This window comes from Rana temporaria, chromosome 10, assembly GCF_905171775.1.
Source record: "Rana temporaria chromosome 10, aRanTem1.1, whole genome shotgun sequence".
Taxonomy (NCBI): Eukaryota; Metazoa; Chordata; class Amphibia; order Anura; family Ranidae; genus Rana; species Rana temporaria.
Window position 1 is genome coordinate 134933701 of NC_053498.1, and position 144179 is coordinate 135077879.

The window sequence follows — 144179 nt, forward strand, 5'->3', positions numbered from 1 at the left end:
TTGATCTGCAACATTGTAAGTGTAATTATTTTTATTGCAAAGTGAATAAAGTTTCAAACTGCACTATGAGAAGCTTTCTTTCTTTCCCTTGATAAATGTAACCTACTGTACACTTGCCTGGAGGGTGTACAACCATTTAGGTCCCTGCAGCTGAAAAACACCCCCACAGCATGATGCTGCCACCACCATGCTTCACTGTTGAGACTGTATTGGACAGGTGATGAGCAGTGCCTGGTTTTCTCCACACATACCGCTTAGAATTAATTCTGTGTTTTTCTGTCAATATGGGGGTGCTGTGTGTACATTAACCACTTGTCCACCGGAGGACATCATATGACGTCCTCGACTTTGTGCGGTGATATCTGAATGACGCCTGCAGCTACAGGCATCATTCAGATATCGCCGTCTTCAGACGCCGATTCTGTGCACGATAAGGCCTTGTACACACGACCGAACATGTCTGCTGAAACTGGTCCACGGACCAGTTTCAGCAGACATGTTCGGTCGTGTGTACGCCCAACCGGACAGGTTTCCAGCGGACATTTGTCCAGTCGACCGTTTTGCAGCGGACAAATGTTTCTTAGCATGCTAAGAAACATGTCCGCTGGAAGCCTGTCCGTCGGACATGTTCGGTCGTCTGTACAGACTCACCGGACATGTCCGATCGGCCGCCATAACTCGCATGCGTCGAAGTGATTCGACGCATGCGTGGAAGCTTTGAACTTCCAGGGTCGCCCACGTCGCCGCGTCATCATCGCGGCGACGGCGCGGCCACGTCCCTGCGTATTGTTTACACGCGGATTTCTGTCTGATGGTGTGTACAACCATCAGACAGAAATCTCCGGGCGGACATGACCGCTGAAAACGGTCCGGCGGACCGTTTTCAGCATACAGTCCGTCCGTCTGTACGAGGCCTAAGACTGATCAAAGCGGCGCTTCCGCCGCTTGATCGTTCTTATAGGCAGCGGGAGGGGACGTCCCCCCTCCCGCCACCATCCGGTGCTTCTCCGGGCTCTCCCGTGACATCTGGGGCCAGGAGAGCGAATCGGTCGGTGCTGCCTGGAAAGCATAGAGATGACTGGTGACCAGATGGTCACCAGTCATCTCTATGACCGTCAGAGGCCCGGGCGTGACGTTATGACGTCACGCCCGGTACCCAAATGTAAACAAAGCCGCAATCGCGGCTGTCGGCATGTGATCAGTGATTTTTTTTTTCACCGATTTCATGCTTGTAAGCCTGGAGGAGAGATGTGAGGTCTTACTGACCCCACGTATCTCCATAAAGAGTACCTGTCACACTGATTCCTATTACAAGGGATGTTTACATTCCTTGTAATAGGAATAAAAGTGATCCAAAAAAAAACAATTTTAAAAAAAAGTGTAAAAACTCCTGCACTGCATACTCAATGTGAAAGCCCGAGGGCTTTCACACTGAGGCGATGCGCTGGCGGGAGAGAAAAAAATCTCCTGCCAGCAGCATCTTTGGAACGGTGAGAGGAGCGGCGTGTATACCGCTCTTTCACCGCTCCTTTCCTATTTAAAACAATGTGAAACCGCGGCAATACCGCCCGTAATGCGCCTCTGCAGAGGCGCATTGCGGGCGGTATTAACCCTTTATCGGCCGCTAGCGGGGGTTAATACCACACCGCTAGCAGCCGAATCCAGCGGGCAAATCCGACTGTATAGCGCCGCTATTTTTTGCGGCGCTATACCGCCACCGCGGCTCCCGCCCCAGTGTGAAAGGGGCCTTAAGGTCTCATTGATTAAAAGGCCACCACCAGTATGATTAAACAATGGAATAGCATCACAGCCAAGTCTTTTCGGCTTCTGGCATGGGCACTCAGGGAGATCAGGTCACCTAACAAGATTCAATTATCCCGCAAACGACCCCTACCACTGCCTCTGTATGTCCAGTGAGTACAGGAAAGCTGCAGGCAAGATGATTTTGTGAAGAATTGTGGAATCGGGATTATTATGGAGTTATTATCTAGAAGATGAAGTGAAATTACAGGTCTGAGTGGTACAGCTATCATCTGCCTGGGATAAATGGTCTTCTATATATGAAGGAACAAAAAAAAAAAATCCCAACTGTGAATTACATCTACAGCTATACATTTCAGAATAATATCAGAATTGAAGATATTTGAGTGAGATAATGGAGACAGCAGTGTTATGACTAGACATGCAGTCTGACTACGCTGTGCCCCTTCCAATACATTGACAGCAATTGGGATTCCTTTTTTTCCCCCAAAAAAACAAAGGCAGGCCAAGTAAAGACGGCTTTAAAGTGCAACTACTACAATACTAATTGAATGGATTGTTTAGGTTTGTCCAATATTTTTCAAGGACAAATCTGCAGAGACACAATCTGGCAAAGGTTCTACCCTTTCTTAAGGAAAATAAATAAATTCCGTTTTTTTTTTGATTTTTAGCTAGATTCAGGATGGCGAGCGCATAGTTGCGGCGGCGTAGAGTATGGCATTTACACTACGCCGCCGTAAGTTAGCGAGGCAAGTACCTGATTCACAAAGTACTTGCCTGCTAAGTTACGGCGGCGATGCGTAAATGCGGCGGGCGTAAGTGCGCCTAATTCAAAATAGGCTGAGGGGGCGTGTTTTATGCCAATTTGGGTTGACCTGACGTGATTGACGTTTTTTTGGAACGGCGCATGGGCCGTCCGCCTACATATCCCAGTGTGCATTGCGGCTAAGTACGCCGCACGGTCCAATTGATTTTGACGTGGACGTAAATGATGTAAATCCCTATTCACGGACGACTTACGCAAACGATGTAAAATTTTCAAATTTCGACGCGGGAACGGCGGCCATACTTAACATTACTATTCCAGCTATTTGATGGAATAACTATAGGCCTGATAATGCGTTACGTAAACGGCGTATCTGTACTGCGTCGGCCGCGCGTACGTTCGTGAATAGGCGTATCTAGTGATTTAAATATTCTACGCCAACCGCAATGGAAGCGCCACCTAGCGGTCAGCCTAAAAATTACACTTTAGGATACGAGGGTGTAAGACACTTACGCCGCTCGTATCTGAGCCTAATTTAAGCGTATCTGGTTACCAGAATACGCTTAAATTAGCGCGGGCGCACATTCAGACTTAGGCTGGCGTATCTACTGATACGTCAGCCTAGATCTTTCTGAATCCACCTATTTCTCTCACTTCCTGACCGGTTTTACCAGAGCAGAAAACTGCACAAGGCCCTCCCCGCTCAGTGAGCAGAGAGGGACTTGTCATCCGCCGGCTCAGCGGAGAGATCTCCCGCTGAGCCGGCGGGATCTGGTGGACTCCGTAGCGACGGAGTCCGCCTCGTGTGGAAGAGGCCTTAAATTTGTGTTTCTCAAACCATTTTTGCAGTGTGGCAGGGCGCATTATCCTGTTAAAAAAGGCCACTGCTATCAGGGAATATAATTTTCATAATGGGGTGTACTTGGTCAGCAACAATGTTTAGGTAGGTGGTGCATGTCAAGGAAACATCCACGTGAATGGCACGAAATCAAGGCTTCCCAGCAGAACATTGCCCAAAGCATAACATAACATTGCCCAAAGCATGCCTTCTTCCCATACTGCATCCTGGTGCCATCTCTTCTATAGGTAAGTGACGCTCTCACATGACCATCCATGTGATGTAAAGAAAATGGGATTCATCAGACCAGGCCACCTTCTTCCATTGCTCTGAGTTCCAGTTCTGATGCTCACATTGTTCACACCTGTGGACACGGGGTCAGCATGGGCACCCTGACCAGTCTGCAACTATGCAACGCCATACACAACCAACCGTGATGCCCATTTTTTCTGCTTTTAACACATTAACTTCACATACAAAGGCCCGGATTCACATACATTGGTGCATATTTATGCCGGCGTAGCGTATCCAATATACGCTACGCCGACGTCGTTCAGAGAGGCAAGCACCGAATTCTCAAAGCACTTGCCTCCCAAACTGCGCTAGGTTCCCTCGGCATAAGCCGTCGTAGGTGGAAGTGGGCGTGAGCCATGCTAATGAGGCATGACCCCATGCAAATGATGGGCCAAGCGCCATAGAAGTACTTAAAATGAACGGCGCATGCGCCATCCCGTGGCCGCATCCCAGTGCGCATGCGCAGAATCACGTCGAAACATCAGCCGAAGATACGTCGAATCACTGCCTATGTGAACGTAACCTACGTTCATATTCACGTACTACGTAAACGACGTAAAATACGACGGCTCTGTTCCCTGGTCCATACCTTTGCATGAGTTGCGCCTCCTATATGTGGAATAACTTTACGCCGGATGTACGACTTACGCAAACCGCGTATATCAAAATCAATGGGAGCGGCAAGTGCGCCCAGCGTAAATATGCGCCCATGATACTACGGCGTAGGCAAGTTACGTCGGTCGTAGGAAGCCTATTTTCAGGCGTATCACAGATTGTGGGCACGGCGCACAGATACGACGGCGCATAGATAGACTTACGCGGCGTATCTTCGAGATACGTCGGCGTAAGTGCTTTGTGAATCCGGGCCAATATGTTTACTTGATGCCTAATATATCCCAATGACTTTCAGATGCCATTGTAATGGGATAATCAATGTTATTCCCCTTACTTGTCAATGATCTTAATATTATGGATGATCGGTGTATTTATATATATATATATTCATTTTAAAAGCAACTAGACCTCACTCCACATGTTTTGTGCTCTGTCATTAAATTTTTGTTATGACTGCAATGCCAGCTATAATCTGTTTTACCCGCCGTTGGGAATGCTGCCCCTTATTTCCCCTTTGTCCATGGCTGTAAATTGCCATTACAATTAAATATTGTGCACAGAAAAGCCAAATTTAACCCCAGGCTGCCAACCGTTTAGGGCAGTCAAGAGACTGATTAATAACCACAGAACCAATTAGTGTCTATATGCTGGGCATCAAGGTGATATTAGTTTTGTGATCTGCTCGTTGTTCTGTGAGATTAGGACAAGCTTCAACAGCTACAGCAGATGAATACGGAGCCAAACCAGGACTAAACCAAGATATGCATGTCGTACGCTCACACTAGAAGCTGACAATCATTTTTGCAGTGCACTTCAGCAAATGTGCTAAGATGGTAGACTGATAAGTAATACAATTATGACGCCCAGTCACATTTACTTTCCTAGTATTAAAACACACAGCGTTATGACATCTTATGTGCTTAGCCAGCATTTGTTATTATTAAAGCGGAGGTTCACCCATAGCTTACACATTTTCCCCTTAGATTCCTGCTCGTTTGGTCTAGGGGAATCGGCTATTTGTTTTAAAATATGATCAGTACTTACCCGTTTACGAGATACATCTTCTCCGCCGCTTCCGGGTATGGGCTGCGGGACTGGGCGTTCCTTCTTGATTGACAGTCTTCCGAGAGGCTTCCGACGGTCGCATCCATTGCGTCACGATTTTCCGAAAGAAGCCAAACGTCGGTGCGCAGGCGCAGTATAGAGCCGCACCGACGTTCGGCTTCTTTCGGCTACGAGTGACGCGATGGATGCGACCGTCGGAAGCCTCTCGGAAAACTGTCAATCAAGAAGGAACGCCCGCTCCCGAAGACCCATACCCGGAAGCGACGGAGAAGATGCATCTCGAAAACGGGTACTGATCATATTTTAAAACAAATAGCCGATTCCCCTAGACAAAACGAGCATGAAGCTAAGGGGAAAATAGAAAAAAAAAAGGAATTGGGTGAACTCCCGCTTTAAGCAGCCCGTCTATTCACTAGTGACATTCGCTATAGGCTAGTGACATCCCAAGACGCTTTCCCCGACTTGTTCATTCCCCGACTTAGTTGGGGTAGGCGGTACACTTTGGTGGGGTGGGTTAGCCACGCCCTGTGACGTTTGACCTCTGGGAACCCGCCTTCTGACCTTTGACCTTTGGGGGAAGTCCCTGTTCCAATTCCTAAGTCCTAGCCATATTCTTCAATGGGAAACCCTAACCCTAAGGTCCCTGTTCCAATTCCTGAGTCCTAGCCATATTCTTCAATGGGAAACCCTAACCCTAACCAAGAATGAAGCCTAATGATTCACTGAGAATGCAGCCTATCCATTGCTTAGAGATAGGTGACATCACTGAGAATCTAGGCTTTCAATTTCTTAGAGGCGGATGACATTTTTTTGCCTGAGGCTCTAATTGGCTTCAAAAGGGGGCAGGCTTGGGGTGCAGAGCACTGCACCATGAGCCCACCCAGTTGTGTGACAATAAGGAATAAATAATTATCGCTATTGTCTTCCTGATTCTCCTCCTAGGAAGCGAGAGGAGAGGAGAAACAATTGTATTGGGGGGGGGGGGATGTAGCCGAGTGTGGCATGTGGAAAGACCAACTTCTCTGAGCTCCTGTGGATGATCCGCACACTCTTCCCTGCTTACTGCCTCGCCTCTCCTGTGCCCTGATCGCTCTACACACTCCTCAGAGTCCCCCGCATCTACCGGCAGGTCACCCACCCAGATCTACAGCGGCAATGACCCGATCCAAGAGGGGTGATGGAGATGCCCCGGACTGCCAACATGGCGCCGACGTTCTTCCATAGCGGACACCACGAGGGGCAGACAAACAGAAGAAGAAGGAAGCAGGAGCTTCCAAGCAGAAGGGTGCGAAAACATGAGGTACAGGGGACAATAGGGGCATGCTGTACTATAGGGGGGTTCGGTGCGGTTGATCTGACTAACCGGGGGGGGGGGGGGTGGTGTAGAGTGTATTGTATGCTGCCTCCTCCCCATCACACCACAAAAAATGGAGCACCAGCCACCACTGCTAGTGACATCACTGAGAATCCAGCCTATCCATTCGTTAGAGACTAGTGACATCACTGAGAATGCAGCCTATCCATTCACTAGAGACTGGTGACATCACTAAGAATACAAAGAATACAGCCTATCAATTCACCAGAGACTGGTGACATCACTGAGAATGCAGCCTATCCATTCACTAGAGACTGGTGACATCACTGAGAATGCAGCCTATCCATTCACTAGAGACTGGTGACATCACTGAGAATGCAGCCTATCCATTCACTTCACAATTGACCCCCCTTGCCCTATGGAGCGGACGCCCATGGCCTGAAGTGTGGAACACATGGACATCACCAGACGCTGGGTTTCATCCCTGGTGATGCTCTGCCAGGCCTCTACTGCAACTGTCTTCAGTTCCTGCTTGTTCTTGGGGCATTTTGCCTTCAGTTTTGTCTTCAGCAAGTCTAATGCATGCTCAATTGGATTCAGGTCAGGTGATTGACTTGGCCATTGCATAACATTCCACTTCTTCCCCTTAAAAAACTCTTTGGTTGCTTTCGCAGTATGCTTCGGGTCATTGTCCATCTGCACTGTGAAGCACCGTACAATGAGTTCTGAAGCATTTGGCTGAATATGAGCCGATAATAATATTTCCCGAAACACTTCAGAATTCATCCTGCTGCTTTTGTCAGCAGTCACATCATCAATAAATACAAGACAACCAGTTCCATTGGCAGCCATACATGCCCACACCATGACACTACCACCACCAGTGTTCTTGTTAGGACCTGAGCTTGAACCTGGGGCCTCTGGTGTGTCTGGTGGTGACTCTGCTTGCTGAGCCACCTGGAATGCAGGACAGCTCCTTGGACAGTTCCTTGGATAGTTCCTTGAATGATCTTGTCTTGAATCTTGTTTGCCTTGAACCCTTTGCTCCTCCCATGAACTTCCTATAAAAGCCATGTCCCTGCACTTCCTGGTTGCCAGAATATTGTTCCTTCACCAGCCAATATCTTGCTCTTGTCTCTCTTGCTGCCGACATTTGGCTCGTCCCCCGACTATGCTTTTGCTGAATCCCAACCTGCAACTATTTGTTACCGACTTTTGGCTCATTCCCCGACTACGCTTCTGCTTGATCCCTAAGGCCTCGTACACACAAGGGGACATGTCCGATGAAAACACCGGACATGTCCGCTCGGAGATTTCGGTCTGATGGTTGTACACACCATCAAACCGAAATCCGGGCGGACAGGATACGCGGTGACGTGGCCGCGCCGTTGCCGCGTCGATGACGCGGCAACGTGCGCGACCCTGGTAGGTCAATGCTTCCACTCATGCGTCGAATCACTTTGACGCATGCGAGGGCTTTCGGCCAAGCGGACATGTCCGGTGAGTCGTACAGACAACCGAACATGTCCGACGGACAGGCTTCCAGCGGACATGTTTCTTAGCATGCTAAGAAACATTTGTCCGCTGGAAACCTATCCGATCCGCCGGAAAATTGTACGGTCGGCCGTACACACGAACGAACATGTCCGCGGAAACTGGTCCGACGGACCAGTTTCAGCAGACATGTTCGGTCGTGTGTACGAGGCCTAACTGTTATATCTGCTTCCGGACCCCGGCTTGCTCACCTCCTGGTGGGGCCATCCTGAGGACTGCGACGTGGCACTAACACGCAGCAAAGCCCATCTCCACCATCAGGAGCTCTGGTGAATACCGGTTAGTGCTTAGACCCCGCACCCCAGGTGAACCCGTATCATCAGCCAGGGTGACCTGTGTGAATATCTGCTCTGCTGCTATAGCTACTGGCCTCTGAGCCTGACTCCAGACCTTGACAGTTCTTGATCTGATGGGGTGGTATGCTTTGGATCATGATCCTTTCCTTCTCCATACTCTTCTCTTCCCATCACTCTGGTACAAGTTGATCTTTTGGTCTCATCTGTCCATAGGATGTTGTTCCAGGACTGTGAAGGCTTTTTTAGATGTTGTTTGGCAAACTCTAATCTGGCCTTCCTGTTTTTGAGGCTCACCAATGGTTTACATCTTGTGGTGAACCCTCTGCATTCACTCTGGTGAAGTCTTCTCTTGATTGTTGACTTTGATACACATACACCTACCTCCTGGAGAGTGTTCTTGATCTGGCCAATAGGGATGAGCTTCGTGTTCGAGTCAAACGTATGTTCGACTCGAACATCGTATGTTCGATCGTTCGTCGAAATACGAACAAAACGGGTCGTTCGCGCCAAATTCGAGTGACGCGCCACGGCTCATAATTCACTGCAGCATTGCGCGCTGATGATTGGCCAAGCATGCACTATGACCCGCATGCTTGGCCAATCACAGCGCGCAAAAAAACGGAGAGCCATTTTTGGCCAATGCCAGGGTGGCTTTGGCCAATTATGGCTCAGGGGGTTTAGTACACGCCCCACACTATACAAGGCCGCCTGCAGGGCGGCCTTGTGTAGTGTGTTGCGGCAGTTAACAGAGAACAGAGAGAGTGTCATTTTTTGCAGGTAGATAGGGCAGGCAGGCAGGCTAGTCAGTTAATGTTACAGTGTGTAGAGCATATATATATACATCCCAGGTGTTGTACATATATTTATACACTGTCAAAACCCCTCCTGCTTACACAAATTCTCTTACCCCCCACAGCACAAATCCTCCCTCTGAGCTCAAATACTCCTTATCATGTTCCCCTTTCCGGTATAAAAATTCTGTCCAAACCCCTCTTTACACCAATTCTCTTACAAAAAATTTAAATAAATTCCCACGCCTTGAAATTAGCCGAGCATAAATCTCCCCTCATCGCAACAATTCCTCAAATTCCTGCCCCTAGCTTTGACTTCTGACACAGGAACCTCAGTGCTGAGAGATCTCCTTCTTCCCAGGCTCCGCCTTCTGTTCTGTCAGAGCGGCCTGCTATGCTGGGACTTGTAGTGACCTCTGTGGGGGACTGAGAATTCCTCAGTGTCCCCACAGTCACACACAAAATAAAGCAGACCGCAGGCGGCAGCCTTTCACCCCCATACACTCACTCCCTGGCTGCCATACACTGAACCTCTCCTCACTAGTGTCCTCCCGGTGGTCCCCCTCCCAAGTCTGAAGGCGAGAGCGAGGCGGAGCAGGTCTAGACAGAGGCGGAAGTTACATCCTCTTTCTCTGATGCAGAGCCCATCCAAGCACTTAATTGGTTGCTAGGACACTAAGCGGTCCTAGCAACAAATAATTTGACATGGTGTGCAGCAGGTGAGATTTCCCAATGTAAACTGTCGTAAACATCAACAAGGGAAGCCTGTACGACGGTTGGCAACTCTGATCCGGCCTTGGTACCAGGAGCCTTTCATGGGGCTCCCCCACTGGCCCTGGGCTCTTGGGCACCCATGTCTTCTATGTGCACCTTCTTTTAAAACTAGTTAGAAATTGGTGCAGTTGCCTTTTTTGTTTAGATGCTCTTCAAGTCTCTTTTAGTGCAGTAAAAATGACGACGTTCTCCAAATGTCTTTGTGTATGCAGGAAGGCAGGGGCGGACTGACAACTCACGGGGCCCCGGGCAATAGAAGATTATGGGGCCCCCGGGCTTACAGATGGCCACCAAGCCAGGAGGCAGTACAGGGACGGGGCAGCTAAAATCTCGGGATTTTCACATCAAAAGCATGTCGGTTTTGGACATATCAGGGACAGATGTAAAAAAACCCACAGATTTTTACATACTGTCCCTGGTTTTACTGAGCCTGGCAACCCTGATGGGGTCCCCTAGTGGCATGGGGCCCTCGGGCAGTGCCCCAATGGTCAGTCCGCCCCTGCACGAAGGACCCACAAAGGAATGTCAGTTGATTTAATTCATAATTCAAATGCCTCTTTGTAGAGAGAAAACGTCACACATTTCCACATAGGAATCTTCTGTTGAAGTTCACATAAGTGAGTGAGTGTATTTTGTTTGTGAATGCCTTGAAGAAAGTAACATATGATTTCTTTGATTTTATCAATATACACTGTATACTTGGGAAAAGAGTTCCACAGGTTTTCAAAGGCTTTGATCCATTATATAAATCTTGAGGGAAACAGCAAAGAAGGTCACTGAAAATAATAACAGATGCAATGGGAGCATTCCACCATTAGGGAAGGTATAGTTAAATGACAATGAATTGATAAGTGTACCCGCACTATGCCTATGTGTTATGTGCACTTACTGTAACAGGAAGTAACGTAGTAGAAAGGAGTGGGAAGATTTGGGTGTAGGAGGAGAATAGCGTATAAGAAAGAACCAGTCACGAGTGCCCCCAGCTTCTAAAGATGCCCAGTGGGAGGGGCGAAAACGTGTTCCTATCTCGTCTCCGCTTGACACGTTTCGCCCCTCCCACTGGGCATCTTTAGAAGCTGGGGGCACTTGTGACTGGTCCCTTTTTTACGTATATCACGTATAAGAAAGTACCAGTCACGAGTGCCCCCAGCTTCTAAAGATGCCCAGTGGGAGGGGCGAAACGTGTCAAGCGGAGACGAGATAGGAACGTAAATCCGATAGATGGAACGCACGCCACGGCAGTGATCCCAGACTACAAGCATGCTCAAATTTTTCTACTTTTGTAAGTGTATTTGCTTTTAAACGTTAAATAAAGTAAACCGTATTATGCTATGGATACTTCTCTCTTCATTGGATTGCATATTACAACTTGTGAAGGAAGGAGCTACATTCATCCACTGGTTAAAGATATATACCATGCTGTTTTGATTCATACTGTTGCTGAGTGGGGAATCCAGGAGGGGAGCACGGAGTGGCACATTGGATTTTCACAAGAATTATCTACACCGACACTTTATCTGCACTAATGAGCTATTTATTTTTCTAGTAAACGCACTAGGCCTATATATATATATATATATATATATATATATATATATATATATATATATATTATTTAGCATACCGTAAGTGGTTTAATGTGTGGAAGCAGCGCCAAGCTACATTTTTTGTTGACAGTTTTCTTCTAGTGTGAAATTTCACCCCCTCTAGTGTGGGGTCACCAAAAACAGAAAAATCATCATCATATGTCTTGCATCCACAGACTTGATATCGTAATGTTATATTGAGAAATAATCAACAGAACATGATGTATTCAGTGGAAAAGTCATATAACTACATATATTGCCCTAGGTACATCACCCAGACAAATACACAGCTCAGTGGCTAATTGGTTAGCACCTCCGCCTCACAGCACTGGGGTCATTGGCTCAAATCCCAACCACAGCCCTACCTGCTGTCAGGATCACTTAGTGCTCCTGCTTCTCATTCCAGCATCCGGGTGTTGACTGTTGCATTCTCCCTGTCTGTGTTCACCTGCAAGGTGATTGATGGTCAGTCACCTATTATAGGAAAATGAACACTCTATCTCTTGCTTGTGATAGAGACAGAGTTACCTGCATTGTTCCTGACAAAGCCTCCCGTTTGTCTGCCCCGCTTCGCTGTTGGATCTCCCTGAGTAAGACCCAGATCGGATATTGGATTACTCCCTGAACTCAGCCTGCCTTTTACCTGGACTGTCATAAAACCACGCTATCTGTCTGCTAAACTGCAAGTAGCCTGTTGTTTGCTCTGTTCACGGCTGCCCTGGTGTAGTGGCCAGGCACTATAGCATTGTGTCCCGGAGGCAACCAAGTAACGGTAAGCCTTACCCACTTAAGCCCCGGACCTTTAGGCAGCTAAATGCCCAGGCCAGGTTTTGCGATTCGGCACTGCATCGCTTTAACTGACAATTGCACGGTCGTGCGACGTGGCTCCCAAACAAAATTGGCGTCCTTTTTTCCCCACAAATAGAGCTTTCTTTTAGTGGTATCTGCGGTTTTTATTTTTTGCGCTATAAACAAAAATAGAGCGACAATTTTGAAAAAAATTCAATATTTTTTACTTTTTGCTATAATAAATATCCCCCAAAAACATATATAATTTTTTTTTTCCTCAGTTTAGACCGATACGTATTCTTCTACCTATTTTTGGTAAAAAAAATCGCAATAAGCGTTTATCGGTTGGTTTGCGCAACATTTTTAGCGTTTACAAAATAGGGGATAGTTTTATTGCATTTTTATTTATTTTTTATTTTTTACTACTAATGGCGGTGATCAGCGATTTTTTTCATGACTGCGACATTATGGAGGACACTTGGGACAATTTTGACACATTTTTGGGACCATTGTCATTTTTACAGCAAAAAGTGCATTTATATTGCATTGTTTATTGTGAAAATGACAGTTGCAATTTGGGAGTTAACCACAGGGGGCGCCGAAGGAGTTATGTTTCACCTAGTGTGTGTTTACAACTGTAGGGGGGTGTGGCTGTAGGACTGACGTCATCGATCGTGTCACACGATCGATGCAGCCGCCACAGTGAAGCACGGGGAAGCCGTGTTTACATACGGCTCTCCCCGTTCTTCAGCTCCGGGGAGCGATCGCGAGGGGGCGGCTAGAAACGAAGTCCCGGATCGCTCCCCGACGATTTCTGACCGCCGCATTTACCGGGGGGGGGGTCCCGATCAGACCCTCGACCCGCGGAAAGGCAGGGACGTACATGTACGCCCATCTGCCTGTACGTGCCATTCTGTGGACGTACATATACATGCGGCGGTCGTTAAGCGGTTAAGGGAAAGGGAAAGGGGGCTGCTATAGGTGAAGCACACAGTTTCTACCTATAGTGTCTGACCACCTGCATTGGGGTAGACGTGACCTTTGTGACACCTGCTTGGAGTTTGCATGTTCTCCCTGTGCCTCCCACACTCCGAAGACATGCTGGTGGGTTAATTGTCTCCCGTCTAAGTTGACCCTTGTACGTGTATGTAGGAATGTGAGTTAGGGACCTTATATTGTAAGCTCCTAGCAGGCAGGGACTAATGTGAATGTATAATACATATGTAAAGCGATGCGTAAATTGGCAGCACTATATAAGTACCTAAAAGAAATGAATAAAAATACTGCCCTAGGTTCATCAACAAAAAAAATAGCAAAAGTATCTGTGAAAAATGTATATCACCAGTCCAGTTGCAGATGGGACTCTACATTGGAATGGGGATCATGATGCAGAAATTTTAGGGGTTTCATTTTGAATTGCCCACCTAATTCCGATGATCCTGGTTATGGCAATATGCAATGCTTTCCAAACAAGCAAGGGGAATTGTGGAATTGTGGCTGGAATGAACACTGTGTCCACAGTGACCTGTTTTGTTTCCCTGATTGTCAACTTTCCCAATTGAAGTGGCAGCAGCAAAAATAATGAGCATCAATCGCTTTAAAAAAGGTTAATGAAACCATTTCAAATGTCACGTATTTGTTGTTGGCTGTCCACATCACCGTCACATGCTTCACAACTGTCTGTTCCCTACTGGAACGCAAGCTGGAAATAGAAAAAGGAGAGAAATTCTAGAACCATAAAAGTAAATATACCAAAAATGACAAAAAATGGCATATGCAAAAAGTTGTTGCATTATTGTTATTATTTGCAAAAGATCAAAAAATTTGAAAAGACGAACCACACTTTTCACTCCACATTTCTGTTAGCACGCCACAATTAGGCCCCATGTACACGGGACGCTGCTAAACGTACGTTCAGAGGCAGTTGGATGCTTTTTTCAACTGTTCCTGAACTCATTCAATGTTATCCTATGATCACAGTCTCGTTTATTGCCGTTTTTAGGCAGTTGCATTTAACAGCATTTCTTTAAAGGAGGCAAAAAAATGGGTTCAGACGCAGAATATTTCCACGTTTCCGACGCCAAACGCGACTAAACGCGGTAACCCGCGTTTAGCCGCGTTTCGCTTAAAGGCGTTTTTTGATTTTGTCCATTTAAAAAAAAAAAACGCGGCATGTAAACGCGGCAAAACGGATGTGGGTTACTATCTGTGAAGTTTAATCATTTAGGAGCAGTTGTAAAAACGTTCTGTGTACATGGAGCCTTAAAAGCAAAATGGAAACCTAAACAAGGAAAAACTCAAGTGCCATGTTGGATCTTTTAAAAAAAAAAAAGAGATCCCAATAAACTAATATTTCAACATTTACAATAATATACATTGTGGAAAAAAAACATTTCCTTTGCCTTTTTCTAGAGAAAATAGGCTAAATTTATTGAAATATGAAGTCCCCGAGAGACACGTGATGTTAGTCTATAGAGATCAACTTGCTTTTTATTTGATTTTTATGATAATCACAAATTTTATAACCACTTTATTTTCTATGTCATCTTCCATGTTGATGTTCTGAGTTGGCTTCACTCCTGAGAAGAGCTGGCCCTTAATGCCTTGTTATCCAAGACCCACCATTACCATCATATTAAGATTCACCATCTCTTTTGCAATTGATTGGACTTATCATTCTTACCTGTGAACTTTTCATATTGAATTTATCTTCCCACTTTTTTAGAAATCCAGTTTTTATTTTATTATAGTTTTTATTATTTTAATCACCTGCACGGCATCTTATCTATATCCTGAGCGCTATCATTTTTTTCTTATTTTCTATGTCAGGTTGCTAGTGAGCCCTTGTTGAAGGCCAAATCGAGGTTTACCATGATGTGGAGTGTAAGGCCGCGTACACACGATCTGTTAAACCAATGAGAACGGTCTGACAGACCGTTTTCATCGGTCAAAACCGATCGTGTGTGGGCCCCATAGGTTATTTAACCTTTGGTTAAAAAAAAGCAAACTTGCTTTAAAATTTAACCGATGGATTGCTAACCGATAGGTCAAAACCGATCGTTAGTATGCAAATCCACGCATGCTCAGAATAAAGTCGACGCATGCTTGGAAGCATTGAACTTCGTTTTTTTCAGCACGTCGTTGTGTTTTACGTCACCGTGTTCTGACACGATCGGTTATTTAACCTATGGTGTGTACGCGTGACGGACCATTAGTCAGCTTCATCAGTTAACCTAAGACAACTGTCCTTCAGACCGTTTTCATCGGATGGACTGATCGTGTGTACAAGGCTTCAGACCTCTTTCACACTGGTGCCACCCATAGCGTCGGCGGTCTCTGATCACGTCTGTAACATAACATCTGGTAATCTACATTCTTCAATAGCCCAAAATGCTCTTTTCAAACATGGAGGCCTAATTGGACAGCTGTGATTTTAGGGGCTGTATATGATACATCAAAATGGCAGAGGTGGTGTTTATAACTATAAATAAATATAAAAAAACAAGAAAGCAAGGGGATCTACAGAATTAAATCACAGTCCTACCTGGGGCTTAATGATTAAATTGAAGTTGCTTGTTTGCTTTAGAACAGGTGGTCTCCAAACGTTTTGAATAAAGGCCCGATTTACTGTCCCTCAGACTTTATGGGGTCTGAACTGTGGCCAGTAGGAGCAGAAAATGTCCCAGTATTCGTGAAAAATGTCTCAGGCTTGGCAGTCAGTGGAAGTATAAAAAAAAAATGACACATGGTCTGTGGTCAGTACAATGAGGAATTTTGCCCCATCATTGGTATTAGTGGAAGAAATTATGCCCCAATTGTTTGTGTCTTTTGAAGGAATAATGCCCCATCACTCGTGTCAGGGTGAGGAACTATGCCCCATCATTGGTGAGCTTTCCTGCCTTCCCTGACTGCCTTGTGCACTTTAAGTTGATTTTATATATTTTAAAATAATATAAAAGTGTTAATAAACATATTTTTTTTTTCTGATCCGAAAAATGATCCGATCCGTGACTCTGATCCAAGGAACGATCCGAACCATGAGTTTTTTGATCCGTTGCACCCCTAGTGCTAGACTATTTTTGCTGTGGATATACATGGGTAGATTCATGTACGGGCGCCTAAAATTAGGACGGCCTAGCCTACTCTTTTTAGGCTACACCGCCGAAAATTATTTAGGTTAGAAGTGGTTCTCAAACCACTTACCTTCAAATTTTCGGCGGCGTAGCCTAAAACGAGCGGGCGTAAGCGCGCCTAATTCAAATGACTGGGAGGGGGGCGTGTAGTATTGAAATGAGGCTTGACCTCACGTTTTTGACGTTTTATACACTGCGCATGCGCCGGGCGACTACATTTCCCAGTGCGCATTGCGACTAAGTAGGCCATACGGGCCTATTGATTTTGACGCGTACGTAAACGACGTAAATCCCGATTCGCGGACGACTTGCGCAAACGACGTAAAAAATTCGAACCTTGCGGCGGGAACGGCGGCCATACTTAACATTGTTATTCCACCTCATAGGTGGAATAACTTTAGGCGGCCTATCGCGTACGGAAACAACGTAACTCGACGATGTAGGCCCGGCGTACGCTCGTAAATCGTCGGGAATCGGCGTATCCCCTAATTTACATAATCTAGGCCGGCCGCAGTGGCAGCGCCATCTAGCGGCCAAAAGAAACATTGCAACCTAAGATAGAATGGCGCAAGCCAGCCTATCTTAGGTATGTTTAAGTGTATCTCTGTTTGAGAATACACTTAAACATAGGCCGGCTTAGATTCAGAGTTAGGTCGGCTTATCTGTAGATAAGCCGGCCTAACTCTTTGTGAATTTACCTAACAGTATGTTGGACATTTGTCCTATTTGCCTGATCCTCAAAGTCCGTGGATACAAGACATATGACATACAGTTGCCTTTCTATTTTTTGGTGACGCAATACTAGAGGGGGAGAAGGTTCTTTCTTAGGAAATTGAAAGAGGAATATTATCATTTGACCATTGAATGCTCTCACGGCATATATTATAATTCTCAATGACCTTGTTTAGTTTTTTTTTAAAGCTGTGGATTGCTTTTCCAAGTATATACTGATAAAATCAGAGGAAACATTTGCCGCTTTATTCAAGGCATTCACCATCAAAATACAACAGTGATTCTTATGTGGAAATGTGATGTTCCCTCTTTACAAAGAAACATTTGACATAGAAATTAAATCACCTGACATTCCTGAGTCTGAATGCCCTTTGTGCATATACAAAGATGTGTGATGGTATTTTGATGAAATGTGTTACAGACCGCACCCTAGTTGTTTGCAGCCTCCATCGGCAGCATCTCCAGGGGGATATTACCACTATACCAGATTAACTATCATCAGCCTCAAGCAATAGAGATGAAAGTATTTCAAGGGGTGTCAAAAGTTTTTCTTATGGCACCTCCAGCAAAAAGAAGTGGTTAAAAAAACATGCAAGAAAAAGAACAATGACCGTATGTGAAGAAAATAGACTTTATTCTGTATTTTCTCATAGGTTCGGTTTTGTTTTATGAACCTCCGGACCGATCTGGGTGAAATTTGGATATGTTGGTCCCCCAGATCGGGGCTATCAGGGGGTATGTAATTGTAGGGATACCTTGTGTGGAAATGGGTGTTCCAACTTTTGGGAAAATTGTGTGCTCTCTGCCTGGAGATAATTGGTTTATTCCTTAACTGATCCCAATATCTCCCAGGAAGAGAGAGGGCGGGTGTACTATAAAAGCTTGCTGTGGTAATGTTGTCTGCTACGGGGATGTAAATGAACCTTAGGATGGCTCCTAAAAACCTTTCATTGTGTTATGCTAATGGACACTGTATTGTGTGAATTTCTATTGACAATAAATGTGAATTGTGAGGTGGCACAGTCTAAAGGTCAGATGTCTGACTTTTGGCTCATGTAGATTATCTCGGAGACAGAATGTCTGTATTGAGGGGGGCTCGTTAGTAAACCATTGTATGCTGTTGTGGGTGGAGTGTGTCATTGTCCATTTGATTACTGCAAGTATTCTTTTTGGTGTATATAAGAGCCTGCCTTCTCAATAAAGATGTTCTATGCCTGGTACACCCTTCATGAAGTCTCGGCTCATGTTTGGGGGAATATTCTAACCATTGGGAAGAATCATCCTGGAAACTGCATTCATCTCCACTATCCCTCTACCTCCTATGGTAGCGATAATCACTTATTCTCGGCGATTGAGGGATGGAAAGAAGACCGCAGTTCCATAACCACTGCAGGTCTTAACACCGTATATACTTGAGTATAAGCCGGCCCGAATATAGGCCAAGGCACCTAATTTTACCAAAATGTAGTGGAAAAGTACTGCGCAAGTCTAATTGGGTTTGGAATTAATAAATGATATCTATTGCAGATCAATTCCAAACAATATTGAAATCAGCAATTGAAAAAGTGCTGCTGCAGCAAAAAATGTCAGATAAAACATAAACAGTAAAATAATGAAAATCCTGAAAACATAACCTGTTGGGGCACCTTGAGAACTGGAATTGAGGAACACTGGTATAGGGTTCTATATGTGGAGGTTTTAAAAAAAAATGTTTTTATTAGTTGAACTAAATAGACTTTTTTTATATTATTTTGTACGTGTGTGTTTTTTTTAACCTGAGTAACTATGTAACTACCTTTTTATAAACTGGAATTCATGAAAGTGTGAAAGTGCACACACTTCTCGGATTTGACGCTACAGGCATGCAGGTAAACATAGTAAGCCCTATTCCAAATAAAGGTCACTGGCCTCCTGAGATTGTGACACTGACCAAAGGTAGAGTAAAAGCAAAGAGCCAAAGGCAGCAGAAAACAGAGGAGCAAAAACAGAGAACAGACAACATGAGGTGAGTTGATTTCCACAACCTTATAAGAAACCTGTACTGGAAGGAATACACAGGCTGTGATGAGTGACCACATTCTTACCTGCTCTAGATCAGGGCCTCAAGGTACTGAAGCTATCGGATCAGTAAGCCAGCCAGGCAACTGGCAGTTTCAGAAGTCGAAGTCAGCAATGGCAGACTTCAGGGGCCAGATTCAGAAAGGAGATACACCGGTGTATCTCCGGATACACCGTCGTATCTCTGAGTGCGGGCCGTCGTATCTATGCGACTGATTCATAGAATCAGTTACGCATAGATTTCCCTAAGATCCGACCGGCGTAAGTGTCTTACACCGTCGTATCTTAGGCTGCATATTTACGCTGGCCGCTAGGTGGCGCTTCCGTATATTTACGCAAGGAATATGCTAATTAGGTATTTACGCCGATTCAGAAACATACGTCCGGCCGGCGCATTTTTTTACGTCGTTTAAGTTAGGCTTTTTTCCGGCGTAAAGTTACCCCTGCTATATGGGGCGTAGCTAATGTTGTAGTGGAGGTTCACCCGGAAATGTAAATTTTTAACATTAGATTGAGGCTCATTTTGTGAAGGGGAATCGGGTGTTTTTTTAAAAACGAAGCAGTACTTACCGTTTTAGAGAGCGATCTTCTCCGCCGCTTCCGGGTATGGGCTGCGGGACTGGGCGTTCCTATTTGATTGACAGTCTTCCGACAGGCTTCCGATGGTCGCATCTATTGCGTCACGATTTTCCGAAAGTATCCGAACGTCGGTGCGCAGGCGCCGTATAGAGGCGAACCGACGTTCGCTTCTTTCGGCTACTCGTGAAGCGATGTATGCGACCGTCGGAAGCCTTTCGGAAGACTGTCAATCAAATAGGAACGCCCAGTCTCGAAGACCATACCCGGAAGCGGCGGAGAAGATCGCTCTCTAAAACGGTAAGTACTGCTTAATTTTTAAAAAAACTAGCTGATTCCCCTAGACAAAATGAGCCTCAATCTAATGTTAAAAAAAAAATTTCGGATGAACTCCAGCTTTAAGTATGGACGTCGTTCCCGCGTCAAGTTTTTTAAATTTTATGTTGTTTGAGTAAGTCGTTCGCGAATAGGGCTGTACGTAAGTTACGTTCACGTCTAAAGCATTGACGATTTGCGGCGTAATTTAAGCATGCACACTGATATTTTTTCAGGAACGGCGCATGCGCCGTTCGTAAAAAACGTCAAATACGCGGGGTCACAGTTAATATACCTAAAACACGCCCACATCATCCCCATTTGAATTAGACGGGCTTACGCCGGACCAAATACGTTACGCCGCCGTAACTAAGGGCGCAAGTTCTTTCTGAATGCGGAACTTGCACCCTAATTTACGATATACGTTACGCCGGCACATAGATACACAATTGTATCTGAATCTAGCCCCATATTTTCAATAGATGCGACCCCTGAGGTTGAAACAGGAGGCAGAAGCACAAGGCGGTACCGGTGCCAGCGGAGAAGCGGTGCTTGCAGGTAGTAGCAGCAGATGACAGTAGCTTCAGTGGGGCTGCAGCCGGAAACAGGAATCAACCGGAGACAAGTCAGAAATGCAGATACGGATCTGGTTCAGAAGGCAGGCAAAGGTAAGTCCAAGACACAAGCCAAGATTCAAGGGACGGAGACAGCAGCGGATCATGTGTTTGACACTGTATTGTCCTGGAATGCAGGTGCCAGGGACAGACCTGCAAAATGCAGGACTGTCCCGGGCAATCCAGGACACGTGGTCACCCAATCGCCGCCACCACCCACCTCACAGCCTGTCAAGTCTTAGGCCCCGTACACACGACCAAACATGTATGCTGAAACTGGTCCGCGGGCCAGTTTCAGCATACATGTTCGGTCGTGTGTGGGCGCGAGCGGGCCGAATTCCAGCAAACATTTGCCCGCCGGGCCTTTTCCCAGCGGGCAAATATTCCTGGACGTGTTTTAAAACCGTCCGCTGGAATCCTGCCCGCTCGGACATGTACGGTCGTCAGTACAGACCTACCGTACATGTCCAGGCGCCCGCCGTCCCTCGCATGCGTCGAATGACTTCGACGCATGCGTGGAAGCCTTTAAATGGCAGGCCCGCCCACGTCTCCGCGTCATCGCCGCGTCATCGTCGCGGCGACGACGCGGACACGCCCCGCGTATTGTTTACGCGCGGACTTCTGTACGATGGTGTGTACAACCATCGTACAGAAGCCCTCTGGCAGACATGTACGGATGAAAACGGTCCGACGGACCGCTTTCACCGTACATGTTTGTTCGTGTGTACCGGGCCTTACTGTCTGGGCCCGGGGCTACTACTAGTGGTGGAAGATCACTCTGCTAGGGAAGGCAAGGAGATAAGCAGGCAGGCGGCTGGCCGGGACTTTAGCCAAGGCAGAAGAACATGCAAGTAGCGATGGGTGTGCATGCACCCGAAACTGAAGAAATATTCCCTCCTCTCCGACCAGCATATGATCATTAGAAAGGGGCACAGATAATGGGAAAAAATAAAATACTAAGCTAGTAGAAGCAGCGGAGCAGGGGTGTGTAATTCAGATTTTTTTTGCTAATTCTGCACTGACTGGGGCAGATCCACAGAGATCTGCACCCGCGCAGCGTATCAGAGATACGTTACGCCGCCGTACCTTACCTGGCTTTAGTTCGAATCCTTAAAGATTTTGCGCCGTAAGTTACGGCGGCGTAGTCTATCTCTGGCGGCGTAATTCAAATCGGCGATTAGGGGGCATGTTTCATTTAAATGAAGCGCATCCCCGCGCCGAATGAACTGTGCATGCGCCGTCCCTAAATTTCCCGCCGTGCATTGCGCTAAATGACTTCGCAAGGACGTAATTTTTTTTAACATAGACGTGAATTACGTCCATCCCGATTCACGGACAACTTACACAAAAAAAAAAAATTCAAATGAAACGCGGGAACGACGGGCATACTTAACATGGCAAGTCTAACTATACGCCGCAAAACACCAGCTTTAACTATACGCCGGAAAAAGCCGACTAGAGACGACGTAAGAGAATGCGACGGCCGCGCGTACGTTCGTGGATCGTCGGAAATAGCTAATTTGCATACTCGACACGGAAAACGACGAGAACTCCATCCAGCGGATGCCGAAGAATTGCATCTAAGATCCGAAGGCGTACGAAGCCATACGCCTGTCAGATCAAACCCAGATGCCGTCGTATCTTGGTTTGAGGATTCAAACCAAAGATACGACGCAGGAAATTTGAAAGTACGCCGGCGTACTCGCTCTGTGGATCTGCCCCACTGTCTTTGAAATTGCCCCAGCCCCTGTTCAAATACAATACGGGGACAGATTTGGTCCAAGGACAGTGTCCTTAATCCGGGGACTGTCCCTGGAAACCGGGAATGTCTGGTCACCCTATTTTTGGGGGCATCAGATCATCTTTGGGGTGTGGCTGTGTCAGTTTTATTCTGGGACACTGTATTGTCCTGGTATGAAGGTGCCCGGGACAGACCTGCAAAATGCGGGACTGTCCCGGGCAATCAGGGACACTTGGTCACCCCAGGCCCAGATGTGGCCCTTTGCTTGCTTTTATCTGGTCCTTGCAGCACTATTTTCGTCCACTGATGCCAACAATGGGGCATAACAATGCCAACAATGCGGCGGCCTTTTTGGGGGGGGGGGGGGGCTGTGAATCGTTACAGCACAAGCTGATTTTTAGGAAGGGGGGGTGTCCCTGAATGGCAGTTTGGAAATGTGGTCACCCTATCTGGGCCCCGGGCCGCAGTTTCGAGACCACTGCTTTAGTGGATTAGGATGCAATTCAAGCATTGTTCATTATTGCGTAATACCAAAAGGAAAAAAAAATGAAGTGAGCCATAAAATATACTTTTGTTTTTGTTACAATAAATCTAATTGCATAATGGCCGATGTTCATTCATGTGTAAAGTAGTGCTGATAGAGGCAGCTGCAGAATGTGCACCCCGGTTCAGCTCCATTCTGATCTCAGGTCTGCTCCAAACCTCCAGAGCCTTGCCAGTCTGTTCATTTCAGTTAAAACGCTGAGAAGAGCTCTGCCAATGTACACAGGTAACATTAATCAGTGGATTTGAATAAAGGACTTGGAATGAGGTCAGATGGGGCCAGGTAGGGATGGGCGCTACAGCTTTAGAGGGATAAAAATAACGCCGCTAAGTACGACTTGCATCTAATCTGACAAAAACAACATAATTCCGCAGTTTCAGGAAATGTACATAATAATGAGTTTTGTTCCCGTGATCTGAACCAGAAGTAATGCTTGGCTCCTTTGATGACCTAGAGGCTTTCAACACTTTCCTCTGCTGACACCACAAGGACTAGGTGGAGGGGGGCGGCGCAGGCACAAAGTATCAGGGGGTGTCTGTACGGAACTGTCCATTTACTGACCATTATTATGTAAAGTACTTGATGGTTTTATTTCGTTATTTCACAAGATGCACATGTTAACCACTTGCTTACTTGGCACATATACCCCTATCCTGCCCAGGGGCGAAATTTCAGCTTTCGGCACTGCGTCGCTTTAACTGACAATTGCGTGGTCGTGCGACGTGGCTCCCAAACAAAATTTACGTCCCTTTTTCCCCACAAGTAGAGCTTTCTTTTGGTAGTATTTGATTATCTCTGCGTTTTTTTTTGTTTTTTTTGCGCTATAAACAAAAAAAGAGCGTCAATTTTGAATAAAGGAAAAAGAGAGATACCCCCCAGATGGGACTTTAAAGGCCAAACCACAGTATAAGTATAAAAAATATATATTTTATTCGGACAAAGTGAACCTGTTGACATTGGCTCAGAACGCACATAGAGCACCTAAGTACATAAAAACATAAAAAGCATATTCCATAGCCATATGGAATCGCCAAAAAATATTAAAGCGTGTGCTGAGTGGCAAAAAGAAAAAACATAACACAATACAATACACAACAAAAGAACTGTAACATCAAATACACTCTCCAAATGGTAGATAATACCCGACGTGTTTCTGGTTCTTATCAAACCATCATCAGGGGCTTCAGGAGTGGGTGTTATGCGAGATTTGGCATTCGCTGATAAGGTAGGTGTAGGTCTCCCCAAAGTTGTTCATGTGCATAGATTAAATGCACGAGAAGGTAAATCGTAGTAGCTTCATAGGGAACACTCCCAGAAGAATGTATGGAGCTAGGGTAAGGTCCAAGCCCTGCTGATTGGTATACAGACAGGTGGTTATCCAGATGCCCATGGAAATCCTAGGACACAATTTCTGTGTTGGTCAAAGTAGACCTGGGAGGTTGTGAGGATCGCTCAAGGTGTTGTCCCCAATGTGTGGATGGGTGCCTGCACCACTACTATTGGATCCAGCAGCACCTCCTCCTATAGCAATTTTGAATAAAAAACGTCCAAAAGTTTTAATGCAGTGAAAACATCACAAGGATTGCAATCCTTGTAATGTTTTCACTGCATTAAAACTTTTGGACGTTTTATACCAGAGGTCTCCAAACTGCGGCCCGGGGGGCCCTTTGCCTGCCCTTATCCGGCCCTCGGGGCACACTTCATCCCACTGATATGAGACACTATTCTGCCCTCTGACACCAAAAATGGAGTGCAATTTCTCCCACCGACACCAACAATGGGGCACTATTCCTCACCCTAATACCAAAGATGGGGCACGTTTTTCTCCCACTGATGCCAGCAAAGTTTTCTACTCCCGCTGGCCCCCCTTAAGTCTGAAGGACAGTAAACTGGCCCTTTGTTCAGAACGTTTGGAGACCCCTGTTTTATACGATCCGTGGTGTGCTGGCGATTATGTTCATATGGTTTGTTGTTTCAGTTCCCAGCTGGTGATCCATTAAGTCCAATTAGGTGCATGTCACCACCAGAACTTATCTGTATTACTTACATGTGCCAGATTTATTGTATTCCTGGAGGATACACTTGGGTCTGCGAGTAGAGAGAAGCACACAGAGCAGCTATGCCCTTCGTTCTACTGTGCTGCCTATTCACAGAAGCCTTTGTATTTTGTGAATAAATTCACATGATACAAAGGCTTCTGTGAATGGGCAGAAAGAGAATGGTGGACAGTTTAATGGACTTTGCTCTTGAACGAACTGAGACCACAGTGAGCAGCAGTTTCTGAGTTTTGGAAGTTATCATCCTGGAACACAATAAACCTGTTAGATGTGAATAACAGAGACAAGTCTACTAGGCAGCAGACACCTCGTTAGAATTAACTCATGGTATGTCTGCATTTTTTTTTTACAAAATAGCTGAATTCCTGGAATTTAACTTTACCTGGACTGGAGTTCTTGTGTAATGTAAATTTTAGGAGTCATGCAATGTGTACTCAACAGCTAGATTACATAGTACACTAGACAAACATGCTGAAATATGGAAGCTGTAGAATTTAACCTCTTGACCACCGCCCCATGTCAAAAAGACGTCATCTTTTTAAAGATGGCTATCTCGGTAACGGCAGCAGCTGCTGCCACAACCGAGATATCCATCTCTTCAGTGGGCGGTGCTGTACACGATAACGGCGGTCTCCACGGCGGATTCGCAGCGAGATCACCGTTATCGGTGGCTGAAGAGGGCCCCCCCTCCCGCCGCTCTCCCGCGCCCTCCGCCGCTTACCGGAGCAGTCGGTAGCGGCGGAGGCGATCGGGTCCGTTCAGCAGCTGACTGGGGTTGCGAGTGAGGGAAAAAAGTCCTTCACCCATCCCCATAGCTCTGCTGGGCGGAAGTGACGTCAAAACAGTTTCAATTTTTTTTTCTTTTTTTTGCATTAAAGTCTAAATATAAGATCTGAGGTCTTTTTGACCCCAGATCTCATATTTAAGAGGACCTGTCATGCTTTTTTCTATTACAAGGGATGTTTACATTTAAAAAATTCTACAGGTTGCATTTTTTGAGTTACAGAGGAGATCTAGAATTATTGCTCTCACTCTAACGATCACGGCGATACCTCACTTGTGTGGTTTGAACACAGTTTTCATATGCGGGCTCGCGCACAGAAGCGAACGCATACGCGAGTAGCGCCCGCATATGAAAACTGTGTTCAAACCACACAAGTGAGGTATCGCCGTGATCGTTAGAGTGAGAGCAATAATTCTAGATCTCCTCTGTAACTCAAAAAATGCAACCTGTAGAATTTTTTAAACATCGCCTATCAAGATTTTTAAGGGTAAAAGTTTGACGTCATGCCATGAGTGGGCGCAATTTTTAAGCATGACATGTTGGGTATCATTTTACTCGGCGTAACATTATCTTTCACAATATATAAAAAAAATGGGCAAAATGTATTGTTGTCTTATTTTTTAATTCAAAAAAGTTTTTGGGGGCATCAGATCATCTTTGGGGTGTGGCTGTGTCAGTTTTATTCTGGGACACTGTATTGTCCTGGTATGAAGGTGCCCGGGACAGACCTGCAAAATGCGGGACTGTCCCGGGCAATCAGGGACACTTGGTCACCCCAGGCCCAGATGTGGCCCTTTGCTTGCTTTTATCTGGTCCTTGCAGCACTATTTTCGTCCACTGATGCCAACAATGGGGCATAACAATGCCAACAATGCGGCGGCCTTTTTGGGGGGGGGGGGGGGGCTGTGAATCGTTACAGCACAAGCTGATTTTTAGGAAGGGGGGGTGTCCCTGAATGGCAGTTTGGAAATGTGGTCACCCTATCTGGGCCCCGGGCCGCAGTTTCGAGACCACTGCTTTAGTGGATTAGGATGCAATTCAAGCATTGTTCATTATTGCGTAATACCAAAAGGAAAAAAAAATGAAGTGAGCCATAAAATATACTTTTGTTTTTGTTACAATAAATCTAATTGCATAATGGCCGATGTTCATTCATGTGTAAAGTAGTGCTGATAGAGGCAGCTGCAGAATGTGCACCCCGGTTCAGCTCCATTCTGATCTCAGGTCTGCTCCAAACCTCCAGAGCCTTGCCAGTCTGTTCATTTCAGTTAAAACGCTGAGAAGAGCTCTGCCAATGTACACAGGTAACATTAATCAGTGGATTTGAATAAAGGACTTGGAATGAGGTCAGATGGGGCCAGGTAGGGATGGGCGCTACAGCTTTAGAGGGATAAAAATAACGCCGCTAAGTACGACTTGCATCTAATCTGACAAAAACAACATAATTCCGCAGTTTCAGGAAATGTACATAATAATGAGTTTTGTTCCCGTGATCTGAACCAGAAGTAATGCTTGGCTCCTTTGATGACCTAGAGGCTTTCAACACTTTCCTCTGCTGACACCACAAGGACTAGGTGGAGGGGGGCGGCGCAGGCACAAAGTATCAGGGGGTGTCTGTACGGAACTGTCCATTTACTGACCATTATTATGTAAAGTACTTGATGGTTTTATTTCGTTATTTCACAAGATGCACATGTTAACCACTTGCTTACTTGGCACATATACCCCTATCCTGCCCAGGGGCGAAATTTCAGCTTTCGGCACTGCGTCGCTTTAACTGACAATTGCGTGGTCGTGCGACGTGGCTCCCAAACAAAATTTACGTCCCTTTTTCCCCACAAGTAGAGCTTTCTTTTGGTAGTATTTGATTATCTCTGCGTTTTTTTTTGTTTTTTTTTGCGCTATAAACAAAAAAAGAGCGTCAATTTTGAATAAAGGAAAAAGAGAGATACCCCCCAGATGGGACTTTAAAGGCCAAACCACAGTATAAGTATAAAAAATATATATTTTATTCGGACAAAGTGAACCTGTTGACATTGGCTCAGAACGCACATAGAGCACCTAAGTACATAAAAACATAAAAAGCATATTCCATAGCCATATGGAATCGCCAAAAAATATTAAAGCGTGTGCTGAGTGGCAAAAAGAAAAAACATAACACAATACAATACACAACAAAAGAACTGTAACATCAAATACACTCTCCAAATGGTAGATAATACCCGACGTGTTTCTGGTTCTTATCAAACCATCATCAGGGGCTTCAGGAGTGGGTGTTATGCGAGATTTGGCATTCGCTGATAAGGTAGGTGTAGGTCTCCCCAAAGTTGTTCATGTGCATAGATTAAATGCACGAGAAGGTAAATCGTAGTAGCTTCATAGGGAACACTCCCAGAAGAATGTATGGAGCTAGGGTAAGGTCCAAGCCCTGCTGATTGGTATACAGACAGGTGGTTATCCAGATGCCCATGGAAATCCTAGGACACAATTTCTGTGTTGGTCAAAGTAGACCTGGGAGGTTGTGAGGATCGCTCAAGGTGTTGTCCCCAATGTGTGGATGGGTGCCTGCACCACTACTATTGGATCCAGCAGCACCTCCTCCTATAGCAATTTTGAATAAAAAACGTCCAAAAGTTTTAATGCAGTGAAAACATCACAAGGATTGCAATCCTTGTAATGTTTTCACTGCATTAAAACTTTTGGACGTTTTATACCAGAGGTCTCCAAACTGCGGCCCGGGGGGCCCTTTGCCTGCCCTTATCCGGCCCTCGGGGCACACTTCATCCCACTGATATGAGACACTATTCTGCCCTCTGACACCAAAAATGGAGTGCAATTTCTCCCACCGACACCAACAATGGGGCACTATTCCTCACCCTAATACCAAAGATGGGGCACGTTTTTCTCCCACTGATGCCAGCAAAGTTTTCTACTCCCGCTGGCCCCCCTTAAGTCTGAAGGACAGTAAACTGGCCCTTTGTTCAGAACGTTTGGAGACCCCTGTTTTATACGATCCGTGGTGTGCTGGCGATTATGTTCATATGGTTTGTTGTTTCAGTTCCCAGCTGGTGATCCATTAAGTCCAATTAGGTGCATGTCACCACCAGAACTTATCTGTATTACTTACATGTGCCAGATTTATTGTATTCCTGGAGGATACACTTGGGTCTGCGAGTAGAGAGAAGCACACAGAGCAGCTATGCCCTTCGTTCTACTGTGCTGCCTATTCACAGAAGCCTTTGTATTTTGTGAATAAATTCACATGATACAAAGGCTTCTGTGAATGGGCAGAAAGAGAATGGTGGACAGTTTAATGGACTTTGCTCTTGAACGAACTGAGACCACAGTGAGCAGCAGTTTCTGAGTTTTGGAAGTTATCATCCTGGAACACAATAAACCTGTTAGATGTGAATAACAGAGACAAGTCTACTAGGCAGCAGACACCTCGTTAGAATTAACTCATGGTATGTCTGCATTTTTTTTTTACAAAATAGCTGAATTCCTGGAATTTAACTTTACCTGGACTGGAGTTCTTGTGTAATGTAAATTTTAGGAGTCATGCAATGTGTACTCAACAGCTAGATTACATAGTACACTAGACAAACATGCTGAAATATGGAAGCTGTAGAATTTAACCTCTTGACCACCGCCCCATGTCAAAAAGACGTCATCTTTTTAAAGATGGCTATCTCGGTAACGGCAGCAGCTGCTGCCACAACCGAGATATCCATCTCTTCAGTGGGCGGTGCTGTACACGATAACGGCGGTCTCCACGGCGGATTCGCAGCGAGATCACCGTTATCGGTGGCTGAAGAGGGCCCCCCTCCCGCCGCTCTCCCGCGCCCTCCGCCGCTTACCGGAGCAGTCGGTAGCGGCGGAGGCGATCGGGTCCGTTCAGCAGCTGACTGGGGTTGCGAGTGAGGGAAAAAAGTCCTTCACCCATCCCCATAGCTCTGCTGGGCGGAAGTGACGTCAAAACAGTTTCAATTTTTTTTTCTTTTTTTTGCATTAAAGTCTAAATATAAGATCTGAGGTCTTTTTGACCCCAGATCTCATATTTAAGAGGACCTGTCATGCTTTTTTCTATTACAAGGGATGTTTACATTTAAAAAATTCTACAGGTTGCATTTTTTGAGTTACAGAGGAGATCTAGAATTATTGCTCTCACTCTAACGATCACGGCGATACCTCACTTGTGTGGTTTGAACACAGTTTTCATATGCGGGCTCGCGCACAGAAGCGAACGCATACGCGAGTAGCGCCCGCATATGAAAACTGTGTTCAAACCACACAAGTGAGGTATCGCCGTGATCGTTAGAGTGAGAGCAATAATTCTAGATCTCCTCTGTAACTCAAAAAATGCAACCTGTAGAATTTTTTAAACATCGCCTATCAAGATTTTTAAGGGTAAAAGTTTGACGTCATGCCATGAGTGGGCGCAATTTTTAAGCATGACATGTTGGGTATCATTTTACTCGGCGTAACATTATCTTTCACAATATATAAAAAAAATGGGCAAAATGTATTGTTGTCTTATTTTTTAATTCAAAAAAGTGATTTTTTTCCTAAAAAAAGTGCGCTTGTAAGACCGCTGCACAAATACGGTGTGACAAAGTATTGCAATGACTGCCATTTTATTCTCTAGGGTGTTAGAAAAAAATATATATAATGTTTGGGGGTTTTAAGTAATTTTCTAGCAAAAAAAACTGTTTTGGTCTCGTAAACACCGAATCTGAAAAACAAGCCCGGTGGGAAAGAGGTTAAATATCGTCAATGAATGAATTCACGCTTGGTAAAGCATCAAGAACTCCGGATCCCTCCTTTCGTTTATACAACCTAATTCCTTACTGCACCTTCCAATCTATGTTGTGTTCTCTTTGTACACCTTCGTCTTACAGGAGTAATTAGACAAGATACAGCAACTCACAACCTTGGATCAGGACCTCATTGCTTGCCTCGCAACCTGGCCCTCGGGCGGGGGAGTTTACGTTGGAGAGGAAATTTTCTTTCATCCTTTTCCTTGGCCTTAGACAAAACAAATTCTTTGCCCTTTTAAGCTATGGTAACGGCCATAGAAAAACATACTCGCTCTATTTTTCCTATTTTCTTGTTAACTCTGGGCAGCAGGCCATTTCCATTTATTGCCTCCCTCCTGGTCATCCCCGGCCAGGGCCACTGTATTTAAATCATGGTTCAGTGCATGCTCTTCTTACATCTCTATTTATTCCAATGCTGCACCTGGTGTTTGTTTTTTTCTATATCATAAAAATTTCAATAAATGTTAAAAAGAAACACGTACTACCTATAAAAAAAAAAAAAAAGTTACAAAGAATTTACACCAGATGAAACTTTTTAAATATTGTTTATGTTGAGTCTGGGATTTGTTTGGTACCATGTGCATTTTTTTTATCATTTCCTTTCATGCCTCATAAATAGAATAAACTAAGATCTCAAATATCTTTGTTCTGCAGACTCTGCTATCTTCTAATTATCAGTATCGTAACCCTCCCACATGCATACGGCATACAACTGAGCGGACTGTATGGAAGGATGGCTTCTCCTGGGTTTCCGAAGCCGTACCCTAATGAACAGACTCTGACCTGGAACATCCAAGTCCCTGAGGGACATCGGGTCAAAATCTACTTTACCCACTTTGACCTGGAGCTGTCTTATCTGTGTGAATATGACTATATCAAGGTACAAACCCAAGGAACTCATGTAATTTGGTCTCAAAGGGTGATACTAATCTATCAGTACATGACAAACCTACCGATGGTAGAATGGGTGCCATGCCAAACCTACAGTTTACCATGCAATCAATGCCAAACATACGGGGGTAGATTCAAAGAGCAATTGCGCCTGCGTAACCATAGTTACGCAGCGCAATTGCTTACTTGCCCCGGCGTATCGAATGCTCCTGATTCAGGAACCTCGATACGTCGACTGCAGCCTAAGATATGACTGGCATAAGGCTTCTTATGCCAGTCATATCGTAGGCTGCATTCTTACGATGGGGGGCGTTCCCGTAGTGGTCAGCGTATAGTATGCAAATTGCATACTAACGCCGATTCACAACGTTACGCAAGCCCTACGTACGCAGTTTACGTCGTTTACTTCCGTCGGGTTTCGCGTAAGGCTGCTCCTGCTAATAGCAGGGGCAGCCAATGCTACGTATACCCGTCGTTCCCGCGTCGCGAAGTTTAAATTTTACGTCGTTTGCGTAAGTGAATCGTGAATGGCGCTGGACGCCATTCACGTTCACTTTGAAGCAAATGACGTCCTTGCGACGTCATTTGCCGCAATGCACGTCGGGAAAGTTTCCCGACGGAGCATGCGCCCTACGCTCGGCGCGGGAACGTGCTTAATTTAAATGATTCCCGCCCCCTACGGGATCATTTAAATTGCGCGCGCTTACGCCGGGCATTTTTCCGGAGCGCCCACGCAATTTACGGAGCTACTGCTCCGTGAATCAAGGGTAGCGCAGATAATTTGCGGGGGAGCAGGGCAAAAACGGTGCCCTGCGCCCCTGTAAAAACTGCGCAAAGCTACCTGAATGTACCCCACAGTTTACTGTGTATGCCGAACCTACAGAAGTTAGAATGGGAGCTATAGTTTACCCACTTTTATATCGGAACAAATTTTTAAATCTTTTTTTTCCCCAGAACCCCCCCAAACTATTACTGTATGTACTCAAGTATAAGCCGATCCGAATATAAGCCGAATATAAGCCGAGGCACCTAATTTTACTCACTGTGTCCATGTCCATGCCTCACTGTGTCTATGCCTCACTGTGTCCATGCCTCACCGTGCCCATGCCTCACTGTGCCCATGCCTCACTGTGCCCATGCCTCACTGTGCCCATGACTAGACTGACGTTTAACATGGGAGTCTATGGTAGGGGTGCCCATTTTGAAAAATTGGTGCTCCCCAGCCGTAGGTCCCCCAGACAACAATCTTTGCACACTTGTAGACGAGAAATGGGGCTACATGTGTGCCAAGTTCCAGGGGACCTACGAACAGCCGGTACCGGGTCCCCAAAATCACTGGAGAAATTACCATTTAACATGGGAGTCTATGGAAGAGGTGCCCGGCTTTGAAAAATCGGTTCTCCGCGGCCGTAGGTCTCCCGGACAACAAACTTTGCACACTTATAGAGGAAGAGTGGGGCTACATGTGTGCCAAGATTGGCTGGTACCGGGTCCACATAGTCTGGGAGATCAGGCGCAAAATGGTGACTCGAGTATAAGCCAAGGGGGGCATATTCACTTATATTTGAGTATATACGGTAAGTGTCCTTATATTAAAAGTCAGCAGCTACAGTATTTGTAGCTGCTGACTTTTAATTTTCTTTTTCACCCAGGCTGGAACTCCTCTATAAGGTCTACTTTAGTATTTTTTAGTCTCTTTTACAAAATAAATCTGTTTAACAAAACTTATACATAATGAAGTACACTAGGTCTGCTACCTTTAAATGTTGTCACTGTAGTCCATGTTACTTTCCAATGCCTGTCTGGATGGTAAGGGAAATTGAGGAGGAAATATTAATTTCTTTTGATGTATTCATAGGCCTCGTACAGACGACCAGTTTCAGCAGACATGTTCGGTCGTCTGTACGGCCGAGCGGACAGGTTTCCAGCGGACATTTGTCCACCCCCACCGTTTTCGAGCGGACACATGTTTCTTAGCATGCTAAGAAACATGTCCGCTGGAATCCTGTCCGTCGGACATGTTCGGTCATCTGTACAGACTCACCGTACATGTCCGAGCGGCCGCCATCCCTCGCATGCGTGGAATCACTTCGACGCATGCGTGGAAGCATTGACCTTCCAGCGTTGCGCACGTCGCCACGTCATCGTCGCGGCGACGGCGCGGACACATCACCGCGCTGTCTGTCCGCGCGGATTTCTCCGATTTCAGCGAACAGTCTGGTCGTCTGTATGAGGCCAAAAAAAATAAAAAACATAATTAAGTTTAATAATAAAGACATTAATGGGATGTGCATTATAAAAAATGAAAGACACATTAAAACTAATTGGTTTATAAGAATAATTGTCACCTTGCAGGAGGATGGTATACACATTAGTAGAGCAGACTAGGTGTTAAATTTACTAGACAAGAATAAATGAATATATTATCCATGGTTATCAAACCATCAGTAGAAGATATGAGTAATGAAGGCCTTGTTCCACTTGTAATAAAAATTATGTTTATTTAACTTTTGCTGTGTGCTTTTTAACAAATATGTTCGTTCTTCTGGACTTAAGATATGGATGCTGGATTATTATTTATTTTTTTGAAAGTCTGGAGAAGGGAAGAGGGATGTTTGGGGGTCACAGCTGGCGTTGGGCTAAAATTCTGGGACTTTCAATTTAAAAGCTGATGTACAGGGGATAGCCAAAGGCCAGTACAAAGACTAGAGTATTATATATTAATATTGTATTTTAACCAACTCCCGCCCGAAAGACTGCTACAGTGTGGGCCTTAATTGCCGGGAGGGCGTCCATGTACCTCCTCCCAAGATAGAGCCGCCTGCGGGGCATGCGCAGTGAGCTCTGTGATCACCAAGTCTATGAGACTCAGCTGATCACAGCTCGGAGTAAGGGGCCGATCTCGGCTCCTTACCATGTGATCAGCTGTCAGCCAATGACAGCTGATCATGTAATGTAAACAGTCGATCCTAATCGGCTTTCTTTCCACTCACACTGATAGCGTGAGGAGAAAATAAAACAGCTGATTACTGGCTTCTGTCAGAGGAACATCGGTCCCGAACAGAGCCACTGCTGCTATAAAGTGCCCACCAGTGCCACCTGCCAGTGCTACCTATCAATGCCCACTAGTGCCGCCTATCAATGCCCACCAGTGCCACCTGCCAGTGCCACCTATCAATGCTCACTGGTTTAAAAGATATGGTAGAATAGATGGACTTTGTAGGCACCACTTAGAAATGTAAAAAATCGTTTTTTAATAATCTATGAGTATAATACAATTCAAGGATGCCAAGTGCATCTATGAAAATATATAAAACACTTTATAAAAAACACAAATGCCAAAATATAAGACCAGGTGAAGAAACCACAGGTATACGCTTAGATTGTTGTTAACTCTGTCGCCAAAAAGACATGACGCATAGGGTTGATATGGCCTGGGTCGACACCGTCAGAGTCTTGACATGTATGGAAGTTGCTTAACAAGTTTCGCGGATCGTAGCCGCTTCCTCAGGAGCTTTAGAACTACAACGTGGAAGGAATAACAAATAAAGAAAGAAATATTAAGACGTATGCTAATAACAGATCCCAAATGTTTGAGATCATGAAAGAGCATTGGATAGTTAGTAATGTACACTCACCAATCTAGTGGTGTTTTTGAAGAATAACCACCGTGATCGCATGCTTTGCCAGCATGAGAGGCTATTGTCCCATGACACCCAACCGGGTGAGAGAAGATGGATTGATGCAAAGCACCAAAACACTGACCACTGTGGCCTGTTGTTGGTTCAGCTGGTGATGCCCACTAGTGCCGACCTGTCAATGCCCACCAGTGCCACCTATCAGTGCCACCTATCAATGCCCACCAGTGCCACCTATGAGTGTCACCTAAAAGTGCCCATGAGTGTCACCCATCAGTGCAGCATATCAGTGCCCAACAGTGCAGCCTCATCAACGCACATCAACGAAGGGAAAAAATTACTTGTTTTCAAATTTTTATAACAAACTATGAAACTGTTTTTTTCGCCCCAAAAATTTTTGGTATTTTTTTTTGTTTTTTTTTATCACAAAATAAAAAGCCAGCAATACAAATACTGGAACAAATTAATGTTCAAATCGATCCCTGTATCTCTGTGGAGCCCCTAGCCCTACACTAATAGAATTTTGTTAAAAATGTTTAGCTTTCAGGGCATTTCATAATTTTTTTAATGGTTATCAGGGTCAAATGGATATTTGTTTTCAACCTTAGTGATTAGAAAATTTGAAGGAACAAAATGGTGCTGCGTAAATTTTAAAGCGCTATATATATATATATGTATACCTATAATAATAATAATAATAATAATAATAATAATAATAATAATGTCACACGTTACCAACACTAACTACTATATATCCTCACAGCTCACTTCCCAGGGGAAGGATGTGGCCCATTTATGTGGTAAGGAGTCTACAGACACGGAAAAAGCCCCCGGAGACACGACTTTCTACTCCCTTGACAATAAGATGACTGTCACATTTCGGAGTGACTACTCCAACGAGAAGCAATTCACCGGCTTTGAGTGTTTCTATGTGGCTGAAGGTGAGGTAACACTGAGGTACTGCAACTAGTTTAGACCCATCTCATGTTAGAACAGGTCAAAGTATAGCTTTTATTTTATATTTAAAGGAATTCTCCACCTTACAAAAGAAAGTCTTTGCAGTTCCTATTGTGGTTTATATCAAAGAGTAGCCATAGCAAAACTTTGGTTGGAGCTGGAAAGCATTGGACTTTTGGGCCAGATTCACAAAAGAGATACGACGGCGTATCTCCTGATACGCCGTCGTATCTCTGTGATCCGCCCGTCGTAACTATGCGGCTGATTCATAGAATCAGTTACGCATAGATAGCCGTAAGATCCGACAGGTGTAATTGACTTACACCGTCGGATCTTAGGATGCAATTCTAGGCCGGCCGCTAGGTGGCGATTCCATTGCGGTCGGCGTAGAATATGCAAACGACTACTTACGGCGATCCACGAAGATACGCGCATTCGTCACAATCTCTTACGTCGTCGCTAGTCGGTTTTTCCCGCCGCAAACTTAGGCCCCGTACACACGATAGAATCCATCCGCTGAAAAATCTCAGCGGATCGGTTTCAGCGGATAGATTCTATGGTGTGTACATTCCTGCGGATATTTATCCGCGGAAATTTCCCAATTCCAGCAGATAAAAATGTGTAGACATGTCTACAAATCTATCCGCTTGAATTGGCTCCTGCGGATCGATCCGGTGGTCTGTAGAGACTCACCGGATCGATCCGTCCGAAGGGATCCCCCGCATGCGTCGTAATGATTCGACGCATGCGTGGAATTCCTTTTATGACAGCGTCACGCACGTCGCCGCGTCATCATCGCGGCGACGGCGCGACACGTCATCGCGAGGGGATTTCGGCGCGGATTTCGATCCGATGGTGAGTACACTCCATCGGATCCAAATCCGTGGAAATCCTCGAGAGGATTTATCCGCGGATACGGTCCGGTGGACCGTATCCGCGGATAAATCCTCTCGTGTGTACTAGGCCTTAGGCCTGCTTTATCATGACTTATCTTTAGAACAACCATGTTAAAGTATGGCCGTCGTTCCCGCGTCGAATTTCAATTTTTTTTTTTTTTGCGTAAGACGTCCGGGAATACGAAACGACGTAACGCACGTCTCTGTTCAAAAAGAACGTCGGGGCGCCGTAATTTCGCGCAAAGCACGTCGGGAAATTTCCTAACGGAGCATGCGCAGAACGTTCAGCGCGGGAACGCGCCTAATTTAAATGGTGCCCGCCCCATTTGAATTAGGCGGGCTTGCGCCGAGCGGATTTACGTTACACCGCCGCAAGTTTACAGGTAAGAGCTTTGTGAATCAGGCACTTACGCTGTAAACCTGCGGCGGTGTAACGTAAATGGGATACGTTACGCCGCGGCGGCGTAGCGTAATTCTAGCTGAATCAGGCCCTTTGTTTTTATTTCAATTTTTAGAGCACACACAAATTGTCAGGTGTCAGTTGTACACTTTCAATCAGTATGAATATAGATAATTTAATCAGGAGGTATGGTTACACACTCACTGGCCACTTTCTTAGGTACACCTTGCCAATACCGGGTTGGACCCCCTTTTTCCAGAATTGCCTTAATTATTTGTGGCATAGATTCAACAAGGTGCGGGAAACATTCGTCAGAGATTTTGGTCCATAGTGACATGATAGCATCACTCAGATTTGTCTGCTGCACATCAATGGTGCAAATCTCTCGGTGGTGACGGTGGAGGCCATTGAAATACAATGACATCATTGTCCAGTGGTGAGATGATTGGAGCTTTGTGACATGGTGCATTATCTTGCTGGAAGGAGCCATCAGAAGATGGGGACACTGTAGTCATAAAGGGATGGATATGGTCAGCAACAATACTCAGGTAGGCCGTGTCGTTTAAACGATGCTCAATTGGTACTAAGGGGCCCAAAGTGTGCTAAGAAAATATCCCCTCCACACCATTACACCACCACCAGCCGAAACCGTGGATACAAGGAAGGATGGATCCATGCTTTCATGCTATTTATGCCAAATTGCCGACCCTACCATCTGAATGTCGCAGCTGAAACTGAGCTTCATCAGACCAGGCAACGTTTTTTCCAATCTTCTATTGTCCAATTTTGGTGAGTCTGTGCAAATTGTAGCCTCAGGGCCAGATTCTCAAAGGAGATACGACGGCGTATCTCCAGATACGCCGTCGTATCTCTGAGTCTGGCCGGTCGTATCAATGCGCCTGATTCTTAGAATCAGTTACGCATAGATTTCTATTAGATCCGACCGGCGTAAGTCTGTTACGCCGTCGCATCGTAACTGCATATCTACGCTGGCCGCTAGGGGCGTGTATGCTGATTTACGCCTAGAAATATGTAAATCAGCTAGATCCACGAATTCACGAAACGTATGCCCGGCCGACGCAGTACAGTTACGCCGTTTACATTAGGCTTTTCCCAGCGTAAAGTTACCCCTGCTATATGGTGGCATACATGCGGCGTACCAATGTTAAGTATGGACGTCGTTCCCGCGTCAAATTTTGAATATATTACGTCGTTTGCGTAAGTCGTCCGTGAATGGGGCTGGACGTCATTTACGTTCACGTCGAAACCAATATGTCCTTGCGGCGTACTTTGGAGCAATGCACACTGGGAAATTCCACGGACGGCGCATGCGCCGTTCGTGAAAAAGGTCAATCACGTCGGGTCACAAGTTATTTACATAAAACACTCCCCCCTGTTCCAAATTTGAGTTAGGCGGGCTTACACCGGCCTATTTACGCTACGCCGCCGCAACTTACGGAGCAAGTGCTTTGAGAATACAGCACTTGCCCGTCTAAGTTGCGGAGGCATAACGTAAATCGGATACGTTACGCCCGCGCAAAAATATGCCGATCTACGAAAATCTGGCCCTGAGTGTCCAGTTCTTAGCTGAAAGAAGTGGCACCCGGTGTGGTCTTCTGCTGTAGCTCATCTACTTCAAGGTTCGATGTGTTGTGCATCCAGAGATGGTATTTTGTATACCTTGGTTGTAAAAAGTGGGAATTTGAGTTACTGTTGCCTTTCCATCATCTTAAACCAGTCTGCCCATTCTCCTCTGACGTCACTGGAGATTTTCTCTTTTTTGGACCACGTTCTATAAATCCGAGGGATGGTTGTGTGTGAAAATCCAAGTAGATTAGCAGTTTTTTAAATACTTAGACCAGCCCATCTGGCACCAACAACCATGCCATATTCAAAGTAACTGAAGTCCCCTTTCTTCCCAATTCTGATGCTCGGTTTGAACTTGAGCAACTTGTCTTCACCACATCTAGTTGCTGCCATGTGATTGCTTGATTAGGAATTTGTATAACCAAGAAATTGAACCGGTGTACCTAATAAAGTGACCAGTGAGTGTATATCAAAGAGTAGGCATAGCAAAACTTTGGGCCAGATTCACAAAAGGGATACGACGGCGTATCTCTGTTTCTATCTATGCGACTGATTCATAGAATCAGTTACGCATAGATATTCCTAAGATCCGACAGGTGTAATGGTTTTACACTGTCGGATCTTAGGATGCAGTACCGCGGCCGCCGCTGGGGGGAGTTTGCGTCGTAAACCAGCGTCTGGTATGCAAATTAGGAGTTACGGCGATCCACGACGGATTTTCGCGTTCGCTACATCGCCGCTAGTCTAGTTTCCCGTCGCAAATTTAGTCGTCGTTTTGGGTGCCCTAACTTTAGTCAGCAATCATATTGCTGTCTAAAGTATGGCCGTCGTTCCCGCGTCGAAATTAAAAATTTAACGTCATTTGCGTAACACGTCCGGGAATACGGAAATACGCTACGCGCGTCGCCGTTCGAAAAAATGACGTCACGGCGCGCAAAGCACGACGGGAATTGCGAAACAGAGCATGCGCAGTAGGTCCGGCGCGGGAGCGCGCCTAATTTAAATGGCACACGCCCATTTGAATTGGCCCGCCTTGCGCCGGAGGCTGCCAGCGTAGTTTTCATCGCAAGTGCTTTGTGAATCAGGCACTTGCAATGAAAACTTGCGGCGGTGTAACACCGCCGCGATTCTACGTGAATCTGGCCCTTTGTTTTTAGTTTTGGTAGGAGCTGGAAAGGATTAGTGCGTCAATTTTGTATTGTTTTTAGTCCAAGTTTCATAGCATACAAGAATAATCAAGTATCAGTCAAGTATCAGTAGCACACTTTCAATCAGCAGGAACATAGATTATTTAATCAGAAGTATGGTTACTCATGCAATAAATACAGGAGTCAAGGCACAAGGCACAATGAAGACATTCATTGAAGGGAATCAAGTTGTATAATCAGAGCCGTTTCAGCGAGTAGGTTATTGTGAGATTGCTGAGGGGAATGTCAGAAGGGGAAAAAGAAGACGTGGAAATAGTAAAGATAGATAAAGAAGAAAGCTCTCTGGCCGGTGATGAACAAGCCATTAATGCTGACATTGCTAATAGCACTTAAAGGGGTTGTAAAGGTAATTATTTTTTTAAAAATAACAAACATGTCATACTTACCTCCACTGTGCAGCTTGTTTTGCACAGAGTGGCCCCAAACCTGGTCTTCTGCTGTCCCTCGGCGGCTCTCTCGGCTCCTCCCCTCAAGAACTAGTCACCTTCATGTGAGCGAGCTCACTTGGTGGTTAGTTCTTGCCGGTGGCTATAGCCGCTCACTGTATCACTCGACCCGCCCCCCTGGCACACCGTATCATTGGATGTGATTAACAGCCGCGCGAGCCAATGGCTGTGCTGCTTTTAATCAACCAATGAATGAGCCGAGAAGCCCGGCCGAAAAGCAAGGGCGTAAGATTCAATCCATCTATGGGCAGGCTGGTTGTACAATGATCAACTTGGGTACAACCAGCGTGTGTGATTTTTTACATGCGATTAATGCCAGCAGCTATAGCGGCTAGCAGTAATCATTGTTCTGCTGGCCGCGAGGGCTTCCTGCTGGCAGCACACAATAGCACTGTGAGAGGGATTCCCCCATCAACACTGGCTGTGTTGATGGAGGAAATAGAAGTGATAATCTATGGCCTGTTTAAGTTATGAGAGATACCGGACAACAAGCAATTTAACTGCAAGGTTGAAAATGACTTGTTAAGCTATTGGTAGTGTAACGGTCACCACCGTTTACGATTTCCATTCCACCAACCACGACAGCTTATCTGACACTCCAACCATCCAACAGACATGATCCATAAGAATTCCCTCAGAAAGACGAGACACACGCTCTGTGTTCTGAGTCAAATGAATGAACTCATGCTTTAATAGTTAGCTCTCTTATATACAGTACAGGCATGTTACAATAATCAAAGGAAGAAAGACACACTCCACCCACACATCACACAATGGGGCTTCAATCACACTCTTTTAGATAATGACAATCAGAGGAGTTAATTATCCCCCAGACGTTCCGTCTCAGACAAGTTCCCCTCACCTGTTACACAAAACACATTCCTTTACTAAACATAATTGACATGCTAATTCCCTACCCCTGAAAGGAGACATCTGACCTTTCAGACTTAATCAGTACAATAGACACAACACAGTATTAGCATCACACAATGGACAATATAATGTCTTTCAGGAGCCTATTGACCTGTTGTGGGTCAGCATGAAATCACCTGTAATATGTCCAGATCTCCTGCAATATATAAATTATCAGTAATGTCCCATCTCATGTAATTTATAATTATTATTTCTCAGCCATCCTATGCCCAAAAGGGGCACAGGATGGCCCTAGACCCAAGAGTCATTAGTGACGCTGGCACAGGAGTACCCCCCATCCTTCAAAAGTCTCTGGGTGTCATGGGCCATTCCGTTACAGGTAGACTTGCTTGAAAAGTTTGTTTCGCAATTGCAGCAAGTCTGCATTGCATGGCTCCAGATCAACTTTCTTTGCAAACGTTCTGCAAGTCTGCTGCAAGTTCTGGTTCAGCTATGTTGTGCAATAGTCCTCCCACCACAGGGGTCACTGTGGCTGAATTCTCATGCTGTAGACTTGCAGAGCTCTTGCTGTAGACTCACCACTACAACTTTACTCTCGCTAGAGACTTGCCACGCAAATTTGCTACAAATTGGAAAAGTGTCAACTAGAACTGGTGCTTAAAAGTGCTTTGCAAGTGTACAAATTACCAGTGAAAATGTGCAGCACGTTAACAAGACTTCAACACTGCCACACATTTGTGCCAAGTTATCCTTGTTATCTGGGATCATACAGTAGTCACATTTTGTAGTTATATGGTAAGAATAATAGTATATTGATTGTACTCTAACTTTTAACTTTTCTGTGTCCCCCCATCCAGATATAAATGAGTGTGTGAAGAAGAACGAGGATGAGGAGGACACATGTGACCACCACTGTCACAATCACCTTGGTGGTTATTATTGCAGCTGCCGACCTGGCTTCAATCTGCACACAGACAAGAAAACCTGCATAGGTAGGTCTACATCAGTGGTTCTCAACCTGGAGTCGGGACCCCCTCGGGAGTCAAATCAGGGCTCAAGTCCTGCGGGAACGGAGTTCCTGCACTTTTTTCACAGCAGGAACTCAGTTCCCTTTGCAGGACTAGAGCAGCCGAGCCACCCGAGCCAATCCTTCACTAAGCGGCGATGCCCAGCTCGAGTCACTGTCAGGGGCAGGGGAACCTTAGTAATCCTTTGTTACTGGCCACTTCCTGTATATGGATTCATCGGGTAGTGTGCGGGTATTCCGTCACTTTCTCAATGCCGCAATGTCTCCTGGGAGCTTTTGTTATTGTTCCCAGGAGACATTGCGGAGCTCTGCCGCAAGTTATCGCGGGATTTAGAAAAAACTTGCTTCTTTCTAAATCCCACGATAACTCGCGGCAGACCTCCGCAATGTCTCCTGGGAACAATGACAAAAGCTTCCAGGAGACAAGGCTTCTTTTGATTTTGTCCAGACACACACTTAAAGGATAAGTTCACCTTTTGTAACATGTTACATTCATATTCAGGGTGGACTGTAACATGTTACATATGCACTTGCCCCCAATCCCAGGGGACAATTAGCAGGGGATCTTCTCCCCCACTAGCTGTCACAATCTAAAAAAGACGTGTCCGTGTTCTGTGAACAGAAAAACTACCAGGTCCAAAAGCCTTTGTGGCTGTCAGCTTGTAGTTCTCAATGAGCTACTATGCTGCTTTTGAGCGCTGTGGTAGTTACTTGAGCTTCCGGTCAGATTGTTACTGCCTGTCCATATCGGAGGTACAGCAGACAGATACACAGGCAGTATGCAGAACCATGGCATTACACCCACAATCTGCTGATTGGGGGCGCAATGCTTTACAGGTCCCTAACAACATAAATACAAATAAATGCATATTTTTTGACCTGCAAAAAGAAAATGTGCATTTACCATTTATTTATTTTGTAAAGGTGAACTTATCCTTTAACCTGGAAACAACATTAATAATAGGCCCTCAAACCAGGTGTCAGCTCCTATAAGTGGATACGTTATTTGAAATGAAAAATCATAACATAAACCGGTAGCTAAAAAAATAGGGCTAGATTCAGCAACAAGTTACGGCGGCGTATCTCCAGATACGCCGCCGTAATTTCAAATCTGCGCCGTCGTATCTTTACGCCGATTCTCAAAGGCAGATACGTTGAAAAAATAGGCTTCCTCCGCCGATGTAACTTGAATACGGCGGCGTATAATTGTGTGCAATTTTACGCTGGCCGCTAGGGGCGCTTCCGTTGTTTTCAGCGTAGAATATGCAAATGACCTAGATACGCCGATTCACAAACGTACGTATGTCCGGTAGAATTTAGTTACGTCGTTTACGTTAGGCTTTTTCGGCGTAAGGTTACTCCTGCTATTAAGAGGCGCAGCCAATGTTAAGTATGGACGTCGTTCCCGCTTCGAATTTTGAATTTTTTTTAAGTCGTTTGCGTAAGTCGTTCGCGAATAGGGCTGGGCGTCATTTACGTTCACGTCGAAAGCAATGCCGATTTGCGGCAGAATTTCGAGCATGTGCACTTGGATTCTTTCACGAACGGCGCATGCGCCGTTCGTAAAAAATGTAAAATACTCGGAGTCAACATTAATTTAAATATAACACGCCCCCTCATCCTCATTTGAATTAGGCGCGCTTACGCCGGCCCCATTTACAATACGCCGCCGTAAGTTAGGAGGCAAGTGCTTTGTGAATACAGCACTTGCCTCTATAACTTACGGCGGTGCAGCGTAAATACGACACGCTGCGCCGCCGTAATAATGCGCGCAGCTACCTGAATCTAGCCCACAATTCGTGTCGTGCAGCTGGCTCCACCAAGTGATGTTTGCCCCAGAACTATGCAGGAGCCATCACATTGGAGATCAATCATCCACAGCTTATGGAACCCCCTAGCAACCTCTGGAGAAACCCTAGGGTTCCACAAAACCCTGTATGAGAATAGCTACTGTAAGAATAAGACCCTGTACAGCAAAGATCTGGGGCAAACTGTTCATGATACAAGTGTGGACAGGCTTAGGAATTCCCTGCTAAAGGAGATATCGATGGCCAACAGTGCAAGTGACTGTAAATGAGGATTGAAGACCTTTCTTAGTAGAAATGACATTTTCAACTACAATTAATAGAATTCATCAGAGAAGTAATTGATATTGGGAATTAAGCTGTTGATGGGTTTAAATGGATATCTGCTATCCCCATTGTGAAGATAAATTGGTAGATGCCTCACTGGGCTTTTAATTTGAGCTTCCTCTTGACTATGGTATCCCAGATATAACCTTTACTGCTAAGACCCACAGTTTATACTCCCCCTTAAACCTTTAATAATAATGAGACCACCACTGTAACTTGGAGTAAAAACTGGCCGTAGCAGCCTACTTTATTTTAAATACTTCAAGTAATAAATAACATATATAAACCATAGAATTCCTGAGAAAACAGTTCTCCCATACTGGTGCTGGACTTTGCAGGCACCACTAACACCAACTTGTAAACCTTTTAACGTTATAACCTTTTTGGCACTGCGGTACCTAACCTCTGGTCATAGGCCTCAAGCCGACAAGCTGACTCAGAGACGACCACTGACCGCAGTGCCCCCATTAACCAACATTCCAGCTACACCTTGGTAGTCTGGCAAATAACACCCCTTAAGAACCCATACCACCTCTGGGTAATGGCGTCCATCTTTGGGGTAATTTCTTCTCCTGCAAAGTCCAAACACCCGCCACCGCCACGACAGCATGAAACTCGTACCTGCAGAAAGAGAAACAAACACAAGGAAAGCACCCAAAACAAACAAATTTCTCTCAAACCATTATCACCACTATCAGCAAGCCCATAACAAAAAGGGAGGGTGGGTGGGAACTTTTCTCCCCACACCATGTGTTACCCGGGAAAGGAGGGAGGAGGAATTTATAGCTTCTCCTCCCCCACCACTGTACTCTCCCTAACCACTCCCCCCTGGCTTGTAAGGGTTTCTGTTAACCCTGTCATGCCGGCCCTGCGCCTATTGTCTGTTGTTCTTTGCTCCGGGCCTCTCTTGACTATGGTATCCCAGATATAACCTTTACTGCTAAGACCCACAGTTTATACTCCCCCTTAAACCTTTAATAATAATGAGACCACCACTGTAACTTGGAGTAAAAACTGGCCGTAGCAGCCTACTTTATTTTAAATACTTCAAGTAATAAATAACATATATAAACCATAGAATTCCTGAGAAAACCGTTCTCTCTTACTAGTGCTGGACTTTGCAGGCACCACTAACACCAACTTGTAAACCTTTTAACGTTATAACCTTTTTGGCACTGCGGTACCTAACCTCTGGTCATAGGCCTCAAGCCGACAAGCTGACTCAGAGACGACCACTGACCGCTGACCACTGAACCAACATTCCAGCTACACCTTGGTAGTCTGGCAAATAACACCCCTTAAGAACCCATACCACCTCTGGGTAATGGCGTCCATCTTTGGGGTAATTTCTTCTCCTGCAAAGTCCAAACACCCGCCACCAGCACCCAAAGGTAACACCTTGCCTTTGGGCGCACCTCCACAACCTCAATGCTTGTTGTACCCCATACTACGGGTCCAACACCCCCATATCGACACCTACGGCCGAGTCAATCACCCCTACTGTAACCCCATTTAGACATCCCCAACTCCCGATGCCTGACCACCAGGCCCCCCGTTTCTATTTACACACAACCTTTTTCTTTTGGCGCTGCGGTACCTGACCTCTGGTCATAGGCCTCAAGCCGACAAACTGGCTCAGAGACGACCACTGACCACTGTGCCCCCCACCACATCTCTGTTAATCTACCTCTGTGCTCCGTTCACCCCCACCACTGACCTGGCCATCCTCTATGATGCCCTAGTCACCATGTCCCGACCATACCAACTTCGCATCCGGGAACGACATGTGGATGCGCAGCAACTCAAATATAAAGCGTCCTTCGCGACGTCCAGTATTGACCCCTCCCCCAAATCCTTTCCCCCCACCTGGGGAACCCGTACATCCGGCGGTCGGTCCACACCTGCAAACCTGTGCCCATCCGGTACCACTCTACTCCACCACATTCCCGGGAAACCGCACCAACGCACATGAGCCTGTCGTCACTGGGCCCCCAGCTATCGACCCTTCGGTCGCACCTGCTCTATTTGCCCCCCAATCCCCGAAGGGGTGGTCACAATCCAGACCAATCCCTGTACAGTATCAGAAAACAGTAAGCCACATATACAACCCTTGATGTGGCCCCCAAATTTTTTTTTTTTTTTTTTTTTTTTATAAAACAAAACACAAACCCCTTAAGCCAGGCCACCAGCCATTGTGGTCTTACAGCCACTCGAAACCTCCACGATTCCCACCTGCCTATCCTCTTGACCGTTGCCTCATCACGACCATCACGCGCAGCCTCTGTCGCTGACCCCACTCCAAAGAAATGCACCGAGAATTCCTTATACACGAGGCCCAATGCCCCCCAAAACATTTCCCAAACACTGCCACCACCGATACCGCGACCCTTCTTATGTAACGAAAATGAACCGCCCACCTTCGGGCGTGCCTGCGGGACTTACCGCACCAGCCCTACTGGGCAAAGGTCTGAACCAACAACAGTGAACTTCTGCACTGACTTAACCTTCCCCTTCCGATCCGTTTTGGATATACTAGAACCAGTACCTTCCTTTGCCCACCCCGCGTCAGCAGAAACATGCCGCCTTGACCTTTTTTTTTTTAAGGGGTTAGGGTGGGTAACCGACCCGACCACCCCAAAAGCTGCAAAAATAGCCCGAGAAAACACTACACGGAACAACGCAACCCCATACCGGGACAGACACAATGTCCCCCCCTTTCACCATAACCACCTCCAAAGATGTAAACGACACCGAGCTACGTGCATCCATCCGGCGCCTCTGATTCCTATAACCCTTGAGCGCTTGCCGCACCCAAAACCTCAGTAAAATATGGACAACCTTGCCACTCGAACAAGAATGCCAGCCTCACCAATTTTCCTCATCCAATACCAGCTGTGACATCACCGCCTCCCTGTTCCTGGACCAACCATACCGAACGAGAACCCTTACCTCCGGTCCCAACGGCTACACCTCTGACTCCCGAACCATAGTCTGCCACCCAACCAGACCTTCTACAGTCCGCCCATGTTCCCTCACTTTACCGACCTTCTGCTTCCACGGGGGACGATTGAACTAACCTCCACAGCCACTCAGTGCAAGGGACCCCATGTTCATCCGCACCCACTCACGAAAACCCGTCCTACTGAAAGCGGAACGAGGCGTATGCCACTACAATGTCCACTCCCGGCAAAACACAGCATACACAAACTATCCCTTCGTAAACCGCGCAGCCCCATGTCGCAGGAGACGAGTAACTGAGGGGAGGAACCCGTGACCCTGATGCCACCTTTGTACCACCCCCAACTTCGCCCCATTAAGCGTACTTTTCCTGTCCCGAGAAGCCGCACCCCCACAACTCAACTGCCAGCACCCCTGAATCAGCTCAGCCGCACTAAATTCCTTGTGAAACACCGCTGCCCAACCGGACTGAGGAAAAATGGCAAGCACACCCCTTGCCCTGAAAGATGATCCCAAACCCCTGCTCCTCGCCCCCATCCGTGAGCAGCTCCATGTCCAAGGTGCTGACCGGCTCGGACACGAGGCCCTGCCGTTAACAGACTACCAAAACCCAACAAAAGGATGAGTGCCCCAGCAGGTCCTACCTGTGACCTTTTTCCCCACCGCACCTAACCTCTCCCCGCCAGGAGGATGCGGCCCGCAAAGTCAAGTCTTCCCCAGGAGCATCTCCAGCGCTTTAAGGTGTACCTTCCACAAACCTACTATCCCCTTAATCTCTGCCTTGAGGCCTACCAGTTTATCCAGCGGCAACCTGACTTCCAGTGCCTACGAATCGCTGACAATGCCCAAGAATTGCCCGCACGACCTGGGGCCCCCGTCATTCTTTTGGGCACCAACAGGGCGCAAACCGTACTGCCATGCAACCCACCATGGCCATCCAAACACCGCAGATACGCGACCCAGCTGGGCAAATGCCGAGAAGTCGTTCCGATAGCGCACCGGCTCCGGAGAAACCCATTGGCCGGCACTTATCCACGTAGCTCACCCCTTCTCCCGGACAACCCAACAGCTTTATGCTGTCCGGGTGTACCGGCAAAGCCGAAAGGCCGCCTTGATGTACGACCTAGACACCCAGGTCCCCCGACCACACTACCTACCCATCACTGCCGCAACGAATGACGTGTACCACACCGTACAATCTCCCAGGTTGATGGCCCCCACTGACTGACCCCCCCCCCCCTTGTACATGAAAGATGATGAATGAGAATGAGCCTGACCACCCCCCAATGGGGAAACTACCAACCACACACAAGAGTAGGGGGGAGGGTGAAACAGGCCACCACACTAACCAGTGCCCCTTCCCTCCCCAGGCCACTGAAACCGCTCTGGGGAGATGTAACACAGCACGCAAAAGGTTTGTACCTCCGGGGGTAACCCCGGACCACGAAACCCGGACCACTAAAACCCCCTGCGAAACCCCTCCCAAGCAGCCACCCTGTCGGGCCACCTAACTATAATTTGTCGCAGCCTTTTACCCATCGCCGGCGTACTACCTCTTACCGGAAGGATATGCGGGACGCCCCTACCTTGTCTTAAGACAGCGGAAAGAGGAACCCCCCAACTTTTCGCCGCTACCCTGCTTACACCGCCAGGCAGTGCCCCCCCAAAACCGTAGGCTTTGCTGCTCGTTTCATGGTAGCTGAAGAGCGCCAGACCGTGCCCGGGGCCCCTCTCCTATCACGCTCGCCACAACCGAATACCCCTGCGACTAGTTTGCTAAAAGAAAATTCCTGGGTATACGCCTGCACCCCCTTGTACCTCTGCCCGCCTTCTTGGACTCCTCCGGCTTGACCCTGTCCAGGTTAAACTTCTCCCAGCGGCAACAGAGCAATTTCTCCACATATTCGCTCTTCCAGCTTATCTCTTGTTTCAAATGTAAACCCAGCGGAGCCACGGACACGTGTATACCTCCCCCTTTACCGCGTTCCGCCAAACGGGCTAGATACCGCTTACTTGCAGTGTACCCCCACCGCCTCCGCCTTGTCCCCCTAGTTGCCACGCGGCACTTGCCCATCCCATACACCTCTCCTCTGCCCCGCAACCAGCAGCCACCGGCACCGCTATCGCGGTAGCGGTGGTTCCAAGTTACCTCCACCCGCCGGCACCCCAGCTGCCACCGGGCCAACGGCGGGTTTGTCCCTCCCCTTTTGCTTGCTCCCCAAGGCCTCCAACCCCAACCGAAATCGTTGCACACCTGAGTCAACCACATCATTTTTCCCCATGGGCCCTGGCCCCCCCACTGTCACCCCCCCCCGCCACTGCGGGCACCTTCAATATCACCTGGGCCCCCCTCCCTCTGCCCCCACCCCACAGATACCCCTCACACCGTATTGCAAAAGTAATTAGCCGAAATCACCTTAACTGACTGCCTGGAAGCAATCCCAGCAGCCGACCGACACGTCTCCCTCGATGCCGACACCGTCCTGGATACGACCTCCTCCTCTGAGCCCGACATCTCCCCCTCCGCCCAGCCCACGCACGAACATCTGAAAAGAAAGAAGGCCCACCAGGCACCTCGGGCCTAGCGGCTGACGGTCCAGCGCAAGCGTGCACTCCCACTGCGCCCTCAGGACCCCTCCGGATTTTTTTTTTTTTTTTTTTAGGGTGCCAGGCCTCTGCGACTCCCGCTGCCTTGTCCCTCTCCCCCTCGCCCACTCTCTCCTGGGCTGGATTGGAGGTGGCTAGCCTCGGATGGTGAGGGGCTATAGCCACCGCTGGGACAGATTTCCCCCGCCGAGACTCCGGGACCTCCGGTGCACAACCGGGGTTGGAGCCCGCAGCATTCTGCTCTTCCCGTACAGGTGGGCCTGGCTGCCGCCTTGGAGCCCCCCCGAGCTGACCCCCCCCGAACCGCACCACCGCTGTCACCGGGGCCCCCCCGCCGCGCCCGAGTGATCTCCCCCCCCGGAAGAGGCGACACGATCGCGGGCTCCCCTCCCTGCAGATGTGCATGGTGGAAGGCCCGAGGGGGGGGGGGGGCACCGCCACTAGGCCGCAAGCGCCGCGGCCGAAGTTATTATGAGGGGGGGGGCCCGGGGTAGGGTGACCACGTGTCCCGGTTTGCCCGGGATCGTCCCGTAATTGAAAATGTTGTCCCGTGTCCCGGTAGCCTTCAATCCGGGACAATAGAGTATCCCGGAATCAAAGTATCAAACACGTTGGACTGCCTGCCGGCTGCCACACTCACTGCCGCAGTCAGTGCCACTGTAATTACAGTCACTGGTTGCTAAGGCCGCCCCGCTTGTAGCAACCAGTGACGTCACCGTGACCGTGCCCAGCTCTCTCTCTCTGACTCCACCCCCACCTCCTCCTCCTCTCCTCCTTCAGCCGCGGTTCTTTACAGAGAGAGCAGCTCAGCACTACCGCGGCGCAGACCTCTTCCACCACGCTCCGCCTCCACTGCTCCATGCTCCAACCCACTGCCCAGCCCAGCGCAGGCCACCACCGTCCGTCCCGCGACCTCCCGCTGCCGCAGGGCAAGTGGGCAACTCGGTGCACTGTTGTAAATTGCAGGCCTGGCTCCTCCTCCTCCCGCCCGAGCGGCCCGACTTACTGCCTCCGCCTGAGACTCCTGAGTCCCCTCCTGTCTGAGTTAGAGAAGACCGCCCGGCGCTGGCTGAAGACTGCCCTGCCCCACCACCAACAGATGCAGACTTCATCCATATCATCATCTTAAAAGGTGAGCAAATAGGGGCAATTGACACTGTCTGGCAGCATCTGATGGGGCACAGTAGTGACAATTCATGGGCACACTGGCAGCATTTGATTGGGCACTGTAGCGACAATTCATGGGCACACTGGCAGCATTTGATGGGGCACCGTAGTGACAACTAATCGGCACACTGGCAGCATCTGATCTGATGGGCACAGTAGCGGCAATTGATAGGCACACTGGCAGAATCTGATGGGGCACAGTAGCGACAATTAATGGGCACACTGGCAGCATCTGATGGGGGCACAGTAGCGACAAATCATGGGCACACTGCCAGCATCTGATGGGGGCACAGTAGTGGCAAATCATGGGCACACTGGCAGCATCTGATGGGGCACAGTAGCGTCAATTGATCGGCACACTGGCAGCATCTGATGGGGCACACTGTTGGCAATTGCTGGGCACACTGGCAGCATCTGATGGGGGCACAGTAGCGACAATTCATGGGCACACTGGCAGCATTTGATGGGGCACAGTAGTGACAATTAATCGGCACACTGGCAGCATCTGATCTGATGGGCACAGTAGCGGCAATTGATAGGCACACTGGCAGAATCTGATGGGGCACAGTAGCAACATTTCATGGGCACACTGGCAGCATCAGATTGGGCACAGTAGCAACAATTGCTGGACACACTGGCAGCATTTGATGGGGCACAGTAGTGGCATTTGATGGGGAACAGTGGCTGCATTTGATGGGGCCTAGGGCCCTCTTTTGATCTTGCACACGTGCCCGCTGATTTCATGATACGCCCCTGCCCCCCAAAAATATGTAAAAAAACATATATTTTTTAGGGGGGGGGGGGGGTGTCCCTGAATGGCAGTTTGGAAATGTGGTCACCCTAGCCCGGGGGGACCCAGTAGGGCCCCCCACCTAGCTAATTTCCCAGGTGGATGGCCCAGGGGGGGGGCGCCGCTACTAGGCCGCAAGCGCCGCGCTCGAGTGACCCCCCCCGCAACAGGCGGTGCGATCGGCCTGGCAAAGTGTGCGAGGAGCGGCTCCCAAACGGCTGAAATCACCCCTCCAGAGCCGCCCGGCCTATGCAGAAATATGGGCAAGCAGGCTGTCCCCCCCGACGGTTCTGGCAAAGCAATCAATTCCCCAGCAGCAATCCTGCCTGAGCAATATGGGCAAGCAGGCTGCCCCCCCCCGACGGTTCTGGCAAAGCAATCAAATCCCCAGCAGCAATCCTGCCTGAGCAATATGGGCAAGCAGGCTGTCCCCCCCGACGGTTCTAGCAAAGCAATCAATTCCCCAGCAGCAATCCTGCCTGAACAATATGGGCAAGCAGGCTGTCCCCCCCGACGGTTCTGGCAAAGCACACGAATCCCCAGCAGCAATCCTACCTGAACTTTTCTCCCCACACCATGTGTTACCCGGGAAAGGAGGGAGGAGGAATTTATAGCTTCTCCTCCCCCACCACTGTACTCTCCCTAACCACTCCCCCCTGGCTTGTAAGGGTTTCTGTTAACCCTGTCATGCCGGCCCTGCGCCTATTGTCTGTTGTTCTTTGCTCCGGGCCTCTCTGGATCAACAATACCATTCGAATACGCACAGACTTTTTCCATCCTTACCATGTTCGGATGGAAGTAACAACTGCGGATTGAAGTAACAATGGACCTCAACCAGCAGCAAATGCATGTACAGTACCTATGGTGGTACCATAATTCCCCAACCTATATCAGCCAAGGAACCAAATTCAAATGTGACTACAAGAGGTGAAATGTATGAAGCATTGATCTTTGAAGATTCAGGTCCTAAAGGAATGCTGTCACTTCGCAAAGGAAGTAATTGTGTATGCACTGTAGGCATGTATACTTACCCAGCTATGCTCCCTCCCTTCCTCCCCACTGCAGTATCCCTGCCAGTGGCGGCCCGTCCATAGGGGGAGCCCGGGCGCCGCCCCCCCCCCCCCAAGTCAGTAAAAAAAAAAAAATAATAATAAAGAAAAAAAAAAACATTTTTATTTAAACATGTCCCTTTAAAAAAAAAAAAAAACGAAAAAAGGTCCTTATGTGCACTATGTCCGAGCGCCGGGCACAGTGCAGTATGAGTAGCGCCACGTCTGTGCAATCACGAGATTGCAGACGTGGCGCTACATTGGCAGCAAAAAAATGCCTTTGTGGCGGAGCCCATAGCACCACAGCTTCTGGCGCCATGGACTTGGACTTGTGGCCGGGCGGGTGCACAGCACCCAGTATATTTCTGTGCCTGTGCCGACGTCAGGAAGTGACGTCGGCACTCTCTGCAGCCCAGAGGGACGCACCTCTGTGAGCCAGGCATGAAGGTAAAGCAGCCTTATACATTCCCCTCAGCAGCAGAGCGTCCACAAAAACCCCCCTAATGTTCAGCAAAGCTAGCGCCCCCCCCCCCCCCGATTATTAAACTTCTTAATTCTATTTCCGACAAAAATAGCGGCCGGCTATCTGGTAATCTCGTGCAGTATGTTCGCAGTCTCTGGTAATCTCGTGCAGTATGTCGGCAGTCTCTGGTAATCTCGTGCAGTATGTTCGCAGTCTCTGGTAATCTCGTGCAGTATGTCCACAGTCTCTGGTAATCTCGTGCAGTATGTCCACAGTCTCTGGTAATCTGTCCTGTGATGCTGAGATTTATACTCCTGACACTATGAGTGGAAGCAAGTGGAATACAGGGGACGGAGTGGGTGGATTCTATAAGAGGTGTGGCTATATGCAGACTCTAAATGGGCAAGGAAATATTGTCCCTTTAACCACTTCCCACCCAGGCCAATTCTGCCACTTTACTCCTACATGGAAAAATCATATTTTTTGGTAGAAAAATGCCACATGTTATTTGCGCAGTAATTTTTTCGAACGCCTTTTAAAACAAACAAAAAAGCAAACAGTTTCATGAATTAAAAAAAACAAACAAAAACCCATTTTTTTTGTATAATGTGAAAGATGATGTTATGGCGAGTAAATAGATACCCAACACGTCACGCTTGAAAATTGCACACGCTAGTGAAATGGCACCAAACTTTGTTACTGAAAAATCTCCATAGGCAACGCTGTTTAGAGTTACAGAGATCTTGGTATAGAATTATTTATTTCGCTCTAACGTTCGTGAAAATACCTCACATGTGTGGTTTGAATTCCGTTTACATATGTGGGCACGACATACGTATGAGTGCTTCTGCGTGCGAGTTCGTAGTAATGGGGCACTTTAAACATATGTATTTTTATTGTTTATTTTATTTTTAAAATTTTACACTTTCCCTTTAAAAAAAATAAAAAAATTTGATCACTTTTTTACCTATTACAAGGAATGTAAACATCCCTTGTAATAGAAATAGGGCATGACAGGTCCTCTTTATGGAGAGATGTGGGGGTCAATAAGACCCCACATCTCTCCTCCAGGCAGGAAAAAAAAAACAGGACAATTTCGGCTTTCCAGCAGAGTAAATGGCAGTATTTACAACTGCCAGACCAAGCGTGACATCATAACGTCGCACCCGGGCCTCCAAGAGTCATATCTGTTTCCCAGAGCGTCATATAGGGAAGTTTGCAGTTCAGGTCTATCAGAGGCAAGCATAATGAGGAAATGCTGCCTTTTGTCAGATCTATGGACTGGCAGGACAATTCAAAGGATGTAAGAGTCAGGGGCACCGTAAGTAATTTAAGTTGAGCCTGAGTAAAGGATGTTATTTGATTACAGCGAAAAGTTTCAGTCAAAGGCATGTGGAAATTCTTGTGATAGCAAAGTTTGAAGTTTATCACCATCTTAGAAGTCTGCGATTCGTAAAAGTCCCTTATTAATCCACCATTGGAATTGACTTGGTAATAGACCTGCTGTAAATTCTGGATTGCAAAAGATGGGTTAAAGGGGTATGAGGTGAGGAAAGGGGTTTGCAGACTACTAAATAGTAGGATAAAGTGGGACAAATGATAGGGGGGCGCAATCGACAGGGAAGTCACATTAATGATCCAAGAGCATAAGGATGTCATGAGAGAGCTTCAATAGACACCCATAAAGGTCTAGAGCCTTTTGCCAAAGTACAAGCCAACTGCATTATTTTGGCACTGTGAATATATACTAAAAGGTTGGGAAGTCCCAGACCGCCACACATTTTTTATGGATCGTATAGTCAATTTGTTCATCTGAGGGTGTTTATTACCCCAGATAAAGCAAATGATTTCATTTTGTAGTTGATTTAGTTCCCTTCTGGGAATTGCTATAGATAAAGTTCTAAAGTAATAAAGCAGCAAGGACAATAAAGTCATTTTAATTGAGTTGATTCTACCAAACCAAGATAAGGGATAGTCAGACCATCACTTCAAGTCTTCCCTTAGATGTTTAAAAAGCAGCGGATAGTTGGCCCTATAAAGGGTCTCAATTGAGGAGGTTATAGGGGTTGTAAAGGTTAATGTTTTTTCACCTTAATGCATCCTATGCATTAAGGTGAAAAAACATCCGACAATACCGCTTTTACTTACCTGACTGTTTAACAGGTTCGAAGGGTTTGATCCTGCGCTTGCCCCCATCATCCTCCTCGTCTCCGAGCCTGGCCGTTGATTGGCTACACTGGATGGATTGAAAGCAGCGCAGCCATAGGTTCGTGCTGCTGTCAATCACATCCAATAACGCGGCACGCCGGGGGCGGGGCTGAGTGATACAGTGAGCGGCGATAGCCGCCGGCTGTATCACAGGAGCACGCCCGCAGGAACTCAACACCATGCGAGCTTGCATGAATGTGTTGAGTTCTTGCGGGGAGGAGCCGAGACAGCCGCCGAGGGACCCCAGAAGACCAGGTTCCCCCCCTACTGACACCATCAAAGGGGCACTATTCTTCACATTGAAACCAATGATGGGGCACTGATGCTGAGGCATTTTCTACTCCCACTGGCCACAGTATGCCCCCCCCCCCCTAAAGCAGGAAGGACAGTAAACTGTCCCTTTGCTTATAAAGTTTGTAGACCCCTGCATTAGAATTGAAAAGGTACATGCACATGGATCTTTCACTGCTTCTGTTAATTTCTCCATAAAGCTGACAGCTACAGAGGTGAATGAGGGCTCAGGATAGTAAAAAATAAACATTAAAGCTGGGTACGCACGGTCTGAATATTGACTGGTTCAGCTGGAACCAGTCTACATTTGGCCTATGTGTACAGCTGTCCTTCAGCACTGACAGCCATTGATTATTATGTTCTTGGGGGGGTAGTCCCGCTATCAGAACACAAAAGTACAGAAGGGGAGTTCGCTGCACTCACATCGCTTAGTTAGCACAGTGATCACTCCATTTTTTTCGTTCAGCCCACTGGGTTGCCGAAAGAAACCTGAATGTGTGTACAAGGCATTATGCTCACCAAGGTGGAAGAAGCATTGCTCCCCCTGCCCCTTCAAAGACCGCTGATGGCTCAGTTCTCCCTCTTCAGTGAGCAGAGAGCTGGCGACTGTCAGATACCAGCTCTCTGCTATACCCCTCCAGCACTCACTGGCGCTCCAGGCTGTGGAAAGGGGCAGAAGCAGATGGTTTAGCCTCTCATCAGCTTGCAGAGAGGCTGAGCCAGCTGCTGGTCTAGGCACCTGGGTGGATACCAACATTGAAGTTAGGATCTCTCCAGAGACTGGACCAGCTGACTGACATCAGCGGACTGCAGGCCTTAGCACTCCTGTGATCGATAGAAGTAGGGCCCTACTTCTCCTTTAAAAACTTTGGTGTGCAAAATCTGAGTACAGGACCATACCAATTACAATCTGATTATTGAATCTACTTCAGATCTACTAACAAGTGGCTGCTAATTTCATTATTATAATTGCTCCACCCTCATAGGGATATGATTAGTTGCTAATTGTTACTGCCACAGGCACATTGCTCTTTGCCTTGCCCTAGAGCAGTGGTTCTCAACTCCCGTCCTCAGGACCCACTAACAGGCCAGGTTTTAAGTATTACCTTGGGGAGGTGCAGACTAGAATACTGCAATCACTGAGCAGAAAATGATATCACCTGTGATGGATTTCAGTTATCTTGCAAACCTGGCCTGTTAGTGGGTTCTGAGGACAGGAGTTGAGAACCACTGCCCTAGAGGAATAATCCTAAAAATACTGTGACATGCCACATATCCTAGCATGAAGATTCAAAGTCAAACCCCTCATTTTATTTTTGTTTCTTATAGAAGAGTAAAACCTCCTCAAGCAGGAAGTCAGTGCAGAAGCTTCATAGGCTGCAGTCAAGAACTATGTCACCTCCAGTGGCCCACAACTTACAACCAATACACCTTTTTAATTTTACATGTATAATAAAATATAATACTGGTTTCACCAGATTACAGCTTTGTGTATTTAATGGGTCTTGGGAGTAGTTAAAAAAAATGCTTTTCTGTGAAAGATCGTTGGGTATGGCCTCTGTCCTGAATAAGTACATTTAAATTTAACCAGACATCGTAAAGTAGAACATCTTATTATATAACCACATTCTCAGCGACATTGGCCATTTCATTCAATGTATGCAAGAATGAAGTCTATACAGGGGTGGACTGACCATTTAGGCACTCGGGCACCACATACTTTAGGTCTAAAAATCCCAAGATTAGTTGCCCCGCCTCTCCAGTACCATTTCAGTGTGTGTATTCTATGTGTGTATATTGTGTGTCTGTGTGTGAATACTGTGTATGTATACTGTATGTGTGTGTATTCTGTGTGGCCTCATAATCTATTGCCTGGGGGTCCCATAATCTCCTATTGCCCGGGGGCCCCATAATCTCCTATTACCCGGGGGCCCCATAATCTCCTATCGCCCGGGGGCCCCATACTCTCCTATTGCCCGGGGGCACAATAATCTCCTATTGCCCAGGAGCCCCATAATATCATATTGCCCGGGGGCCCCATAATCTCCTATTGCTCGAGGGCCTCATAATCTCCTATTGCTCAGGGGCCTCATAATCTCCTATTGCCCGGGGGCCCCATAATTTACTATTGCCCGGGGCCCCGTAATCTCCTATTGCCCTGGGGGCCCCATAATCTCCTATTGCCCTGGGGGCCCCATAATCTCCTATTGCCCGGGGGCCCCATGAGTTGTCAGTCCGCCCCTGAGTCTATAGGTACACTAGAAAAGAGTGACATCAAGAAAAGGCTTTTTGCATTAACGGAAACCTTTGCTGACAGCAGGCTGCCCATGCCAGGTGCTGATTTTATGGGTTTAATATTGAATAACTGGTCTGAAATAAGAATGTAGCAAGCTTAAAGCCCAACTTCTTCATTTACATCCCCTCAAAACTCTCCACAATTTTTGGGAGCACCAGCCGCTTGTCCGTTTGTTTTCCCACCATTCCTGCACTTACCCCATCTAGGTCGGGAACAGCTTTGGATCCTTCCCGGGTCTCCTCCTCCTCAGCAGTCTTCCCAGCGGCTTCCTCTGCATCTCCTCCTTGGCAGCCAATATGGTCGCTTCTCCTCTCGGCCAATCGGGTCTCAGAACCAGCTTCCTGATTGGCCAGGAGGGGAATCGGGAAGACGCTAACGAATATTATTTCTCTATTGTCACACAAGTGGGTGTGTTTGGGGCACAGAGCCCACCCTTTTTGAGTATCCGGCTCCAATCACATGCTTCGAAAAAAAAAAAACATTGGAATTCATGCGTCTGGCGCCATGCATGTAGATTAGGGGCTAGCCACATTGATTAGGGGGGCGGTGTCCAGTATGGACAGGCCGCGACTGATTTATAAAATACATTTCTGGTTGATCTGGGTTATAGTACAGATCTCTCCTCCTCTTGTGGGAATAGGCTTTCCTTCATCCTAGACAGCATAGCGCTCATATAATTTTAAGTGATCTGTCATTCCATCCAAGAACACTGGTGAGCCATACCTCCCAACTTTTTGAGCTGGGAATGAGGGACACCTATCAGCAAAAGCATGCAGGCATAGGACACACCCCTTGTCACGCCCCCTTAAAGGAGACTTGCACAAAAAAACAAGTGCTTTTTTTTACCACTACTATTCCTTTATATTGGCGTTTGGAATTTACAAATGCAGCAATTTAGAAATTGGATGAAAGGTTTAGCGCTGGAAAACACTTTTTGATAGATAAAAAGTGCATTTTATATACAACTATATAGATCAGACCAAAATGAGGGACAAATGAGGAGAATGAGGGACAGGGGGACATTGCTCCAAATCAGGGACAGTCCCTCGAAATCAGGGACAGTTGGGAGGTATGCTGTGAGCCCAGACGAGCATGACGATGTGCCCAGGGGGTGTGTCCATGACACCCTGGGATCACAGGCAGTGGGTTAGATAATGCTGGGTGCAGTGGTGTATTTGGGTTTTGTGCTGCCCTAGGCCTGACTAAACTTGTGCACCCCCTAATTTAAATATGACCCACCCCTTCCTGTTAAGGTCACACCCCTTCCTGTTTTAAGACCTGCCCTGAAATTTTCCAGTGGGGACACTAGTTCTGAGGGCCTTGGGGGGGGGGGGGGATTCCCTTATCTGTAGAGATTTACTCTCATTTCCTGTTTGGCTATGGGGCAGGAAATGAAGAGAAATCAACGGATGGCAAAACATTTTTTAACAGGGGCTATAACCCTCCCTTACTCTATCCAAAATGGAAAAAAAAGTGTTGCCTATAGTTCTACTTTAAAGCGGTAGTTCACCCCCCCCCCGACACATTTTACCATCGAGACAGGCATTGTAGCGCGAGCTACAGTATGCCTGTCCCGATTTTTTTAACCCCGTACTCACCTTGTAGTCGTCCATCGTAGATTTCGGCTCCCGCGGGGAATGGGCGTGCCTATGGAGAGGGAGGATGATTGACGGCCGGCCCTGGCACGTCACTCTCCCCGAAGACAGCCGGAGTAGGTCTCGGCTCTTCACGGCGCCTGCGCACAGGCTATGCGCACGCGTCGTGAAGACCAAGCCTATTTCGGCTATTTCCGGAGAAGCGCGACGCGCCAGAGCCGGCCGTCAATCATCCTCCGTCTCCAGAGGCACGCCCATTCCCCGGTATCTTCGATGGACGACTACAAGGTGAGTACGGGGGTAAAAAATTCGGGACAGGCATACTGTAGCTCGCGCTACAATGCCTGATTTTAGGGTAAAAGAAAAAAAAATAATTTTTTTCCCGTCGATAGGGTGAACCCCCGCTTTAAGCACAAATTTCTGCTGAATTTATGGAGGACTAAGAGGATATAACCATATCAATGGTGCAGCAGAAAACATATAGCACAATGATGAAGGTATGTGGTCCAGGCATTGAGCAAAGGAAGGATTGGGGGCAGGAACAAATAAATCCATCTATTTATTTTTCTCATCAGCAATCGACAGAAATAAAATTAAGATTCTTATCCACTTACGGACCGCCTCCTGCACATATACGTCGGCAGAATGGCACGGCTGGGCACAAGCACGTATATATACGTCCTGTACTTGTACCCAGCCGTGGGTCGCGGCCGTGTGTAAACACGGCTTCCCCGTGCTTCACTGTGGCGGCGTATCGATCGCGTCATTCCCTTTATAGGGGAGACACGATCGATGACGTCACACCTACAGCCACACCCCCCGACAGTTGTAAACACTCACACAGTGAACCCTAACTCCTACAGCGCCCCCTGTGGTTAACTCCCAAACTGCAACTGTCATTTTCACAATAAAGAATGCAATTTAAATGCATTTTTTGCTGTGAAAATGACAATGGTCCCAAAAATGTGTCAAAATTGTCTGAAGTGTCCGCCATAATGTCGCAGTCACGAAAAAAAAACGCTGATCGCCGCCATTAGTAGTAAAAAAAAATAAAAAAAAAATGCAATAAAACTATCCCCTATTTTGTAAACGCTATAAATTGTGCGCAAACCAACCGATAAACGATTATTGCGATTTTTTTACCAAAAATAGGTAGAAGAATACGTATCGGCCTAAACTGAGGAAAAAAAAAATTATATATGTTTTTGGGGGATATTTATTATAGCAAAAAGTAAAAAAAATATAATTTTTTTTCAAAATTGTTGCTCTATTTTTGTTTATAGAGCAAAAACTAAAAACCGCAGATGTGATCAAATACCACCAAAAGAAAGCTCTATTTGTGGGGAAAAAAGGACGCCAATTTTGTTTGGGAGCCACGTCGCACGACCGCGCAATTGTCAGTTAAAGCGACGCAGTGCTGAATCGCAAAAAGTGCTCTGGTCTTTGACCAGCAATATGGTCCGGGGGTTAAGTGGTTAAAGTTGTCCTCAAGTGTAGCAACAGATTTTCAAAAAAAAAAAAATACTCACATTAAGAGGTTACATATTCTAAAAAAAGTAATACATTTAGCTGTGACTAGCTTAGGCTTCTTTCACACTATGGATTGTATGTCCGTTTTATAATATCTGTATTACACCTATTAATGGACGTTTATTAACGGATTTAATAACGGATACATACGGATAAATATTTTACGATTCTTCCTTTATTGAAAACGGATAATGTTTATCCGTATATATCCGTATACATCCGTTATATCATTCCTTTCTAACGTCCGTTAATAAAAACCATTTCACCCTTTCTTGAAGTCCAGCTCCAGAAGTCTTTACTGAGCATGCTCAGTAAAATTAACGTCCGTTAACATAACGGACATTTACGGAGACATTTACTAACGTCCGTGCGCCATAGACTTCAATGTTAAAATATAACGGACGTTAATATATCCGTTACTTGCAACGGACAAAAAATGGACAAAAAATAGTGCAAGACCCGTCACATATTCCGTTATAACTAACGTCCGTACGTTATAACGGACTATTACGGATCTTTACGGAACATAAAAAAATCCCATAGACTTTAATGATATTTTATAAAGGACGTATAACTTCCGTTTTTTAACATTATCTGACGGATTTTAATACGGATTATTAAAACGGATTTATTTTGTAGTGTGAAAAGGGCCTTAGCCAGCAGCAAAGCCTAATTTTTTTCCCTCTGTACCAGTTTCCTTTAACTAAGTCCTGGTGAACTAATAGACTGAATAATCAAACCCCAAACCAACTAGCCTAATCTGTATGCAGTAGCCACAGGCCCACATGTTAATGCAGAATGCTGGGTCAGCTTGAACATTTAATGTAAAAAACACACGCGGTCCACTTGTAGGATCAAGGGAGCCATGGAGTTCTAATAATGAGGACATAGCAATGACTTAATTAAGCTTTGAAAGGTAGTTCACTGTCATTGTGCAAGCCTCAGTTGCAGCTACAATGTTCAGGGTGACACAAGGGAATGTTGATCATGGCACTCATTTACTTTTGTTACTTGTCTACCAAGGTGTGTTTTTAAATTTCCTTGTACTCAAGAGGTTAATAAAACAAGCTAGCGGATGCAGAATCACTGAGTTGATAAAAAAGGGTCAAGTATTTTGTTGGACCACATTTTGCTTTAAAGGGGTTGTGAAGGTTCATGTTTTTTCACCTTAATGCATCCTATACATTAAGGTGAAAAAACATCTTACGATCACCGGCCCCCCAGCCCCCCTTTTTACTTACCTGAGCCTTGAAGAGTCCCGCGTCGCAAATGCGCTCCTCCTTTGCTTGGCTCTTCATTGGATAGCCATTGGCTCGCGCTGCTGTCAATCAACTCCAATGGGCCAGGGGGCGGGGCTGGGTCCTGTAGTCTGCAGCTATGGCCGCCGACTACAGGACTCGGGAGCGCGCCCGCAAGGTAACCCCCTTTGGGAGAGAGCTTCCCAGAGGGGTTTATCAGAAGCGGGGAGGAGCCGAGACAGCCGCCGTGGGACCCCAGAAGACGCCGTTCGGGGTCACTCTGTGCAAAACGAGCTGCACCGTGGAGGTGAGTATAACATGTTTGTTATTTATTTATTTTTTTATATTCAAACCTTTAGTATCACTTTAAAGCGGGGGTTCACCCTAAAAAAAAATTCTAACATTACATTCAGCTCACTACCGACATTGACAGTATGCAGATCTTTTTAATTTTTTGCCGTACATACCATTTTTTCATTATTTTCCTCCCGGCTTCCGGGTAGTGAATCCCGCGGGAGTGAGCGTTCATATGCACAGGCTAAGTGATTGACGTATGACAAAAGGGCGAGGGCGTCTGGCCCCCCGCCACCGCCTGTGGCAAGGAAGTCTCCAGCGCGAGTGATGATCACCACCACCCGGATCCCCGCGGATGACAGTATACATGTTCCCATGCTCGTTTTTACACCTGCTTTGTGAGTAGGTTTTTTATATACTTTCACATGTTTCAATAAATGACTAAACTGCTACGCTTAGAAGGCGCCGCCTTGTGTTCTTTTCGTCCACCTACCAGTGCCCTTAAGTACTTATCAGTGCCCACCAGTGCCGCCTCATCAGTGCAGCCTCATCAGCGCACATCAATGAAGGAGAAAAATTACCTTTTTGCAAACTTTTATAACAAACTATGAAACTGTTTTTTTCTTTTCAAAATTTTCAGTCTTTTTTTTTTTTTTTATAAAAAAAAAACAAAAAAAAACACCCCAGTGGTGATTAAATACCACCAAACGAAATCTCTATTTGAGTGAATAGAAATGATGAAAAAAAAATCATATGGGTACAGTGTTGCTTGACCATGCAATTGTAAATCAAAGAGTGAGAGCGCTGAAAGCTGAAAATTGGCCTGGGCAGGAAGGGGGTTTAGGTGACCAGCAAGAAAGTGGTCGAACGCACCTTGAAAATTCTGAGGCCACAAGAAAAAAGATAATATGGTCAGGTAAGACTACAATTAAATGATTTGGCCTCATTACTAAACGATACATCTGGCAGAAATACAATACAGACCATGGGGCAGATCCACAAAGATCTGCCCTGGCGCATCGTATCTGAGATACGCTACGCCGCCGTACCTTACCTGGCTTTGGTTCGAATCCATAAAGATTTTGCGCCGTAAGTTATGGCGGCGTAGTGTATCTCAAGCGGCGTAACTGCGCGGAATTCAAATTGGGCGGGTAGGGGGCCTGTTTCATTTAAATGAAGCGCGTCCCCGCGCCGAACGAACTGCGCATGCGCCGTCCCTAAATTTCCCGCCGTGCATTGCGCAAAATGACGTCATTGGTTTTGACCTGGACGTAAATTACGTCCATCCCGATTCACGAACGACTTACGCAAAAAAATAAATAAATTTGAAATTATACACGGGAACGACGGCCATACTTAACATTGAGTACGCCACGAAATAGCAGCTTTAACTATATGCCGAAAAAAGCCGACTAGAGACGACGTAAAGGAATGCGCCGGCCGCTCGTACATTCGTGGATCGTCGGAAATAGCTAAATTGCATACTCGACGCGGAAAACGAAGGGAATGCCACCCAGCGGACGCCGAAGAATTGCATCTTAGATCCGAAGGCGTACGAAGACGTACGCCTGTCGGATCTAACCCAGATGCCGTCGTATCTTGTTTTGAGGATTCAAAACAACGAAACGACGCGGGAAATTTGAAAGTACGCCGGCGTACTCTCTCTGTGGATCTGCCCCTATGTCTGTCTTCATTTCAGGCTGTAAAACAACAAAATGTGATACATTTAAAGGGGGGTGATTACTTTCTATACCCACTGTATAACATTTGGGGGGGGGGGGGGGGGGCAGTTACACAAAGCTCTTTTCTTTTTATTGTTCCTCATACATATAACTAATCCAGGGAGCTCATAACTTGTATTTTTGCCCCAATGGGCCCAATGACCATTTCTGTTTTAAATATATTTCTCTGCCTTAGTTCAGTGCAAGGATGAGACGTACACCACAAGCTCAGGGGACATTACAAGCCCAGACTTTCCGGGTATCTACCCCAAACTCACCAACTGCAAGTACACCATCCAGGCAGAAGAGGGCTTCTCCATTCTTCTGAGGTTCGTGCACTTTGACATCGAGTCACATCCAGATACCGTGTGCCCCTATGATCGGCTCCAGGTGAGGAATTGCTGTCAATGGAGAATTTCTCGAATAGGCTGTATTAAGGTTATTAGAGTTCCTCTATATGGCCAAAGTGTGTAGACTTCCTCCTGTGTTCATGTGATTCCAAAGAAGGGTACGCTTAATGCTACATATACACAGGGACATTGTTGACAACTGTGGGGGCTTTAAACTTTGTGGCAACAGTTTGGGGAAGACCCTTTTGTGTTCCAGCATGACGGCGCCCCCTTTGTACAAAGGCAACTCCGTAAAGACTACTTTAGTGTAGGGGAACTTGAGTGGCCTTCACAGAGCCGTGACTTCATCCCTACTGGACACTTTGGGATAAATTGGAAAGACAATTGTGAGCCAGATCTTCTGGTACAACATCAGTACCTGACAATGTCCCACAGACACACTCAAACATTTGGGCCCGGATTCACAGACAGTGGCGCATATTTATGCCGCCGTAGCGTATCTCCTTTACACTACGCCGACGTAGCGCAGAGAGGCAAGCACTGAATTCACAAAGCCAGTGCTTCCAAATCTGCGCTGGGTTTCCAAGGTGTAAGTCGGCGTAAGTGGAAGTGGGCGTGAGCCATGCTAATGAGGCGTGACCCCGTGCAAATTATGGGCCGAGCGCCAGACAGATACGTATCGCCAACTGCGCATGCGCCGTCCCGTGGATGCATCTTAGTGCGCTTGCTCACAATAACGTCGGAACAACTGCCTAAGATACGTCGGATCACTGCCTACGGCGTGAACGTAACCTACGCCTAGTCATATTCACGCTCTAGGTAAACTACGTAAAATACGTTGGCTTGAGTTCCCTGGTGCAGCCCTTTGCATGGATGCTGCTGAGTTACACCTCCTGTATGGGGCATAACTTTACGCCGGACGTATGACTTTACGCGCACTGCGTCGGACGGACGTACGTTCGTGAATCGCCGTATCTCCCTCATTTGCATATGTGAATAGAAAATCAATGGGAGCGCCAAATACGACCAGCGTAAATATGCGCCCACTGTACGTCGGCGTAGGCAAGTTACATCGGTAGGATGAAGCCTATTTTCAGGCGTATCTTAGTTTTGTGGGCACGGCGCACAGATACGACGGCGCATATTTGCACTTATGCGGCGTATCTCGAGATACGTCGGCGCAAGTGCTTTGTGAATCCGGGCCTATGTGTACAGTCATCCAAGAAAAGTGGAGACTGTACCCGAGATCAACTATTCCAAAGAAAAGTTCACAGAGGATACCAAACCTCACATTTGTCAACCCGGGTTATACAAAAAGCATAGACATCTTTTTAACCACTTCAGCCCTGGAGGGATTTACCCCCCTTCCTGACCAGAGCATTTTTTGTGATTCTGTACTGCGTCGTTTTAACTGACAATTGCGCGGTCATGCAACGCTGTACCCAAACAAAATTGACAACCGTTTTTTTCCCCACAAATAGAGCTTTCTTTTGTTGGTATTTGATCACCTCTGCGGTTTATATTTTTTTGCGCTATAAACAAAAAAAAAATAAGAGTGACAGTTTTGAAAAAAAAGTTAGATTTTTTAACTTTTTGCTATAATAAATATCCCCAAAAAATATAAAAAAAAATTCTTCCACAGTTTAGGCCGATATGTATTCTTCTACATATTTTTGGTAAACAAATAAATAAAATCGCAATAAGTGTATATTGATTGGTTTGGGCAAACGTTATAGCGTCTACAAAATAGGGGATAGATTTATGGCATTTTTATCTTTTTTTTTTTTTTTACTAATATCGGTGGCGATCTGCGATTTTTATCGGGACTGAGACATTATGGCGGACATATCGGACACCTTTGACACTATTTTGGGACCATTGTCATTTATACAGCGATCAGATCTACAAATAGCCACTGATTACTGTATAATTGTTACTGACGGGGAAGTGGTTAAGCACTAGGGGGCGATCAGGGGGTTAAGTGTGTTCCCTGGATGTGTTCTAACTGTAGGAGGGATGGTCTCACTACAACATGACAGAGATCACTGCTCCCGATGACAGGGAGCAGTAGATCCCTGTCATGTTGCTAGGCAGAACAAGGAAATGCCTTGTTTACATAGGCATCTCCCTGTTCTGCCTCTCCTCTCTGCAATCACGGGCCGCCCATTTGCCTGCCCCTGCCATTCTGCTGTAAATGGGCGTGCGGCAGTCGGCAAGTGGCAAGTGCCTAAAGATCCTGCATTCGTTCATTTACGGATCTGTGCCCTTTACCAATGTTTGCAATCCTAAAGCCGCATACACACGACCATTTTTCATGTCATGGAAAAAAACGTTGTTTTTCTCGACATGATTCTTGTCAAGCCTGCCTTGCATACACACGATTGTGAAAAAAAAAATGCTCGAGCAAAGCGCGGTGACGTACAACACGTACGACGGCACTATAAAGGGGAAGTTCCATTCGGATGGCGCCACCCTTTGGGCTGCTTTTTGCTGATTTTGTGTTAGTAAAAGTTTGGTGAGAGACGATTCACGCTTTTCAGTCTTCGTGCTTTTCAGTTACAGCGTGATGAATGTGCTATCTCCATTACAAACACTAGTTTTACCAGAACAAGGGCTCCCGTCTCATCAGTCGTTAAAGCCTTGGGCCCTAAGCAAAATGACATGTCACATTAAAGTTGAGAAGCGGGGGGCTGCTGCTGACATGTCACATTAAAGATTGAAGTTGAGAAGGGGGGGGATGGGGTGTTCTGCTGTCGGAACTGACATCTTGCATTAAAGTGAGAAGCAGGGGGTGCTGACTTCTTACCTCTTCTCCCATGCAGCCAGCGAGTTGAGAAGCGGGGTGGGGGGCCGAAAATGAATTCTCACCAGGCGGGGCCTCTAGTAAATTGGGGGGCCCTAAGCGGCTTGCATAGTGAGCCCAGGCCCATCGGAACCCGACAGGCAAAGCAAGCATTTGTCTGGGTCCCCGAGCTGGCCAGGGGCCCCGAGCTGGCCAGGGGCCCCAGCAGGGAGGGCCCTTGCCACACAGTCCATAACCGCGCGGTACAGGAAAATCAGGTTCCTGTTCCCGGCCAGACTGACAGGAAGTACACACACTGAGTGTTCACTTCCTTTCAGTCTACCCCCGGGAACAGCAAAGTGAATCTCCTGTACCGCGCGGTTATGGTACACGGCCGACCGGACTGCAGGAGGACGCAGCGATGCGGCAAGGGCCCTCCCTGCTGGGCCCCCTGTGCGGACACCAACATCTGCCGGCGTGTGCGTGTGAGGATAGAGGTAAGCCGCCAACCCCCCGCTTCTCAACTTGAAATGTCACTTTTTTTGCTTGGGGCCCCCAAATGTCTTCGAACGGCCCTGAGTGAGCCTATAGGGCAGATTAGCCCTGCCTACACATGACCATTTTTTACGGCGTGAAAAATGACGACGTGAAAAACGAGAAAATTTAGAGCATGTTCTAAATTTTTAATGCCCATTTTTCACGTCGAGAAAAATGCTCTGGAGCCCACACACAATAGTTTTTAATGACCAATTTAAAAAATGACATTTTTTCTCGTCATGGAAAACGGTCGTGTGTACGCGGCATCACACAAACTTTTTCCTGGCAGAAAATTTACCATAACATTTTCAAAGTAAATTTCCTGTACAATATCCACCGCTAATTTATCAGCCACTACAGTATGATTCGGTTTTGGGCTGTTTTTGATTTTATCTGGAAATAAAATGTCTAGCAAAAGCAGAAAAAAAAAAATTGCTTTCACAGCTCTTGTGTTCAACTTAAAATGAAATGAAAATGCCAGAAAACTCTTAAAGATTTATCTTGGCCAACGTGTGCTTAAATGTTTCTGCTTTTTAGAGCCGAGCCAGATCTATAGATACCGCTGATATGGCTTCACTTTCATAAGCGCACAAAAATCCATTTGATAACTATGACACTTCAGTTATTTGATACGGTATTCCCTAGGGGACTTGTGTAATTTTCCAGTTTGTGCTCTGTTTAATCTTCATTTTCGACCTGACAGAAGCTGTCCAGCGAAGGCCAAGAACATTTTACACTCCTCCCCATCCGAAATGAATGTGACCTGAAACCACAGTACATGATACCCAGGCATATTGGACCACGTGCCATAGCATCTGAAAGGGGGGGTGGGGAAGTACTTGTTACACTTAGCAACCAGATTATGCTTTCTGTTCTCCAATACTGCACTGCAAACACGAAAGAAGCGTCTTGTTCGTGTGGGCCTATGCCTGCTAGTGTCCAAAAACCGTCAGGCCGCGTACACATGGTCGGACAATACCGATGAAAACGGACTGAAGTTCAGTTTCATTGGTCCAAACCGACCGTGTGTGGGCCCCATCGGTCAGTTGTCCTTCGGTCCAAAAAAAGAGAACTTGCTTTAAAATTGAACCGATGGACGCCTAACCGATAGGTCAAAACCGATGGTTAGTATGCAAAAGCATCAGTTAAATACCCGAGCATCCTCAGAATCAAGTCGACGCATGCTTGGAAGCATTGAACTTAAAGCGATGGTTCACCCTCCATAACAACATTTTAGCATAAAATTAGGCATAGTAGCGCGAGCTACAGTATGCCTGTATTTATTTTTTTAGCCCAGTACTCACTGTGCAATCGTATATTGAAGATTCCGACTGCCCGCGGGGAATGGGCGTTCCTATCCAGAGGGAAGGTGATTGACGGCCGGCTCTGGCACGTCACGCTCCCCAAAGACAGCCGGAGTAGGTCTCGGCTCTTCACGGCGCTATACGGCGCCTGCGCACAGACTATGCGCAGGCGCCGTGAAGAGCCAAGTCCTATTTCGGCTATTTCCGGAGAAGCGTGACGTGCCAGAGCCGGCCGTCAATCACCTTCCCTCTGGATAGGAACGCCCATTCCCCGTGGGGAGTCGGAATCTTCAATATACGATTGCACAGTGAGTACCGGGCTAAAAAAATAAATACAGGCATACTGTAGCCCGCGCTACTATGCCTCATTTTATGCTAGAAGAAAAAAAAATGTTTTTTTTTTTATAGGGTGAACCCCCGCTTTAATTTTTCTCTGCACGTCGTTGTGTTTTACGTCACCGCGTTGGATTCGATCGTTTTTTTAACTGATGGTGTGTATGCACATCAGACCATCAGTCCGCTTCGTCGGTTAACCGCATCGGATGGACCGACCGTGTGTACGCGGCCTCAAGCAACCATATTTCATGTTCAACTTTCCAGGCAAGCTAAAGACTACAACCCCAACTAGCTGCTACATTTTAATAATTGGCCCCACTTTACCTCATTTAGCAAAATTACTGAAAGCACAGTCTGATTCGCCAAGAGAAACCTCCTTTTCCAATACTTGGTCACGGTTCTCTGCATTGGTTGAGTACACCGTGCCACCAAACACCATACAAAATTTGCAATCATTATTAGTTATTAGTTATTTTGGGAACACATTGGCCCGGATTCACAAAGCACTTGCGCCGACGTATCTCCAGATACGCCGCGTAAGTGCAAATATGCGCCGTCGTATCTGTGCGCCGGGCCCACAAAACTAAGATACGCTTAAAAACAGGCTTCGTCCCACCAACGTAACTTGCCTACGCCAGCGTAGAGTGGGCGCATATTTACGCTGGACGCATTTGGTGCTCTCATAGATTTCCTATTCAAATATCAAAATGAGGGAGATACGGCGATTCACGAACGTACGTGCGCCCGACGCAGTGCGCGTAAAGTCATACGTCCGGCGTAAAGTTATGCCCCATAAAGGAGCAGCATCCATGCAAAGGTCTGCACCAGGGAACACAAGCTGGCGTATTTTACGTAGTTTACGTTGGACGTGAAAATGACTAGGCGCAGGTTACGTTCACGCCGTAGGCAGTGATCCGGCGTATCTTAAGCAGTTGTACCGACGTGATTGTGAGCATGCGCACTGGGATGCGTCCACGGGACGGCGCATGCGCCGTTCGTTATACGTATCTGCCTGGCGCTCGGCCCATCATTTGCATGGGGTCACGCCTCATTTGCATGGCTCACGCCCACTCCCACTTACGCCGACTTACGCCTTGGAAACCCAGCGCAGTTTTGGGAGCATTGGCTTTGTGAATTCAATGCTTGCCTCTCTGCGCTGCGTCGGCGTGGCGTACAGGAGATACGCTACGGCGGCATAAATGTGCGCCGCTGTCTGTGAATCTGGGCCATTATTATTATACATGATTTATATGGTGGGTAGGTGTATGCGTTTCAGGGTCCCGTCACCTTATTTAATGTCATACCTTCTCTAAGGCCTCGTACACACGATAGGTTAAACAGAGGACAACGGTCTGATGGACCATTTTCATCGGTCAAAACCGATCGTGTGTGGGCCCCATAGGTTATTTAACCATTGGTTAAAAATAGCCAACTTGCTTTAAATTTAACCGATGGATTCCTAACCGATAGGTCAAAACCGATCGTTAGTAGGCACAACCATCGGTTAAAAATCCACGCATGCTCAGAATCAAGTCGACGCATGCTTGGAAGCATTGAACTTTGTTTTTTTCAGCACGTCGTTGTGTTTTACGTCACCGCGTTCTGACACGATCGTTTTTTTAACCGATGGTGTGTAGGCGCGACGGACCATCAGTCAGCTTCATCGGTTAACTGATGAAAACGGTCCATCAGACCATTGTCATCGGATGAACTGAAAGTGTGTATGCGGCTTTAGACTGCTCATTACCATAATGGGCCAATAGAAAGGTACATTTAGTGGGAAGGGGCAAAATGCATTAGGGGGATCCGTGGCAGTCTGCAGACTCATATAAGTGGCCCTTAGTTGGTGTCAGTGGTGCCTATTTTTTTTGGTTTAATACTAAACCCAAACGATACTTTTTCATTTAAGAAATTGCATGTTTTCACATGTGATGAGTTGGTGCTTTCATATTGTGTTGTATGCATGGTATGTCTCAATAAAATATCAGAGTCCATCAGGTGAATTGTTTTTTCCTTATATAGATTTCTGCTAGACCCCCAACAACCGAAAGTGTTTATTTAAAGAAGAACTATCATTATATAATTTACGGTTCTGTCCTTTGCAGGATAAAGTACACATACTACTCTGTCCCATGTTGCTAGATGTTTCCTAACCATCACTAATTAGGTCAGAACTGTACCACTATCCCCGTGCCGTATCAGATCCGACAACAGCTTGGAAGGAGATGGCTACTTTCAAAAAAGACAGCTTGTCTTGGCTCAGAAGCTAACAAATCTCCTCTTAGCAGGGCCGCCATCAGGGGGGTACAGGCAGTACACCTGTAAGGGGTCCGGAGGTCCCCAGGGGCCCGGATGGCAACCCCCTTTAAAAAATGTTTTTTTTAGGGGTCCGGAGGTTCCCAGGGGCCCGGAGGCCCACAGGGCCCCAGATGGCAACCCCCCCTTTTTTTTATTTATGTTTTATATATTTTTATACATATATATATATATATATATATATATATATATATATATAATAATAATAATAATAATAATAATAATAATAATAAAGGGCCCAGAGGTCCCCAGGGTCCCGGATGGCAACCCCCCTTTTTTTTATAAAAAATGTTTTTTTTATTTTTATTTATATATATATATATATATATATATATATATATATATATATATATATATATTTTATTTCTTTTTTATATATATATATATATATATATATATATATATATATATATAACCTACTATTTAAAAAAATTAATAAATATATATATATATATATATTTTTTTTTATTAAAGGGCTCAGAGGTCCCCAGGGCCCCATGTGGCAAACCCCCTTTTTTTATTTTTTATAAATGTTTATTTTTGTTTATATATTTTTTATTAAATGGCCCAGAGGTCCCCAGGGCCCTGGATGGCAACCCCCCTTTTTTTGTAATTTGTAATTATTTGTGTATATATATGTGTGTGTGTATGTGTATATATATATATATATATATATATATTTTTTTTTTTTAAAGGCCCAGAGGTCCCCAGGGCCCCAGATGGCAACCCCCCCTTTAAAAAAAAAAAATATATATATATTTTTTATTTCCTTTTTTTTCTTTTTATTAAAGGCCCCAGAGGTCCCCAGGGCCCCGGATGGCTACCCCCATTTTTTTATATATATTTTTCTTTCTTTATTTTTTCTTTTTTTTGCGTCTCAATTTGCAGCAGCGCCCCCCCCCCCCGCTTCTCAATTTCAGGCGGCAGCCCCCCCCCCCCCGATTCTCTGCTCCAGCAGGGCCCATGCCTGAAGCTGTGTAAGGGGCCCCATAATTCCTGATGGCTGCCCTGCCTCTTAGCAATGCATTTCTCTTACTGCTGATTGTCAGGTGCTCAGTACTGAGATAAGCTGCAGCCGTCTCCTTCCTAGGTGTTGTCAGATCTGCAACTGCAGGAGAGCAGGGGGTAAAGTTCAGCAGGCATAAAGGTAAACCCAGTAGAATGACTTTAGCCACAGTCACAATATTTACTGCACAGCATAACATTTAATTATTTGATTTTACATGCTACCTGGAGTTAAAGGCAATCACGTTTTTTCCTATATCTTACAGGTTGCAGCCAAAGGGAAAGAAATTGCTGTCCTGTGTGGAGAGACACTACCACCAGAGATCGACACAAGGAGTAATAAAGTGGATATTGTGTTCACAACAGATGGATCAGGACATCACACGGGCTGGAACCTTCAGTACACAGTAAAGGGTGAGAATGCTGAAGAATGTTTTTTGCAGTTTTGTACAGCCGGGGTGGACTGCTTCTTCTTTCACTGTCCAGTCACAGGCTTGGGGCAGTGGGTTGAATGATGCTGACCATCAGTCTAAGGTTATCTAAAAAGGAGGAAAAAAATACTGCAGAGGAAATCTCTGGACCAATGATGAACATTGGAGCAAAAGCTGAACACCAGATTGCATTCCTGCACCCAATATCCATGTGTACATAGCCCAATGTTACTTTCTCCAGGGGCATCCAGCCAGGTAGACAATATTGCTTCTACTAGTGCTGCTAATCTCTTTATAGGTCCTTACTTCCCACCATATGCAGTTCACATGCAACAAAGAAAGGTCTCCATGGTGTAGTAATCCAATCATATATTTATTAAACAACGTAGTAACTTACAGCTTAAAATAGCGATGTTCAGCTAGACAAACAGCAGGACTTCCGGTCTCGGCCACGACGTCATCCGGCTCCTCCCGACGTGTTGCATCACAGATCACGTGGCTTGATCAAGGGTATCTTTATGGTGTGTGAAAAAGACGCCAATTATGTTGTTATATAGCTGCACATGAAGTATTATTATATTTATTTATTTGTATTTACATTGTGTTTGAAGATTAATCACATTACACATTGAGTAAGCGCCACATTACCTATTACCATATATACTCGAGTATAAGCCGAGTTTTTCAGCACATTTTTTTGTGCTGAAAATGCCCCCCTCGGCTTATACTCCAGTCACCTTTTTGCGCTTGATCTCCCGGAATTTGGGGACCCGGTACCAGCCAGCCGTAGGTCCCCTGGACCCCAAACTTGGCACACATGTAGCCCCACTCTTCTACAAGTGTGCAAAGTTTGTTGGCCGGGGAGCACCAATTTTTTTCAAAGCTGGGCACCCCTTCTATAGACTTTCTCCGGTGAATTTGGGGACCCGGTACCAGCTGGTCGTAGGTCCCCTGGACCCGGAACTTGGAACACATGTAGCCCCATTTCTCCTCTACAAGTGTGTAAAGTTTGTTGTCTGTGGGGACCTACGGCTGGGGAGCACTGATTTTTCAAAGCCAGGCACCCCTTCTATAGACTCCCATGTTAAACGTCAGTCTAGTCATGGACACAGTGAGGCTTGGACACAGTGAGGCATGGACACAGTGAGGCATGGACACAGTGAGGCATGGACACAGTGAGGCATGGACACAGTGAGGCATGGGCACAGTGAGGCATGGGCACAGTGAGGCATGGGCACAGTGAGGCATGGGCACAGTGAGGCATGCACATGGACACAGTGAGGCAAAGTGAGGCACAGTGAGGCATGCAGATGGACATCCTAGGCTTATACTCGAGTCAATAAGTTTTCCCATTTTTGGTGGTAAAATTAGGTGCCTTGGCTTATATTCGGGTCGGCTTATACTCGAGTATATACGGTATATTATTTACACTGTGTGGAACATTAATTACTGTATTTATCGGCGTATACCGCGCACTTTTTTGCCCTGAAAATCAGGACAAAATCGTGGGTGCGCGGTATACGCCAATACCCGCTTTCCCGCGCCGAGTTTGAATACTGCGCCGACATATACCGAGCGCAGTACACTCGTGTATTGTCGGGCAGTCTCGGCTCCTCTCGCGCTGACGTCCTGGACGTACAGGACGTCAGCGCGGGAGTAGCCGAGCCTGCCCGACAATACACGAGTGTACTGCGCTCTGTATATGTCGGCGCAGTATTCAAACTCGGCGCGGGAAAACTTTGCAAGACACCAAAACTGTAAGTACAAAAAAACTTTTTTCGACAGGAATTCGGGGAAAACTTTAGGGGTGCACGCTATACGCGGGAGCGCGCTATACCCCAATAAATACGGTATGTTGGAAGCTGCTTAGTTTAGTATTCACATTTTTTATTCACTTGGTTTGAACATTAGTAATTTATGTTATACATTTTTAGAATTAAAAGTAATATCTGCCGAGCATCGCCAACGGGCTAACCAGGAGACCTCCTGATTTATGCAATAACCCTTAGGTGCCACCGGTGGGGGCTGACTCCTTCTCTACCTTCTCTTCTGTCTTTCGCTCTCCTGCTCTTCCTTCTTCTTCTACCCCTCTTGTTTTCTTTTCCTTTTCTGTGTCAGTCCACTGTATCTCTTTTAATTTAATTTAATTTAATTTTAATAATTTACTTTTTTTTTTATTTAGTTTTGACTTTGTTTCAGCCTGTTCAATGCAGACTGTGCTTAATGTCGAGCGGGCATGCGGTGCTTAGGTGCCCAGCTCTGCCTCGGGCGCTCAGGATGTTCTTAGAATGTTCCCTGGTAATCACTGTTACCTTGGGATTGTACTTAGCATTGCAGGGGGTGGGGGTTTGGGTCGTGTCCCACCTCCCACTTGTTGGGGGTGACACCTGCTTCAGTGGACCGAATGTCCGGGGTGGGTGGATGACCTCCGCTCCCTTACTTACCCGGAGTCTCATTCCTGATGTATGCCCGACTCTGTTCGGATTCTGTTGTGTAACGATGTTCCACTGTCAATGTATCCTGTATTTGTTTTGATTTTCTTTTAAAATAAAATACTAATTATATAAAAAAAAAAGTAATATCTGCCATCATAAAATATGTCTTAAAAAAAAAAACGAATGAGCACATGAAAAGCCGATATTATTTTTGATTCATTGACGTGAAACTTTGTAGATTTAATTGAAATCAACTACAAAGCGGTGAAAAGTGAGAACAGAAGTTGCAGTCTACTACACCCAGCTCCATGATTTACGAGGGTTGCTGGCTGCTGGTAACACACAGTGGTTATGTTCTATTTTTCTTGGTTTGGATAAAGAGAGTTTTCACAGGCCCCGTGCAATCCGTGTAATTCACATAACTGGCAGGCCACGCTTCCTGGCAGCGCTGCGGCCCACTGGGCTGTAATTAATGATAAGTATCTGGCTCCTTTCTTTGTTAGAAATGCTCCAAGGTCAGGAGCAGACAGAGGGGCTTGTTCTAATCCAATAGTTACATTTGTGTTAAGATATTTCTGTTTTTTTTTAAATGGGGCTGATATCTCATGTATTCACTCCCTAAAGCAATGGACAGATCTGCTTGTTACAGTGTAGCTGGTTAACTCAAGGGTAGAAAATCACTTTTTTTTTTTCTTTCTCCGCTCTTCTCCACGATTAGCTCTTCCATGTCCCGATCCTGTGCTGCCATCCAGAGGACATTTTACGCCTGTGAAGAAAACATACGTTGTGAAGGATCGCTTGGAGCTTAAATGCGAAAAAGGATACGAGCTCATAGAGGTGGGTACCCTTTAGAGCAGGGGTCTCAAATTCAAATTACCTGAGGGCCACAAGACAAGTTTTCATATGCCATGGGGGGCCGCATGCAAACTTTCAAACTTCAAAAACAACAGTACTGGTGTCAGCGGACACATTATTAACCCCCAGCACTGGTGTCAGCGAGCGCAATTTTTACCACCAGCACTGGTGTAAGTCAGGGGTTGACAAATTTGCTTGGAATCTAGGAGCCAGCTAAAAAAGTTAGGAGCCAGAAAACGCGCCCCGTCCCGACGAGCTTGCGCGCAGAAGCGAACACATACGCGAGCAGCTCCCGCGTATGTAAACGGTGTTCAAACCACACATGTGAGGTATCGCCGCGATTGGTAGAGTGAGAGCAATAATTCTAGCTCCTCTGTAACTTAAAACATGCAACCTGTAGATTTTTTTAAACGTCGCCTATGAAGATTTTAAAGGGTAAAAAAGTTTGTCGGCATTCCACAAGCGGACGCAATTTTGAAGCGTGACATGTTGGGTATGAATTTACTCGGCGTAACATTATCTTTCATAATATTAAAAAAAAATGGGGATAACTTTACTGTTGTCTTATTTTTTAATTTAAAAAAGTGTAATTTTTTCCCAAAAAAGTGCGCTTGTAAGACCGCTGCGCAAATACGGCGTAACAGAAAGTATTGCAACGATCGCCATTTTATTTTCTAGGGTGTTAGGATAAAACATATATATAATGTTTGGGGGTTCTAATTAGAGGGAAGAAGATGGCAGTGAAAATAGTGTAAAATGACATTAGAATTGCTGTTTAACTTGTAATGCTTAACTTGTAATACCAACGGCCGCCACCAGATGGCGCCAGCTCACATCGGGTGGTAATAACTTGTAATGCCAACGGCTCACCACCAGATGGCGCCAGCTCACAAAAAAAAAAAAATGTTTTCCCTCTTTGCTCCCCCCACTTCCGCCCTGCCTGCGGGCCATTTATAACTGGTCCGCGGGCCGCAAATGGCCCGCGGTCCGGTACTTTGAGACCACTGCTTTAGAGTAAGGTGACCAGATTTTTTAAATGAAATCCGGGGACATATTTTTTCTTTACTAGTAATGGCGGCAATCAGCGACTCTCTGCCCGTCGCCGCCCGCCTCACAGCCTCTCAAGTCTTACTCTTCGGGCCCAGGGCTACTACTGGATGGGGAGCGGAGGAAGATCACTCCGCCAGGGAAGGCAAGGAGATAGGCAGGTGGCTGGCCAGGATTTGAGCCAAGGCAGAAGAACATGCGAGTGGAGCTGAATGGGCATGCGCCCGAAACTGAAGAGATATTCCCTCCGCTCCGACCAGCACATGATTATCAGAAAGGGGCACAGATAATGGGAAAAATACAACCCCCCTATGCTAGTATGCACGGCGGAGCGGGGGTGTGTAATTCAATTTTTTTTATCTTAATTCTGCACTGACTGTCTTTGAAATTGCCCCTGCCCCCTATTAAATCCGATCTGGGGACAAAACCAGGGACAGACTTGGTCCGGGGACAGTGTCCTCAATCAGGGGACTGTCCCCTGAAACTGGGGATGTCTGGTCACCCTACTTTAGTGGTCACGTAAGCCAGGTTTCTGCCCTGTCTAGTGAAGTAAAAATGGCAACTGCTCAGATCAGTTTATAACCATCAAAAGGTGAATGTGACAGACCCAAAAGGGACAGGGGCTTTTGGAGGGGACTGCAGGGTGGCTTCTTGCCTACTGATTTTGGGCCCTGGCTTTTAAGTAGGGGTGCAACGGATCATCATTGATCCGTGATCCGAACGGGTCGCCACATTCGCATCGGCACCCCATGCGTTCCGCGGATTGCGGCCATAGGAAAGGCCGCGGCTTCGGCCTAGCTCCGAAGCGGCTGCCATCTTGGTACCCCCGGGCGGCCTGGGTGAGCTCCCCAGAGCAGCGCGCTGATGGGGAGATGTGGATATTACAGTGGGGGAGATGATGTGGATATTACAGTGATCACAGCTTCCTGTAATCGGAAGCGGTGATCAGTTTCGTGCCACACACAACCCATCCCCCCTACAGTTAGAATCACTCCCTAGGACACACTTAATGCCTTCAGCGCCACCTACTGGTTAACCCCTTCACTGCCAGTGTAATTTTCACAGTAATCAGTGCATTTTTATAGCACTGATCGCTGTAAAAATGACAAAAATATGTCAAAAGTGTCCGCCATAAAGTCTCAGTCACGATAAAAATCGCAGATCACCGCCCTTACTAGTAAAGAAATATAATAATAATAAAAATGCCATAAATCTATCCCCTATTTTGTAGATGCTATGGGGCAGATTCACATAGAATCCGCGGCGGCGTAGTGTAAGCCATTTACACTACGCCGCCACAACTTACTGGAGCAAGTGCCGTATTCTCCAAGCACTTGCTCCGTAATTTGCGGCGGCATAGTGTAAATGGCCCGGCGTATGGCCGCGTAATTCAAAGGGGGCGGCTTGTATTTAAATTAAGCACGCCCCCGCGCCGATCGAACTGCGCATGCGCCGGCCGTAAAAGTAGCCCAGTGGGCATGCTCCAGCTCACGACACAAAACGTCAATGAAGCCGACGTGAGCATCATTGACGTAAAGTCCTATTCGCAAACGACTTAGTAAAACGACGTAAACAACGGAAAAAGAAGACGCTGACCCGACGCCATACTTAACATGGCATACGGCGGACTGACGTAAGGTTACCCCTCATATAGCAGGGGTAACCTTGCGCTCACGGAAACGACGTAAACGACGACGAGGCGGCGCAAAATCGTTTGGGAATCAGCGTTTCAGGCTCATTTGCATAGTCAAATGAGAAATGAACGTAAACGCCACCTAGCGGCCAGCGTAGAATTACATCTAAGATCCGACGGTGTAAGGGACCTACACCTGTCGGATCTACGCCGTATCTATGCGTAAATGATTCTAGGAATCAGACGCATAGATACCCGGGGCCAAAAACAGAGATACGACGGTGTATCTTGAGATACACCGTCGTATCTCTTCTGAGAATCTGGCCCTATAACTTTTGCGCAAACCAATCAATATACGTTTATTGCTATTTTGTTTTTTTACCAAAAATATGTAGAAGAATACGTATCGGCCGAAACTGAGAAAAAAATTGGGATATTTAGTATAGCAAAAAGTAAAAAATATATATATTTTTTTTTAAATTGTTGCTCTATTTTTGTTTATAGCGCAAAAAATAAAAAGCGCAGAGGTGATCAAATACCACCAAAAGAAAGCTCTTTTTGTGAAAAAAAATTACGTCAATTTTGTTTGGGAGCCACATCGCACGACCGCGCAATTGTAATTTAAAGCGTGACAGTGTCGAACGCTGAAATTTTAAGTTACTGTAAAGGCCCAGATCCACAAAGAAATTACGCCAGCGTATCTATTGATACGCCGCGTAATTTCTACGATGCCCCGTCATATCTTTGTTTTGTATCCACAAAACAAGATACGACTGAATGTGGGCTTGATCCGACTGGCGTACGTCTTAGTACGCCGTCGGATCTTAGGTGCATATTTCCGCTGGCCGCTAGGTGGCGCTTCCGCTGATTTCTGCGTAGAGTATGCAAATGAGCTAGATACTGCGATCCACAAATGTACGTCTGCCCGGCGCATTTTTTTACGTCGTTTACGTAAGGCATTTTTCGGCGTAACTTTACCCCTGCTCTATGAGGCGTACGCAATGTTAAGTATGGACGTCGGGCCAGCGTCGAATTTTCCATCGTTTACGTTGTTTGCGTAAAACGTTCGCGAATAGGGCTTTGCGTAAATTACGTTCACGTCGAAAGCATTGACTATTTGCGACGTGATTTCGAGCATGCGCACTGGAATACCCCCACGGACGGCGCATGCGCCGTTAAAAAAAAAAAAAAAACGTAATTTACGTGGGGTCAAGTTGAATTAACATAAAACACATCCTAGTCATTTGAATTCCGCGCCCTTACGCCGACACATTTACACTACGCCGCCGTAACTTACGGCACAAATTGCTTGGGCCAGATTCACAAAGAGATACGACGGTGTATCTACAGATACACCATCGTATCTCTGACTTACACTGGTCCTATCTATGCGCCTGATTCATTGAATCAGATACGCATAGATAGGGCTAAGATCTGACAGTGTTACACTGTGTTACACTGTCGGATCTTTTTTTCCATTTAAAAATGGCGCCGGGGGCGTTCCCGCTGATTTACGATAAATAATATGTAAATAAGCGAGATACGCGAATTCACGAACGTACGCGGACCCGTCGCAGTGTTCTTACGTCGTTTCCGTAGCGGTTTTCCGTCGTATACTTACCCCTTCTTTTATCAGGCGCAGCCAATGTTAAGTATAGCCGGCGTTCCCGCGTCGAATTTGAATTTTCCTACGTCGTTTGCATACGCCGATTCACGAACACGCGCATCGTCGCAACCACTGACGTCCTAGTGACGTCAGTGGGAGCAATGCACGCCGGGAAATTCCCCGGACGGCGCCTGCGCATTTAAATCGGCGCGGGAACGCGCCTGATTTAAATAGTACACTCCCCTAGCCGCGGAATTTGAATTCCGCCGGGGGATTTAGGATCCGCCGTCGCAAGTTTGGAGGTAAGTGGTTTGTGAATTAGCCACTTGCCTCCTAAACTTGCGGGAGCGGATCTTAATTCACGTAGATCGAGCGGATCTATAGATCCGCTGAGCTACGTGAATCTGGCCCTTTCATTTCTTTTGCAAACTGAAGCAAGGAATGCGATTGGTTGCCATGTGTCACAGCGCCACTTTTGTTTTTTTTACTTTTGATCCAGTTATTATAAATCTGTTACACGGTCTCCATTATCTTTACACTTTTTTTGTTTCTTTGTTGCTGTGTGATTGCCCCTCTGTCGGTTTTATTGCTAGTCCCAAGTCTCCTCTGTGCTACGTCTAGATACTGTGCAGAAAATAACTGTCTTTATGGGTTGGTTTTATAAAGCCATTCTTCAAATCCCTGTACACCACATAAAGGGGGATGTTCACCAAATTAGATCTGGCTGCTGCACACCTATGATTTTCGGGTAAGATACAGAGATCCCTAGTGGCTGGTAAAGAGTTAAATATAGCAGACCGCTGATTGACCTGTTTAAAATTGCATCATATAAAACCTTAGGGCCAGATTCATGTACATTTGCGGCGGCGTAACGTATAGCATTTACGTTACGCCGCCTCAAGTTTTACGGGGAAGTGCTTGATTCACAAAGCACTTGCCTGTAAAGTTGCGGCGGCGTAGCGTAAATCCCTCCGCCTAATTCAAATGGGGCGTGGATCATTTAAATTAGGCGCGTTCCCACGCCGAACCGACTGCGCATGCTCCGTTTTGAAATTTCCCGCCGTGCTTTGCGCGAAATAACGTCGCACCGACGTGATTTTTTGAACGTCGACGTGAGCTACGTCCTTTCCTATTCACGGACGACTTACGCAAAAAAAAAACAATTTAAATTCGACGCGGGAACGACGGCCATACTTTAACATAGCGGGCTAGATTCAGGTAGATCAGTGGATCTTTAGATCCGCTCGATCTATCTGATTTAAGATACGCTGCCGCAAGTTTGAGAGGCAAGTGGGTATTTCACAAACCACTTACCTCCAAACTTGCGGCGGCGGATCGTAAAACCCCCGGCGGAATTCAAATTCCGCGGCTAGGGGGAGTGTACCATTTAAATCAGGCACGTTCCCGCGCCGATTTAAATTGAGCATGCGCCGTCCGCGAAATTTCCCAGCGTGCATTGCTCACACTGACGTCACTAGGACGTCAGTGGTTTCGACGTGAGCGTAACTTGCGACGCGCGGGTTTCTGAATCGGCGTACGCAAACGACGTAAAAAAATTCAAAATCGACGCGGGAACGACGGCTATACTTAACATTGGCTGCGCCTCATAGAAGCAGGGGTAAGTATACGCCGGGAAAACCGCTACGGAAACGTTCTAGCAACACTGCGTCGGGTCCGCGTACGTTCGTGAATTCGCGTATCTCGCTGATTTACATATTATTCAGCGTAAATCAGCGGGAACGCCCCCCGCGCCATTTTCAAATTAAAAATAAGATCCGACGGTGTAACACAGTTACACCTGTCGGATCTTAGCCATATCTATGCGTAACTGATTCTATGAATCAGGCGCATAGATACGACCAGTGTAAGTCAGAGATACGACGGCGTATCAGGAGATACACCGTCGTATCTCTTTGTGAATCTGGCCCAGCAAGTCTAAAGATACGCCACAAAATAGCAGCACTAACTATACGCCAAAAAGAATATAAGATGATGAAACTCTCTAAGGAGTGTCGACAAATTAAACCAGCGCTATCAAATAACTGTGCATATTTGACTATATAAAATACATTACTACAACCCATATGTAATGATATACAGTGATAATAAACAAAATATATCCAGTTTAAGAAATAAACACTAAACTGTGACTGTAATAATAAACACCCGTGATTGACTTAAACGTGAAGTGAACGCACTGAAAGTGCAAGAGACAGTCTTTAAAAATAATTTAGAACGTGGCCAAACAAAGCAAAGTTCATGTGTATAAGGATCCTGCGATCTTCAAATTTTTTCAAAAACTTCCACCACACCCGACAGTGCTCAGTGATTCCTCCCCCATCAAATGGACACTCACCGGATAGGTATGCCTCACACTCTCGTGTTTTGGCACAAAAAACCTTATCAGATGTAGTTGTTCCCGTCAATAAAGATGTAATCCAAATATGACATCCAATCAGTTCCACATATATGTCAGAGAGAGACAAAAGAAGTGCAAATAGTGTGATACCATCAAAGGTTTAATAGCACACCAAAATAAAACTTCAAACAGTGCACTCACAAACAAAATCTTGTAAAACAGCAGAATATCACATCAAGAAACTCCTTCAAACGTCAAAATGGTGAGAAGCGGTCACGGCGGACCCCCGATCAGCGAGAAAAAGTGAAACCAATTCTGCTACTCACGGTGCCATGGACTTCTGTCAGATGCAGCTGCACATCCACTTAAATAAAAAACTTCAAACGCACTCTGCATCCAAAAACGCAGCACTCACTGGTAAAATTAGACTGTATGGCAATACCCCGACATGTTTCGTTATAAAAACTTATTCATGGGACTCCCATGAATAAGTTTTTATAACGAAACATGTCGGGGTATTGCCATACAGTCTAATTTTACTAGTGAATGCTGCGTTTTTGGATGCAGAGTGCGTTTGAAGTTTTTTATTTAAGTGGATGTGCAGCTGCATCTGACAGAAGTCCATGGCACCGTGAGTAGCAGAATTGGTTTCACTTTTTCTCGCTGATCGGGGGTCCGCCGTGACCGCTTCTCACCATTTTGACGTTTGAAGGAGTTTCTTGATGTGATATTCTGCTGTTTTACAAGATTTTGTTTGTGAGTGCACTGTTTGAAGTTTTATTTTGGTGTGCTATTAAACCTTTGATGGTATCACACTATTTGCACTTCTTTTGTCTCTCTCTGACATATATGTGGAACTGATTGGATGTCATATTTGGATTACATCTTTATTGACGGGAACAACTACATCTGATAAGGTTTTTTGTGCCAAAACACGAGAGTGTGTTCCCCAATGAGCTCTGAGTTGACCCTCTTCTGCTCTTTTATTCTCTTACCCTTTTACTTTTTTCTTGTTCTTATTTTTCCTCTCTTCTTATTTTTAATTTATTTCCTTTTTCCCTCTTTCTCTTTCTTTTCTTCCTTTAATGCTTGTTGTGTTTGACCATACGGTATACTAGGTCATTTTGGAATCTTATCTGATCTTTAGACTCTCAGGAAATGGATAAAGATTCCTTGTTATGTATTACACGGTATTGCTCTTTGACTTTTAATTTACTTATGTTAGATTGTATAATGGTGCCCAAGCTCCTATTGGGGCTTGCGGTGATTTTGGCCAATTTTGGCTAATTTTCTATTTTTTTTTGTTTATTGTATCTCTATTTACAAGGCCTTAATACTGTGTAATGATTGGAATCGTTATTATTTTTATTTTCTGTTTTCCTTCATTGAAATGTTATTTGTCTAACGAGTGGCCTGTGTGTGCCGACTATTCTGTTCTTTTCTTCAATAAAAATATTGAAATACAAAACACGAGAGTGTGAGGCATACCTATCCGGTGAGTGTCCATTTGATGGGGGAGGAATCACTGAGCACTGTCGGGTGTGGTGGAAGTTTTTGAAAAAATTTGAAGATCGCAGGATCCTTATACACATGAACTTTGCTTTGTTTGGCCACGTTCTAAATTATTTTTAAAGACTGTCTCTTGCACTTTCAGTGCGTTCACTTCACGTTTAAGTCAATCACGGGTGTTTATTATTACAGTCACAGTTTAGTGTTTATTTCTTAAACTGGATATATTTTGTTTATTATCACTGTATATCATTACATATGGGTTGTAGTAATGTATTTTATATAGTCAAATATGCACAGTTATTTGATAGCGCTGGTTTAATTTGTCGACACTCCTTAGAGAGTTTCATCATCTTATATTCTTTTTGTTCACTTATTATCTTCTAAACAGCAGCTAGGCATCATCCACTCCTCCATAGGCGCAACGGTGGGCGACTTTTTAGGGCGCATTCTATATATCACCCATTGTTATTACTAACTATACGCCGGCTAGCGACGACGTAAGAGAATGCGACGGCCGCGCGTACCTTTGTGAATCGCCGTAAACAGCTAATTAGCATACCCGATGCGGAAAACGACGCAAACTCCACCCAGCGGGCGCCAAAGTATTGCACCTATGATCCGAAGGCGTACGAAGCCGTACGCCTGTCGGATCGAAGCCAGAAGCCGTCGTATCTTGGTTTGAGGATTCAAACTAAAGATACGACGCGGGAAATTTGAAAACACGCCGGCGTATCGGTAGATACTCCGGCGTATTTCTTCTGTGAATCTGGCCCTTAGTGACCACCAGCCAGAGAGACATGCAGCAGTGCGGTCACTTCTTGCATTAATAAATCACCACAAAGTCCTGTAAGCAGAGATTACCCTTTGGTGAATTCTTGTAGAACAGGGGAATGCATTTTACTAAAGAGAAGACATCTTTTTTTTTTTTTTACTCAAATTTTAATAAAAAATAATAAACAAACAAAAAACAACAAAAAATAAAATCAAAAACACCACTCCAAACAGTGACAGCATCAATAAATTGAAAGCATCAACATCAAAGTTATCCCAAGAATAACAAATATGCAAAAATATTCAAAAACATTTTCAGGAATATTCAGACATGCTCAGAAGTAGCCAAAAACACCCAAAGGCACTTAGAAGCACCCATAGGCACCAGTGGCTGTTTTTTATTTTGGGAGGGTCACCCGCAAAAACCCCCAGCTCCCGCTGTTGGTCATCCAGCCACCTCATACTTACCCCATCTAGGTTCTGGGCGGGCAGTGCTCCTACTGGCAACAGGCGGGCATCTCCTCCCCCTCTGCATCACGGCGGCTTCCACCGTGCGCCTCCTCATCCTAGGCATCCAAAAGTGTCCCATGTGTCCGCCATAATGTCGCAGTCACAAAAAAAATCACTGATCACCGCCATTACTAGTAAAAAAAAAAAAAAAATTGTAATAAAAATGCCATAAAACTATCCCCTATTTTGTAAACACTATATGGCCAGATTCTCGTACATCGGCGTATCCTTGCGTGGGCGTAACATATCCGATTTACGGTACGCCTCCGCAACTTCAAATTTGGAACAGGGGGGCGTGTGTTATGTAAAATAACCATGACCCGACGTGATTGACGTTTTTCACGAACGGCGCATGCGCCCTCCGTGGACATATCCCAGTGTGCATTGCTCCAAATACGCCGCAAGGACGTATTGGTTTTGACGTGAACGTAAATTACGTCCAGCCCCATTCACGGACGACTTACGCAAACGATGTAACTTTTTCAAATTTCGACGCGGGAACGACGGTCATACTTAACATTGGTACGCCACATGTACGCCACCATATAGCAGGGGTAACTTTACGCCGGGAAAAGCCTAACGTAAATGGCGTATCTTTACTGCGTCGGCCGGGCGTACGTTCGTGAATTCGCGTATCTAGCTGATTTACATATTTCTAGGCGTAAATCAGCGTACACGCCCCTAGCGGCCAGCGTAAATATGCAGTTACGATCCGACGGCGTAAGAGACTTCGGATCGAATAGAAATCTATGCGTAACTGATTCTAAGAATCAGGCGCATAGATACGACGGCACAACTCAGGCCCCGTACACACGACCGAGTTTCTCGGCAGAATTCAGCCAGAAACTCGATCGGAGCTGGATTCTGCCGAGAAACTCGGTCGTGTGTACACTTTTCACCGAGGAAGCCGACGAGGAACTCGTCGGGCCAAATAGAGAACATGTTCTCTATTTCCTCGTTGTTCAATGAGGAAAGTTGGCCCGCCGAGATCCTCGGCGGCTTCAACACAGAACTCGACGAGGAACTCGATGTGTTTGGCACGTCGAGTTCCTCGGACGTGTGTACGGGGCCTCAGAGATACGACGCCGTATCTGGAGATACGCCGTCGTATCTCCTTTGTTAATCTGGGCCTATAACTTTTGCGCAAACCGATCAATAAACCCTTATTGAGATTTTTTTTTACCAAAAATATGTAGAAGAATACGTATTGGCCTAAACTGTTGTTGTTTATAGCGCAAAAAATAAATGCTGCAGAGGTGATCAAATGCCACCAAAAGAAAGCTCTATTTGTGGGGGGAAAAAGGACGCCGATTTTGTTTGGGAGCCATGTCGCACGACCGCGCAATTGTCAGTTAAAGCGACGCAGTGCCGAATCGTAAAAAGGGGCCAGGTCCTTTACCTGCATAATGGTCCGGGGCTTAAGTGGTTAATTAAAAAGGGGCCAATTTTAGAGATGTTACAGAGTTGAAGTTCACACACTTTTGACAATGATTGGATTTGGGGCAAAAAGGAGAGGTCAGAGTCTAGGATTACGCCTAGTACCCTTGACGTGAGGGGAGAGGTTGATGGTTGCATCACTGACCTTGATGGAAAAGTAACGGAGGGGGGCATGGACAGGGGGGAATATTATCAGCTCAGTTTTAGAGAGATTAGTGGTGCGACCGTCATGCTGATATGTCAGTTAGTAATGCGATAATAGACTGAAGGAGCGAGATGAGGAGTAGAGCGATAGATTTGGGTGTCATCGACATGGAGATGGTATTGGAAGCCATGGGAGGCTATCACGTTCCCAAAGGAGGAGGTATAGATAGAGGAGAGAAGAGGTCCAAGAACAGAATGTTAAGTATGGACGTCGGGACAGCGCCGAATTTTCCGTCGTTTATGTCGTTTGCGTAAAACTAGGGCTTTGTGTAAATTACGTTCACGTCAAAAGCATTGACTATTTGCGACGTGATTTCGAGCATGCACACTGGGATACCCCCACGGACGGCGCATGCGCCGTTAAAAAAAAAACGTAATTTACGTGGGGTCAAGTAGAATTAACATAAAACACGCCCACATCTTATCCATTTGAATTGCGTGCCCTTACGCCGACACAGTTACACTAAGCCGCCGTAACTTACGGCGCAAATTCTTTCAGGATACGGAAACTACGCTCTAAGTTACGGCGGCGTAGTGTATCTTAGATACGCTACACCTGCCTAAAGATAGGCAGATCTTTGTGGATCTGGCCCTATATGCCCTATATGCACCCGCGTGCATGCACGGAGTGACGTCATCGCCGCTCCACCCAATCAGAGCACCCCTGGGCGCACCGCACACAAGTCTATCCCGGCCTTCGGTAAGATCACTGCTACCGTCGGTCTGTATCCATGCGCCGCTTGTGTCCTGCCTGGCTCCCTCTCCCCTCCTCCTCCCTCTCCCCTCCTCCTCCCTCTCCCCTCCCTCACAGTCCAGAGCCGCCAGGAGGAAGCCGCCCACCGGTTCCTGTAGGCTTTGTGTGTGTGCAGGGGGGGGGGGGGGTTTGGGGGGCCTCTATGTCCATTTTGCTTGGGGCCCCCAAATTCCTTCAAACGGCCCTGGATAAGGGATTTTCTCCTAAAATTATTTGACTTCTATCTCAAATTTACTTAGAATAACTCCAATATTTGCAACATTAAAAACACTCTATAGCTCAAAAGGACTGATTGTGCAATTTTTCCTTTATAGAATGGAATGATCATATCCTCCTTCACTGCAGTGTGTGGTGTTACTGGACAATGGAATAAGAAAATACCAATATGTGAAAGTGAGTTCAATTTACGCTTTGTTTTTTACATTTCTAAATCTATTGAATACTTGTATATAATGTTATTTTTTTTTGTTCCTGGAGTTCTTCTTTAGAATTACAGGACATTTTTTTCCCAGTTATAAATTCCTTTCTCATTCAGCTAGCTAGGGCAACTACCTGAAGTTTGCCTTTCTGTAGAGTTGGGTACAAACCAGCTGAATGTTGGGCTTGTGGCTTTTCTGTAAGATGAGAAGTAAAGCCGCGTACACACGACCGTTTTTAATGTCCTAGAAAAAACAAAGTTTTTTTCCGACGTGATTCTTGTCAAGCCGGCCTTGCTTACACGCGATCGTGGAAAAAAAATGCTTGAGCAAAGCGCGGTGACGTACAACACGTACGGCGGCACTATAAAGGGGAAGTTCCATTTGGATGGCGCCACCCTTTGGGCTGCTTTTGCTGATTTTGTGTTAGTAAAAGTTTGATGAGAGACGATTCGCGCTTTTCAGTCTTCGTGCTTTTCAGTCTGTTACAGCGTGACGAATGTGCTATCTCCATTACAAATGCTAGTTTTACCAGAACGAGCGCTCCCGTCTCATAACTTGCTTCTGAGCATGTGCGGGTTTTTTTTTTAAAGGGGTTTTCCACCCATTTTGTAAGTTTATTAAAAGTCAGCAGCTACAAAAAGTGTAGCTGCTGGCTTTTAATAAACCGACACTTACCTGCTCCACGGCTCCAGCGACGCACCGGACGGGGCTCCGCTCCCCGCCCCCCCTCGCCGGCGTCTTCATGCTCAGTGTTGGCACCCGGCCGTGACAGCTTTCGGCTTCACGGCCGGGCACCCACTGCGCATGCGCGAGCGGCACTGCGCATGCGCGAGCGGCACGGCCCGGCGACGTCTGATTGGACAGGCGATCGCCGAGGACCTGTCACGTGTCCTGGGCGATCGCCTACAGCAACCCCTTCCTGTAAGTGATTAAGCTTAATCGCCTAGGCGATTAGGCTTAATCGTCTACCCGGAAGGAGGAAGTGGGACAGGAAGTCCCACTCCTCCTGAAGCCCCCACTCCCCCCCCAAAAAAATGACATGCCAAATGTGGCATGTAAGGGGGGTGAAGAGTGGGGTAAGCGGAAGTTCCAAATTTGGGTGGAACTCCGCTTTAAGGGTATTTTGTGCGTGTACTCGAGAGAGGAGCCGGACTGCAGGAGTTGGGAGTAGGCAGGCCTCCCCCAGAGGCAATCTGCCACCTTTCTCCATGCCCTGGGTGGCAATGGCGGGTGTGTGAGGGGGTCCTCCCACACAGCCCGCCCTACCTGCTCCGCTTTGAAGCCCAACGGGGCAGAGGGACTCCCTATAAGGGAGTGAGAGGATCTAGCCCGCTCAACCAGCCCCGTTAGTCCTTCGCCTCTCTTTTTAGAGACCGCGTGGTCAAAGTGCGTGCATGCTAACCCAATTTCGAGTGCGTGTAAGTGTGGTGTTTTTTTTTTTGTGGGAGGGGGGTGGGCGTGCTAAGCGCAGGCTTACCTCGCATAGCACACCCACCGAGAGCCGGGCTGAGACCACCAAACTCAATTCACATGTCGCCGAGACCGGGATCCGAACCCCTAGCTGCAGAGGTGAATGGCTTGTCAGCGCAGTGCCAATCGCGTTGAGCCACCGCAGCGGTTTTTTTCACGTTGTTAAAGCCTACACACAGGGCAGGACTTAGGGTGGTGGGGGCCCCTGGGCTTGAGTGTTAATTGAGGGGCCCCCTGGAGCCAAGAAGTGGGGGGGGGGTCAAAGTTGTTGAGCGGGGGGTGCCGCCGAGATTTAAGCTGATCGAGGTTGTTGAGCGGGGGTGGCTGCCACCGATCCGAGTTGTTCAGCAGGGGGGGTCGTCGATTGATCAAAGTTGTTGAGAGGGGGGGCCGCCGATCGTAGTTGTTGAGCGGGGGGGTGAAGGGGACTTCTTACCTCTTCATCAGCAGCGGCATGGCTCTTCCTGCTTCCTCCTCCCGGGGCCCCCTATTGGGCGGGGCCCATGGGCTTGAGCCCAGTCAAGCCCAATGGTAAGTCCGGCCCTGCCTACACACGACCATTTTTCACGACGTGAAAAACGACGAGAAAATTTAGAGCATGTTCTAAATTTTTTAATGCTAATTTTTCGAGAAAAATGTTCTGGAGCCTACACATGACCGTAAAAAAAAAATATTTTAACGATTGGTACCTATAAAGTCAATGGTTTTCTCTTATATACATGTTCTTTACAAATGTTCAGTGTTTGTATGTTTCAAGTCTGTAGTTAACCTTGGCCTAGATTCAAGTAGAATTGCGCGATATTTGCGGGGGAGCAGGGCAACGATTTTGCCCTGCGCCCCCGCAAATATTTTGCGCTGCCCTCGATTCACGGAGCAGTAGCTCCGTGAATTGTGAGGGCGCGCCGGCAAATTTGCCCGGCGTAAGCGCGCGCAAGTTAAATGATCTCGCCGGGGGCGGGAATCATTTAAATTAGGCGCGCTCCCGCGCCGAGCGTACAGCGCATGCTCCGTCGGGAAACTTTCCCGACGTGCATTGCGGCAAATGACGTCGCAAGGACGTCATTTGCTTCTAAGTGAACGTGAATGGCGTCCAGCGCCATTCACGTTTCACTTACGCAAACGCCGTGAAATTCAAATTTCACGGCGCGGGAAGGCCGGCTATACTTTAGCATTGGCTGCCCTTACTATTAGAAGGGGCAGCCTTGCGCTAAAAGTAGCCGTACGGAAACTCCGTACCTGGCTTGCGCGGGGCCCGCGCAAGCTTGTGAATCAGTGGTAGTATGCAATTTGCATACTACACGCTGATACACAATGGGAGCGCCCCCTAGCGGCCCCCGCAAGAATGCAGCCTAAAATCTGCGAGGCATAAGAGCCTTATGCCGCGCAGATTTTAGCCTGCAGTCGGTGTAACGAGGTTCCTGAATCAGGAGCACTCGTTACACCAGAGCAAGTAAGCACTTGCGCTGCGTAACCTATGGTTGCGCGGGCGCAAGTGCTTCTTGAATCTGGGCCACTGTAGCTAACATTTCTCATGGCAGCTAACAATTTGTTCTTTTGTGTTCCTAATAGTTGTTGACTGTGGACCCCCAGCGGCTCTAGAAAATGGGAATTACTTCTTTGTGACCAGCAACGGTGTGACTACATACAATGCCAAAATCCAGTACAACTGCGCAACTTTCTATATAATGAAAGATGACATAGGTGAGACCTACCTATAATTATACAGACAATTGTGGCCCTGACTCTGAGATGAATTTCTTTCTACAACTACACTATCCTATGATGATCATGATTAGGAATCAGCAATTCACCATGTGGTTTGATCGTAGCAGAATCATGCATTTCATAAATCTAACCACTTGCTTACTGGGCACATAAACCCCCTTCGTGCCCAGGCGAAATTTCAGCTTCCGGCACTGCGTCGCTTTAACTGACATTTGCGCGGTCGTGCGACGTGGCTCCCAAACAAAATTGACGTCCTTTTTTCCCCACAAATAGAGCTTTATTTTGGTGGTATTTGATCACCTCTGCGGTTTTTATTTTTTGCGCTATAAACAAAAAAAGAGCGACAATTTAAAAAAAAAAATATATATATTTTTTACTTGTTGCTATAATAAAGATCCCAATTTTTTTTTAAAAAAACTATTTTTTTTCTCAGTTAAGGCCGATACGTATTTTTCGACGTATTTTTGTATCTCCTGATACACCGTCGTATCTCTGACTTACACTGGCCGTATCTATGCGCCTGATTCATAGAATCAGTTACGCATAGATATGGCTAAGATCCGACAGTGTTACACTGTGTTACACCGTCGGATCTTATTTTCAATTTGAAAATGGCGCGGGGGGCGTTCCCGCTGATTTACGCTGAATAATATGTAAATCAGCGAGATACGCGAATTCACGAACGTACGCGGACCCGACGCAGTGTTGTTACGACGTTTCCATAGCGGTTTTCCCGGCGTATACTTACCCCTGCTTCTATGAGGCGCAGCCAATGTTAAGTATAGCCGTCGTTCCCGCGTCGAGTTTGAATTTTTTTACGTCGTTTGCGTACGCCGATTCAGAAACCCGCGCGTCGCAAGTTACGCTCACGTCGAAACCACTGACGTCTTAGTGACGTCAGTGGGAGCAATGCACGCCGGGAAATTTTGCGGACGGCGCATGCTCATTTAAATCGGCGCGGGAACGCGCCTGATTTAAATAGTACACTCCCCCTAGCCGCGGAATTTGAATTCCGCCGGGGGTTTTACGATCCGCCGCCGCAAGTTTGGAGGTAAGTGGTTTGTGAATTACCCACTTGCCTCTCAAACTTGCGGCAGCGTATCTTAAATCAGATAGATCGAGCGGATCTAAAGATCCGCTGATCTACGTGAATCTAGCCCATAGCGCCTACGAAATGGGGGATAGATTTATGATTTTTTTTTTTTACTTGTAATGGCGGCGATTTGCGATTTTTTTTGTCAGGGCTGCGATATTGCGGCGGACATATCGGACACTTTTGACACAATTTTGGGACCATTCACATTTATACAGCGATCAGTGCTATAAAAATGCACTAATTACTGTATAAATGTGACTGGCAGCGAAGGGGTTTACACTAGGGGGTGAGGAAGGGGTTAAATGTATTCCCTGGGTGTGTTCTAACTGTGTGGGGGGAGGGGGGTGACTGGGGGAGGTGACCGATGCTGTGTCCCTATGTAAAGGGACACAGATCGGTCTCCTCTCTCCCTCACAGCACGTGGAGCTCTGTGTTTACACCTCATCATTACACACAGAGCTCCACGTCCCTGCTGTCACCGACGATCGCGGGTGCCTGGCGGACATCGCGGCCGCCAGGCACTCGCATCGGCTCCCGAACGATGCGCCGGGCACGTTGTTTCCCCACTGCGCGCCCCCAGTGGCGCGCACAGGGAACAACAACGACAGGACGTCCACCCGGCACTTGAGAGCCGCGCTGTGGACGTCTTTCGACCATAGCGCGGATCTCAAGTGGTTAAGTGTATGTTTTTCCTCATATAAGATTTGCTTGCAGGAGGTCCCCGGATTACAAACATCTGACTTACAAACGACTCCTACTTACAAACGGAGGGAGACACCAGGAAGTGATAGGAAATCTACGCCAAGGAACGGAAATTCACTCCTGTAATGCCCCATACACACGACCTGGATTCCCCGGCGGTAAAAAGTCAGCCGGGAATCCGGGGGGAAAACCGAGAACCTGCTCAGTAACTTTCCCTGTGTACTCACCAGAGGTTTTCCCATTGGGAAAACTGCGGTGAGAGCTTTGGCCGGGAATCCCGGCCGTGTGTATGCTCCACCGCAGTGTCTCCCATAGGGAAACTGTCGGGAAAAGACCGCCGGGAACCGCGGCAGGAAAAAAAATAACATGTTTCCCATTTTTTTCTGACGCGATTCTCAGTGGTTTTCCTGTCGGGAAAACTGCCATGGAGCATACACACGGCCAGTTTTCCCGGTCAAAAGCGGTCATGGCAGTTTTCCCGACAGGAAAACTGGTCATGTGTACGAGGCTTAATGCCGCATACACACCATCACTTTATGTGATGAAAAAAACCGACATTTTCTGTGAAGTAAAAAACACCATCGTTTACGCTACGCCTCCGCAACTTATGGAGCAAGTGCTTTGTGAATACTGCACTTTCCACCGCATGCGCCGTTCGTACAAAACGTCAATAACGTCAGGTCATCATAGATTAACATAAAACACGCCCCCCCTTCCACATTTAAATTATGCGCGCTTACGCCGGCCCCATTTACGCTACGCCGCCGCAACTTATGGAGCAAGTGCTTTGTGAATACTGCACTTTCTACTGTAAGTTGCGGCGGCATAGCGTAAATTCGATACGCTGCGCCGCCGTAACTATGCGCGCCCCTACCTGAATCTAGCCCTTTGTCTTTTGAATGTCTACAGTTTTACACTTAGAAGGTGCCTCAACTTTTGTCATTTTCTACATGTCCCTGGAGAATTCTGCTTCATAGAGGTGGCTTGCCCTAAGTTTTGGACTGCTCATCTCTGTCCCAGGATTATAAACTGTTGAATTACCTATTGACTTTCCCCTTTTTGCCCATCCTCACCCTTGCACATACACAGACTGATGGTTCCGGTGTCGATTATCATAACCTTGTGCCAATTTCATCCTATTGTATAAACCAATTGGTCCCTGCCTTACTGATTAGTGGGGCAAACTTTGTGAGAGGTTTACTTTATGGAATCCATTACAATGGCAGGGCTAAGGCAGGTTAAAAGTAACTAAATGGCTGGACATACCCATATGTTATTTTACTATGCCATACCCGGCAGTAAGGCCTTGTACACACGGGCCAGAATCTCGTCAGGTAAAAAACGTTGTTTTTCCTGACGAGATTCTTGGCAAGAATCTCTTGCCGCCCGAGTGTACACACAGACCTTTCAAAAGAACCGCGTTTCTTTTGAAAGGCAAGAACGCAGTGACGTCATCGACTACGACGTGCATGTGCTCGTCACATTCGATGCCGTCGTCACCATCTTGCTTCACCCTACCTATGCCGTGGAAGCTACCGTGCATGCGTCAAAGTCATTTTGAGCATGCACGGTGTAACGGAATGACCCGTGACACCCAAAGACTTTGTGAGGATGGAGGATACTCCTGTGTCAGCGTCACTGATAACTCTTGGGTCTGAGTCCACTCTGTGCCCTTTGGGCATGGAGTGGCAAGGGAATCATAATTCATGTATTACATGAGATAGGACCTCAATAATAATTCATATTGCAGGATCTTGAGAAATTGCAAGATGTTGGCCCAACCAGTCAATAGTGACTCATTTCTAGTGACATGCTAATTGCATCAGGGCCTGGGAGACAGTCCATTGTCCTTGTGTAAAGGTGTTGTAACGGACAGGTGTTAATCCCAGGTCTGCTCCCAGACCTATAATTATGCATGCTAAAAACTGTTTATGTGTGATAACACTGTCTACAACCTATTGATGCTCAGAGGTGTCAAGCTGTAAGCGGAGACGAAACGTCTGCCTAGGAGACGGAGTGGGTGAAGGTGTTTTGTTGTTGATTAAGGAATGTTAAGTAATTACCCTTAGTGTGTGATTAGGGGGGTGGAGATCTCATTGTCCCTTTGAATACTGTCACATGCTTGTACTGTATAAAAAGCTGAGAAGAAACCATTAAAGTTGTCATTACATTTGAAACCAGAAGCACAGAGCTGTGTGTCTCGTGTCTGGGGGGGAATTCTTATGGATCGGGTCCTGTTGATTGGAGTGTCGATAAGCTGTCTTGGATGGGATGGAAGGTCGTAAACGGAGGTGACCGTTACACACGGGTTTCCACGGCGACAGGTAAGTAGACACACTCTCTGGTTTCTCATCGGCAAACAGGCCGACAAGAATCCCGATGAGAAAATAGAGAGCAGGATCTCTATTTTTCTCGTCGAGATTCTGGCCAGATTTCCAGACGAGAAACCTGAAAGCCTCGTACACACGCTGGGTTTACTCGAGAAACTCGAGGCTTGACAGTAGAGAAAACAATGGCCAAAAGGCACAGAGCCAGCTGGAATGGCTCTGTGCCATGTGTTTACTGTGATGACCAATGTAAACATTCTAGTAGTATTGCCAAGAGGAATAAAAAAATTAAGGATTTAGTGAATTAATCAATTTATTAAATCCTCCCGCTGCAGCAGAGGAAAGCTGTGATTGTAGATGATGCCCAAGGGGGGTAAGAATGAAGTTTAATGGGGCCACTGGCCACCAATGTCAGAGGATTGTGTTTGGAGGAGTTTTACTGCCAGCGACCACCAATAAGGAGGAAGGGGGATGCGTGCCCTGGTAAAAAAAAAAGTGAAATGCATTAGAAGGATCATAGAGTAGAGTTCATGCGTTCAGCAAAGTTTGAAGGACTTGTTGACATTGTGGAGTGTGGCATTACCTTAGAGAGACAGAGCCTGAGGAGATGTGTGACCAATGGGGAGCTTTTAAACAGTGTTGTGGGTTGAAACATATACATTTTTAACAAATAATATTTTTTCTATCCCAATTTTAGTGGAGTATCAATGTGGATCTGAAGGAAAGTGGGTAAAAAAAGATACAACGACGACATCACTGCCAATATGTGAGCCTGGTACGTTTAGTTCAGAGACTCGCTTGAAAGTGTAATTCTTGTATACAAGCATTATTTGTACTGGCCACCAACCAGAGGCTTGGAAACTACGAGTGACCGCTTGCTGTCTTTCAGCAGGTGCTGAGTACCTTTGTCCGAATATCTGATGCAATCAATTAGAACTTTATATTAGTTAGAATTAAATAGATTTTACTATTTATTCTGTTGGAGTAGTCAGTGCCTCCTACCTCCCTAATAGGCACAAGCATGCAAAGTTACCCAAACTTCTGCAGGCAGCTTAATAAAGCAGTGAAAGGAAGTTACCCCATGCAGTGGCGTAGCGTGGGTTGTCAGCGCCTGGGGAGAAACAAGTAATTTGCGCCCCCCAGACCCATGGACTTACCTGTTTTCAGCTAGCTCCAGTCTGGTCACATTATCCACTGTTTGAGACAGCAGTGGCTGTAGGGAAGAAGAGAGCGTGCTTGATAATGACTGGTAAAGCCTGGAGTGGTAACATCATGCATATGTTCCTATGTCCCATCTGTTGTTGGCGCTCCCTCCTTTCCACACTCGTGACAGCACCTCTCTAAATTTTGCGCCCGGGGCAGTGGCCCCCCTCCCACCCCCCATGCTACGTCACTGACTCCCTGTTCTTCAGCTCCTGTGACCCGATCGCGGGACACCGGCGGCGATCGGGTCCGCGGGCGTGTTCACGGAGCTTCGGACCGGGCGGCGCGCGACCCACGGCTGGGCTCTTAAAGGCGACGTACAGGTACGTGCCTGTGCCCAGCCGTGCCATTCTCCCGACGTATATCGACGTTAGGCAGTCCTTAAGTGGTTAAAGGAGAAGTCCAGTCTGAGCTTTTTAGGCTGGGCTTCTCCTTTGGGTCGCAAGAGTGCAGTTAGTTTTGCACTCCTGTGACCCGTTTTCAGTGAAGAGCGTTCTGAAGTCCGCTCTCTGCTGAGGTCACTGCCATCAGTCAGGGCAGCGTGTCATCCCGACTTCCAAGTCTGGATCCGCCAGCTGCCCTGATTGATGGCAGTCTCAGCGAGCTACGGAGACAGCGCTCCCCGCCACTCCACTGCTCAGCACTCCAATGAGCGTTGAGAAGTAGAGCAGAAGCCATGCTGACTCACAGCCAGCATGGGCTCTGCTCTGGGAGGAGTGAGAACCGAGCCATCAGCGGTCTACACACGATCGTGAACAAAAAAAATGCTCTAGTCAAGCGCGGTGACGTACAACACGTACGACGGCACTATAAAGGGGAAGTTCCATTCGGATGGCGCCACCCTTTGGGCTGCTTTTGCTGATTTTGTGTTAGTAAAAGACGATTTGCGCTTTTCAGTCTGTAACAGCGTGATGAATGTGCTTACTCCATTACGAACGCTAGTTTTACGACCGTTTTCCTCGACAAAATCCATCAAGAAAATTGGTGGCAGAGCTTTTTGCCGTGGAAAACGGTCGTGTGTATGTTTTTCTTCGAGAAAACTGTCGTGGATCTCGTCGAGAAAAAAAGAAAACATGTTCTCTTTTTTCTCATCGGGATTCTCAATTTCCTCGTCGTGTTTCTCGTCGTAAACCCGTTCGAAACACGTTCGTGTGTATGCTTAGAAACCCGCGCAAAGTATGAGATGGGAGCGCACCTTTGGTAAAAGTAGCATTTGTAATGGAGATAGCACATTTGTCACGCTGTAACAGACTGAAAAGCGCGAATCGTCTCTCTCACCAAACTTTTACTTAACACACGGTAACATGAGATTAGCAAAAGCAGCCCCAAGGGTTGTGCCAGTGGAATCGAACTTCCCCTTTATAGTGCCGTCGTACGTGTTGTACAAACAGAGCAAATGTAGTCAAAACATAACCAGGGTTGGGTAACCAGAACGGGTAGTCGGAACAAGCCAGTGAAACAAGAATTGAGATCAGTGTAGTAGAGGCAGCAAACAGGATCAGGAACCAGCCAGGCAAAGTCTTTAAAAGGAAAACACAGCAGAGAGTATCTGGATATGTTGACCAGGCAAAGGTGTAGGAGATATGATCCAGGTAGTTTAAATAGCCAGCAGGGCTAGCTGACGAGCAGGAAATGAAGACCAGGTGAGTCACTGTGGAATGAAGATGACTGGCAATTAACCAACAGCTGGGCAACTAGAGCTCCGAGAAGAGAGAGCTAAGCCCAGTCCTGACACACAGTGTAAAATCATCTAAAACATGCCTTATATCCGGCCAAAAAAAATAATCATGCAAAATCATCCCTCTAGCAGGCTAAGGATTCACAATCTATACTACTAACAGTTTATTAAGAAATTAAAAAAAATTCTTTGAGGAATGTTCCGACCTTGAGATATAAATGAAACCAACAAATGAAGATGTGTAGTTATTTAAAAAATATATTTTAAATGCAAGCAGTGCAAGAGTTGGTATCAGTCCATATACAGCAGAACCCAGATTAGGATAAGTAGAATCAGCACAAATAGCCAGGCATTTTGATACAGTTCAAGGAGCATGCCGATAGGGAGGAGAGAGCAGAGCTACTTCATAGTCCCAGGCTGGGGAAGGATAAGACCTCAAATAAAACAAAAGCACATATTGTAGTACTGTAAAATCGCTCTCTTTTTCTGGCCTGGTGTGGTTGCTATTGTTATAGGAACAAGACCCGTGTGAATTTCCCAATGGCACCAGAGATAAATTATTTTTCCTGCATGGTATGTTCTGTGGCAGAGCTATGTAAATCTAAGCACTGGATGGAAGAAATACTAATCCTTTGGCAGAAAAAACAGCTCTCGTTTATAGATTTTGATCTGTGTCTTTAGGAGTTTGTGTTAAATTTAGCTTTAAAGACTCTCTAATTTACTTATAATAGGTGCAGGAACCCCCTACTTCCGAGACACCTATTTGGTCCACCCCCTACCCACCTCCGAGCATCATTCTTTGGTTCCACCCCCACCCACCTCCGCGCACCATTCCTTGGTACCACCCCCTACCCACCTCCGAGCACCATTCATTGGTCCCACTCCCTACCCACCTCCGAGCACCATTCTTTGGTTCCACTCCCTACCCACCTCTGAGCACCATTCTTTGGTTCCACTCCCTACCCACCTCCGAGCACCATTCATTGGTCCCACTCCCTACCCACCTCTGAGCACCATTCTTTGGTTCCACTCCCTACCTACCTCCGAGCACCATTCCTTGGTTCCACCCCCTATCTACCTCTTAGTAATGGATACAAAACCAAGTATCAATTTGTGGTGCTAAGTAATTTGTATATGATAGAAAGTAAAATAGATCCCCTGTAGCCAGCAACACTGATGCTCCCCCAGCAACAATAGACCCCTCCCTCAACAGTTGATGTCTCCCAGTAGCACAAGAGACCCCCAGCAACAATAGATCCCCTACCAGCAACAACTGACCTCCCTATAGACCCTCCGCCTGTAATAATAGATTCCCTCCAGCAACAATAGATCCCCCAGCAAGCATTAATAGACCCTCCAGTACACCCTAGCACCCCTTTGCCGTTACATACATTCAGAGCTGGAGGTGCCGGAACTGCGTTCCCCCGTGTTCCCACTGAAAAAAAGCACTGCTTATAATTATATCTGATCAACTCCTAATTATTTATAATTAAACTTAGGGCTCTGCCATACTGTATGGCAGGGGTGCCCAACCAGTGGCCCGGGGGCCACATGTGGCCCGCGGAGCAATCTGATGTGGCCCACGACCTCGTGCTTTGGTATGGCTGATTGGCCAGGCCCAGATCGCGGATCGCTGATCCATCATCCCAGAGCATCAGTGTTGTGAATGAAGCTGGCGGTAGAGAAAGCAAGTGACTGCAAAGCAGAGCCGCATAAGCCAATGCTTCCTCTATAGCACTGGCTCCTGTCACAGGTGGAGTGATACCAAATGTGGACATATCTGTTCTGCAATGGTTACTGGGCTGCTTTCAAACTGATCCGCAGGTGTACCGCCTATCTCTAATCCGATTTACAAAAAAAAAAACAGAAGGGGATCTATCCCCTTACACCTGGGTGGAAGGGCCCATAGAGGAGAGTGGGCTGTATCCAGGGCTGGACTGGGGCAAAAATTTGCCCCTGGACTTCATCCAGACTGGCCCACTTTGACAGGTCTCGCCCACAGCGGCCGGACAACTCCCGCACCCCCCCAAGCCACCTCTCCCCCTTCACTAGCCACTAGCCGTTTTACTTTATTAGAGTAGAACGGCTGGTACTGTTACTCTTATAGGCAGTGCCAGTGGGGAAGCTAGACATTATTTCTCCTGGGGCAAAGAATCAGTTTGGTGCCCCCCCCTCTCATGGGACAAGATTAGGCAAAAGTGAGAAACTCCCAGGCTGCTGTCACTGAAGCCGGCCCACTGAGCCATCGGCCCACTGGGAAACTCCCTGTAGTCCCAATGGCCAGTCCATCCCTGGCTGTATCTGTGTCTGCTCTCAAAATGCAAAGTGGATACAGACCTGTCATCCGCCTGCTCCACTCATTGTGGCCCGCGATCGGTTACCAAGTAGGGTGACCACATTTCCAAACGACCATTCAGGGACTCCCTCCCTTCCCAAAAATCAGCTTGCGCTGTAAGGAATCACAGCACAGTGATTGGACACAAGGGGCGGGATTTATGATTTCTCCAATCCCAAGCAGGGGGCGGGGATTGTGCTCCTCCAGGCATTCCCGGCCAGGACAAGTACTGTCAGTGAGTAAAGCGGTGATGTGGCGGCCTTTTTTGGGGGCATCAGATTGGCCCGGGGGGAGGGGGGTGGCTGTGTCAGTTTCAATCCGGGACACTGTATTGTCCTGGAATGAAGGTGCCCGGGACAGACCTGCAAAATGAGGGACTGTCCCGGGCAATCCGGGACACGTGGTCACCCTATTACCAAGTCACTTAAGTGGCCCTTGCTCTTCAAAAGGTTGGGCATCCCTGCTGTATGGTATTTATCAAATGTCATTTTCCCCTGTATTTAGAGAGAATACTGTGCATATTCACACATTCAGCAATCATTTTTCAATTTCAAATTATATTTTAAAAATGTAACAAATTAAAAATCACTGGTGTGTGCGAGTCCTCCATCTGTTTCTAGAAATTCTTGTTCTTTTCCTCAGATTGTGGAAAAAGGACCAAACAAGCCATACAACGTATAATCGGTGGTACACATGCCTATCTTGGACAGTTCCCATGGCAAGTATTGATAAAAGGCAACATTGGGGATGGAGCCGGAGCCCTGCTCTATGATAAGTGGATTATAACCGCTGCCCATGTTGTAGTAGGCACCGACCTACCCGAACTTAAAATGAAAATGGGGTTCGTCAGTAGGAATGACACAAACTTCTATAAGGCTGAACCAGAAGCCATCTATATTCACCCCAGTTACAGAAACGATGAGACATACAACCACGACATTGCTCTGATTAAACTCAAAGGCAAAGTGCCGATTAATGACGCCATCATCGGTATATGTCTTCCGACCACAGAGGACCGAAACCGGATCAGTGATGCCGATAATGATCTTCATGTTGGGGAAGTGTCTGGCTGGGGTGACACAGGAAGGAATCCACATTCAAGACATCTGCGCTTTGTCCATGTGAACATAATCAACCATGGCAAATGTATGAACGCCTATAGTGGAAAGCCAATCAAAGCCAAGGTCACCGAAAACATGATCTGTGCCGGTCATGAAGATGGCGGAAAGGATTCTTGCCAGGGTGACAGTGGAGGTGCATTGGTTTTCTTAGATAGTGAAAGAGAACGTTATTTCATTGGTGGGATTGTGTCCTGGGGGGAGAACTGTGGGGCTAAAGGTGTATATGGAGTGTATACAAAAGTAAGTAACTACCTTGACTGGATACGCAATACTGTCCAGAACAAATAAAGATCCGTCTTAATAAAGTACTTAAACATGTGTTTTTGCTGTCTGCATAATTTACTGATTGTCAAGATGCCCTGCTGGTAAAACCTTAAAGGGGTTGTAAAGGTACAATTTTTATTTCCTAAATAGCTTCCTTTACCTTAGTGCAGTCCTCCTTCAATGTGCATACTTTTAGGTAGATTCAGAAAGAGTTAGATAAGAGTTAGATCAGTAGATAAGCCGACCTAACTCAGAATCTACGCCGACTTATGTTTAAGCGTATGCTCAAACAGAGATACGCTTAAACATATCTAAGATACGACGGCTTGTGCCGTCCTATCTTAGATTGCAATATTTCGGATGGCCGCTAGGTGGCGCTTCCATTGCATTCGGCGTAGATTATGCAAATTAGTAGATACGCCGATTCACGAAAGTACGCCCGGCCGACGCAGTACTTTTACGCCGTTTACGTAAGAGATAGGCCGCGTAAAGTTAGAGCTAGGCCCTATTGGAATAGTAATGTCAAGTATGGCCGCCGTTCCCGCGTCGAAATTTGAATTTCTTACGTCGTTTGCGTAAGTCGTCCGTGAATCGGGATTTACGTCAAAATCAATAGGCCCGTGCGGCGTACTTAGCCGCAATGCACACTGGGAAATGTAGGCGCCCGGCGCATGCGCAGTAAAACAAAACGTAAAAAAACGTGAGGTCAAGCCTCATTACCATAAAACACGCCCCCCTCAAAAACATTTGAATTAGGCGCCCTTACGCCCACCGATTTAGGCTACGCCGCCGTAAGTTAGCAGGCAAGTACATTGTGAATCATGTACTTGCCGCGCTAACTTACGGCGGCATGGCTTAAATTCCTTAAGCTACGCCGCCGCAAAGTTGCGGCATTGTACTTGAATCTACCTAATAATGTCCATCCACATACAATGAAGCTGTCAGGGCCTGTATGGGAGATGGTGCCTGCTTCTTCCAAATATCACTGTGTCAGGGATCCCATTCAGAGATATTAGTAATCCTCAAGGTAAGAAGAGATTAAATACCCTTACCGGCTGTGATGGACCCAGGAGCACCGTACGTTGATGGGCCAAATGCGCATAATCAACCCAATGGATGGGGAGCGGCTCCTCTCGATGGCCCTGGACTGCGATTCTCCACGATGGTAAACTCCAAACTGACTCGAATCCTGGTCGTGGTGGAATCACTGTTTCATCGGTATCATAGGATGGACTCACCACAATGATTCTAGATAAAAACAGCATCTAAAAATTGCCGGCCGGCATATGGAGAACCCTTCCTCCTCACTTCAGCGTGGTGACGTCACTGCAGTAGAGTAGACAGCATTTTTTTTACGTTGTTTGCGTTCGGCTTTTTCCGGCGTATAGTTACCCCTGCTATATGAGGCGCAGCCAATGTTAAGTATGGCCGTCGTTCCTGCGTCAAATTTTTAAAATGTTACGTCGTTCGCGAATAGGGATTTGCGTAGAATGACGTCACCGTCGTAAGCATTGGCTTGTTCCGGTTTAATTTCGAGCATGCGCACTGGGATACCCCCACGGACGGCTCTGTTAAAAAAAAAACGTTGTTTATGTTGGGTCACAACGTATTTACATAAAACACGCCCCCATCACATCAAATTGAATTGCGCGCCCTCACGCCGCCAAAGATACACTACGCTGCCGTAACTTACGGCGCGGATTCTTTGAGGATTCGAAAATAAAAAAGTAAGTTACGGCGGCATAGTGTATCTTAGATACGCTACGCCCAACGCAAATATGCGTGAATCTGCCCCCTTGTTCCTTCATAGAAGTAAGGGAGGACTAGGCCTTCCTGATTTACGCAAATATTATATAGCCGCTAGATTAGCACAGCTTTCCATAATTTACTCAAAGTCTGAAAAAGCAGACTGGATCAATATCGAAAGACAGAAGGTACCCCACTTATCCCCAGACTATCTATTATGGTGTCCACCTAAAAAAAGACCATCCATACTGGCCCCATCCATGTCCCAATCCTACGCGCTCTAGGATAGCCTCAGAAATCACCCAGCTCGTTTATCCACAGGACGGCCCCTCCTACACCTATTTAATAACCCTGACTTAGATACAAAAACATTCCAATGGCGGGTGGACAAGGGACTATACGGTGTAGGACATTTCTTTAACTTTGGGAAACCTATAACCCTTAATTATTGCGTCAAAAAAATAAGGGGCCAGATTCACATAGAAATACGCTACGCTGCGGCGGCGTAACGTATCCCATTTACGTTACACTGCCGCAGGTTTACAGCGTAAGTGCCTGATTCACAAAGCACTTACCTGTAAACTTGCGGCGGCGTAGCGTAATTCCGCTCGGCGCAAGCCCGCCTAATTCAAATGGGGCGGGCACCATTTAAATTAGGCGCGTTCCCGGCCCGAACGTACGGCGCTAACATTTCCCGACGTGCATTGCGCTAAATGACGTCGCAAGGACGTCATTGGTTTCGACGTTAACGTAAATGGCGTCCAGCGTCATTCACGGACGACTTACGCAAACGACGTGAAATTTAAAAAATTTGACGCGGGAACGGCGGCCATACTTAACATTGGTTAGACCACCTAGAGGGCATGCTTAGTTTTACGTGACGCATCTCTACAGAAACAACGTAAAATTTAGATCGACGGGCAAAGCGGACGTTCGTGAATCGGCGTAACTAGTCATTTGCATATTCTACGCCGACCGCAATGGAATCGCCACCTAGCGGCCGGCCTAGAATTGCAGCCTAAGATCCGACGGTGTAACACAGTTACACCTGTCGGATCTTAGGGATATCTATGCGTAACCTGATTCTATCAATCAGGCGCATAGATACGACAATCGTATCTCAGAGATACAACGGCGTATCAGGAGATACGCCGTCGTATCTCTTTTGTGAATCTGGCCCAAAGCTCCCAGACTCTGAAAGACTCCACCTCGATCAAATTTCAAAATTCCTACACCAAATTTGGAAGGACAAACCGCTTCCGCCCCAATTCACGAAATATGACATATGGGGCCAGATTCACAAAGGAGATACGACGGAGTATCTACAGATACACCATCGTATCTCTGACTTACACTGGTCCTATCTATGCGCCTGATTCATAGAATCAGATACACATAGATAGGGCTTAGATCTGACAGGTGTAACTGTGTTACACTGCCGGATCTTTTTTTCGATTTAAAAATGGCGCCGGGGGCGTTCCCGCTGATTTACGATAAATAATATGTAAATCAGCGAGATACGCAAATTCACGAACGTACGCGGACCCGACGCAGTCTTCTTACGACGTTTCCGTAGCGGCGTACCCGTCGTATACTTACCCCTGCTTTCATCAGGCGCAGCCAATGTTAAGTATAGCCGACGTTCCCGCGTCGAATTTAAATTTTTTAACGTCGTTTGCGTAAGTCGTTCTAGAATACGGATGGACGTCGTTTACGTAAGCGTCAAAACCACTGACGTCCTAGTGGGAGCAATGCACGCCGGGAAATTCCCCGGACGGCGCATGCGCATTTAAATCGGCGCGGGAACGCACCTGATTTAAATAGTACACTCCCCCTAGCCGCGGAATTTGAATTCCGCCGGGGGATTTAGGATCCGCCGTCGCAAGTTTGGAGGTAAGTGGTTTGTGAATTAGCCACTTGCCTCCTAAACTTGCGGGAGCGAATCTTAATTCACATAGATCGAGCAGATCTATAGATCCGCTGAGCTACGTGAATCTGGCCCATAGAATCAGTTACGCATAGATATCCCTTAGATCCGACAGGTGTAATGGACTTACACTGTCGGATCTTAGGATGCAATACCGCGGCCGCCGCTGGGGGGAGTTTGCGTCGTGAACCAGCGTCGGGTATGCAAATTAGGAGTTACGGCGATCCACGAAGGTTTTTCCCGTCGTTACGTCGTCGCAAGTGTTAGATTTCCGTCGCAAAGATAGGGCACCTTTAATATGGTGTAAAAGTACTCCACCATGTTAAAGTATGCCCGTCTTTCCCGCGTCGCTTTTGATTTTTTTTTTATTTTTTTATTTTTCCCGGCGTAAGTACTTTGAACACGTCGCGATTCTCAAAACGTTGGCGCGTCGTAATTTCGCGCAAAGCACGTCGGGAAATTTTGCGACGGGAGCATGCGCAGTACGTCCGGCGCGGGAGCGCGCCTAATTTAAATGGTACCCGCCCCATTTGAATTGGGCCACCTTGCACTGGACGGATTTAAGTTACACCGCCGCAAATTTCCAGGTAAGTGCTTTGTGGATCGGCACCTAACTTGGCAACTTTGCGGCAGTGTAACTTAAATGGAAAAAGTTACGTTGCGCTGGCTGGCTGTGGATCTGGCCCTTAGAGTCTGGGAGCTTTATTTTTTGACGCAATAATTACGATACACGTTTACGATACACCGCCACAAATTTCCGGGTAAGTGCTTTGTGGATCGGGCACTAAATCTGAAAACTTGCGGCGGTGTAACGTAAACGGGTTACGTTACGCTGCGCCGCAGCTACGTGAATCTGGCCCATGGTGTGGACAAGCCATGGAACAAAAAGGAAGTATCTCCGTGATTTTCTTCACCCTACAGCAAAAGTAAAAAAAGTCAAAAGTGTCCATTAACTTATCCCTAATTGTAAATCAGAAGATGCAAATGTTTGAGGATAGGCATGCAGACAGAAACCACGGTGGCGTCTATTAGAAATTCCATGTGCGTTGATCTTCACTGGAATCCATGCTGCTTTGTTTAACCTGACAGTTGAGATCCTGTGCGAAGGTCTTGGCCTGACCCAGGTGGGCCACCATTCAGCATGTCTCCTTTGACATGTAAAATGAGGGGCTGGTACTTGGAAGTCATCCTCCAGTTTCTGTTAGCTGCCCTATGTCAACTTTCTTATTTGTCCAATGATTGGCCTTTCGTAGTCCTGAGGTTCAGCTGCTGTTTGTATATATTCTCTATGGAGACCTATGACACCAACTGCTGAGGTGTTTCTTATGAGGATATTTTTCGGATTATTGACGCCTCTTTCTGGGCAGCTTACAGTATTTAACAGGGGCAGGGAGCTTTGGAAACTGAATGTGTGTTTCAGAAGCAGAAGACACGAGGATGAGGCCTTTCTTGATGACATTAGGGTATGTGTTCTTTAATTATTGCCTGTTTATATTGTGCTATGTTTCTGGTTATAATTTTTTTTTAATCAGATTTTATTTTTCCCAAATTTTTGGTATACATACAAAAACATCACGTGTCAAACAAGACAGGAACAGTCAGATACAAATATTTAATTGCATTTAATATACCGTATTTATCGGCGTATACCGCGCACTTTTTTGCCCTGAAAATCAGGGCAAAATCGTGGGTGCGCGGTATACGCCGATACCCGCTTTCCCGCGCCGAGTTTGAATACTGCGCCGGCGTATACCGAGCGCAGTACACTCGTGTATCATCGGCCAGTCTCGGCTCCTCTCGCGCTGACGTCCTGGACGTACAGGACGTCAGCGCGAGAGTTGCCGAGCCTGCCCGACGATACACGAGTGTACTCGCTCGGTATATGTCGGCGCAGTATTCAAACTCTGCGCGGGAAACGAGCGGGGAGGACGCAAGGACGCCGGACCCGACGAAGAGGACACCCCGAAGCCGCAGACGGACGCCGGACCCGACGAGGCCGCCGATGGACGCTGCGCAAGACACCAAAACTGTAAGTACAAAAAATATTTTTTCCACAGCAATTGGGGCAACTTTAGGGGTGCGCGCTATACGCGGGAGCGCGCTATACCCCGATAAATACGGTACTGTATTTATTGGCGTATAACACTCACTTTTGTACCCTGAAAATAGAGGGTAAACTGTGCCTGTGTGTTATACGCATGGGGCTGTGAAAAGTTTTTTCCTGAAACTTCCCTCTTAAAGTTAGGGTGCGTGTTATACGCCGATAAATACGGTAATATACCGTATATGCTCGAGTATAAGCCGACCCGAATATAAGCCGAGGCTCCTAATTTTACCACAAAAAACTGGGAAAACGTATTGACTCGAGTATAAGCCTAGGGTATCCATCTGCATGCCTCACTGTGTCCATGTGCATGCCTCACTGTGCCCATGCCTCACTGTGCCCATGCCTCACTGATGTCCATGCCTGACGTTTAACATGGGAGTCTATGGAAGGGGTGCCTGGATTAAAAAAAATCGGTGCTCCCCAGCCGTAGGTCCCCCAGACAACAAACTTTGCACACTTGTAGAGGAGAAATGGGGCTACACGTGTGCAAAGGTCCGGCTCCAGGAGACCTACGACCGGCTGGTACTGGGTCCCCAAAATCACTGGAGAAATTACCCTTTACCATGGGGGTCTGGAAGGGGTGCCCGGCTTTGAAAAATCGGTGCTCCCCAGCCATTGGTCCCCCGGACAATAAACGTTGCACATTTACAGAGAAGAGTGGGGCTACATGTGTGCCAAGTTTGGGGTCCAGGGGACCCACAACCGGCTGGTCTCCAAATTTCGGGAGATCAGGCGCAAAAAGGTGACTTGAATATAAGCCGAGGGGGGCATTTTCAGCCCAAAAAAATGTGCTGAAAAACTCGGCTTATACTCGAGTATATACGGTAATTTAATTGTCTATTACACATAAATATATGGGAATGTGTTACGTGCCAGCAGCTTATGGTATTAATTTAGTACACATGGCAGCACACAAGGTTTTTTTTTTTAAAACAATTGAGTTAAGGTTTTTTTTTTATATACAGTTATGCCGCGTACACACGATAATTTTTCGGGTTGTAAAAAACAAAGTTTTTTTAAAAATGTCATTTAAAATGATCGTGTGTGGGCTTCAGAGCATTTTTCGGGTTCTGAAAAAGGACAACATTTTTTTCGAACATGCTCTATTTTTTAATGTCGTTTTTCGGGGTTGTAAAAAATGATCGTGTGTGGGCTTTAACGACTTGAAAAACCCGCGCATGCTCAGAAGCAAGTTATGAGACGGGAGCGCTCGTTCTGGTAAAACTACCGTTCGTAATGGAGTAAGCACATTCATCACGCAGTAACAGACAGAAAAGCACGAATCGTCTTTTACAAACACAAAATCAGCTAAAGCAGCCCAAAGGGTGGCGTCATCCGCATGGAACTTCCCCTTTATAGTGCCGTCGTACGTGTTGTATGTCACTGCGCTTTGCTAGAGCATTTTTTTTTCACGTGTGTGGGCAACGTCGTTTTATGATGAAGTTGAAAAAAAAATCGTTTTTTATAGAGGCTGAAAAATGTCATTTTTTACAACCCGAAAAATTATCGTGTGTACGCGGCATCAGATACAGCTTACGATCATTCGGCACCAAACAGAAAAAAGATTGCATAATCATAAAATTTTAATATAATGCTATACAAACCATGCGGTCAAAACAGTCATCTGTGAAGTAAGGGTCATAAGGCGACTGTTTTTACAATTGAAATAGCGATCAGATATGCAGCACTTAGCCAGCGTGACCAAATACAATCAAATTTACACTGAGCACTGCGTAGGAAATAAGTATGGGTCTCAAATTCTATAAACTTATTTAGTTCTTGCAACTAATCCTCTGTAGTGGACGGGATGCTGAGACCCTTACCATTCTGTGTGTAACAAATAGCAATCTGGAAACCACCAGAGACTCATATTTGTCTAAAGAGAAGGAGTCAGTCCTACCCAGAATGCAGGTTTTAGGGTCAATATATAGCCAAGTACCCATTATCCACATGAAGACTAGGCCTTTCCTGGAACTTTCTGTTTACAAGTTTAAATCAGTAAAACCCTCAAACATTATATATTTTTATAAGTAGAGACCCTAGGGCACAGGTGTCAAACACAAGGCCTGCGGGCCGAATCCGGCCCTTCAGGCCATTTCATGTGGCCCTCGCACCTCTCCTGCAGCTGCAGGAGAGCTCCAACCCTCCTCTGGTCCTCCTCCAGACCTCTACTTTCAAGCAATGCATGCAGCTTCTTTCCAGCAGCAGCATAAGGAAAGGGGGGTGCACTGTGATGTAAGGAAGAGTAGGGCACTCAACTTCTGATGGTGGGGTGGCTCTTGACATCTAATGTAAGGGGAGGGGATGCTCTGGACATCTAATCGTAGGCCTAGTACACACGAGAGGATCGATCCGCGGAAACGGTCCGGAGGTCCGTTTCCGCGGATAAATCCTCTGGCGGATTTTGATCTCATGGTTGTACTAACCATGAGATCAAAATCCGCGCGGAATTCCCTCCGCGGTGACGTGTCGCGCCGTCGCTGTGATGATGACGCGGCGACATGCGCGACGCTGTGATATAAGGACTTCCACGCATGCGTCGAATCATTACGACGCATGCGAGGGATGGATTCGGACGGATTGATCCGGGGAGTCTGTATAGACCAGCAGATCAATCCGTTGGACTGGATTCCAGCGGATCGATTTCTTAGCATGTTAAGAAATTTTGATCCGCTGGAAATCCATCGGCCCGAAAAATATCCACGGATAAATATCCGCTGGATCGTACACACCAGGGGATCTATCCGCTGAAACCGATCCGCGGATAAATTCCAGCGGATAGATCCTCTCGTGTGTACGGGGCCTTACAGATACAACCGGCCCTTTTGAGGGCAATCGTAATGCTGATGTGGGCCACAATGAAAGTGAGTTTGACACCCTTGCCATAGAGAGTAAAATGGCAATTGTTGCAATTGTGTTGCACAGAGGAAAGGGGACACTTTACGTTTTTTTTTCCTATTTGTTAAATTTTTTATTTTTACACTGTCCCTTTCATTTTTTTCTAACTTTTTTTCTTATTACAAGACAAACCTTGTAATTGAAATAAGGATGCCAGGTCCTCTTTATGGAGAGATCTGAGGTCAAAAAGACCCAAATCTCCCTTTTACCTTTTAACAGCAAAAGATCAAAAAAACATTTTTGTTATATATCTTTTGCTTAAAAAAAAAATAGTTACTTCCGCCCTAGACCGCAAGTGACGCCATGACCTAGGAGATGTATCGCATTTTCTTAGGTTCAGTTACATTCGCTGCAGCAGGAATAAGAGTGCTGGTTAAAATTGATAAATATTCAGTATATAATATGCTATGCTACTCAGAAAGCAAGTTTTGGGGTCAATATTTAGCAAATTACCTATTATACTTTTGAGGGTCATGATAACCCCAGACCAATACTTTCTGAGTTTAGGGCATCACAGGAGATGGTTGGTTAGGTTTGCTGCCACAGGAATCAGGGCACTGGTTATAAATATATATATATATATATATATATACACAGTAAAACCTTGGTTTGAGAGTAACTTGGTTTGAGAGCATTTTGCATGACAAGCAAAATGTTTTAACCCTTTCACGACTAATGCCGCGTACACACGATCGGTTTGTCTGATGAAAACGGTCTGATGGACCGTTTTTATCAGACTAACCGATCGTGTGTGGGCCCTATCGGTTATTTATCCATCGGTTAAAAAACTAGGAACTTGTTTTAAAATTATCTGATGGTTAACCACTTAACCCCCGGACCATATTGCTGCCCAAAGACCAGAGCACTTTTTGCGATTCGGGACTGCGTCGCTTTAACTGACAATTGCGCAGTCGTGCGACGTGGCTCCCAAACAAAATTGGCGTCCTTTTTTCCCCACAAATAGAGCTTTCTTTTGGTGGTATTTGATCACCTCTGCGGTTTTTAGTTTTTGCGCTATAAACAAAAATAGAGCAACAATTTTGAAAAAATGAATATTTTTTACTTTATATATATTTAATAAATATCCCCCAAAAATATATAAAACAACTTTTTTTTCCTCAGTTTAAGCCGATACGTATTCTTCTACATATTTTTCGTAAAAAAAAATCGCAAAAGGCGTTTATTGATTGGTTTGCGCAAAAGTTATAGCGTTTACAAAATAGGGGGTATTTTTATGGCATTTTTATTAATATTTTTTTTTACTAGTAATGGCGGCGATCAGCGATTTTTTTTCGGTACTGCGACATTAAGGCGGACACTTCGGACACTTTAGACACATTTGGGACCATTGGCATTTTTATAGCGATCAGTGCTATAATAATGCATTGGATTACTAAAAAAAATGCCACTAGCAGTGAAGGGGTTAACACTAGGGGGCGGGGAAGGGGTTAAGTATGTTCTCTGGGTGTGTTTTTACTGTGGGGGGGGAGTGGCCTCACTAGGGGAAATCACTGATCTTCTGTTCATACATTGTATGAACAGAAGATTAGCATTTCCCCCCCTGACAGGACCGGGAGCTGTGTGTTTACACACACAGCTCCCGGTCCCCGCTCTGTAACGAGCAATCGCGGGTGCCCGGCGACGCGCCCCTAGTCTCCTGCTAGAGAGCCGACATGGAGCTACGGGCTCTCGCGCAGGGGAGCCAACCTGCCGTAAAACGACGGCGGCAGGTCGGCAAGTAGTCAACTAACCGATAGAAAAAACGATTGTTTGTAGGCACGTCCATCGGTTAAAAATCCACGCATGCTCAGAATCAAGTCGACGCATGCTCGGAAGCATTGAACTTCATTTTTCTCAGCACGTCGTTGTGTTTTACGTCACCGCGTTCTGAAACGATCGTTTTTTTAACCGATGGTGTGTAGGCAAGACTGATGAAAGTCAGCTTCATCGGTTATCTGATGAAAAAATCCATCAGACCGTTTTCATCGGATGAACCGATCGTGTGTACAGGACATTAGCCTATTTCTGCCATTTGGTGTTTACAAGTTAAAATCCGTATATTTTTTGCTAGAAAATTACTTAGAACCCCCAAACATTATATATATATATATATATATATATATATATATATATATATATATATATATATATATATTTTTAGCAGAGAATCTAGAGAATAAAATGGCGATTGTTGCAATATTTTATGTCTCAAGGTATTTGTGCAGCGGTAAATAGATACCAAACATGTCACGCTTTATAATTTTATAAAAATAAAAAAAACGAAAATAACAAACGAAAAAACACGATTTTTTTGGCAGTGCACATGTCTAATCTTTTCATATGGACTGTAAACTGAAGGATTTATAAATATATGATTGTGGAACGAATCATTTGAGTTTCCATTATTTCTTATGGGGAAATTTGCTTTGATATACAAGTGCTTTGGATTACAAGCATGTTTCTAGAATGAATTATGCTCGCAGTCCAAGGTTTTACTGTATATATATAATGCACATGAGCTGCATTTGTTCCTTGCATATGAAAACTGAGGTTCCCGCTAATTAGTGCTACAGAATTGCGCTTTTTGTTGCCATTACATCTGTCTGCTCTTGTTTGTTTGGAGCGGTATCTCCATTTACCATTACACCCAGACTAACAGCTCCTAATATCTTTGCAGTGTTCTTCTAAGTGTCCTGTGTCCTGTTCCCTCTGATGGCTTCCCATTCCAAAGCAGTGGTCTGGCCCCAATCCCAGAATCCTTCTCAGGTACGGTTCAATGCTAAATCCAAATCATTTGACTTGTGGAGGCTGTTTTGTAATTGTTGCTAAAGTATTTTGTGAAGAAGGATGTCCTTTCCATACCGGGAGACAAACTCAGGCTGCCTGGAGTCCAAGCCACTAGATCACAGGTGTCAAACACAAGGCCTGTGGGCCGAATCTGGCCCTCCAGGCCATTTCATGTGGCCCTCACACCTCTCCTGCTGCTGCAGGAAAGCTCCAGCCCTCCTCCAGACCCCTACTTTCAAGCAATGCATCCAGCTTCTTCCCAGCAGCAGCATAAGGAAAGGGGGGTACACTGTGATCTAAGGGAGAGTGGGGGACTCAACTTCTGATGGTGGGGTGGCTCTTGACATCTAATGTAAGGAGTAGGGTGACTACGTGTCCCGGATTAGCCGGGACAGTCCCACATTTTGCAGGTCTGTCCCGGGAACATTCATTCCAGGACAATACAGTGTCCCGAAATCAGAGGCGTTGCTAGGGGGGTGCGAGGGGGCGGTCCGCACCGGGTGACATCCGCTAGAGGGGTGACACCATCCCGTTTTTTTTTTTTTTTTTTTTTAGCTGACATGCCCAGCCTGCCCTGTGCAATCCCAGCCTGCCCTGTACCACCCCAGCCTGCTCTGTGCCACCCCAGCCTGCCCTGTACCACCCCAGCCTGCCCTGTACCACCCCAAACAGCCCTATACCACCCCAGCCTGCCCTGTACCCCTCCAAACAGCCCTGTACCACCCCAGCCTGCCCTGTACCACCCAACCTGCCCTGTGCCACCACAGCCTGCCCTGTACCACCCCAGCCTGCCCTGTACCACCCCAAACTTTTCCATGCCACCCCAACTTGCCCTGTGCCACCCTAACTTGCCCTGTACCACCCCAATCTGCCCTATGCCACCATAACTTGCCCTATACCACCCCAACCTGCCCAATGCCACTCTAACCTGCCCTGTACCACCCCAACCTTTCCCATGCCATCCCAACTTGCCCTATGCCACCCTAACTTGCACTATACCACCCCAACCTGCCCTGTACCACCCTAACTTGCCCTATACCACCCCACCTGCCCTATGCAACCCTAACTTGCCCTATACCACCCCAAACTACCCTATATCACCCCAACATGCCCTATACCACCTTAACCTGTCCTATAACACCCCACTACACCAACCTGCCACTATACCACTCTATACTACCCTAACCTGCCACTATACTGCCCTATACTACCATTTACATGGGCTGGTTTGGGGTGCGCCCCGTGCCCGTGCGCTGCCTGCTTGGTGCTGGGCAGCCTAGACAGAGGGGGGGTGACACCATGTTTTACCGCCCCGAGTGACACCAACCCTAGTGACGCCACTGCCCGAAATTAAACTGACACAGCCACCCGCCGGGCCAATCTGATGCCCCCAAAAAAGGCCGTCACATCACCGCTTTACTCACCGACAGTACTTGTCCTGGCCGGAGGAGGAGGAGCACAATCCCCGCCCCCTACTTGTGATTGGAGAAATCATAAATCCTGCCTCTTGTGTCCAATCACTGTGCTGTGATTCGTTACAGCAGAAGCTGATTTTTGGGAAGGGGGTGTCACTAAATGGTAGTTTGGAAATGTGGTCACCCTAGTAAAGAGAGGGGATGCGCTGGACATCTAATCTTACAGATACAACCGGCCCTTTGAGGGCAATCATAATGCTGATGCGGCCCACAATGACATTGAGTTTGACACCCCTGCACTAGACCATATGGAAGGTGTCTTGATCTCTTTATCTTCGATGGTCAGGAGTCAGTCCTTGTGATCCAGGTCAGCCAGGTTCAACTTCAGGTTTGGGAAGGACATGCTTCTCCCCAAATTATTCTTCTATTTGTATCTTTCAATCTACATAGGACAGTTTTCCATTGACGCAGAACATCACACAAAGCTGCACACATAACCAAGTTGGAAAGTCAGCTTGTACCCCTTGGGTTGGGCTTATGTTCTTTCCTTTGTTCTGCAGATAATGTTGAGTGTTTCCTGGACTACATGGAACTATGGGTGCCCAGGAAAATGATGAATGGCTTGCTTCTCTGGCTGTCCCGAGTCATGCGATTTCCAGGTACAGATAGATTAGCAGAAATGTTGTGCAGTTCATATTGGGATATATGTTAATAAACTTTTAGGCCAGGTTCACACCTATGCGAATTGAGTGCGGCTTAAACCGCATCCAATTCGCAGAACATTTTAAAATACATTGTTTTCAATGAGGCTGGTTCACATATGTGCGATGCTGTGTATTGTAGCACGATTGACTTTTTAATTAAATATATATATATTTTTTAAATTTTGTGGCTTTTCCTATAGCCTCTTTGCTGTAAATGCCTGTTTATATGCACTCCAGCGCTGGCTGCGTGCACGCCACTTTTCTTAATGGTGACAGAGAATTCAGAGAATGCTTTGTATTTTCTGACGGAGTGCAAAGTGTTCTCTGATTGGATGAGGTATAGAGCGCGATGCCCAGCCTCACCGCCTCACCTAATAAGAGAATGCTTTGCATGCATTTTAGAAAATGTAAAGCGTTCTCTGAATGGTACCCATGCTGAGCAGGTGGCCTCCTGTGTTCAGAATGCAGCAGGACAGTCGCTGAGCACAGGACAGTCGCTGAGCACAGGACAGTCGCTGAGCACAGGACAGTCGCTGAGCACAGGACAGTCGCTGAGCACAGGACAGTCGCTGAGCGAATGGAGATCACTGGAGTAGTGGTGTCTACTTCAGTGCTTTCTAGTTTCCAGGAGAACTGGCCAGGTATGCTTTATACCTAATTACATTAGTTGGACCAAAGTAACTACCATATATACTCGAGTATAAGCCACGTTTTTCTGCCCTTTTTTAGGCCTGAAAATACCCCCCTCGGCTTATACTCGAGTCAGTGTACCTGAAGGGCTGCAAGCGTCTATTGTTTAAAAGTCGCGGCTTCCCCCTGGTCCATTCCGTGGTAGGCGTTTCCCAGCAGACACTTAGGTAGATTCAGTAAGAGTTAGGCCGACTTATCAGTAGATAAGCCGACCTAACTCAGAATCTACGCCGCCGTATGTTTAAGCGTATGCTCAAACAGAGATACGCTTAAACATATCTAAGATAAGACGGTTGCGCCGTCCTATCTTAGGTTGCAATTTTTCGGATGGCCGCTAGGTGGCGCTTCCATTGCGGTCGGCGTAGAATATGTAAATGAGTTGATACGCCGATTCACAAACGTACGCCCGGCCGCCGCAGTAGTTTTACGCCGTTTCCGTAAGGCATTAGCAGGCCTAAAGTTATTCCATCTATTAGGTGAAATAACAATGTTAAAGTATGGCCGCCGTTCTCACCGCGAGATTCGTCCGCGAATCGGGATTTACGTCGTTTACGTCCACATCTAAATCAATAGGCCCGTGCGGCGTACTTAGCGGCAATGATCACTGGGAAATGTAGGCGCCCGGCGCATGCGCATTAAGAAAAAACTTAAAAAACGTGAGGTCAAGCCTCATTACCATAAAACACGCCCCCCTCCAACACATTTGAATTCGGCGCCCTTACGCCCGCCTGCTTTAGGCTATGCCGCCGTATATTAGCAGGCAAGTACATTGAGAATCATGTACTTGCCTAGCTAACTTACGGCGGCGTAGCTTAAACAGGCTAAGCTACGCCACCGCAAGTTTAAGCCTTTCTCTGTGAATCTACCTAATTGTGTTCAGTGTTCCGCCTATCACGGATGTCCTCTCATCCTCTGACTCAGTTTCCCAGCAGACACTGTGTTCAGTGTTCTGCCGATCACGGACGTTCTCTTGTCCGAGGATGAAAAGACGTCCATGATTGGTGGAACACCGAACACAGTGCCTGCTGGGAAACTGAGTCCGAGGATGAGAAGACGTCCGTGATAGGCTGCTGGGAAATGCCTATCACGGAACGGGACCATGAGGAGACTGCGACTTTTAAACAATGAATGGACGCCCGCAGCCTGTCAAGAATTTCAGGTACACTGACTCTGGCACAGTGAGGTGGCAATGGGCACAGTGAGGTTGGGCACAGTGAGGCATGCAAATGGGCACAGTGAGGTTGGGCACAGTGAGGTTTGGCACAGTGAGGCATGCAAATGGGCACAGTGAGGTGTGCAAATGGGCATTGTTGACCCTCTTTTCAGCTTACAGTAGCTGCTGCATTTTTATCCTAGGCTTATACTCGGGTCGGCTTATACTTGAGTATATATGGTATATATGGGCCAGACTCTTAAAAGGCTTACGACGGCGCAACGCCATTTGCACCGTCGTAAGTCCTAATCTGGCCCGGCCTATCTATGCGACTGATTCTTAGAATCAATTACGCATAGATATCCCTTAGATCTGACAAGCGTAAGGCTCTTACGCTGTCAGATCTTAAATGCAATTTTTTTTCCCGCCGCTAGGTGTCGCCTCGTCGTTTTCCCGTCGTCCATGCAAATTAGCTATTTACGCCGATTCCCGAACGTACGCGCGGACGACGCAGAGAATTTGCGACGTTTCCGTAAGCGTAAACCTGCCCCTGCTATATGAGGGGCAAGTTTACGTAGGTCCGTCGTATGCCATGTTAAGTATGGCGTTGGGTCAGCGGCGTCGTTTACGTCGTTTTCGTAAGTCGTTCGCGAATACGACTTTACGTCAATGACGCTCACGTTGGCGTCATTGACGTTTTCCGTCGTGAGCTGGAGCATGCGCACCGGGCTATTTTTATGCCCGGCGCATGCGCAGTTCGATCGCCGCGGGGGCGCGCTTAATTTAAATACAAGCCGCCCCCTTTGAATTACGCGGCCTTACGCCGGGCCATTTAGACTAGGCCGCCGCAAATTACGGAGCAAGTGCTTGGAGAATACGGCACTTGCTCCAGTAATTTGCGGCGGCGTAGTGTAAATGCCTTACGCTACGCCGCCGCAGATTATACCAGAATCTGGCCCTATAAAAATATCTATGCGTGGAATTCGTCTTTATTGATTTGGATTATGTTTAATTTAAGTACAGATTTACTTGAAATAAAGCTGCTTGTCTTGTGTTGCAGTAAGCCTCAGCTCGCTGGACCGCACCAATCATCTCCTCTCTCGCTGCAGATATGCCCTGGATATGGATAATAATGCCAACTATATCTTCAGAGTTCATTACTCAGCCTGCAATGTGCAGACCCAGGTAGGAAGATGATACACCCCCAGATGGTGATGGTTCATGCAATTTCCATTAAAGATACTAAATTCTCATTATCAAAGAAAAGGTTCTTTAGTCATGAAGGCTGAATGCTGATCTACATGACAAAGCAATGTGGAGGAGGTTGGGTAATTTCCAGAATTTCTTATATTTGGAAAGAAACGCTGACCCTAAATAATTAGAGTAAAAGCATAAAGGTGTAACCTTCGTAATCCTTACATATAACAAATGTTTTTCTATAGAATGGGGATCTTATTTTGCATATATTGTAATGCATGTTCAAGTTGGCCAGCTGCCTGAAAGTAATCCCTCTCTGGTCTATATATATATATATATATATATATAGATATAGATATAAATATAGATAGATAGATATAAATATACACTATTAGCCGGATTCACAAAGACTTACGCCGACGTATCTACTGATACGCCCTGTGGCCCAGATTCTCATACATTCGCGCTGCTCCTGGGCAGCGTAATATATGAGCTCTACGTTACACCGCCGCAGGTCTACAGGTTTACATCCTGATTCTCAGAACACTTACCTGTAAACTTGCGGCGGTGTAGCGTTAGATTGCTCGGCGCAAGCCCGCCCAATTCAAATGGGGCGGGCACCATTTAAATTAGGCGCGCTCCCGCGCCGAGCGTACTGCGCATGCTCCGTCGGGTAAATTACCCGACGTGCATTGCGCTAAATGACGTCGCCCCGACGTCATTTGCCTAGATGTATACGTAAATGGCGTCCAGCGCCATTCACGGACGTCTTACGCAAACGACGTAATTTTTATTCAATTCGACGCGGGAACGACGGCCATAGTTAACATTGGTTGCGCCTGCTAATTAGCAGGGGCAACCTTACGCGTCGGGTACGCTACGCAAACGACGTTAATTCGCTGCGTCGACCTCGCGTATGTTCGGGAATCGCCGTACTTACCTCATTTGCATAGACGACGGGGAAAAGCGACGATGCGACACCTAGCGGCGGGAAAAAAAATTACTTTTAAGATCTGACAGCGTAACAGCCTTACGTTTGTCAGATCGAATGGGTACCTATGCGCAACTGATTCTGAGAATCAGTCGCATAGATACCCGGGGCCAGATGAGGTGTTACGACGGCGCTAATGGTGTTGCGCCGTCGTAACGCCTTTGAGAATCTGGGCCTGTAAGTCCACAGATGCGCCGTCGTATCTATGCGCCTCATTCTTGTAATAAGATACGCCTGAAATCTGTCTCCATCCGACCGACGTAAGTCTCCTACGCCGTCGTATCTTGGGCGCATATTTACGCTGGCCGCAAGGGGCGCTTCCGTTGATTTACGCGTCGAATATGTAAATGACCTAGATACGCCGATTCACGAACGTACTTGCGCCCGTCGCAGTAAGCTACGCCGTTTACGTAAGGCGTACGTCCGGCGTAAAGTTAAACCACCAAATAGTTGGTCTAAGTCATGTTAAGGTATGGACGTCGGATCTGCCGTCGGATTTTACGTCGTTTACGTAAGTCGTACGTGAATGGGGCTGGGCGTAGGTTACGTTCACGTCAAAGGCATTGAGCCGTCGTATCTTAGGGAGTATTTGCGACATGATTCTGAGCATGCGCGCGCATGCGCAGTTCGTTCGGCCATTCATTTACATGGGGTCACGCTTCATTATAATACATCACGCCCACTACCTGCCTACTTTGAATCAGGCGGGCTTACGCCGGACCATTTATGTGCCGAGGTGGGTGGGGACAGCAGCGCTGCACTAGGCGCAGGCCTCACTCCCGGCCTCACTGTCTGAGAGTAAATTGTCACTGGTTGCAAGTCGCCAGGCAGCGCTGGCCCTAGCAACCAGTTCCGGAATTGTAGTTCGTAGGGGGTGGCTGTGTCCTCTGTATTGTCCCGGAAATGAAGGTGCCCGGGACCCAGGACAGACATGTCAATTGCGGGACAGTCCTGGGCAATCCGGGACACGTGGGCACCCTAGTGGGTATCCATGGTATCCCCCATAGCAGAGATATAATTACTGTACTGTATAATTTACTGTACTAAAGTTTGTAGCAAGGGGGAGGTGACTTTGATAAAGGCATTAGACACAGAACAGAGGTTGGAGAGATATCCTCAACTGGACATCACAGGTTCAGCAAATATCAGGCCAACAGAAAGGAGGTTGCTCTGAAGGTTGCATGCATCTGAATAAATTGTTTATTTTTATGGACAGGTGCTCTTTAGGTTCTAAACTAAATAAGTGTCATATTAATTTAGACTAGGCCAATGTTTGCCCCGAACATAACCAGGGCCGTTTAGGGAGTGGCTGCAGGTTGTTAAGTGTAAGCTGAAATTGGGTAGGTTCCTAAATCATGACCCGGATTCACATACATCGGTGCATATTTATGCCGCCGTAGCGTATCTCTTTTACGCTACGCCGGCGCAGCGCACAGAGGCAGGCACTGGATTCACAAAGCACTTGCTCCCACTCGCTCTTAAAGATATGCTAATGAGGCGTGACCCCATGCAAATGATGGGCCAAGCGCCATAGAAGTACTTAAAATGAACGGCGCGTGCGCCGTCCCGTGGCCGCATCCCAGTGTGCATGCTCAGAATCACGTCGAAACAACTGCCTAAGATACGTCGAATCACTGCCTACGACGTGAACGTAACCTACGCCTAGTCATGTTCACGTACAACGTAAACGACAAAAGATACGACGGCTTGTGTTCCCTGGTCCATACCTTTGCATGAGTTGCGCCTCCTATATGGGGAATAACTTTACGCCGGACGTACAACTTACGCAAACCGCGTATATTATGCGCCGGGCGCAACTACGTTTGCGAATCGGCGTATCTCCCTCATTTGCATATGTGCATAGAAAATCTATGGGAGCGGAAAATGTGCCCGGCGTAAATATGCGCACACGATACGACGGCGTAGGCAAGTTACGTCAGTCGTAGGAAGCCTATTTTCAGGCGTATCTAGTTTTGTGGGCACGGCGCACAGATACGACGGCGCATATTTACACTTACGCGGCGTATCTCGAGATACGTCGGCGTAAGTGCTTTGTGAATCCGGGCCCACGTATTTCGTTGGAACAGGGTTCTACTGCTACAGAAGGGAATTGTATGTGAAAAAAGTTTTTGCATGGAGGAAATTGGACAGGAACTTGTAGAGGATGATGTATTCAGCCCTGATATCTCTGTACCTACAGAAGGGCTTCCATATCCTGGAAATTCTCATGGTTAAAAAAACATCATCAGGAAACAGTCAAAGCAACCGCTACATCTTGAAGTGTCCGGCTCTGACGGCAGCCCTGGGCAGGGAGAAGGTGCGATGTGATCCAACATACGTACAGGTACTGAGTTGTTATGTACAGTGTATTGGATGGTTATACCTATGTATTTAAATTATGTACACCTTGTGCGCGTTTTAGGGCCCACGCAGCGGTGGGATTTGTGACTCGCTGTGATTTGTGACATAGCAGAACACAGATCTTTAGACCGGGCCGTCCCTGGTACAATGTGATCACTGTGACTAGGGGTGCAAAAAACTAACGGTTCGGATCGTTCCTCGGATTAGAGTCACGGATCGGATAATTTTTCAGAATTACCACCATATATAGTCCCCACTGTAATGTCCACGTCATCTCCCCCACTGTAATGTCCACATCATCTCCCCCACTGTAATATCCACGTCATCTCCCCCACTGTAATGTTCACGTCATCTCCCCCACTGTAATGTCCACGTCATCTCCCCCACTGTTATATCCACGTCATCTCCCCCACTGTAATATCCACATCATCTCCCCCACTGTAATATCCACATCATCTCCCCCACTGTAATGTCCACGTCATCTCTCCCACTGTATTCGGCTTGGAACTGCACACGGAGATTGGAAGCAGGGGGTGATGGTGGCTGCGGTGGCACCGCAGAGGGGGATGGAGGCAGGGGGAGATTGGAGGCAGGGGGTGTTAGTGGCAGGGGGTTGGAGGCAGGGGGTGATGGTGGCACCACAGAGGGGGATGGTGGCATCGCAGAGGGTGGGGGATGGAGACAGGGCTTGTTGGTGGCACCGCAGAGGGGGATGGAGGAACCGCAGAGGGTGGGGAATGGAGACAGGGGTTGTTGGTGGCACAGCAGAGGGGGGTGGAGGCAAGGGACGATGGAGGCAGGGGGTTATTGGAGGCAGGGGGCCTGGGGGAGATTGGAGGTAGGGGGAGATTGGAGGGAGATTGGAGGCAGGGGGAGATTGTGGCACCGCAGAGGGGGGTGAAGGCAGGGGGTGTTGGTGGCAGAGGGGGATGGAGGCAGGGGTTGTTGGTGGCACAGCAGAGGGGGATGGAAGCAAGGGACGATGGAGGGCAGAGGGTAATTGGAGGCAGGGGGCCTGGGGGAGATTAGAGGCAGAGGGAGATTGGAGGCAGGGGGAGATTGTGGCACCGCAGGGGGGGGGGGTGAAGGCAGGGGGTGTTGGTGGCAGAGGGGGATGGAGGCAGGGGGTGATGTGACTAAATAATTTGCCCTTATTATATCGAAAATAACAAAAATATGCCTTTTTACCTTAATATCTACCTTAAATCACATTGCTATTTGCCTAGCGTACTTGTTTGTAGTCTAAGTACTGAAATTTGCACCTGAAAATTTAATTTAGTAACTTTTGTGAAATGCCAGTAAAAACGTGGCTGCGCCAGTAAATTTTGGGTGTCGTGCCAGTAAATTTCAAAGTGGTGAAACAAGTTTGTGGCAGGCTACAGGACTGCTTGAAGCTTGGGCTAGTATGTTTTTGGATTGTGTGGGTAGACTGGAGCACCAACCAATAACCACATGTGATGACAAATAAACTCCATGGCGATAGCACCCCCGGGGGGGAACTGACCCTAAGCCCTTCTGCTGGGCACAATGCTATGCATAAAAAGTGAAATGTTTTATTTTTTGTTACATGCTTTGTTCATGCTTCTTTATTTCAGGTGACACGACCATTGCCTTTAGGAAATTCAGATGTCCAGGTAAAGATGTTTTTCCTACACCACTACATAGATCATGTCCATCCAACTCCACTTTTGTGGGGGGAAAAAATAAACCTTTCATATAATTTTTCAAATTCTTACCTTTCCCATTCCTAAATAAAATGTTGTTTGTCTTGTCATTTCCTTCCTGGAACTGATTTCTGAATGGGAGGGCCCCTATTGCAGAACAATTGCCAGGTGGTGAGGAGGTCTTGTGTCCACTAGTCACTGCCTGCTTTAAGCACTTGCCGACCACTGCATGACTATTTAAATCAACAGAATGGCATGGGCAATAGGGTGACCACATGTCCCGGATTGCCCGGGACAGTTCCGCATTTTGCAGGTCTGTCCCGGGCACATTCATTCCAGGACAATACAGTGTCCCGGAATGAAACTGACACAGCCACCCCCCGGGCCAATCTGATGCCCCCGAAAAAAGCCGTCACATCACCACTTTACTCACTGACAGTACTTGTCCTGGCCGGGAATGCCTGGAGAAGCACAATTCCGCCCCCTGCTTGTGATTGGAGAAATCATAAATCCCGCCTCTTGTGTCCAATCAGTGTGCCGTGATTCGTTACAGCACAAGCTGAGTTTTGGGAAGGGAGTTGTCCCTGAATGGTAGTTTGCAAATGTGTTCACCCTAATGGGCAGGCAGATTGGCGTACAGGTATGTCCCTTTAAATCTGCCTCCCAGTGGGCGGTGCGTGCGCCCGTCGCGGGTCCCGGGAACTCGATGTTCCCGGGAGTCCCGTGATTGTGGTCGGCAAGAGAAGAACAGGGGAATGCCTTTGTAAACAAGGCATTCCCCTATTCTGCCCAGTGACACTGTCACTGATGCTCGTTCCCCGGTCATCAGTGATGTGTCACATGTAGCCACGCCCCCTAACAGCGAGAATCACTTCCTAGGGAACACTTAAAGGGGTTGTAATGGTACAATTTTTTTTCCCTAAATATCTTCCTTTACCTTAGTACAGTCCTCCTTCACTTACCTCATCCGTCCATTTTGCTTATAAATGTCCTTATTTCTTCTGAGAAAGTCCAAGGGAGGGGGCGAGCATGACACTCCACATATACCTACATATCCACAGTGAGAGGTCCGGAAGTAGTTAGGAACCCCTGCTTTGACCTTCCTCTTCCTGAATCCAATCAGCATTTAGCTATGTGATAATTCCCCACACACAGCTAATTTGTTTGTTTTACCCCAGGACTGGTACCTCACATTTCGTGGGGAATTGGTGGTCGCAGTGGAAGATGCAAGCTTAATTGGCGTAGAAGTGGAGATGAATGATGTCAATGTAACAGTGAGAGGACTGCGGGGTCAGTTGCTGAATCCCAGTCAGGTAGGTAAATGATCTTTTAAAATGTCTCACCTGTAGAAAGATTTGCGGATAGGAGCAGTGTTTGACACAGGTAGTGTTGGTGTTTTGACTGTCAAAGCATCACTTACACTATATCACCAAAAGTATTGGGACACCTGCCTTTACACTCATATGGGGCAGATCCTCAAAGACATTACGCCGGCGTACCTGTTGATACGCCGCGTAATTTCAAATTTTGCACGTCGTATCTTTCGATTGGTATCTACCAAACCAATACGACGGCATCTGTGTTAGATCCGACAGGCTTAGTACGCCGTCGGATCTAAGATGCAATTTTCCAGCGGCCGCTGGGTGGCGTTTCAGTCGTTTTCCGCGTTGAGTATGCAAATTAGCTATTTCCGACGATCCGCGAACGTACGAGCGGCCGTCGCATTTTGTTGCGTCGTTTTTGTTTGGCTTTTTCCGGCGTATAGTTAAAGCTGCTATTTGGTGGCGTACTCAATGTTAAGTATGGCCGTCGTTCCCACGTATAATTTTAAATATTCTACGTCGTCCGTGAATGGGTCTGGACGCCATTTACGTTCACGTCGAAAACACTGACGTCCTTGCGACGTCATTTGGAGCAATGCACCCTGGGAGTTTTGACGGACGGGGCATGCGCAGTTCGTTCGGCGCGGGGACGCGTTTCATTTAAGTGAAACAGGCCCCCTACTCGCCTCATCTGAATTCCGCGCCCTTACGCCGCGAAAGATAGACTATGCCGCCGTAACTTACGGCGCAAATTCTTTCAGGATTCAAACCAAACCTGAATAAGTTACGGCGGCGTAGCGTATCTCCCATACGCTGCGCGGGTGCAGATCTTTGTGGATCTGCCCCATATGAACTTTAATGGCATCACAGTGTTAGTCCGTAGGGTTCAATATTGAGTTGGCCCACTCTTTGCAGCCATAACAGCTTCAACTCTTCTGGAAAGGCTGTCCACAAGGTTTAGGAGTGTGTCTATGGGAATGTTTGACCGTTAGACGGAACACTGAATCAATCCACTATCACACAAGCCGGTCTAGGGGGCGGGACCTTGTTACACTGCGCTGCCGAACACAGACCCCGCTCTATGACACACAGCGGGAGATGCCCGCTTTGTGTGATAAAAGAAGAGGAGAGAGAGGTAGGGGAGCACTGCAGCCTCTGCTAAAAGCGGTGCCAGGGCAGTCCTTTGGCTGACAGTTTCCTGGCTGAATGCTTCAGTCAGGAAATGGTTAGCCTGGTCCACCCCCGCTCCTCACTCGCCCTACACTAAATTCCACTTGCAAAATGCGAGCATTCGAGTGGAATTTTCGAGGGCTGTTTTTATATAGTCACAGCTTTCACTAATTCACTTGTGTGTGTACATTTTAACGTCAGTAATACTGAATTTTGCACACAATGTCTATTTTACAACAAAGAAGCAAATTGAAAGCCTGGAAATTGTGAAAACAAGCCTAAAGCTCAACTTGGTTGTGCAAATAAAAACCATAACTAATGATGATAAAGGAGAATACAAAATATGAACCCATTAGGCACTGAAGTGGTTTAACACAAATTACGGGTGTTGGCACTCAGGACACCCACTTGCTAGTACCTTCAACACATTTACTTAGAATATTAGGGGCAGGTGTACTCACTGTTCTCCTAGTTAGACACCACTGCTCATACCACCCTGGGAATACTTAATACCATATTATTATCAAGCAATCTAGCCTGCTGACCCACTGTGCGAGACTTCTTAATATCTCTGCATATTTAGGGGATATTCAGACAGTGCCATTACCCTCTTCAAACTTTCATACTTATCTTTATGCTCTCCTTAGGGGGAATATAATAGGGGGGGGCTGCAGTCTTATAATTGGCCCAATCCTAAGCGCAGGTTCCCCTCATTTCTTCAATAGGAAAAAAATGCTCATGCTCAGAAGTTATGAGATGGAAGCACTCAACTAGCGTTTGTAATGGAGATAGCCTATTCGTCACGCTGTAACAGACTGAAAAGCACGAAGACTGAAAAGCGCGAATCGTCTGTCACCAAACTTTTGCTAACACAAAATCAGCAAAAGCAGCCCAAAGGGTGGCGCCATCTGAATGGAACTTCCCCTTTATAGTGCCGTCGTGCGTGTTGTACGTCACCGCGCTTTGCTCCTTTTTTTTTTTTTCACGATCGTGTGTATGCAAGGCAGGCTTGACAAGAATCACGTCATTTTTTTCCATGACATTAAAAACGGTCGTGTGTACGCGGCATAAGAGTTGGACCAGTAGCTAAAACCAGAATCTATAGACAGTTTGGTACCTACAAAGCAACATTTTTATTATTATTATTATTATTATTATTAGGACAATAAAATAAATTGTTACTACTAATAATAAATATTTATCCAGTGCAAATGTATTCTTTTTAAATAAGCAATATTCATTGTTTGACAAACACAATATTCTTATCAGTTTCTGGACAGACAGACAGACGTCCTACCTCTCTGGATGGCCCATGGCTTTTATGCCTATTCCATGGAAGCTTCGTGCCCACCCGGTAAGAGATAATTTATGAACATAAGAAGGATCAAGGACTACTGTATATACTTGAGTATATGCCGACCTGAATATAAGCCGAGGCACCTAATTTTACCACAAAAAGATAGGAAAAAGTATTGACTCGAATATAAGCCTAGGGTAAGGTGACCAGATTTTTCAAATGAAATCTGGGGATTTATTTTTTACTAGTAATTGCAACAATCAGCGACTCTCTGCCCGTCGCCGCTCGCCCCACAGCAAGTCTTACCCGGCTACTACTGGGTGGGGAGCGAAGGAAGATCACTCCGTCAGGGAAGGAAAGGAGATAGGCAGGAGGCTGGCCGGGACTTGAGCCAAGGCAGAAGAACATGCAAGCGGAGCTGGATGGGCATACACCCGAAACTGAAGAACTATTCCCTCCGCTCCGACCAGCACATGATCATCAGAAAGGGGCACAGATAATGGAAAAACATACACCCCCCTAAGCTAGTAGGAGCGGCGGAGCGGGGGTGTGTAATTCAGAATTTTCTTTTTTTTATTCTGCACTGACTGTCTTTGAAATTGTCCCATTCCAAATCCAATCCGGGGACAAAACGGGGGACAGACTTGGTCCGGGGACAGTGTCCTCAATCCGGGGACTGTCCCCTGAAACCGGGGATGTCTGGTCACCCTAGCCTAGGGTATCCATCTGCATGCCTCACTGTGTCCATGTGCATGCCTCACTGTGCCCATGCCTAGACATGGGAGTCTATGGAAGGGGTGCCCGGCTTTGAAAAATCGGTGCTCCCCAGCCGTACTGTAGGTCCCCCAGAGAACAAATGTGCTGAAAAACTCGGTTTATACTCGAGTATATATGGTAATTTTTTGACACACACAAGTTGAATTGCTTTGCTTTTGCCGTGGGCTCTAAAGAAAGGTGTCCCTCTGGAAGAAACAACATGTTCACAATTGCAAAGTGAACAAATTCTTTATTTAGCAAAAGGCATGGGTTTTATAGACTGTGTATACAGACACCGTAACCTGTATAAGGAAGTTCAGACTCAGCTAAGGGGTCACAGTCAGGGCTCAAGTCCTGCAGGAACGGGTGGGAACGGAGTTCCTGCACTTTTTTCACAGCAGGAACGCAGTTCCCTTTGCAGGACTAGAGCAGCCGAGCCGCCCGAGCCGATCCTTCACTAAGCGGCGATGCCCAGCTCGAGTCACTGTCAGGGGCAGGCGAACCTTAGTAACCCTTTATGTTACTGTCCGCTTCCTGTATATGGATTCATCAGGTAGTGTGCGGGGTATTCCGTCACTTCTTCGATACCGCAATGTCTCCTGGGTGCTTTTGTCATTGTTCCCAGGAGACGTTGCGGAGGTCTGCCGCGAGTTATCGTGGGATTTAGAAAGAACTTGCCAGTAACATAAAGGATTACTAAGGTACAGTGGATCGGAAAAAAAACATGTGGTTTAGTAATTATGCATATGAGAGTATAATTTTTTTTTTTTGGTGGGGGAGTGGATCTTGGGTGGGAGTTCCCACACTTTTTTCCCCAGGACTTGACCCCTGGTCACAGTACAGTCAATAACACAACAACTTGTATAAAGCCGGTGTTAGCATTCTATCAAAAGTCCATGAAAATCTCCCAAACAACATAACGTCATATTTATTTTATTCTCAACCTTTAGGCTGCATTCACATCTAGACGGACGAAATCGCGGCGTTTTGTCGCCGCAAATCGCGGTAAAAATAGCGGCGTTTTGTACCGCGATTTGCGGCGACAAAACGCCGGTATTGTCCGCCTAGATGTGCCCCAAGATGACCCCCTCTATGGAGATGATTGCCATCTCCTAGCCGAACGCTCGAAGACGCCTGAAAAAAAGGTCCGGGACCTTTTTTCACGCCGCAGGCGACAGGCGTCTGGCGTTCGGCGTGGAGATGTGAACCATCTCCATAGAGGGACATCTGTTTTCAGCCCTCTGGCGGCAGCGGCGTAGCGCTACAGGCGTAAAAACGCCTAGATGTGAATGGGGTCTTACTCCTCTTTTGGGGGGCAACCAGGGGGCAGCAGCCCATATACCCAATTCTTAGCGCGGAATCCTCTCTCTATATAACATAACGTCATAAGTCGCCTGCCAGAGACCTGTGCCCCATACCTTTCCACCAAATATTTTAACTAATTAATAAGAGGGAGCATACAAGATGAACAGAAGGACAAAAAGGCAACAAAAAGGGGGGGGGGGATTGCAGGTGAAGGTGGAAAGAATGGGGGGGATGCGCCAGTAGGGTAGAAAACAGTCCAGCATGGAACAACCAATTTAATAAAAAAATGTTGGCCCTGGCAGAATGCTCTAAGCGAAGTTTTACTGGTCAATCAACTCCTAGTAAGAGGTAGAATAGAAAAACATTGGGTACCGCGTTTTGCAAAGTAATTAACATGCTCAATGATTATGTTATGTCAGTCCAATGAAGATAGGTACTTCTAAAGCGGATTGCCGGTTTATGTTCACTAATGGAAATCGATAAAGATTGTACTGTTGTAAGATGTTGCATTGCCATAACATTGTCTCTCTAGTGTCCCAACATCCTGGAGAAGAAGTTGTGGTTTACATTCCAAAGCAGCGTGTTGGTCTGGTGAAGAGGGGCTCCTACACTACTGAATCCCTGACGCTGAAAAATATTGTGGCAGGACAGGCCATCAGCATCACTGTGACCGAGAACAAACAGTTTGTCATGGTTAATATCCCTGCAAATGATGTACTAAGACAACAGGTAATCTTCTGGAGAACTCAAATGCTAATTCCTAGCAATAATGGTTTACAAAAAGTAGATGTAAACACCAACTGGATGAGGGTCCCTCCGCATATCTGAACCTGGCCCCACGAGTTTCCGCCGGACAGGGGCCCAAACGGAACATCAATGCATCCATGGACATGCCCCCCCCCACCTTAAAGAGCTTCTCAGATTACAAAACATTCCCTCCGTTCCACTGACTCAAATGTTCTGCACATACCCAGAACTAGACTTAAAGTGGTTGTAAACCCTTACAGACCACTTTTACCTACAGGTAAGCCTATATTAAGGCTTCCCTGTAGGTACAAGAAATATCTCCTAAACTTACACGGTTTAGGAAATATTTGCAAAAGACTTGCACCGATGTCTACGGCACATGCGCCGTAGATAATGGCGCGCAGGAGCACTGAGCGTGCTGCTTCTAATGGCAATCATGCCGTTAGTGTCATCACCCGCACGCTGGTGACGTCATCACGGCTTCATGTTTCCGCACTCTCATCGGCAGGGCAGGACTACGGGTGGTGGGGGCCCCTGGGCTTGAGTGTTGAAGGGGCCCCCTGGAGCTGAGAATTAGGGGGGGGATCGAAGATGTTGAGCGGAGGGGGAATTGAAGTTGTTGAGGGGGGGGAACGCATTAAAGTTGTTGAGCGGGGGGGGGGGGTGCGGGAAAGTCTCACAGAATCCGTGCGTGTTGGGAGGTATGCGCAGGGCCGCCATCAAGGAATTTTGGGGCCCCTAGGGGGGGGGGGGTGCTGCCGTCTGAAATTGAGAAGCGGGGGGGCCTTTACAAAAAAGAGAAGAAATAAAGAAGAAAACAAATATATATATATATATATATATATATATATATAAAATGAGGGGTAGCCATCCAGGGCCATGGGGACCTCTGGGAAAAAGAAAAAATAAACCTCTGGGCCCTTTAATAAAATAAATAAATAAACATTTATAAAAAATACATACGTTGCCCTTCTGAGCCCTTTAATAAAAAAAAAATATATATATATATATATATATATAAAAAAAAATTAATTTTTTTTATAAAAAAGAAAAAAGTGGGTTGCCATCCGGGGGCCCTGGAGACCCCTGGGCCCTTTAATAATAATAATAATAAAAAAAAAATATATATATATATATATATATATATATATATATATATATATATATAAAAATATATATATATATAAGTATAAAAATAAAAAAAAATATAAAAAAACATTTTTTTACAAAAAATAAATAAAATTTTTTTTTTTAAAGGGGGCCCCCTATTGGGCGGGGCCCCTGGGCTTGAGCCCAGTCAAGCCCAATGGTAAGTCCGGCCCTGCTCATCGGGATCCTTGCTGCAGAGTTTTGGATGTACTGAAGCCTCTGTAGACTCTTTCTAGGAATCCCAATGAGAATTGCCTTGACGGCGACGGAAGAGGAAGAGGGAGAGGGAAACGAGGTCAGCTGCGGGGGCTTCGATCTCAGGTAAGTACTTCATAATGAGCTAGTATGCTATGCATACTAGCTCATTATGCCTTTGTCTTGCAGGGTGTATTTTTTTATTTTTATTTTTTTGTTGGCTTTACTTCCTCTTTAAGACAATGGGAGACGGGGCCTTTTGTGCAGCTGCCCCGCGTCTGTGGAATGCCCTACCCGACACCCTGAGGGCTCCTCAATCACTATTCCTGTCACTGATACCAATAATGAAAATGTGTTCCTTCCACTGACACCAACAATGAGGCACCATCCCTAAAATTTGAAGAAAAGAGGTTTAACCTTAAACTGCGTAGAGGGTTCATTACTGTAAGAGCGGCAAGGATGTGGAATTCCCTTCCCTTCCACGGTGGTTTCAGCGGGGGGCATCAATATTTTCAAAAAATGAAGCCCCGTACACACGACCAGTTTTCCCACAAAGAGATCTTTTGGCCGGGAAAACCGGACGTGTGTATGCTTCCTCGCAGTTTTCCCAACAGGAAACCAGCCTGGAATCCCGGTGGGAAAATAGAGAACATGCTCTCTATTTTCCCATCGGGATTCCCGGTGTTTTTTTCCCCGCCAGATTTACTAATACTTTTCTATGGTAAACACTGCGAGGGAGTGCCGATGGAGCATACACACGGCCTGGATTCCCGGCCAAAGCTCTCATGGCAGTTTTCCTGCCGGGTTCTCGGCTTTCCCGGCTGACTTTTTACCGGCGGGAAAAACCGAGCGCGTGTACAGGGCTTTAGATAAGCACCTGAACGACTGCAACATACAGGGATATACAATGTAATACTGATATATAATGACACACACAGGTTGAACTTGATGGAATTGTGTCTTTTTTCAACCTCACCTACTATGTTACCATTCCTTCCACTGATACCAATGATGGGGCACTATTCCTCTCTGTAACGGAACCCCAAATGGGACAGGGGTTAAATCCGTTCACGATATTCCATTCCATCCAAGACAGCTTATCGACACTCCAACCAACAGGACCCGATCCATCCCATTTCCCCAGAATCAAGACGAGACACGCAGCTCTGTACTTGTTCCAAATGTAATGACAACTTTAATGGTTTCTTCTCAGCTTTTTATGCAGTTACAAGCATGTGACAGTATTCAAAGGGACAATGAAATCTCCACCCCCCTAATCACACACTAAGGCTGATTACTAAACATTCTAGACATGTCGGCGCCGGCCTATAATTATCATGATCTAATCACTGCACATTCCTTCATTAACAGAACTCAAACAAAACACCATCACACAATGATCTCTTCTTAATCCACATCCCTAGACAGACGTTCTGTCTCCGACAGACATGTAGTCACACCTGGGCATCAATAGGCTTAAAGCAGTGTTATCACACAATGCAAGGTCTTCCAGGAGTCACTATTGACTGGTTGGGTCACAATTAACCAACATCTTGCAGTATCTCAAAATCCTGCAATATGAACTATCAGTGATGTCCCCTGTCCTGTAATTTAGGATATCATTTCTCAGTCACCCTATGGCCCTATCGGACATAAGGTGACCCTAGACATAAGACTCCTTGGTGATGCCGGTACAGGAGTACCCCTCATCCTTGCAAAGTCTCTGTTTGTCCCAGGTCATTCCGTCACACTCTCATTGAAACAAATTACGGGACACTATTTCTCGTACGGATACCAATGATGGGGTACTATACCTACTCCTACTGATCAACAACCCTCAGATACTGTTTCCTACCACTTATTCTGGGAATTTTTTTACCCCTACTGGCCACAATCTAGACCCCACCCTCCAAGTTTGACGGAAAAAAAAAAGTAAGCTGCCAATTTGGACAAGTTTCTGAATGGCAATAACAACCAAACATCCCATTGTAATGAGTGTCTGGCCCATTGTAGTCCCTACTGGAAGCAGTTGTAAAGGGTGACAATGTAGGAGAGACCGCTGTGGCCTTATAACAGGAAATACCAACACAAGAACCTTACTGGCAAGACTAATATATATTATGTTGATGCAAGCTGTAAAGTAAAAAAAATAGAAATTTGATTTATATTTTAACAACTATGAGATTTCAGTAATTGAGTTTACATCTACTTTAATGAAGCATTCCAGTCTGGACAAATATGCTTACTACCTTCAAATAATGTTCAGTTATATGCACTTGGCACTGCAATTAAATGTGAACACCTTATACTGTTGGCCAAAACACATGAATAGAAAACGATCTTGGCATATCTACGCCACCAGATTTGACTTCTGAAAATTCCTGTAAAGTTGACGAGGTCAAACTGATCATTTGTTTTTTATTTAAAGGACTGCAGTGTTACAGGAGATCCAATCCAGAGAGTTCAGGCATACTACAGCATTGACCTGGTCCTGCAGTTTGCTGAAATAGCATATCCCATGAACTGGACGCTGGAAAATTATTACGAATGTATAGGTAAAAACTGAAATGTATCTATGAATTTCCGAGTTTAAAGCGGAGCTCCGCTGAAAAAAAAAATATTAAAAGCCAGCAGCTACAAATACTGCAGCTGCTGACTTTTAATATTAGGACACTTACCTGTCCTGGAGTCCAGCGCCGTCCGCAGCAGAGGACGAGCGATCGCTTGTCACTCTGCTGCCTCCCCCCGCCATCCTCGGTGAGGGAATCAGGAAGTGAAGCGCTCGGGTTTCACTGCCTGGTTCCCTACGGCGCATGCGCGAGACGCGCTACGCCTGACGATTGACTCCCGCTGTGTACTGGGAGCCGGGTGTTCCCAGAACACAACAGGGGGGGACAGGAGGTGACGTCCTGCCCGCAGTCTGACTGAGACTGTGTGGCCGGAAGTGGGTGCAAATACCTGTCTTTAGACAGGTAACTGCACCCCCCTCCCCCCTGAAAGGTGTCAAATGTGACACCGGAGGGGGGGGAGGGTTCTGATCAGCGGGAGTTCCACTTTAGGGTGGTGCTCCGCTTTAAAGCCCAACTTCTGGTCTCCCTGCACTCCTCTCCAGTGCTTTCCCCTGCAGTAATGAATACTCGCGCAAATGCTCCCAGTGCCTTACCCGATACTTTTTTTGTGAGTGACGAGCAGACTGAGAGGGGGCGGAGAGTGGGCTGAAAGGGGGCGGAGAGCGGGCTGAGAGGAGGGGGAGAGCGGGCTGAGAGGAGGCAGAGAGCGGGCTGAGAGGGGCTGAGAGTGGGCGGAGAGCGGGCTGAGAAGGGCGGAGAGGGGGCGGAGAGTAGGACTGTCAATGTGTGAATAATGTCACTAATGGGGAAGAGAGAGGAGAGGAGAGCTGCTGCTGCTGCCACCGTCTAGTTGATCAGCGCGTTGGGAACATAACAGCTTTCATTTCAATAGCTTTGTGTTCCCCGCCGCACGTCGTCATATATAGCCCCTCCCCCTTGTCCGGGCACTTTTATAGACAGATCACCCCTCCCCTATCAAAGTGCCCGGACAAGGGGGAGGGGCTATATATGACGACGCGCGGCGGGAAACACAAATTAAAGCTGTTATGTTCCCTGCGTGCTGATCAACCAGACAGCTGCGGCGGTGGCGGGGGGGCTTTCTCTTTGCCTACACAGGTAGGCCACTGGGGACCTATACATGGCTGCATTTGGGGACACAAGGCTGCATTTGGGAACACATGGCTGCATTTGGGGACACAAGGCTGCATTTGGGAACACATGGCTGCATTTGGGGACACAAGGCTGCATTTGGGAACACATGGCTGCATTTGGGGACACAATTGAGGACACAAGGCTGCATTTGGAGACACAAGGCTGCATTTCGGGATACATAGCTGCATTTGGGGACACAATTGGGAACACATGGCTGCATTTGGGGACACAAGGCTGCATTTGGGGACACATGGCTGCATTTGGGGACACAGGGCTGCATTTCGGGATACATGGCTGCATTTGGGGACACAATTGGGAACACATGGCTGCATTTGGGGACACAAGGCTGCATTTGGGGACACATGGACACATTTTTTTAAAAAAGTATCGGTAATCGGTATCGGCGAGTACATGAAAAAAGTATCGGTACTTGTACTCGGTCCTAGAAAAGGGACAACCCTAGTAGCAAGATCAGTAGGTTTTCAGTATTATGGAACACAGGGATCAGAGCTGAAGACGATCCATCAATGAGGCTAGGAATGTGTGGTTTATGGTCATGGAAATGCTTGGAATTAAAGAAGAAATAACTCTAGCATAAATATAGGGAATTCTATGTACATTTTATTATTTTAGATTTATGTATGTATCATGCAGCAAAACTCCATAAATTGCATCTAATAGGACTACAAATTATACATGTATTTCCAGGCCTGCCTTCAAAAACAGCCAACAGATCGGTGGACCTTGCAGCAAATATAACTGTGAATAAGACATGGGTGGACCAACAAAGTCTGTCAGTGGCAACAACACCAAACCCAGCATCTAAATTCCCTTCACCTACAAACCCAACTTTGTTTTCTATCTACACTCATGAAATGCAATACAGGCAAAATCCTGTAACATCAGATTCTACTCTGGACTCTCGGACTATCACCGATAATAGTAAAATACATTTACTTAATAGAGTTTCTGTGAAACCAACAGAAATGAGCCCCAAACATTCCGTGGAAGGCACCGATATTGACACCAGTGGATCAGGGGATTATTCTGAGTCCCAACTTTATGAGAACACAAATTTGGAGTCTTCTGACTTAGGAAGTGGAACCCAAGAACACTACCCCGATAGTCTTCTCTTGAACAGGCAAATTAAAAGCAAACGCTTGCTGGAATTGCCAAGATCTCTTGAAATACCAACAGGCTCATTTTTATCCGCTCAAACTACAGGAAAAAATATGACTATTTCAATCAACAATACCAATCCCGGGAAAGCAACCCATTTCCCGTCAGAGATGAAACACAAGGTTTCTTCACCAGTTGGAGAACACGAGGGACTAGAGAACATTGATTTTAGGCCTAATACACTTACCGACAATCTTAGTAATTCTAGTACAACATTTACCCAACATAAGGTGTCCAAAAATATTACTGACATTAAAAGGTCTAGTTTATCTCAAAGGCCAATGAGTGGTGCAGTCTCCTCGGAGATGCTTCCTCGTGACACACAAACGGATCTAGATGAGAGAGAAAAAGATGGACTCTTATGGCTTTCCCCCAGAGGTCATCAAATTAAGAAAGAAGAAGAGGAGATTAAAGTAACAGTAAATGTTTCCGGTCATGAAAAAGCACAACATCCGATGTCCATCCCAACAGTAAAAGGTCCAAATAGGCAACCCAAGGATGCACAGTTCTCATCGGAGGCCAATACTGGACACCACCAATCTCCGTCGGATAATCAGCCCAAGAATCCTCAATATTCTGTTGTTTGGTCAACATCTAGTCTTCACACTGAGGAGATATTAAACAAGACGACCAGTGAAATAGAAATGACTGTTTCTGATGAGCAGCTTTTGTTAGCAGCATTAGGATAGTCAAATTATCATTTTTTAAGCTTATTTTGAAGGGTTTCTAATGCCTCGTTTCCACTGAGCGGGTTGGTTCGGTATGGTACGCTATCTTGAGTGTTTCCATTATGAAAGCGGACCATACAACCGTACCATACCGAACCATTCAGGGTCCTGCTTCAGTTGTGGGGCCATATAAAATGGTACGGTTTGGTTAGGGCGGAGCTACAATACATCCCACTGATTGGCGGACACGCTAATCATGTTTACTAAACCCAATACGGCCCCTGACAGTCCGACTCAGAGGCCGCTCTCTAATTAGGCAACTGAAGCCTCGTACACACGGCTGAGGAACTCGACAGGCGAAGCACATAGTTTTGCTCGTCGAGTTCCTTGTTAGGCTGTCGAGGAACTCGGCGAGCCAATTTTCTCCATTCCCGTCGAGGAAAAAGAGAACATGCTCTCTTTTTGGCTCGACGAGTTCCTCGACAGTTTCTTCGTCGAAAAATGTACACACGACCGGTTCCCTCGGCAAAAAAAAACCCAGCAAGTTTCTTGCTGGTTTTTGCAGAGAAACTCGGTCGTGTGTACGAGGCTTTAGGCGGTCGCCTAAGGCCTTGCACTCACAGGGGCCTCACGCCCACCTATTTTACTAATGTCGGCGTCATCACATCTCTCTATTATCCCTCTCTCTTTTTCACCTCCCCCTCTCTCCCCCTCTTGCATTGGCTGAATATGTCTGATGGGTAAGGAGGGTGCCCTGGAAGTGGTGCTGATCACCTGTGTGCTAGATCCGTGCTTTTTCTGCAGCCATTTTTCTTGCTTGAATTATTTTTGCCATTATGGGCGTGAGTGGGGCCTCGTGTCTAAGTTTTGCCTAAGGCCTCACAAAGCCTAGAGCCGCCTCTGGTCCGACTTGCAGTAAAAACGCTCACCTGAATAGGCCGGACCATTCTAAAGCCGCGTACACACGACCATTTTTAATGTCCTAGAAAAAACAAAGTTTTTTTCGACGTGATTTTTGTCAAGCTGGCCTTGCCTACACACGATCGTGAAAAAAAAATGCTTGCGCAAAGCGCGGTGACGTACAACACGTACGACAGCACTATAAAAGGAAAGTTCTATTCGGATGACGCCACCCTTTGGGCTGCTTTGGCTGATTTTGTGTTAGTAAAAGTTTGGTGAGAGACGATTCGCGCTTTTCAGTCTTTGTGCTTTTCAGTCTGTTACAGCGTGACGAATGCGCCATCTCCATTACTAATGCTAGTTTTACCAGAACGAGCACTCCCATCTCATAACTTGCTTCTGAGCATGCATGTTTTTTTCCCGTCGTTAAAGCCTACACGCGACCGTTTTTACAACGTGAAAAACGACAACAAAATAAGAGCATGTTCTAAATTTTTAATGCCCATTTTTCACGTTGAGAAAAATGCTCTGGAGCCCACACACGATCGTTTTAATGACCATTTAAAAAAATTTAATTTTTCACGTCATGAAAAACGGTTGTGTGTACGCGGCATAACCCTTTCAAACTGTACCGACCCGAACCGTTCCGTTCAGTGAAAACGAGGCATTAGAGTTCCGGCTACTTTATATACAGCTGTGATGATTGCAGGCAATTATTCACAGACATTTTGGCTAAATGACTACCCACCTATTCTGGTCACAAATCACACCTTCTTAACCACTTCACATCCCGCCTAATGTCAAATGACGTCCACAAGGTGGCTCTGCCAACCTGGGTAGACGTCATATGACGTCCTCGGGCCTCCCGGCCGTCCCGTGGGTGCCGATGCACGTGCCTGGCGGCCGGGATGTCCGCCAGGTACCCGCGATTGGCAGTTACAGAGCCAGGGACGTTGATCTGTGTGTGTAAACACAGGGATCCACATCCTGTCAGGGAGAGGAGACTGATGGACAGTCCTGCAAAATGCAGGACTGTCCCGGGCAATCCGGGACATGTGGTCACCCTACTCCTGGGATGTCTGTCATCATTTTAGCCTAGACCTCAAACCAGAAAGCTGAAGAAATAAAAGAAAAAAAAAAGGTTTAACCTGTTGCCCACCACTCCACGACGTGATTGGACACAGTGGGAGCCAATCAGCAGGTCTGGCGGACCTGATGTCCGCCGGGACCTGCCGATCGGTCCCGACAGAGTCAGAATGGTGGTCTGTCTATGTAAACAAGGCAGGGCGCCATTCTGTTAGTAGGGAAGACAGAGGTCCTGTGTTTCTGCTAAGCAGGAACCCAGATCTCTGTCTTCCCACAGTTAAAGCACCTCCCCCACACAGTTAGCAAGCACTCCCTAGGAACACATTTAACCTTTGATCGTCCCTTATCTTAAGCCCATCCTTGCCAGTGTCAGTACAGTGACAGTGCATATTTGTTTTAGCACTGATCACTGTATTGGTGTCACTGGTCCCCAGAGCTTTTTTTCTCAGAAAATAGGTGCAGGAACTCAACCACTACCCCATTCAGATATCACAAACAGTAGAAGGGGCAATAAATACCAGGATTGCATTACATACAGAGTGCAGAGTTCAGGGGGTTACACACAGAGTGCAGAGCTGTCACATGTAAACACAGAAACCAGACTTCTGTGTTTACAAGTGATTGTGGTGAGCAGGCACCAAAGGGTCTGAGCCAGAGGTGGTGGAACTGAGTTCCCCCAAGTTCCCCCTGAAAAAAAGCCCTGCTGGTCCCCAAACAAATATCAAAAGAGTCATTTAGTGTCTGATTGGTCTTCTGCAATGTCGCGGTCCCACTATAAGTGGCTAATCGCTGCAATTAGTAGTAAAAATAAGTAAGTAAATACAAATTATATAAAAATATCCCATATTTTGTAGACGCTATAACTTTTGCGCAAACAAATCAATATACACTTATTGGGATTTTTTTTTTACCAACAAGATGTAGCAGAATACATACAGTATTGGCCTAAATTTATGAAGAAATTAGATTTTGTTAAATTTTGTATTAAATATGTTTTGTAGCAAAAAATAAAAAAACATTGTTTTTTTTCAAAATTGTCTTTATGTTTTTGTTTATAGCGCAAAAAATAAAAACCGCAGAGGTGATAAAAGACCACCAAAATAAAGCTCTATTTGTGAACAAAAAAAGAACATACATTTAATTTGGGTACAGTGTCGCACGACCGCACAATTGTCAGTAAAAGTAACGCAGTATCTCAAAAAATGGCTTGGTCGTGAAGGGGGGTAAATCTTTCAAAGGTCAAGTGGTTAATATATTCTTCCACTTGTATTCTCTTTTTTTTCCCTCTCTTTTCTATGGACTATTTTTTCCCTGTTGTTTCTTCTAGATCGTAGATCTTTGAGTTCAGCTCACGATAAATAGGGGCACACACAAAAGTGTATACGTTCATTACAACCTTTGCTAGAAACTGTTATAAGACGTTTGCCATTGGAGACATCGATCCTGCTCGTGCAGATGTGCTGTCTTGCTGCATGCCTTTCCCTGCATGGCTTTCTGCCTATAGAAGTCTCGGAGTCTCCTAAATTAACTGTAAATGGCGCCTCTGTCGCCGTATTGCGTTCCGAGCTGGAGCGCATACGGAGACCGCACGATAACGTCATCGCCCGGCGCCGCGTGCGTTCCATCATGGAACGCGGAAGTGCGGCTCGAATCAGTGCATTGAACTTCGTTTTTTTCTGCACGTCATTGTGTTTTACGCCACCGCGTTCTGACACGATCGGTTATTTAACCTATGGTGTGTAGGCGTGATGGACCATCAGTCAGCTTCATCGGTTAACCTATGAGAACGGTCCTTCAGACCGTTGTCCTCTGGCTAACCTATCGTGTGTACGAGGCTTTAACATTGTAACTACTAAAGGGTGTCCTGGCCCTAACCCTTTCTGTTTACTTCTGTTTAGCAGGAACACGAGACCTCCATCTTTCTTACTAGCAGAACGGAGATCTGCCTTCTTTACATAAGCAGACCACTGTTCTGCCTCTCTCCAAACGATCACTGGGTCACTGGTGAACATTGGGTTTGCCGGACCCACTCATTGGCTCCTGCTGTGTCCAAACACAGTGGGAGTGGGGCTCCGGTGGTGTGCGCCCCAGAACCTTTGAAAAAAATCCTGTAGAGGCACGTGATTTTGCGCTTAAGGGCCGCCCTGCCGCAGTAAATGTATGTGGGGCGGTCCTTAGGTGGTTAAAAGTGGTTGTAAACTCTTCTATACATCCAGTGAAGGGAATGGCCTCGGGTGATACATGGAGATGAAACATATTCTCCTACATAAGCAAACCTCCCAACATTTTGAGATTGGAATAAGGGACACCTACTAGCAAATGTATGTAGGGTCAGGACAAGCCCCCAGCCACACCCCCTTAAAGGAGAATTAACCAAAAAAAGTTAATTAATTCCACAAATGCTTCTTTTGTACCATAATTATTCCTTTATATTGGCCTTTAAAATTTACAATTGCAGCAATTTAGAATTAGGATGAAAGGTTTAGCACTGTGAAACACTTTTTGAAAGATAAAAAGTGCATTTTATATACAACTCTATAGATTGGACCAACATGAGGGACAAATGAGGAGGAAGGAGGAACAGGGGACATTGCTCCAAATTGGCAGGTCACCTGTGGCCAGGTGACAAGTGCACCCTGTTGGGGTCAGGGATGCACCACAGGGTAGTGAACCCTATGGCCGACTGCTGCGATTAGAGAGGAAGCTTGAACCCAAGATCGCCCAGGGCGCGAAGTCTAAGACCCAGCTTTGTGTTCACCAGAGCCTCTAGTGGTGAGGATGGCCTTCGCCGCAGCTGGATCCAGGTCGCGACCCCTGGGATCCCCTAGGTCACGCTCCGCAGGGAGAGAGGGGGAGCAGCAAGCAGGACAAGCGGTACTGATGGGTAAGCCGAGGTCAGGGCAACAGGCAGACAAGGGTAACCGAGGGACAGGCAAAAGGTCAGGACCACAGGCAAACAGGACAAGTCAGGGACGAGCCAAAAACGGTACACAGGAAGATAATCGTAGCACACTCCAGACAGGAACTAAAGCTAACAACACGGCTGAACAGCATAGCAGACTAGCAGTGCAGTGGTTAATATAGGCTTCCTGGGATGGCCTAGGGTGAAACAATACAGAGAGGAAGGTGATAAAAGACCGTCAGAAGGAGGGTCAGACCTCTAATGAACACATGGACATCAGGTAAGCTGCCAGACTTTATTGCATATCCATGACACAAATCAGGGACAGTCCCTCCAAATCAGGGACAGTTGGGAGCTATGCATAAGTTGTACCTGTTTACCTGCATCAACTGTATCTATATGCAGTCTTCTCTTCTCTATGTCCAGAATTTAGAAGGCTTGTCTGCTGAGAGTTCAGAAAAAAAGGAGGAGAGCTGAAATTACACACTGCAGAGCTCAGTGAGGAGAGCTCTGAGAACTGATTGGAGGAAAGGGACACAC

The 144179-nt window shown here is 46.5% G+C and overlaps 2 protein-coding genes across 3 annotated transcripts; both read left to right on the forward strand.

Annotated features, from left to right (window-relative positions):
- Positions 1-19180: 19180 nt before the first annotated feature.
- Positions 19181-103656, forward strand: MASP2 (MBL associated serine protease 2). 2 transcript variants are annotated; one of them, XM_040326342.1, is made up of 11 exons: positions 19181-19314; positions 31470-31695; positions 36108-36285; positions 42569-42703; positions 65274-65467; positions 73974-74121; positions 77292-77410; positions 89576-89654; positions 92720-92851; positions 97698-97775; positions 102859-103656. In XM_040326342.1, the coding sequence occupies exons 1-11, from the start codon at positions 19310-19312 to the stop codon at positions 103623-103625; spliced, it is 2061 nt and encodes a 686-aa protein (XP_040182276.1). In that variant the 5' UTR covers positions 19181-19309; the 3' UTR covers positions 103626-103656. The 2 variants fall into 2 exon arrangements, with proteins under 2 accessions (XP_040182276.1, XP_040182277.1); XM_040326343.1 differs by lacking the exons at positions 65274-65467; positions 73974-74121; positions 77292-77410; ... (2 more) ...; positions 97698-97775; positions 102859-103656 and adding an exon at positions 57733-57882.
- A 25351-nt stretch (positions 103657-129007) lies between these two features.
- C10H1orf127 (chromosome 10 C1orf127 homolog) lies at positions 129008-139104 on the forward strand. The gene is made up of 4 exons (XM_040326938.1): positions 129008-129087; positions 131624-131820; positions 135611-135737; positions 137613-139104. Exons 1-4 carry the CDS (start codon positions 129039-129041, stop codon positions 138770-138772), a joined length of 1533 nt encoding a protein of 510 aa, XP_040182872.1. The 5' UTR covers positions 129008-129038; the 3' UTR covers positions 138773-139104.
- Positions 139105-144179: the final 5075 nt, after the last annotated feature.

Excerpts from the sequence above, each read along its gene's own strand:
- MASP2 (XM_040326342.1), top strand. Across the intron at positions 36,286-42,568 it reads GTGTTTCTATGTGGCTGAAG|ATATAAATGAGTGTGTGAAG; the intron begins GTGAGGTAACAC and ends CCCCCCATCCAG. Across the intron at positions 65,468-73,973 it reads GCCCCTATGATCGGCTCCAG|GTTGCAGCCAAAGGGAAAGA; the intron begins GTGAGGAATTGC and ends TATATCTTACAG.
- C10H1orf127 (XM_040326938.1), top strand. The coding sequence starts at position 129,039 with ATGGCCCATGGCTTTTATGCCTATTCCATGGAAGCTTCGTGCCCACCC. Across the intron at positions 129,088-131,623 it reads GGAAGCTTCGTGCCCACCCG|TGTCCCAACATCCTGGAGAA; the intron begins GTAAGAGATAAT and ends TTGTCTCTCTAG. Across the intron at positions 131,821-135,610 it reads ATGATGTACTAAGACAACAG|GACTGCAGTGTTACAGGAGA; the intron begins GTAATCTTCTGG and ends TTTTATTTAAAG.